Raw genomic sequence first — 104,734 nt, 5'->3', positions numbered from 1 at the left:
TTTCACCCTGTCTTTATACAGTCTATTGTTTCATCCAGGTAGCAACCTCCCGCTCTCTCTCATGAAGCCAACCAGGAAGAGACTAAAACTGTAACTCATCGACTGGCCGCTTGAGGCTGGCTGCAAAAGAGAGCCAATCCCATAACTTTACAGCAGGGGCAAAAAAGAAATGTTTGCTGCCTGGTTCAACAGATGATTTTGGTCTATATAGCTAATTTTGACATTCATGAAAACTGTGAGGGGTGTGGATTTTTTAATAACTCATCTGTTTAAACAGACTTTTATACAGTCTTGTTTCACCATGTTGAATTATCGCGGCTAGGAATGGGCATATCGATCCTTAACTAGCATGCGAGTATCGAAAGTATCGATTCTAAAAAATAACAAAATATCGACACGACATTTTTCTTTTTTTCTTTCTTTAAAAAAAAACAGTCATTTAGTTTAACAAATAAAATAATATGCATATATTGGACGAATAATTGTGTAGGATAGAACTATTTTCCTGATCATCTGATCACACGCAAGACAGAACTCAGTGTATTCAAAAAGTATCCCAAAAGTATCATAAGAAACCATTGAAGCTTTTTGGGAACACAGCCCAGAAAAATTATCAGAGGACAGAAAAACAACAACATATGTTTGAGTTATTTCACAATAAAATTGAAATGGTAGCCTATATAGTTTGTGGAATTACATTCAATTTGTATGTAAAAAGATTATATTGATTATACTGTTAGTATAAATTATAGCTGTCAATTTTTTTTTTTTTTTTTTTTTTTTTTGCATTTTATGCAGCCTTTCACTGGCAGTCCCATGTGAAAATGAACAATTTTTGGTTGTGAGGTGAGCTTATAGTAGTATTTGTAGATTTCCATGGTTACCACTAACATATTTGAACAATTACAGCGTATTGGATGTTGAAATTCGTTTCAAACATAAAGTTACGTCTGTAATTACCAATGTTACTCATAGTAATTTAACAATTTAATACATTTAATAATTTAAAACTTCAGTTTAGAAGTATTGACACTAAAGTTTCGGTATCGAAAACATCGCGACCGCGCGCATTTCGCTACACGTCATACAAAATCCTCTCGCTTATTGGCTGCTGCTTCACGCTGTAGCGCAGTGCAATGAAATTAGACGACGGAACAAACTTATCTTGCTTTATAATCAAACACATCGGGAAAAAGCAGTATCTGTACATCTGAAAAAGCGGATTTGAAGCCAGAAGATCGACAAAGACAAACACGAGCATAAACGTGTGCCAGTGACATGGAGGAACGTCTGGATGATGAAAAATCCTGAGTAATGTTAGTGACAAATTAGCTTATTTTTTTTTCTGTGTTTGACAGGTAAGATTATTACTTTTCGTGTTTACGCTCTCTAAAACTCACGAGTGTCATTTTATTTTTATTAAACTCAGAGAAAGTCATACTGCGTCTACTGGTACAGGAAGAATGCTAATGCTAGCTAAACTGCATGTCCCATTAATAATATGTGGGTCAACTTCACAACCAATAGTGCTGCCTTCTGTGGCCACAAGATGACAGCGTTTCTCAGTTAAACCGGGTGTGGATTTACGGATTCAAAAAGGCTCATGAATATTGATTATGGTAAATCACTGGGCAGGCCAGGCCGTTTGCCAAGCAACATCAGCATAATTATATTCTGGTACATCAGAGTAACATAAGTAATATTCATACACAAGATGTCAGAGTTTCTCAGCTAAGACTGGTGTGAATTAATGAATTTAAAAAGGCTGATGAATATTGATTATGGTAAATCACCGGGCAGGTCAGGGCGGTTGCCAAGCAACGTCATAATAATTATATTCTGGTAAAGCTGAGTCACCTAATTAATATTTATAAGGTAAAACTTTAGCTGCCTACTGGAGGAAAATCAGCCACGTTTGAAATCAACAACTTTAAATGTACTATGAAAGTGTTAAACAAGAACACAATACAAATAAACAGGCTGGTTTATTGATTTAAGAAGCCAAGCATAAAACGGATTTTATGAAACGTCATGCGCTTTCTCATATTCAACACCCTGAGAGCTTCATTCAAACGTGCATATCTCTCAATAAAAGAGCTTTATATAAAGAATACATGTATTTCCAACAGTGCATCAGTATTTCTTAAAACTGAATATTCTCACTAAAATATATAATATTATTATTATAGGCTAGTAGGCCTACTGCTTTAGTCTTTTACTGTACACAAACGTGTTATTTCAGCATCAACCTCCCGAGACTTACAAATTAATTTGGCATATGGACACCGTTTTGTCGTAATAAATAATTATAAATTCTTAAAAGTGAGAAGTTTGGATTAAAAATTCAATAAAAATATGAAATGTATAAAAAAAGAAATAATATTTTGAGAGCAAACTATACAAAAAAATAGGATACATAAAAAAAGTATTAAATAAAAATATATATTTTTGATATTTAAAGTTGATTTATATATATATATATATATATATATATATATATATATATATATATATATATATATATATATATATATATATATATATTAAATCTTAAACCAGAAATCTTATTTTAAATTCATTTAAAAAACTGGATTGAAGTATTAAATATTAATTAGTCTGTTATGAATTATTACAATTATTATGGATGTGTGTATTTATACAATAAGCGAGCTATTTAAAAATATTTTAGTTATATTAAATCACAATGTCAAATCCTTTCGTTGGGTCTCAGGAGGTTAATAACAGAGTGAGATCACAGTTCTTTGGTGTTTTGATGTTTGGTTCTCCTCCTCACTGACGCGCCGCTGACGCCCTCCTGTACTTTGAAGCTCTCCAGCCCTCCCGCGTCATCCAGCGCGCGCGCGCTGCAGCTCGGCGTCGCAACTTTAACGGTTTTTCCAAACTTAGAATAGTCCACCGCGTACATCCCATCCTCCTCAGACACCGTGGTCACAAACCTGTGACCCCACAGGATCTCGTCGGACAGGTAAGAGGTCCGCGCTTGGGTGGTGATGCCGGTGGTCTCCACCACGCCCTCCAGAACGACGATCACCTCGATGTCCTCGTGCTGCAGTTCCGCCGCCGACAGCTCATACAGGGGGCTGTTTTTATCAATGACGTGACTGATGATTAAGGGGGACACCAGGAAGATGCTGTTGGTGCCCACAGGGTTGTCCATCTGGATGTCTATCTGGTCCAAAGGCACGATCTCGCCTTCATTGGTGACGGTCTTGCGCACCACCTGCACGTGCACGGTGGCACTGATGATCATGCTCTTCCTCAAGTCCCCGAGGCGAAACATGAAGCACAGCTTTTTGTTTCTGACGGTGATAACCGCGTGCTTGCTGAAGATGAGCGTCTCCGCGCGCCGGTTCGCTTGCGCTGTTTTCATGAAGATGCATCCTAGCATGATGGCATTGATCACCAGACCTACGATGTTTTGGATGATCAGTATCACGATGGCCGACACGCATTCCTCCGTGATCATCCGTCCGCCAAAACCTATGGTCACTTGGACTTCGATGGAGAACAGAAAGGCGGAGGAGAACGAGTGGATGTCTGTTACGCACGGCACAAAGTCGTCCCCTTTCTGGTCCAGATCTCCGTGCGCGAACGCGATGAGCCACCAGATCATCCCGAACAAGAGCCAACTGCACAGGAACGACATGGTGAAGATCAGGAGCGTGTGAAGCCATTTTAGGTCCACTAGAGTAGTGAAGACGTCCAAGAGAAACCGTCCTTGTTCGCGAATGTTCGTGTGCGCGACGTTGCACGTTCCGTTCTTGGCGACGAATCGCGCTTTCCGCGATTTTGTCTTGAATTTAGGCTGTAACACATCCTCAGCCAAGCGAGTCAGCAGATAATCCTCGGGAATGAGTCCTTTTCTGGACAACATAGCTGGTCCATGCTATAATTTCGCGGCTGCGCTACTAAGGTGTATCGTGGCTCATCTTTTTTCCCGCACAAAGTCTGCGCGCTCGTTGTCCGTTCGGGCGCTGTGCGCTGGTCCCGTGGGAAGATGCCACTTTTAGTGCTCCGGCTGCCGCTGCCTGTCATTTGCAACCGGATATTTTCTCTCACGTCCTCAGATGTGACATTGGGCAGGACAAAATAGAATCTCTCAGCGCAGGGCATGCGTGCTGAACGCCAACTTTAGCACAGCTAGAATTAAACGGCACACTAGACTGAGCTAATATTCATTATACTTGGGTCACAGTGAGGACTGCTGTTCTAAAGAAACAAAACTATATTTGGTTATGGCCAGGGACATGATTTTCAGGGGACCCCATGGCAATAGCAACGCCCCTAACTCCACAATGCTGTACTATACTCTAGAATTATTTCCTTAAAAAAACAAAAAAAAAAAAACTTAAAAGCATACTGATATACCACATTTTAAAAATAATTGTAACTTTTTTGACCTCGGCCTGCTAAAATATCATTATAATCAATGTCTTTATCAAGACTTTTTTTTTTTAAGTATCAGAAAGAAAAATAAATAAATAAATAAATATATATATATATATATATATATATATATATATATATATATATATATATATATATATATCATACTTTTTATCCTAAACTTAAAAAAAAGAACATCGTTAATATAGTGTGTATTTATATTTATTTCCTTCATTTGTGTATATATATATACAGTACAGGCCAATTTAAATTTGTCATGACTATGAAAATTGTAGATTCACACTGAAGGCGTCAAAACTATGAATTAACACGTGGAAATATATATGGAATTATATACATACCAAAAAAACAGTGTGAAAAAAACTGAAAATATGTCATATTCTTGTTTCTTCAAAGTAGCCACCTTTTGTTTTGATTACTGCTTTGCACACTCTTGGCATTCTCTTGATGAGCTTCAAGAGGTAGTCACCTGAAATGGTCTTCCAACAGTCTTGAAGGAGTTCCCCGAGAGATGCTTAGCACTTGTTGGCCCTTTTTCCTTCTGTCTGAGGTCCAGCTCACCCCTAAACCATCTGGATTGGGTTCAGGTCCGGTGACTGTGGAGGCCAGGTCATCTGGTGCAGCACCCCATCACTCACCTTCTTGGTCAAATAGCCCTTGATGCCTTCAGTGTGAATCTACAATTTTCATAGTCATGAAAATAAAGAAAACTCTTTGAATGAGAAGCTGTGTCCAAACTTTTGGTCTGTACTGTATATATATATTATTATAATGGAGATATTTGTTCAAGGAGTCTGACAGCAGCCAGTGCCCCACACAGATCTGATCTCATCATCATCAGTCTCTCTGTAATAGCATGAAGAAACAGAACAAACTGAGACAGACTCAATCCAGAAGAACTGTGACAATGTCTCCAGAGTGCTTCAAGAAACCTACTTGCAAAACAATGCGCAGGTGCACCTAGAACAGTTGTTTTTTTTTTTTTTTTTTTTTTTATACTACAACATTTTTACACAAGGTCCTAAAACTTTGCACAGTACTGTAGCTTTGCATGCTTCTTGGAGGGTTTTGGAGACATTGTCACAGTTCTTCTGGATTGAGTCTGTCTCAGTTTGTTCTGTTTCTTCATGTTATTACAGAGAGACTGATGATGATGAGATCAGATCTGTGTGGGGCACTGGCTGCTGTCAGACTCTAATCTCACTCGATTATTACATTTAATGGCAAAAATAATGTTTGGAAATGTAAACTATTTACTACTGACACACTACAGCAAAACATAAAATAACTGATTTAAAACCATTTTTGTTGGTGAAAATACTAGACCTTTGCACAGTACTTGCATATATATATATATACATACATATATATGTGTGTGTGTTCATTTCGATATTTCTAACCTAATCTATCAAAAAAGCATTGTTATACTTGTAAAAATAATTTCTAACTTTTAAACCTAACCTATAAAAAATAATTCCATGTTTTTTGCTTATTTCCAAGTTTTTAAACCTAATGTTTTAAAAAAAGTATTATTGTAAAATTTTTATATATTTATATATCACTTCTGACTAGAGCATTTTAAATATAATCTATTATAAAGTTTTATATATTATAATGGTTTTGTTTTAAATCTGTCTTTTTAAATGTATTTTTCTAGTTTAATATTTAACAAATTAGCATAATAAATTATAGGCAACAATGCTAAATTACTGTACTAAACTATAATCTGGATATTCTTCATTTCATTCTGCATTGACAAAAATTAGGAATCCTATTCAAATGAGACAAACTATCTTATACTATAGACAACTGTATTACACTAAAGCTTACTGTACTATAATAAAATGACACATTTAGCCGGATTAAAAATAAAAGGGGAAATAATTCAAAAGAGCATAGTTTATATATTTTTATTAATAAAGGATTAACATTTTATTTACAAATGTGATGACGATCGCAGTAATAAATTATGAAATCTTCATGGAACAATTGCACTTTCAGTAGATGGTCTCTGGTTTATTTGTCGGCTCGCACAAACGATGCAAACACACTGTTCTCTTGACTGAGGAGAACCTCTGGTTTGTCAAACTCCAGAATGACTCCCCTCTTCATCACAATTACCAGGTCTGCATTCAGGATGGTGTGCACACGATGCTGTGGAAACACACATACGTTCAAATGCCTGTGAACTTGTTTGACCTGGATGAATTCCTCTCGATCATTAAAAGCATTCAATCGTCGTCATGATATCGGACTTCAGTGATAACCAGACTATAAATATTAAAGTCAGAAAGCAGCCTAATAGGAAACTTACAGCGATGGTGACCACAGTTCTGTCGGCGAAGGCAGTCATCACAACTTTTTGTAAAATGCTTTCCTATAAAAAAAGAGCATTATTTACATAACGTGTGTTATTAAATAATTTTTTTATACTTAAAAACTTTAGAACCTAACCTATTAAAAAACAATTATTAATGTAATATATATTTTTTCAAACCTTTTAAATTAACCCGCTATATAATATTTCGTTTTTATAATGTTTAAAGTTTTTAGCATAACCTAAAAAGAGCATTAAAATGTTTATAATTATAAATAAAAACTTTTAAATAATTTATATCCCTTTTACCTTGTCTATTAAAAAGAGCATTATTAATATAATTATTAAATCATATTTGTTCATAATAAACTTTTAAACATAACCTATTTCTTAAAAAGCATTTTTTGATAATGTTTTAGGATTAACTTTTTTAACCTAATGAAAACAGCATTATATTATAGTGTTCCTGTGGCTCAACTGGTAGAGCATTGTGTTAACAGCACAAGGTTGTGGGTTCGATTCCCCGGGAACACATGTTATTTAAAAAATGTTAGCCTGAATGCACTCTTAAGTCGCTTTGGATAAAAGCGTTTAATAAATGCATAAATAAAAAAATGTATATTGGTTTTTTTTTTTTTTTTTCATATAATTTCATTTTAACCAGATCTACTAAAAAGAACAGTTTTAATATAATCATTGTTATTTTTATCTAACGTCTTCAAAACAGCACTATAATATATTATAATGTACTATACTTTTTGTTAAATAATCTGTTTAAACGTTTTTTTTTGTTTTTTTTTTTAGAATAATTTTTAGAACTTATTTTTTAGGACTAAACTAAAACCGGTATTAATTAATTTCCAATATTACCAATATTAATTTCTCCAATATATGTATTTACAAAATAGTATTTATTAACTTTATTAGTAGTATTATTACAGTTTAACTATTTTAATTGAAAAGGTAAAATGTTTTTTAGTATTCATTTATATTAGTGGTTTAATGATGGCTTACATTCATTCTGGAATGGGATTTTTTTTTATTGAATTCTTTATCAATCTGTAGGTGGTGTGTAAACACCAGCACTTTTCATGCACATGCTTTACTTTTATGTTGAATTAGTCAAACTGACCCAAACTGTGTCTCTATTAAACCGAGCCATGCTTCATTTATTCAAAAAGATGAAGGCAGAGGAGAAGAGTGCTTGAAAATCAAGTGAAGTGAATCGAGGTAGGTCTTGGCCCCTGGGTGTTTTTCTTCTACCGCTCAGACTCTCTGTTGTACTTGTAAACACACACACACACACACACACACACACACCGTAGCCATGTCTATAGAAGCAGTGGCCTCGTCCATAATCAGAATACTGCTCTTCCGCACGAATGCACGCGCCAGACAGAAGAGTTGACGCTGCCCCTGGCTGAAGTTCTCCCCACCTTCTGTTATTATGGCGTCTGAAATGCAAGGTGAAAGATCATCAGTCATATATTTAGAGTGCTTTTGATTTGCAGTCGAAACGTTTTTTTGTGGGTTCAGAGTGAAATGTTGGTGCAGTTGCTTTGATGTGATTCTCAGCTGACCGCACAGTCAATCTGATGTGCTCACGGTTACTCTATTAACCTAATTTCTCTCAATTCAACATGACCAAACCTTTGCTAAAAAAGACCTAAAGAAAAAAAACCTTTTGTCTTCTGATTGATTGTTTATATTTTATCAAGTAAGAAGACTAATCGTTTCTTTGTAAAATCATGCAACTTAAGGTTATGATTCATGTGTCTTTTTGCTGTGAAATCCTGATTTTTATCAGGTAAAACATAAGAATAACACATTGTTATTAATATTTGAAGATAAACACTTACTGGACTAAAGCAACCTTTTGCTTGATTACTCAATATCCATGTGTATATATATTTATATATATATATAGGGGTGATTCGTTCAGTCGCGCATGCGCAATATTCTATAGGTTCTGTTCTGCTATGAGTAATTCACCTGTGTCAGTTAATGCAGTCTGAGCCGGAAAGATAATTGATTAGTTCATTTCATGAGTCTTGACATATCGGTCTAATATATCTATAAGATGATTGCTCAAAAAGGACATAAATAAAATAAAAAGCAAATAACATTTGTAATCCTAAACAAGTAACACTAGAGTTCTATAGTCTAATCTGAAGGGTGAACTCAAAAGACATAAATCATACAACAAGGTCATTTTTGAAGATTAGAATCCACTGTAAAAAACAAACAAACAAACAAATCAAAGTGATTTCGCCATCATATGGACAGAACTTAAAACATAACCAACTCTGGCAGAAATTGAAAGCAACAATTTGAAACCAGAAATGCATCATGTAACTGTAATAGTAAATAATAATAATAATAAAGTACTATGCACCCATTTGTAAGGAAGGTTGTAAACTAACTCTAGCCAATGCTGTCACGTCACGGGACAAAAGAACGTACAACCCAAAAGACTCTTTCCGGCTCAGATTGCATTGGTTTTAGAGTACGAGTATGTTAAGTGATTAAGGAACAAATCCAAAACCCGCCAGACCTGAATGATGAACTAAACAATTCTCTTTCCGGCTCAGACTGCATTGGTTTAGCATGTGGGGCTGCCACGTGATTAAGGAATGAGTTGAAACCAAAGACTTGTCAGACAAGAGATGAGGTGAGCTAATCACAGACTGAAGACCCAGGTAAAGAATTGATTAATCTTTTCTGTATCTTATAACATTTTAGTTTTGTATTGTTTGTAGCGTAAGTACTAGATGTGTTGGGGAAGTAACACGTTACATTTTAATTACCGTATTTTTCGGACTATAAGTCGCACCTGAGTATAAGTCGTATCAGTCCAAAAATAGGTCATGATGAGGAAAAAAACATGTATAAGTCGCACTGGACTATAAGTTGCATTTATTTACAACCAAGAACCAACAGAAAACATTACCGTCTCCAGTCGTGAGAGGGCGCTCTATGCTGCTTAGTGTAGACTACAGGAACACTGAGCAGGATAGAGCGCCCTCTCGTGGCTGGAGACGGTAATGTTTTCTCTTGGTTTATTTCTCTTAGTTAATTTCTCTTGGTTCATGTCAATTTTTTTTTTTTTATTAAATAAGTTGCACCTGACAATAAGTCGCAGGACCAGCCAAACTATTTAAAAAAGTGCAACTTATAGTCGGTAAAATGATCTGAACTTCCCAACACTAGTAGTTTGCTATAATTTAGAAATCAAACTGATTTACAAGCTGTCAGAATTTCATCATACATTCTGTTCAAATAAACATCAGCATCTGCACCAAATTGCATATTTCTGCTCAGTGTGGGCCTCTGAATACAACTGAGGGTTTTTTTCCCTCCATATTCTGATTAAATCATATAATGAGCCATTAAAGCCTGATATATAAAATATAATATGCAAAAAAAAGTGTTCTTCTATAAGTTAAATGAACACTTTTTATTTTTTTGTCATATCGTATGTCAGGCATACGGGGTTAAATGGTTTGAAGGGATATTTTTCATGTTCCACAGAAAAGAAAAAGTAGTTAACATTAAGTTGAGTAATGACCGGATTGTCATGTTTTGGGTGTATGATCTCTTTAATCTTGGATTTTTATGAGTATCAGGCATGTTTTATGTCTTACCTAGTCCTCCGGGCAGTGTTTTAACTACTGGTTTGAGTTGTGCGATTTCTAACGCCTCCCACAGCATGCAGTCTGTAGCCTTCATCTCTGGATCTAGATTAAAACTGAACAGAAGAAGATGAGGTATTGTAAAACTTCATTATAAATTCAGCTTGCCCTAGAAATCCTTCAGTTCTTCAGTCCCACACTGATGTGTGATTTGTGAGGCGCGCAAGATTTGTATCAAGCGCAAGTTTGGGGGTTCAATTCCCTGGGAACACATGATAGGTACAAATTGATAGCCTGAATGCACTGTAAGTCGCTTTGGATAAAAGCGTCTGCTAAATGCATTATTTTTTTAATTTTAAATGTAAATGAATGAATTTTTTAAGATATTGTGTCAATATCTTTGACTCATGCAGTATTCGGTTTCATGAGACGCACCGGATGGTTCCGCTGAATAAGAAGGGATCTTGCAGAATAATAGAGAAGCGCGACCTCAGCGTCTGAAGGGGCAGCTTTGCTATATCGATGTCATCGATGATTATACGCCCTGTTAAATCATACAGACTTAAGGTCCATGCCATATACTATACATACTCTGTCATTTACATTACATTAGCTTCAACTATAAAATTTAGTCACCTTCAAATGTGTCCACCATCCGGAAAAAAGCTAATGAGAAAGACGACTTGCCACTTCCTGTTCTACCACAGATTCCAACCTAAAACAGATCAAAACAACACAGGATTTTTTTTTTTTTTTTGGTCAACCTTTAACCATTAATTTTTAAAACAAATATTTTAAAATGGAGTATATCTTAAATTAATATTAATGAAAAAATAATTTATATAAATTGTTTCTTTTTTTATATTTATAATTTAAATATTTAATTTATTATCTAGATTTATTTGTAAATATTTAAAATATATATAATATACATACAACAGTTCGTTCTGGTTCTCAAATCTGATTGGTTGAGAATCTTGAGATATTTTCCTGGTATCGCTATAGGAACACCCTTTCACCATTTGTATCACTCTGCTTCCAGTGTTTCTCACAGCGAGTGTCATGGCGGAGGCCCAAAGACTTCAAATGTACGGTTTGTTAATAAAGATAATTGTCTCATTACTCTATTATTTGTTCCAGAGCAAATAGTTTCAGCTGATGGCAAAATCTTATCACATTATATTTTATGTAACATCAGAAAACACCCTTAACAGATGAAAGGAGAGTAGGACAAAGTTATTGCTTTCCTCAGCGGACATTCAAACTCATGTTTTATTGTGAATATGAGATTGAGCTGAAGAATGAATGCTGTATCAGATGCAGGTCATCACACTCTCTGTTCATCTCTTTTGCAATACTCTACATACAGTAATTGCTTTTAATTAAGTAATACAATAAGATTTAAATGCAGCTCAATTTTCCTTCGTTACTAGTTCTAAAGTGACATTTTTGGATTAATTAAAAAGCCTTGAGCTCAGCTGTTAATTTGTCAAACTGAGATTTTAATCTATGGTGGAAGGAAGTAGTTCCACACAAAAGGGTTTTTAAAGACACTCCATTGTTGTATTTCTTATATATTTACTGTTGTTGTATAAATGCAATATAATAGAAGGAGAGTGATACCAGCTCTATATCAGAGTCGGTGATTTTCCCGATAGAGCCGGTATTGCTCTCATACTTGAGTGATATGGCTCATGTGTATATTTAAACATTTTAAAATATTGTAATGTTATAAATAATGGCACCAGAAAAGCAGTGAAATTTATCAAAAAAAGTGTTTTTGACTTCCATCGCATACCTTCTGTCCTGGGCTGATGTCTGCATTGACGTGTTTGAGGACCGCCTTCAGGGAGCTGTCGTACCTCACGCTCAGATTCTGGATCTGAATCTTACCCTGCCGAGGCCATCCCTCAGGAACCTGAGACGCCGCTGAAAGAGAAACATTGAACCAAAGAGATACGAGGCCTAAGTTACGCAGAGACTGACAGAAACTGAGAAAACAGGAAATGAAGGAGACAGATGCTGAGTGCAGTGAAAACGAGACTCGAAGTGAAGGACGAAGCAGCTGTAGTCAGTAAACGTGGCTCATATATCCAGTGTGTCTCGATACTCACACAACAGACCCTCGTAGTTTTCAGGTACCGTCCTCAGCAGGGCTTTTATTTTCTTCACGGCTCCCAGCTGCACCTCCATGTCTGCCAGATTACGCACCATCCAGTTCAGATAGTTGGACACCTGAGAGATATCATTTACAGAAGTTATCCAACATTGCTCATTATCAACATGTGTAAAGTATTTATATGTATGTGTGTTCTTACCATGAGGGCATACGTGAGTCCCAGCCCCACCAGCCCTGTGGACAGATGATTGTGCAGAGAGTTTGTGATGGACGCCACAGCTGCTATCAGGACAATACAGGCCCCGATGTACTCCTGCAGGTGATACAATAGTATCACAGTTACTGCTGAGCCTACTTTAGGTAGCATATAATCAAACAACGACCACATGGAAACTGGAATAAACCGTAACAACACAATGATTTCTGTGACTTATAAACACACCATTCGAACCTCCAGCCAGCGATTGGCTGCTGTGAGGAAGAGAGAGGCCATGTTATTGGCATCTGTGAACTCTAGAAGTCTCTGTCTGAATCTAGGCTCATACCTAAGGAAGGAAAGTACCAGAAGAATGTGTTTATATATGGAAAGCATTTAACAGTGACTGAAGAAGACTAACACGGTCTCCAGACCAGTATCGTTCTGCGCACCTGAACGCTCTGATGGTTGTGAGCCCCTCTACGGTCTCAGAGAAGTGTGAGAGAAGAGGAAGCTGTGTGCTGTCTTCCAGCTGCTGGAGATCTCTGAAAATGCACATGCAGCTCAGTTCAACTAAACAGTCTCAATGCTTAAATGATGGTTCACCCAAATATGACAATTTTCATTTACTCACCCGCTTGCCGCCCCGATGTATATGACGTTCTCTCTTCAGACATGGATGAAGGTTTTTAGAAACATGACCCATCTCTGTGAGTCCATACAAGTACATACAACCATCATGGTAGTAATCCATGCAACCCCAGTGGATGAAACAAAGTAAACTTGACTATAAAGCATGGCTTGCTGCTAATGTGCGTTCAAGAGAGGGTCAAGTTCACGCTTGAGAAGTTGTTGCATTCATTGAAGCTCGCTTGAGTAGAAATGCTGCTTCCACATCATTTCCCATGTGAGCTTTACAAAAAGCTTTATACATACTTCAGCGCATGCTTAAATCATACTTTACAATGCATTTACATCAAGTGTAAATGCTTACAAAACTTTTAAACTATAAATCACTGCTGACTTCTGTACATGCGTTCTAGACCATGTCAAGCTTATGTGGCGTATTCCACTGTACTTCCATATTCTCGCATGAGTTTTACACTTCAAAACATGCTTGCATTTACATCAAATGTAAACTCGACCTTCTCTTGAATTGTAAAGTTTGCGCAAGAAGTGACGTTTCTCTATGCTTCCACACCACTATTCTGGAGAGATTCACAACAATGCTTTATACAATGCACTTACGTTTACGTCAAGTGTGAACTCAAGTTTGAGAGCTTCAGTTGTGCTTCGCATTAGCTTAACAACAACGTTACATCACACCTTACAACATGCTTACTTCATAATTCACAACATGCTAATGTTTATGTCAAGCATCAACGTATAGCTGTTGGGCGAAAGTAATTGTTTATAGTTTTGTTTTTGTTTTTTAACTATAAACCATTGCCTTTCCATCCAATTGTTATACATGCATTTGTGGACCGCTACTTTTCGTGCAAACTTCACAACACAACTTGCAACTCAATGCAACTTTTTTGAATGCATGTATGACAGTTATGATATTTTTCTTATTCACACCTGTTGGTTTTCTTCAGAAGACATTGGTTCATCCACTACGGCCATATGAGTTACCGTCATGATGGTTGTATGTGCTTTTTTGAGCGTTAACTTTTGGGCGCCCATTGCATCATATGGACTATTTCAGATGGATTATTAAAAAAAAAAATTCTTCATTTATATTCATATGAAGAAAGAAAGTCACATACAGTAGGGGTGGCATGAGGATGCGTAAATGATGAAAAAATTTCATTTTTGGATGAAATGCCTCTTAAAGTATTAAAAATGTTTGATTGAATTATAAATTTTGTTAGAATTATCAAGATTAAACTGCATCAAATTACCAATGAATACATTATTTTCACCAGTATTTTGAGATGTAAAATATCATTCCAGGATAAGTAAATATTAAATCAAAATCAAGCAAAACAAATATGGAAAAAGCATTGCAACCACAATGGAGAACTGTTAATCGTCTGATAAATGAATCTGACGGTTTACTTTGATGCGACTCTGAAGTATTTCTGGATGAAGTAGCAGGTGATGGCCAGCGGTGCAAGTACGATGAGGAAAACCGGCGTGACGTATGAGATCACACCCAGAGCTGACACACACAACAGCGTGGAGCGACTCAAACACTCCAGAGTGGCAGGAATGTGCTGCAACACAAATATTCATATGCAGTTACATAAAAGCTATCGCTAAATGCTGTTCTAATAGTCAACCAATGAAAAATACTGCCTCACACAGAAGCATCATTATATTTTGGTATTATAACGTCATACCTGATCTATTGTATTGGTATCAGAAGAGAAACGGTTTAATATGCTCGCTAAAGGAGTCGTTTCAAAGAGCCTAGAAAGGAGGAGGGAACAATTAGATTTTTTTTTTTTCTTTTGGTTATAGGACACTTTTTTTCATACAACAAAACTGGAGGGGGTGACCAGTGTTTGTCAAATACCAACAGTATTTCATGACTCTTGGACTATATTCCAATACCATTGAGCTACATTTTTAAGTCATTATTCATGCTTTCAAGAGTACAACAGTACATGCGAAATTGTATTACTACTGGATTTTAGTCCTCATCCACTTTCGTTGCTTGTAAAAGAGCAGCTATGACATTCTGATAAATATCTCATTTGGCATTCCATTGAAAAAATACACAATTTAAAAAAAAAAAAATTACTGAACTATAACCTAAAGCAGGGACCTCCAAACTTTATCGATCAACCGAACCACACAGAACATGCGGGTAAACCAATATTTTAATAAAAACACAGATTAGCATATCACCCTGACTGTCCAGATGTCCTCCCATGAGCACTTAGAGTGTTACTAAGTTACTAAATCCCCCAAACGCTTTTTGCTTTGCTAAATGAGCCATAGAGAGGGTACAAAGGCAAAGAGCAATAAAACAAGACACACATAAACTCTCTCAACCCTATGCTCATGGCCACCCACCTCATGTTCTCTCATCTAATGCATACCCACATAAACCTTGACTCAGTCATGACAAGTTACACACAATATAAATACTATAACAATTCACATTAACACTTTGTGAATATGAAGGTTTAGATGTACCTCATTGGGGCAAGGATAATATTATTGAGCAGATTGTGGTGAAGATTTTTGGCCACCCGCAGGCCTGTCCACTCCACGGCCACTGATGTGGCCAGACAGAGTACAATACCCAGACAGCACAGCAGACTGAACACCAGCAGGTATGACGAGTGACTGAAGCCAACATCCTGTGAGGAGAACAATGATGAGCATTAAAAAAAACACCAACTCACTTGGTATCCACATGAGTAGAAGGCAGGATATATGTCTGTGCACATGTAAGTGGTTGAGTGATTTTATCAAACTAAACTCAAGATAACATGTTTTGAGATGGTTATACTTTGCATAGTCCAACAGCTGCATATTTTAAGCCTTTATTTACCAATATTAGTGTTGCAGTGCTGCAAGAACAAAAACTACAAACGTAAAGATAACAATACTTGCACCCATACGGATGGACAGTAATATTCTGTGTATTATAAGCGTGCACTGCACTCACTTTAAATCCTTGAACTCTTTAAAGGTCACATAAAGTTTCAAAAATGACTACCACATTTTAATACAGGAGTGAATCCCCTACATTTTTGTTTCATCTGTGTCTAGAACATAACTATGGCACCATGATAACCATAGCAAAGGTCTGGTTTCTCATGCTTTTGGGATTTTTAACCAAAATAATATTAAAGCTACCAAAGACTCTTTATGTTCAGTGATTTTAACTCAAACTCAACAGAGCCATCTTGTTTCATTTATGTTTGGAGGGCTACTTCGTAAAGTGCTGTCTTGAAGGGTTGCCATGTCCACTTATTATAAGTAATGCTTATTAAGTGTCTTTGGGCTTGTTGTTTGGACTATAAGAAGAACATTTGTGGTCAAAAAGTACATACATTTAAGAAAATGACACATTGTTTAGCTAGATAAAACCCTTATTCCTTAGTTGGGATCATGTAGAACCCTTTGAAGCTGCATTGAAACTGCAATTTGGACCTTAAACCCGTTGGTCCCTGTAATGTAACGTCCTTGTAATCCCTAGAATGTTTTCTCAGAAAGTTTTGTTTTGTTTGTTTGACTGAAGAAAGACATGAATACACACCTTGGATGAAATGGGGGTGAGTATTTTGTCATAAAATTTTAATTATAGAGTGAACTGCTCCTTTAAAATGTTACCTGACAACCAAATTTTGCTGCAGTGTGTGTACACGGCCATTGTCGGGTGGATTCTGAATGGCTGTTGAGGTTTTTTTTTAATCACCCTTCAGCTAAAAAAAAAAAATTCTACTGAAAGTGATCCCAACAAAATAGTTTTTCTTTGTTGTTATCATTATAGTTGTGTTGTGGACTTCCCAATTCTCACAGAATTAGAATAATTAACACTTTACATTGATAGTTGTTATAGTCCTGAAGTGCATAGGCCTTAAAAGCATTTATCGGACAAGCTGCAAAAATCCATAACAACGCTAATAGGCAAATCATTTAAATTAGACATTAAGACTGAGGACTTTCTGACTGATGAACTGCAACCCTCCAAATGTTAATCATACACGATTAAGAAATAACAAACTGAAAGAGAATCAATCGGCAATCAAGACGACTTAAAGGCTGTTAATTACTGCAGAACTCCAGCAGAAAACATCAATAATGACATAAAACATAAAACATAAGAACTACAGGTGCATCTCAAATTAGAATGTTGTGGAAAAGTTCATGTATTTCAGTAATTCAAATTGTGAAACCTGTGTATTAAATAAATTAAATGCACACAGACTGAAGTAGTTTAAGTCTTTGGTTCTTTTAACTGTGATGATTTTGGCCCACATTTAACAAAAACCTACCAATTCACAATCTCAACAAATTAGAATTCAAACCAGTAAAAACTGTACATGTACTCAATACTTGGTAGGGGCTCCTTCTGCTTTAATTACTGCCTCAATTCGGCGTGGCATGGAGGTGGTCAGTTTGTGGCACTGCTGAGGTGGTCTGGAAGCCAAGGTTTCTTTGACAGTGGCCTTCATCTCATCTGCATTTTTTTGGTCTCTTGTTTTTCATTTTCCTCTTGACAATACCTCATAGATTCTCTCTGGGGTTCAGGTCTGGAGAGTTTGCTGGCCAGTAAAGCACACCAACACCATGGTCATTTAACCATCTTTTGGTCCTTTTGGCAGTGTGGGCAGGTGCCAAATCCTGCTGGAAAATGAAATCAGCATCTTCAAAAAGCTGGTCAGCAGAAGGGAGCATGAAGTGCTCCAAAAATTTTTGGTAAATGGGTGCAGTGACTTTGGTTTTAAAAAAAATACAAACAAAAAAACAATGGACCAACACCAGCAGATGACATTGCTCCCCAAATCATCACAGACTGTGGAAACTTAACTCTGGACTTCAAGCAACTTGGGCTATGAGCTTCTCCACCCTTCCTCCAGACTCTAGGACCTTGATTTCAAAATGAAATACAAAACTTGCTCTCATCTGAAAATAGGACTTTAACAGTAACAGTCCAGTTCTTCTTCTCCTTAGCCCAGGTAGGATGCCTCTGACGTTGTCTGTGGTTCAGGAGTAGCTTAACAAGAGGAAAACGACAACTGTAGCCAAATTACTTGACACGTATGTATGCCCTTGACCCCAGCCTCAGTCCATTCCTTGTGAAGTTCACTCAAATTCTTGAATTGATTTTGCTTGAAAATCCTCATAAGGCTGTGGTTATCTGGATTGTGCATCTTTTTCTTCCAAAGTTTTTCCTTCTACTCAACTTTCATTTAACATGCTTGCATACAGCACTCTGTGAACAGCCAGCTTCTTTGGCAATCAATGTTTGTGACTTACCCTCCTTGTGAAGGGTGTCATTGAACCAAACTGAGAGACCACTTTGAAGGCTCAGGAAACCTTTGCAGGTGTTTTGAGTTGATTAGCATGTCACCATATTCTAATTTGTTGAGATTGTGAATTGGTGGGTTTTTGTTAAATGTGAGCCAAAATCATCACAATTAAAAGAACCAAAGACTTAAACTACTTAAGTCTGTGTGCATTTAACTTATTTAATATACAAGTTTCACAATTTGAGTTAATTTACTGAAATAAATGAACTTTTTAATGACATTCTAATTTAATGAGATGCAGCTATAATTAGTGGAAAATCGAAATTGGGTTAAGTATACTTCGCATTCTGTGTGGCTGTTTAAAATGCTCTGAGCAATTTCCTAGGCAGTGATGGAGAATTAAGTATTGATCAGAAAGACTGGTTTGTGAGAATACAAAAAAATAATAATAATAAAAATAGGCAGATAAGATGTCCTGTACTGTTTCTGCTCAAGTGGAGCATTTGAAGTGGAAAAAATTGATTTTTCGCTTATCGCACTGAACAGCTGTGTGCCAAGAATCCCATGGGATGGTGAGGATATTTAAGCAAAACGCTTGTGCTGGGCCTGATCTGGAGGACCACAGGCTTCTTCTATGCACAATTTCAGACTGAATCAAGCTGAGATTTATTAGATAAACGTCCTCGCCTCTAACCCTGAACAACTGGAGTCTAACCTTACTGTGTTATCTGAGCTATCATAGCACATGCTAGGTCCAGGCTAAACCCACTACAACATGCTCTTCCTCAGTGATAGGGGTGGTTTATTAATAAAGTGAGAAGTCTGTTTCTGGCTCTTAACACCTTCTCTCTTGTATTTTCCTTTGTGCTATCCTCAGCATTTATGTGCCTCATATACATAAAAAACACACCTGTAGGACATTACAAATCTGGTATATTTATCATGGAGAATTTTAATAATCAACATAAGTAGCCAGTGAAATCATGCATCTAAGTTGTCCAAGGTTGAGGAAATGTGCCACTTCAGCAGATGCAAACCATGAATTATGTTAATCTTTTACACCCAGTACCTTAATCGTTCAAGGGGGCAATCTTTTCAAGACAGCTGTCCAACATTCACTTTTGGACAAATTTGACCAGAACATCATACAGACACCTATTAACCACCCAGAACACTTACGCAAGCATACAGCATTCTTCAGGAAGTGTAAACATTGAGTTCACATCACCATCTATCTTTACCTGCGCTAGGGAGCAGTTGTGTGCGGCTGCATCGATTTTGGCTGTGATGACCTTAGATGTCCAGTAAGCAAGCCAGTAGTCGATGGCTACCAAAAGGGAGTGTTTGAGGAGCTGGGAGAGCAGGAGCAAGAGAAGCAGAAGGATGCCAGCTGAGCTCAGGTATGTCCCGCAGGATCTCCATGGGATGGTGGCTCTGTGCCTCATCACCCGAGATAGGTTATCTTCTTCATCACTCTCCACAAACTGTTCTATATATATGAAAGGAAAACAGACACATAGATCAATAGATAGATATTGAATTGTGTAACATACAAAAAATGTGAAACCTTGTCTTGTCCCAGACAGACAGATGTACAGACAGACCCAGATCTTTTGAACAAATGCTGACTTGAACTGTAGAGAGCACTCTCCACTTGTTGCTCCAAATTTAAAAAGCAGCATCATGCTGATGGTGGTGGATGGAGAGAGATATAGAAAGCAATAAACATATAGCATTAAATGTAGTGTAGTGTGTAAACATAGTGTGTATATATAAAGTTTAGGCTGGTAAAAGAGCATTTACTAGCACAGCACATTAGCCATCATGAAGGGAATAAACATGCTACAACGCATTATGGTTAAACCACTTAACCAACAACGTTCAGCGAAAAGAAGAAAAAAAATCGAAATGAGACCTGGAGAGAACTATCTGCTACTCTCACTGGAAGTTAAATCTAACCAACCAAACCCTGAACCCTTGGCTTTATCCAAAGGATAGTAAAATGGTGATTTAACAGAGAACACAATGTGTGAGGTGACACTTCTGGAAGAGTCTCTGTTCACTTTTTCAAGCAAAGCATGGAGTTTATTGTTTTGCAAGTGACTGCAGTAAGAAGGCCAACCTTTCAATATAGATTCACTACTGGAGGATACTGAAATTTGGCTCTGGCTCTCAGGCTAAATCTGCCATCTAGAGCAGTGGTTCTCGATTCCTGTCCTCATGTACCACTCTAATCGAGTGCAGCGTTAGTCCAGTCAGGCCACGGAGGCAAGGCTGTGAACAGCTGATGCGGTCAGCTGTCAAATCGCTCCAATCACCACCTCTCTCCTATTAGACTCGGGACATATGTATACGTTGCACCACTGCTTGGTAAGTATGCTCAATGGTTCGCGTCCCTTCCTCCCCATTATAAGCATGAGCACATTACTGTGCACCTTCTGGCTGTTGCCTTCTTTGTTTCAGATCACTAAGGCTTCCAAAATCTTAGCTGGTATTGACCCCACTGCTGAGAGACAATCTTCTTCATAACCAGGCTACAGGACAGCTGCCCTACAGTGTCATCACACACAGATGAAACATAAAATAACTGTAAAGAAATACAATTTAAATTCATGTCTCACACACTGACATATATACACTCTCTTTGAACTGGAATCATGAAGGAATATTCTGTGATGTCCATTTCGCAGGACACTTACAGTCAAATAGAACAATCGTCTGAAGAGATAAGAGGTGCATACAAAATGAGCAGAGCAATGGTACGTACTTAAGAACCACTGATCTAGAGAATACTCAATTACTATGAATCATTATTTCCCTCTATCCTATGAAAACAGTATCTCTTCGATGCACCGAATCTAGTGGTGGTAGACTAATGCTTCACAGCAGGGGTTCCAATCCTGCTCCCCGAGGGCCACTTTCCTAAAGAGTTTAACTCCAGTGCACCTCCCTGCAAGCGTCTAGTGATAACAAAGACCTTGTTTAGCTGGTTCAAGTGTGTTTGATTAGAGTTGGTGCCAACTTCTGCTGCATAGTGTGAAAATGTGTGAAAATCTACATGGCTCTAGTTTTTTTGCCTAGGTATTGCTTAATCTATTTGGGGTACTGTTACTTTTAGGGATTAGTTTTGCTGGAGCACACAGAGGGGGGTGATATCCTATATTGTCTTTAGATGTTTTCCCAGACAGCAAGCAGTTTCGGCCCAGGTCTGGCCCACATCTGGCCCACATGGATTTCATGCGGGCCAGATGTGGGCCGGATCTGGGCCAACACTATGTTGCTGTCTGGGTTGGTTACGTGGTCTCTTCTGAGGCTTGTGTAATGTCAACACCTTTTAAGGACTGTGCACTGAATGCCTATGAAAATAATGTATTCCTGCCTTAGACTTGTGTCTGCAGTGCCACACAGAACATTGTAAAAAATGTAGAAAAAAAAAAGATAAACTAAAGGAGTCTAAAGATAAACCAGGAGTCTCCTTGTCTTTGTTTCTGGGTTTCCTACAAGTTCCAGTGCCCTGCGAGGTTTAGTTCCAACCTGCTTAAGCACACCTGGCTGAACGTTTCTAGCAGAAACTTGATTGTTTATGTGTGCTAAACTCTGCAGGACAGTTTCCCTCCAGGGTTATAATTGCTTTGGGAAGGTGAACATCAAGAAAGCAAGAGTGTCTGGTAACCATACAACTATAAATCTTAAACGACTATGGTTCTATTCTCTATACCGGGCTAGCCAACCATTTTAAATAGTTTAGCTTCATCCTTAATCAAAAATACCTAAACCAGCTAATTAAGGTGTTCAGGTTTACTGAAAGATTACAGACCGGTGTGTTGGAGCAGGGCTGTAACTGGAGTCTGCAGAGAGGTAGCCCTCCAGAAGCAGGGTTGGCTACCTCTGCTCTACACCGATTGCAATTTGCTTGTTGCAGGCAGAGACCTCTGGATGATGCCAATATGTTGACCTGTTCCACTCGGAAGGATCGTATTTCTTAATTACAGATTCATTACAATGCTCAGTCTAGGCTTTCCACCAACTGCAGGGACCCCAGCCATCTGTCAGTGCAATCTGAACTTCCTGACAGGTGGTGAGGGTGGGCATCCAAACATCTTGGCATCAGGACTTGCAGAGGGTGTAGCAATAAGATAATTGGCTTTTTTAAATGCTGCAGTCAGCAAAAAACTGCAAAAAGGAACAAGAAGTTGTACTACTGTCTTGTCACCCAGGTCTTTAATGAGGTTTTTAAGGATGCCTAGCAGGGACCAGGGGCTTGCATAGTTCATGATGCAACAACCTATTGTTCTTTAGTTGCAGGGAGCTTGTAGGAAAAATCTGTTATGATAATCAAATGAGCATGCAATACAAACTCTGCAAAAACACTTGTATTAGTGTTTTGCTGCATGTTTATTTACTCTTACCTTCTTCTTCCTCCTCAGTCTTCAAAGCCTCTCTAGAGTACATAGCTCGCCTCAAATTTTTTCTTTCCAGAACTGTCATATTCTCATCTACTGTCTCCTGGAACACAAAATAATGAACAACAGGATATTCTGATTAGCTTATCTGGCTAGTTAAGCAGCATACATCAAAATGTCACTTTCTTTATATGATTAAATTTATTATTTTATTAGTTTCCAAATATTTCCCTGAGTATTTGGGTTCCTGAAAAGGTACACTAAATAATTGTGACTTGAGATGACATGTTCTGCAGGAACATCCTTACATTCTCCTGCACATGTTGTAAAATCAGAGTCTAAAATGAAGAGGTAAACTGAGAACATCTGCAGGTAGTTTTGGTTACTACATTAATACTGTAAGATATGTACTGCTGAAGATGAACATAAAGGGGCCCAATACAGTTCCTTGAGGTACTTCAGTGCTATTCAAAGTCCTGTTGCTTAAATGTATTTTTGTACACAAAAATATAGTTTAGCGACCTGATTGGCAGCTGTTTTAGCCACTAGATGGCATATTAGAGATTTGTTTGGAAATTTGAGTTTATTACAGTCACTGTTTTGATTATTTAAAGTCCCATTTTAAATGCGTTCTCTTCCCAGTGTATCCTCTTTGTCCTGTCTTCTTGATTGCCAAGCTTTTTTTTCAGCATTAACATAGAGATTAGTTTTCCAATCTCTCAAACAATGCAAACAAATGTCAACAAAAAGGTCAAGTGAGTAGTTGGCATTGCAAAGCAAAACAAATGAACTTGCCCCATAAATTACTTCCTCTAGTATCTCATTCATTTTCTGTGGACTACCTTCTCAAATTCTTTGTCTTGTCTGTGCATCAGAGTCTTCCACTGCTCGAACAACTCAGGCTGAGAATTTTGGATGTCTTTTAATGTCCCTTCTGTCTGTATGCTGCCATCCTTCATTGCAATGATCTACAAATAAATAAAAAAATAACATTTAAATGATTACTTTATTTGCCACATCAAAGAAGGTGGACATTCTTAATGCCCCATGAGAAGTAAAGCCAATATTTAACAGCAAGTCTGTTACTTTCTATCTGTCAGCTTAAAGCAGCTGTCTAAATGACAGAGAGTTAAAAAAAATCTATTTTCTGACCACTGGTGATTTATAAAGTGCCAGAAGGAGGACTACTTTAACAAGGCAATTCATCAGCCAGAGCCAGTGTGTGAGAGACTGGGGCTTTATGTATTTCTAATAACAACAGATCTTTGTAATATGATTCATGAGTTTCATGAAAATGCTTTCTCTTGCTATATATGTAGGGTCAACGCATTTGCAACTATGCATATTTATTTTTTAATTAACTAAAGAAATTGCTGCAGCGAAACTATATCTAGGAAATAAACATATCCACAATAAACATGTCTTCTTTTCCAGTAACCATATAAACTCAGATTTACTGAGTACAATATAAAGATGTTTTCAGATGTTTACATAAGCTTAATTATCACATTGTGATCTTAAAGGAATATCCCAGAATATTAACACGACAGCCACAATCTTTTGGCATGTTGGTGAGCACAAAGTAAATATAGGTGTTTGATGCAGTGATAAGGGTTTCCTGAGAGACAAAATCAGGTTAGGTAGAAGAAGAGAATGATTTGCTGATTCTAAACCAGCAGTTGCCTTATTCAGATTGAATGGCTTTGGTCTGGTCTGCAGGTTGATTTCTCTCATTGCAAACAGTGGCCAAATGGGGATTTAATTAGATTTTTCTCTGTAGACCAGATTGTCTATTTTCCTCAATGTGATTTATGAGGAATTGTGCAGGTGAAAACGTGACAGAAACAAAATGAATTCATCCTTTGCAACAGTCTTGTATTGGGCTATAAATAAAATAATTTTCTACACAAATCATTTGTAAGGGCTCCTCAGAAATGATTTCTATAGGTTCTATGGGTAGATGACAGGTGATGAATGAAGGTGAATAATTCATGAGTATAGCTCAGCCTTTGTGAGATCTGACTTTTAAATTAGGCTACTACATCTCAGAGCTCAGCTATTCAATAATTCCTTTGCTGTTCTGCCTAAGAGCAGTTTTAAACCAGATCTACTAATCAAAACTGGTTTAATGACTTTCCATAGGGGAGAACTTTAAGTGTATTTGTATATGAAGTACCCAATCTGCATGTGGGAGATACTGCAGTTTGTGCGTCACGAGCACCACTGTCCTCTTCTCCTCCCTCAACAGTTTAAGAATGCCCTCCTGCATCAGGTGATCACTCAGGTGAATGTCCAGCGCTGAGAACGGATCATCCTACGATAAGAGAAATAAATAAATAAACTGAAGTCTGACTTCACTGATTTGTGTGTATAGCTGAACCTGGACCTACCAGGAACACCACACTGGTGGTTTGATAAAGAGCTCGAGCGACACCGATTCGCTGCCTCTGGCCTCCGGAAAGAATAATGCCCTGGAAAGAGCAAAGAATAGGAAAAGGAAAGTTACTAGCAGGGCTGTATTGAGAAAATACCTCATCAGGAAGGAGGCATGGGGTAGAAGTTGTTAGGGTAACATATGGCATGTGGATTGATAATGTTGACTAGGCTGAAACTCTTTAAATGAGGTGGAAAAACAACCTGAGAGCCATTTATGACATCAGGCTGCCTTAAATGAGACCTGAACTAAAAACCTGCATAAATGAGAGTAAACAAAAGTAACCATTCCCTGTTAACGGCTGCATGGATACTAAAATATGAGGAAATGTGTATGTTTATCAGTGAAATTCATAACTGAATCTCTATCATTTGCAGTACTAAAGCCAATCCAGATGGCTGGTAATGAAATGCGTCACAAAAGTCACATGGGCGGCACACTGACCCGCTCTCCAATCTCAGTCTGGTCCCCCTGGGGCAGGATGTCAATGTCCGGCTGAAGAGAACATGCTTCAATTACCGCTCTGTACCTGGACAACAAAAGATATGAGACTGAAGCACAGCTTGCTAGACACTTACACTATGTGGCAATCTAGCTTTATTACTTTTTGAAATATTGATGTGCTACCAAACGATTAAATAAAATAATTTTTTCCCCCAAAAAATTGTATCCCACCTATCATTCAAGTTTTTCAACTTACTTTTATACTGTGATAAGTTCACATTCTATTTTCAAATTAATGTAGAAACAACATAAATACAGTTACACGTCCAAAAGTGAGTGTAAGGTTTTTTTATCTGCAAATTGCCTTTCCTAATAATGTTCTAATTAGCAGGTTTCACAATGAATGTGGCTTAAGTAAACAGTCTCTCAGAAAGCAGCTGTAAGAGAGGGGAGGGGTCAGCAGAGCTCATTAACATTTAAAGGAAAATGCTACGAAACAGCTTGCTCTGAAAAGAGTTCTTTTTTTTCTTTACAGGGTAAAAAGGGTGTTGTTTTACACTACCATTGAGTAATTTTAACCAAACTATGTTACAGACTTTTTATTAAGACTCTTTAATTCTTTTTATTAAAGAATCATATAAATTTGTGGAAAATGGGAATCCAATGAACCCTTCAGAGCTGCCGCTGCTGAACATGAAGCAGAGCATTCACAAAGCCACTGAAAGTTAGCCAATTGGAGATAGAGGCCATAGTCTAAAAATTAAATTTTCTTAACCAAATTCAACTTAGATCATTTGTTTACAATATCAGAGTTTTAAGAAAGGTGTAAGCCAACAATAAAGTGAAAATATACTCGACACAATCACAGCCAATCAGAGCTGTTGTGATGTTTAACATACAGCAATATTAAATGGTACCACTGACCAATACGATTTATTTGTGGGTGGATCTACCCAATAGAGTGCATTAGACCCCGCCTCCCTTTTCAGCAGCATTGGTTCTGGAAGTATTTTTTTTCCCATTCATTTCTCACATTAAAAAAAGAAGATTTTTTTTTTTTTTTTTTTTGCCAAGCTAAGCAGCTATGAGGCGAATCATAACATTACAAAATTTGATTTGAAGCAAAAAATATTTGAAAATCAGACGGAAATACAAAACTACAAGACTGTCTACATCACAGCTTTAATGAGGGAAAGAACTACAATCCCATGAACCAATGACATTATAAGCGGCTCTAAGCAAATAAATAGCATCCTTTTCAAATGATGATTATTATTATTATTATTATTATTTATTTTTTTGTAAAACAGAGATCATGAGAAGCGACGACTCGCAGAGAGACACTTACTGATGGCCACATCTGTCTAATGACTGTCACTGAAATTTAAAGGGGCCATAATGACTGAATGTCTGATGGGGATAGAGGACACTTTAGTATTGACAAATGGACACAAAAAGAAGTGTAAACACTTATCTTTTGTACATCACTAGGGCAACTGGGTGCTAGACACAGGTTAATGTGTACAGAAGCCCCATTAGACACAAACGTGGGCCTAGATGCCATTTGGTGAAGTTTTATTTGATCATTTATTTATTTATTGTAATATAAATGCGTGGGCAACCAATCCATGGAGTGAGCAATCAATTAAACACATTTCTACAGAAAGTAAATGAAGGTCAATTACCTTTGCTTTATTAAGGGCATCTCAAAAGTGATGTTCTCCGCTAGCGTGGTGTTTAGCAGCCAGGGCTTCTGGGAAGCGTATGCCACAGCACCTCTTTTCCTGTCAGAGGGGTTGCCATAACATCAGTGACCTCCTTCACAACACCAATGTTGCTCTTAAATATAAAAGAAAGGCTTGTTCAAGCTTTTTTTTATCTGACCTACACTGAAAATTATTATTTACAGGAATAGTACACAAAAAAGAATAATTATGTCACCATTTGCTCACGCTTATGTCGTTCTGAACCTGAATGTTGTTGTCTATAAACTCTTGATCTTAAGATTTCAAGTTAAATCCAACCTGCGCCATTTATTTAATTTGAGAGTATCAGCGGAGGGGAAGATATTTTAAGTAAAGAACATTTTAAGTACATCTAAGTAAATAATATTTTTCTTGCATAAAGCTTAAATATATGCATGAGTCATCACTTTTATGTGGCTTAAGTATTTTTTCCCCTTATAGAATCAGATGTGGTCACTATGAACTGTTGTGGTGATTACAGTGTTATTTCAGTATTATTTATATAATATTATAGCATTATAAACATATATATACATATATAGGTTTCAAAACCATACAGCTTTGGAAAGACATGAATGCGGGTGACATGAATGACAAAATCATTTTTAGTGTACTGTTTCTTTAACGTTTACTGTGTGCTCTAACAAAGCGTATCTGATGTCAGACAGTATCAGTGTCTTATGGTAAGAATGAACCTTTCTGATTAGTATTAAGAAACTGCTTTAAAAACAGCTCTATTTGAACTAGTGAATCAGGTTTAGTGCGGCGCATGTGTGTGTGTGTGTGTGAGTGAGTGAGTGATACACACCTGATATCTCTGTCTGCAGCTGCGTCTGTGGGGCTGACGGCACAAATACATAAATATCACTTTAAAAGACTCGCCTAAAGCCTCATTAAAAGACATGTGCACACACAAGCATGAACTCTGCAGTACATTTCTCTCAGTGCATTAAACCTGAAGCTCTGCTGCTGATGACATGTAATAGGAGGCCTGAGAAGTGCAGCGTAATCATGTATGGCTGAATCGCAATGCAGTGTAGCTGAACCACTGAAGCTTTAGGGATGAGGACAGTAAGCAAGAGCCTTAATGGATTTTTCTATTGAGCATTTGGACACATATTGGCATGCTGTCCTTGATAACATGTACAAGCCAGGATAAGATCAGGTTTTAGAGTACTGATTTAAACTATGGGAGAGTTGAATAATTATATCTGAAAACATGATTGGAATAGCATGCTAGAATAATATTTCTGGAGTACACATGCTGTACTTTGTACTGTATGTGAACAAAAACTTTGCAGTGTATTACAGAATACACTGCTATGCAATCCTGTATCCCACAATGCAATGTGCACGACCTTCTTTTTCAAGTGTGTCAAATAAACCAAGACCAACTATATTTTTCTTCATCTGATTGGGATTACCAGAGTTAAGGCCCATTCACACCAAGCATGATAACTATTAAGATAAAGATAAAGATAAAGATATAGTTCTAAAAATCATTCTCAACATTAAAGAATAGCACAGTCCAAACTATAACAATATAGGCACAGAGAAACGATATCGTTGGAATCATTTTCAGAACTATTTTTTTTCCAGCTAATGAACGATACAAACATTGACATCCAATCAGAATCCATCCTGCTATAACAAGCTCGAAGATTTAAAGCGGCAGACGCACGTGCGCTCAGAATAAACAGACGATATCGTTCACTGCTGTGGATGCTAATATCGTTATCTTTATAGTTATCGTTCTTGGTGTGAACGGGGCTTTAAGTGTTTACACAAAACGTAAGTACATATTTAGTTCTAAAATATGCGTTATTTCAGCGTGTATTCACGGATGAATCAACATCATGAATCACCATTGAATTTTTAACACTGATATCATTTGTCACTTTTATATTGTCTTGTTAAAAATTTCCTTTATAAGTATTTTTTTCTTCATTTTTTGATGATTATTCACAAATAAATCAGTGTCATAAATCGAGTTTCAATCACAGTTTTTTTTTTTTTTTAATAAAATGAATGTCAATATTGCAACAAGGTTCAATCAATGTTGATTTTTATTCACATCAAATTTATGCTGATATGGCAACAGTTTCAACGTTTTTTACAACATTTTGTAAAAATGTCATTTGATTTATAGATATTTAATTGATCTTTCAACAGTTATTTAGCAGTAAAGCTCATTTCAACATTATTTTTACATTTCAACAGTTACTCACAGGTGAATCAATTTCATGAATCAAGGTTCAATCACTGTTGATTCGACGACAATATTGCAATGTTGTTGCAACTTTTTATAACCATTTAGCATTAAATATTGTTTCAACATTTTTTAATTGGAATCAACGTCAATTAAGTTTCTTTGAGTGACATGATATTACATTTGAAAAACATTCTATGACTTATAATTTCAATTCTGATTTATATGTATTTTGTTAACTTTTTTTCAGCATTGAAACAACAACAGAATTCAACCACATTTCAATCATCACATGCTAGCTAGGAACTAGAAGCTAGAATGCTTCCTATTGCACAATGCTTACAGTTTTAAACCGTAAAGATATATTGTATACTGCACAGTATTCAGTATGCATCCTGCTACTATTCCATTCCAAACATAACCATTTTCTATTTCTGCTGTGAGAAGAATGGATTGTTATTGCTTGTTGGGCTTTATTGGAAAAATTGTAATTTGGAATTGTTTATTGGAAAAGTGTAATCTCTTTAGTACAGTACCCTTCCTTTAAATGTGATTGGTCACATATAAAGGATGGTACAGTAATGAGATAAAACTTTTTTTTTTAAACCAGAAGCATTTTTTTAAGTATCCAAATAGCTTTTAGAATGAAATAACAGTCTTTTTGAAATATCTCTTGTCCTGTAATAGCACAACTTGGCTTTGTAACGTATGACATAGTGATTGCAGCCAACAGTAATAAAAGACGTCTATTCTTGGCTGCCATTCCAGCTCAAGTGCTAAGAATGGACAGACACCTGAACACACTCAAACACTGTGACAGCGCGTGCTGTTTTATTGATGACCGAGGAGGGAACGCTAGTGCAGATTAGCAACCCCACCGACTGTTGACTTGATTGTAAAACGCTTTTTAATAGTCCTCCAAAGAGCCAATACTTGAGCTGTTCCCTACAGAGTTTATGTATCAGACAAACCAAATGAGTCCACCCATTAGAGCAGATAAGAAAGCCTTTAAAATTGTTGCTGTCTCTGCTGGAGCCATGGCTTAGCGGCTAGTGTAAATGCTAACGTTTTATGTACATACAAAGCGACACAAATCCGGCTGGTGTCATTTCCCAGTATGCCCCCCCCCCCCCCCATCATTTCCTGCAATATAATAAAGTGGCCAAGATAACAATTGTCTCAAAACCCATGCAAGCATCATGACTAGCCATAATTTCCCCAAGATTAGGCATTGCAGGATGTAGCATTTATTTATTTTCAACAATCTGAGATAAAGTAAGCGTGATATGCCCAGGGAAAGTTGCTTTTAAAAGTAATGCATTACAATATTGCGTTACTCCTTAAAAAAGTAACTGTGTAACTTAGTTACTATGGGAAGTAATACGTTTGACTTCGATCATCGAAGGTCAGCATTAAAGACATTGGTTAATAAAATAGCATTAAATACATAAAGCATATTTGTGTTATTTATCATATTTAATTATTGCAGTTAAGCATGATCTTCTAAAAATACTGTTTCACAGAGAAACATTGTGTTTGCTCATAACCCCCCATTATCATGTTCCTTTAGGGGCTTAAAGGGTTAATTCACCCAAAAAAAGAAAATTAGACTGTGTTTTACTCACCCTCAAGTTATTCTACAGTAGGTGTATATGACTTTCTTCTTTCAGACAAATCCAGTCGGAGTTATATAAAATATTGTCCTGGCTATTCCAAGCTCTATGTTGAACAGTCCACAAGTCGTCTAATAAAGCGCACACATCCATAATAAAATGTGCCTCACATGGCTCCGGGGGTGAATAAAGGCCCTCTGTAATGAATCCATGTTTTTTTTGTTATAAAAATATCCATATTTCAAACGTAATAAACACTTTTCTCTCACTTCCGTTATCTGTCATACATGGTTCCGGCGGATGACGCAACACGAACGCGGAGAGAGACCAAACAAAACGACGGTCATGAATTAGAAGTACAAATCGAGGATTTGAAAAGACAAATGTTGGAGGATTTCGATATGAACCAAGAGGAGACTGGTTTTCCTTTGCTCCTTTGTTAACAAACTCGCGAGATTAACATATCTCAGAGGTGCGCATTGCACACATTCATGTTGCGTCATTCGCCAGAACGGCTCCAGTGTATAACAGATAACGGAAGTGAGAGAAAACGGTTTATTACGTTTGAAATATGGATATTATTCTTACCAAAAACACATGGATTCACTACAGAAAGCCTTTATTCACCCCCCGGGAGCCATGTGAGGCAATTGGGATGCCTCGAGGGTGAGTAAAACACAGATGAATAGTCATTTTTGGGTGAATTAACCCTTAAATACATTTGAAATGAATACAAAAAAAAACTCAATACTGAAGAATACATGAAATGCTGCTTAAGATTTTGGCCAAAAAGAGGGATCATAGATGGTTGATATATTAAAAAAGTTTAACGTGAATGGTAAAATTAATTTGTATGTTGTTGTTGTAATTATAAAGGCCTCATAACGCAGCTGAGAGAAAGTACAGAGCCCAGAAGAACAAAGCTGGGGGATTAATTCTGACAAACAGCAAAGCATCAGCGCTGCACAGCATGACAAGACACGTCCACACACGCTCAGCGAGTACACAATAAATTAACAGACGCTCTGCAGGACGTGCCAAATGTTTATGTCTGTGTTTTGCAGCTTTGTAAGACAAAAAGAACCAACCTTTCATTTCCTTCTGCATCCAGAGTGGGCAGTCTGCAAAATAATACACAGAAAATTAATAACTCAACAAGGTGGAGGAATTAACCTAAATATATTTACGTGCATAGATTCTGATCAAATGTGCTGAGAATAAACAAATAAGCATAAATCAGAGCTAAAATCAGTAATACATACACTTAATTTATTCTGCTTAATTGAAATTTCCAAGAGATTCTGGTCAAGGATGAGCGTGGTGCTGTAATATCACAAGGATTCAGAAAGGCAAGATACAATGGTGCACAAAGTAAATCTGTAGAGATGAAATTAGCTCTGAGGCTAAACAAAACAAAACTGTAGTTGAAAAGTGAACGGGAATATAAATAAGATATTTTCTGCCGGCTGGAGGCATTAGCTGCAGTCGTAGATCTTATACTCTGTCCTTTCAAACCTGGAAAAGGAACCAGAAAATACTGAGGCACATATAAAGCCAGAAGATGCATTTCTTAATAATGCCTTTCAATGATGGCTTTATAATTAAGCCACATGTCAATCTAAGACAGGCTGTTTTGGAGATGTTAAGTCTCACTGCATCATGCATAGTCTTAACCATTTTCCACGTTGGCCATTTTCACCTTCATTATCTCTTCTTAGTGTTTGTTTTAATGGGAATGCACTGTCAATCCACATGAGGGACAACCGCAGAAAGCAGATGACGCATGCATTTCCAGGAAGGTGATTTTTGGATACCATACTGAGATGTAATTATCCACCATGTGCCATTATAAAATGACTGACATTATTAAAACCATGACATGGCAGAGAGGTGCTAAGCTTAACAATATGCCATGGTTTAACCCCCAATAAGAAGAATAAAATTCAAAGACAAATCATTTATAAAATACTGGTGATATAATTATTGTAAAAACGTTAATGATACAGAACATTATGAAGTCTTGAATTATTTTATTTATGAAAAATATTTAATTATATTTAATATACTTGCATTTTAATATAGTGAAATATATGTTTTATATATATTTATTTAAATATCAGATTAATTATTAAACATATAATGATATAACCCAATATATGAAATATTGTTTCAATTATGCTCTTAATAATTATTACATTATTAAATTATATTTTAATATTACAAAGAACTGCTTAAAACCTAACATCTGTGATGCTGCAAAGTAACAATTGGAGCAAAGGTTGTGGTAGCGGTAAATGTTTACAGAAAACAACATCAAAAACAACAAACATTTGTTTACTATATTTACAACTTATTTATTTACTGCTTCTAAAATAGTGACCGCAAACTTCACTATGTTGTGTTATATATTTGTGTTTAGGACATTAAAGGGTACTGACATTTGAAGCCGTTAAAGTCTTAGATAAACAATTGGCTGATAATTGACTGAGAAAAGAAATGTTGATACTCTTGCCACCTCGTTTTTAAAAACAAGCTTAATACAGAAAATTCTAAATGCTGTTATTTACAAAACATTATTATCCGTTAAGTAAACTGTGTGTGATCCCTTTAAATAAAACAAAATATCAGACAAAACAACTGTCAGAGATCAAAGACTATTTAGCTTATCTATTACTTACTGCAGATATCTTATTTAAAATGTTTTGGACATGACATGTTGAGATCAGAAGCCGTCAGAGCCATTCATGTGTGCATTTCTCTGATAAATGATTCAGATAAAAGAGAGGTTTTCTTGATGCTCTCTGATCATCAGCCAGATACGTTGTATCCAACATGAACATACACACGTAAAAACCATTTCCTTTCCAATTAGTCAACCCCCAATTACCCCGTAAATTTTGGTACTGGTAGTATAAACATTTTCTCTTCGAGACCCACATTTAGCCTTCATGAAAACTACACAACTGCTCAAGGAGATATTTTGTGCTGCAAGACTTTGAAGTCTATTTTTAGGCGTAGCTAACAATACTTTGCATAAATAGTGTGCAAGTTATTTGAATACTGGAGATGGTTCTCATACAATGAATGGAGAGAGAACAAGTGCTTAGATAATTCACGATCTACAGTAGGTGTTCTTTGGGTTCAGACACTTTATGCATGTAGGAAAACACATAAGGTGGTGCTTGGTCAGCGCAATTGTGGTTGTAGTAACAAACTTCAGTACTCAAAGGCCACTAGAGTTACTTTCAAATGTCTGTGCCATTAAGCCAGATGCATCATTATTCAGGTTTAACTAATTTAAAGAGGATTGGTCTCAGGTCTGAGAGGGTAATTCAATTCAGACAGCTCAAATGGGTAACCTTTTCATTTCACTGACTGCTTCCAAACCATGCCTCTATCTTACAGATATGAACATCTCCTTTATATTTAAATGTAAAGCACTTTAAGTGGATCCGCATTGTCAGTCTAATCCCACTGTTATCGTAAGTAGCCCCCATTGATTTGGGCTCATTTGGTTGTTTGCTGCCAGGAGGGACTGGCATTTGAACAAACGCCCTTCTGCATTGTGCTTGACCCTGGACGTGTCTTTTAAAAGCATGTGCGAACATCAAAACACAAGCCCCAAATCAACATTGTACTCACTAATAGCCTGCATGACAGGATTGACTGATGAACAGGTGACTAATTTGTGAAGAGGACTTGAAATGATGGTGGACGGGAACATCACAGCCTCTGTTTGACCTCTGAAGGTTAGGAGTGTGACGTGTAGGGAGTGAGGGAAAGGTTTCTAGTGCACAACAACACAGGCAACAGTGTTCCTGAAATGGCTCTGTTACCCTTGATCTACTGACATTTAAACCATTATAGGACGCACTGACACATTATGGCCCTTTTCTTTTTGAATTAAGACCTTGTTTGAAGTGATCTGAGATTATTTCACCGGGATCACATGGGTGAAATGTACAGCTTGTGTGTGATTGGCCAGTTGCAATAATGTTTGATGTCATGTGACAGATGCATTTGTATAAACTTGAGACAGTTCTCCCAAAAAATTAAAATTAACCTAGTTGTACTTTACTTTCTTCTTTTAGATGAATACAATCATATCTACACGATATTTGTGCTTTTTCAAATCGTCATATCGTCGGCCCGTGAGATCGACGATACACGATATTATCGTGCATGGGTGGAGCAAGAGAGAGACTCTTTGTTTTTGTCATAGCATAACTATTCTGTGTTTAAAACTGCACAGGTGCGCGCAAGAGAGTCTGTGGAATCACTGATAAACGAAAAAATATACTGTCAAACATACTGATAAACTTATGTTAAATATAAAAATACGGTTTTTAAAACAGCTTTATTAATGGTTAATAAAGTCTTCTGTTATGAATTGATGTTTTTGTGTAAGAAAAAAAATAAAGTAAAACTATTAAACTTGGTGCATGTGTTTATTTTGTATTCTGTTTGTAAAGGGTAAGGTTTTTATACGAATATATTATTTTGGTTATTTATACATGTTAGGATTTTTATTTTATTTTTTAAGACTTTCTAGGGACATGAGATGCAAATTAGTACCTGCATTAATCCCTATGTGCAGTGCATGTTTCATGTTTATTGTATCTAAATTAATAAAATAAATAAAAATAAAAGTGATACTTGTTAACTTCAGTTTAAAGAAGATAGAAGATAGTCTAAATGTTTGAATGAATTCAGCTTTTTGCAGTTTATTTCCAGTAAATGCTCTTTTTCTGGCCTGGTGAGTAAGTTTTGAGCTCTGAAAAGGTTTTTTTCGTATTACATTGAACACTGATAAATAAATTTGGTTCCTTGTGATGAAATTGTGCTGTTTTTCCTCCCTAAAGTCAATGTGGATTGTCTGTGGGTCTGCCGATGGCTCACAAAATTGGGAATCAATACCAGTGGCAGTTCAATAACTTCTTTTCAGGGTCCTGCTGTTTTCACAAGCCTGGAACTGAACAACCACATTACTTCAGATTTTCTTTATAACATTAACAGAAGCTGGTAACATGATAAGCAACTTTAGAGACTAAGCATAATAGTGTTATATAAGCTCACAAAACAGCCTTACTTAACTGACCCTTAAAAACATTTTTCTTTATACAATAGTGACTCTGAGAATTATCAATTTAAACACCCACAACATCATTAAAGCGATTCAAAGCGCGTGATAAAAGGCATTACTCATTACAATATCTTCTCTGCACACAGCGCTTTTATTCAGAGAGCTCTCATGGGATAACTGGGAATCAATCCTATCAACACACTAATCACTTCAACCAGGCCTGAATATGAAATTATGGTGACCACTTCTACCATCGATGGGAGCTTTGCAATTAACAGCAAATTTCTATCTTTCATCCTAATAATATCACGCAACATGACATTTATTTGCATTTAAGCCCTTTTTCTTAACAAAAATTGTTTCAAAATTACTTATTTTTAAAGTGTCGGCATTGTGTTTACAGCTAAAGTTAAATGAAAACAAGATTGTTGAAACATGCAAAAAAAAAAAATAATTCCACAGAAAAATGGGAACGTGGCTGTTGTTTATGAAAGCCCATTTTAGTTATTGAATTCAAAATGCAACAAGATATTTGTGACAATTTTTTTTTTTTTTTTGCAATTCTTTACTATTTTTAGGAAATGTGAGTTCTCATATCACACAATCGAAAAAAAAAAGTTTATGCGAGTTTATAGAAAGAAAGGCAAGATTGTGAGATTTAAGCTTATAATTTGGAGGGAAAAAAAGTCAGAATAGTAAGATACATACTTGCAATTCTGACAAAAAAGAGAGAATTGTTTTCTGTTTACATCTTTCAATTCAGACTTTTTGTTCATAGTTGTTTGTAACACGCAAATGCAATTTAAGTCAGAACTGCGAGATATAAAACTCACAATTATAAGAAAATTATCTGTATTTTTTCCACTGAGTTGAAGCTTATAATCTAGAAAAAGAGAATTGCGAGAAAAAAGATCATTTTTAGCTAAATAATTATCAAGGCTTATTCACACTTAGAATGATAAGAATAATGATGACGATAACTATATCAGCATCCACACCGAAGGACGACACCTAGATAGCACCCGAACATCTGCAAGATGTCTGTTAAAGATCTCTTCATCTGGAAAGCATCCGTTGTGTACAAACATCTGATAGATGTCTTTAAGATGTCAGTTTTACACACATTATAAATCATAATCATCTTAAAGACATCTTATAAACATCTGCTTGACATCTGATAGGAAACGTCCTATAAATGTATTGCGGATGAGCAAACACTCTTAAAATACGTCTTGCATGTACACGTGCTATCAGGGTAATGTTCAGTTTATTATAAGCAGACACTGTTTTGTCGTCCGCCGCTTTAAATGCTTGAGCTCTTTGAAGTCAAGTGGATTCTGATTGGCTGTCAATGCTTTTAATGTTCATCACCTGGGAAAAAAATAATCATTCTAAAAGTGATTCCAACAATATTGTTCCTCATGTCGTTACTGTTATGGTGTGGACTTCACTACTCTCACTACACTACACTCTACACTACACAGAATTAGACCGATTATTGTCCTCATTTCCACTTATAGATACCATCTTTGGTGTGAACGGGCCTTTAGTCTCCAACACCATCAGCCGATCGAGAAAACAATGTTTCATTACGATCTAAAAAAAAATCTGCATTCTCACCTGTTCCATATAACAGCGCCGGAGATCTTCTGCATCTCTCCCAGTGCCGCCAACAACAGAGACGATTTCCCACAACCCACCTGGCCCACTATCATAGTCAACTGACCTGCAGAGAATCAATCAGGAATCAAGATAAATGAGCAACTAAAGACAATGGTATGTTCAAATAAAAGTTCACCCATATTAAAAATTCTGTGTTTTTCATCAAATAACGATTTCAATTTAAATCTTTTCCATAGGCAATATGATTATTTGGCTTTGGAATATATTGCACAAGTCATATGGGCTACTATTATGATACTACCATTAATGTTTTCAATTAGATGGAAAAGAGCAGTCTGCACATTCTTCAAAACATCTCTAATTGTGTTCCACGTTAAAGAGGAAGTCATATGGGTTTGGAACGACATGAGATTTTTCATTTATGGGTAAACTAAATGTTTTACATAAGTAAAGATGTGTTCAGGGAATTCCACCAGCCAACGGCAGTATCTGTAGATGTATTTTTGACAGGACTTACCAAAAGGAATCTTAATATTCACACTGGACAGCGTTGGGGTTCCATCAGTCCAGCTGAAATATCCATTTGTGATCTGCAATGGACATAAGGGAGGTTGATGGTTACTCTTTTTCCCAATGGGCTCTTCACTCAGCTCAGTTTCCGGTTTACTGCCCGAGTACAGAAATATCCTGCGTTAGTCTTACCTTGATGCAGATATCTTCATCCTCCACCGCCAGCGGCTCGTCCTCTTGCTCGCTCTGAAGGGCGAAACTGTTCCAGTCCTCTCTGACGGGCCGCTTACGGTTCACCACCTTCAGAGGCTTTATCAGAGGTGAGAAAAACAGCCTCTTTAACAGTGCCGACCAGTATTGTGATATTATGAACATAAATAATGCATAGTCACAGTCACAGTCTTTTTCATCATTCATAACACAACATGGAGATTACTACGGCTGCTGGGAGCATAATCTTTGAGGCCCATTCATATCAAAAACAAAAATTTGAATTTAGATCAATATAATTCATTTCTGTGGGCCTATTCATACAAATGTAAATGTACTCGCAGCTTTTTATTTTTTTACTTTTTCCTCGTGAACAGATAAACAAACTAATTTTGGACCAGAGGTCAGAACATAACATGCCAAAAAAAGTGAGACAATCCTATTACTTTAGAAGAATTAATCTACTTTCAGATATGTAATTTTTTATTTATTTTTTATTTACTTTAATAATGCATTAATTCATTCACATCAAGAATGAAACAAATTTCACATAAAGGGTCACGTTTTGATTAATTAAACGATGTAGTTATTTAATAAATGAATTATTTAATTATTACTAATAATAAATATATTATTTTTATTATTTCATTATTTGTATTATTCACATTACAAATTACATTTCAGACATTGTGCACATTTTAATTGATGTATTTATTGAATCAATAAAAATATATTTATAATTAAAGCATTTATTTATAATTTATTTAAACTATGTACTTGTTTTTTTATTGTTTGTTTGTTTTAAATGTATTTATTCACATCAAGGTAACTTCTTAATTTATGGATTTACTGAATTTATTCAAAATTATTCGTTTTCCAATTAATTATTTATAACATAATCTGCCTAATTTATCTATTTATTATACACATCAAGATTTTAAAAAGGTTGCATTTCCATTTTTTAACTGAATAAATACATTATTTTCATTAATTCAGTATATATATTTTTTTTTTTTCACAAACTTTTGGGCTCATGGTTTTACATTTCATCAGTTTTTGCTTCTTCTTCTTGATTCTTGATGTGAATAAGCGTTTATGGTAAACTGATTTGACTTACCAGGGCTTGATACTTGTGATTGGTTGAATTGGGTATGACAGTCGCTCTGGGCTCCTGTTCACCTCCAATCTCATCACAGGAGAAAAACTCGCTGAGCTTCTGAACACTGGCCAGAAGAAAACAACACAGTATGTCATGTCATGTTTAACCATTACAACTGGATTCACTACTTGCATGCCAATTATTTGCTCAAATATAGTTTTGTTACATTCTGATATCCTTCCTAGAAAACAAAAATAGTACTCAAATGTAACCGATAGTATCACACACTTAGATGTGGTATCATGCGAGTATAGCTTTACTGACTGAAATTAGGAAATCATCTGCACTGTCTATTGCTCACCATTCAATTCCAGTCTGAAATACTACCACAGCCCAACATGCAGGAAATAAATCCAGAGAGAAACAAGACTTAGAGACGTGAGACAGATGCATTTCATTCTCTAGTCTACAGTGTATTATTGCAAATTGATGCTGTTGTAAAGCCACTGAAAACAGCTGGTGCTATCAGGAAAAAATGTTGATCACTAGCGGCCAGTCAATTCCCTTCATGACATATATTGAGAGCGGTGGCAGATGTGGTGTGTTTTCCAGGCAGCACTGATCTACGACCTGCTCGTACATTAGAAATACAGCCTGCGCTCTCTAAATCTGTTCCACATGGCTGGCTTGATGAGACTGAACCCGAGACAGACACACATTTCTTTCTTCACGGGAGAGTCTATCAGCGATGAGAAGTGAAGAAGCGCACGGCTGATCTGACGTGATTTATCACACACTGACATGAGAAACACACAGGGCTGATTCTTTATATCCCTGGGTGGTTAATTAAAACCTATTTATCCGGAACCCGCATTTTTGGTTGTAAATAACCATCATTTGCAGATGGACTGCTATCGCACAACACAATGAAGCTGTAAATTGAACTATGTAATTGGTGCAGCAGAAGAAAAAAGCAATGCAAAGCATAAACAAGTAAACATAAACGTTCAATTTAAAAAAATAAAATAAAATAAATTAGATTATTACAGCAAATGTCAAACTAAAAACAGTGTGCAGCTTTTAGTTTCACTTGCGTTTCATTCTTAATATTATTTGACTGAATGCATGGTATTCTGTTTGAGTGGTTTGTAACCGACCTGACCAGGGCTTTGACGGTGGAGCGGACGACACTGGAGAGCAGGAAGAGAGGAGTGACCAGGATGTGGAAGAGCGAGAGGGAGGCGAAGGCCACCGCGGGGGACAGATCTGCATCGTCCGACAGATGAACATGAGCCACGAACGTCTGAAACAAACACATGTGAGCTGATCGTCTGCTACTATGCATTAATATTTTCAATAACGAACAGATATCAGACTGAAGGCATTATACTTACAACGAGTACCGCTGCGATGGGAATAGCAGTGTTCATAAATACTGTGAAGACAAAAAATTATACCAATCAAAACAATTTATCTAAAAAAATAGAAGATCTGGAAAGTTGCAAAGACTAAAGTCTCAAATCCAAAGAGATATTCTTTATCAAAGTTAAGGCTCATCCACACCCCCTTAAAACGGCTCATTTAAACACGCCCCCACATGTCTATGTCATGATGTGGGAAGATTTGCATTACGCCACCCAAATGTTCACGCAAAGAAAGAAGGCATAACTTTTATTCTCGCTGTTGCCTCTGCTGCCATGTTATGGAGATGCGGTTTCATTGTGAAAGTGAGACTACTTTGTTTGGCCTTCCAAAAGAGGATGGTATTCGCTTCTTCATGCATAGAGCTGATCCGCGAGCCTGCGATGCTGTGTGACGCATTTTATGGAGGACTGTTTGCTGAACCTGCAGAGTTGCCTACAATGGGTCCGTGCTTAAAGGCTGTTTCTATAAAGTTGGGCAGTTCCGACTTTGCAAGGACAGTCTGACACTTTTGACTCACAGACTGTAAGTAATTTTTTATTTATTTAAAGAATTTGTCACTGATGGTTGAAACGTGAGTTTTGAGCAGTGTAGAGTAGTGTCTTGTAGTGTTTGTTGTTTCTCCGATCACAAATGCAGACATGGTTTTATGTTTACACGGCATGATACGCAACGCAACGCGTAAAAAGACAGTATAAGTCATTATAATCAGTAATTATGTCCCAACTGGTTGCAACAAAAGCTTGTTTGTAATGGGTTTTATTGGTTTTGTCTCATTGCTCCGGGAGACAGCATCACAGTTTGGTGGATGGCGTAACATTTCTGTCACATGCTTGAGGTATTCGGCCAATCACAACATACTGGATAGCTGGCCAATCAGCATATACCTCGCTTTTTAGACCAATGAGCTAAAAATCTACGCGTTTCAGAAAGGCGGGGCATAGAGGAACAATCACCATGTACATTATATGGAAAATAATGAGTTTTTTTTTTTTTTAACTTTAAATTGCATAAGCACATTGAATTATACCAAATACACAACATGATGTTCATTTCCACCTTGTCACAAATTGTATTTTAGTAAATTATCTCTTTAAATAAATAAAAGAAAAATGAAGAAACATAAACTGGCAAGATGATTGTTAAATGAATAATTAAATGCAATTTACATTTAAAAGAGTAAATAAAAATAAGTACATTGAAGAGTACATCAATGCACAAAATTAATCAACTAAGTAAATAAAAATAAGCATAAATAAATTATATAAGTATATAAAGAAAAATAAACTAAATAAAACATAACTTTTAATGATAAAATGGATTTAATTGTAGCAAATACAAAATATATTGCAGAACAAATAAAAGTGCATTCATGTAACATTTAAGACATTTCTAAAAATAACATTACTTTGTGTATTTGTTCTAATGAAATGTGTTTCTGCGTTTAAGTTTTAAAAAAAAAAAAGCAAGGTGTGCTCTGATTGGCCAGCCATCCAGTGCGTTGTGATTGGCCGAATACCTCAAGCATGTGATAGAAATGTTCTGACCCTGAAAATACCGTGATGCCATGTGTCCCAGCTCTACAAGACAAAACCAATAAAACCAAAAAACAATAATTATACAGATTATAATGACTTGTCATTTTATGCATTATGTATGGCGCTGCGTAAACATAAAACCATGTCTACATTTGTGATCAGAGAAATGACAAACACTATAAAACATTACTCAACACTGCTCAAAACTCACATTCAAGAAGCTGCTGACTGCTAAGTAATTGTTGATAAATAATTGCTAATGGAAGCTAAATCCTTTCATTACACTGAGGAATGGATCTGGCTGTTTCTCACTATCAATCTCACATATTTACACCTTCACAGTCCATTAAATGAGAGCAAATGAGAATTGACTGATGAATGTCTGTTCAGATTTTAATTAGTACCCTGTGGACCAGCTAAAGGCCCAACAATCCTTTAAAACTGATAACTACAAATCTCAGAGGTATTTCACACCGATAATGCACGCTGACAGGCAAACGCATTCCTGCACCAGCCTTTTTTTTGATTCAGCGCTGCCTACAATAATTGATTTTTTTTTTTTTATGCGTTGCATTGGTCATTGATTGGAACATTTACTTATAAAAAACGGCCTGATGCAAGTGTTGATAAAAATAAAATCATATGCAATGTGTGCAAGAGAAATACTGTTCACATTGAGGGGAGTGTTCGTGTATTTATTTTGTCCCCTAGATTATAGGCCTGAGATGCCTTTTTTTGTACAGTGAAAAAAAATATTTTCCTGAAGCACTTTTGAATTTATTTCCTTAGCATATTGGGTCATATTTGCATATTGTGGGGTGGTGTTGGCACAGTGGATAAGACACATGCCTTTGGTGTGAAAGACCCTGGTTCGAATCCACTGTTAAACACCAATGTGTCCCTGAGCAAGACACTTAATCCCTAGTTGCTCCAGAGGCGTGCGACCTCTGACATATATATATAGCAATTGTAAGTCGCTTTGGATATAAGCGTCAGGTAAATGAATAAATGTAATATTGTTGATTGTTATGACCATTACTTCAACAATGAAAATAATAATAATAGAGTTTTTGCGCAATAGATCAAGAAGCAGGTGGTCACTGCTGCCTCTTAATAACCTTGGAAGCTCACTGTGTTTCTGCTTTAAAAAGTTTAAAATTACTTGTTGAAAATTGATATTTCTAAGAAAACAAATGGGATTTTTCTTCTATACTGAGTGAAGCGTACCTGACATTTAACCAGAAAATGTAGTAACTAACCACCATCTCTTGTTTCGGAGCAGATTTGCTGCTGAACAATGTTTGCCATTGCCTCCAAACCAAACGACACTGAGCGGTGCACAGAGAAGAGCTGAGATGCAGTGGTACCTGCTGACACGCTGCATTGCTCTGCTGTGAGCTGTAAGTGCTGGAAGGACTGATGAAACACCATTAAACCTCAATTTCATTTGTGCTATCGCAGTAATACACACTGCTGCTGGACTACAGTTTAATCACATTGATGGGACTTCCTGCTCAAACTGATTTTGCTTTCTGACAGGTTTTTTACCCATTTTTTTTTTAAATCCAATTTCATTGATCCTCAGAAAGCAGTGATTCAGACTGAATTGTACATGAACCTGAAGTCTCTTTGCAGCTCTGCATGCAGAACAGTCTCCTGCTGAGCAACACAGTCCTTCTCCAATATTCCTAACAAGGCCTTTGTGGTGTAACCTTGACTTAAATCAGAGCGCTTTGGATGTTTGTGAAAGGCTGTATTTCTTACCTGTATTTATTGAAATATTTTGCATTCTTTAAAAACAATTATTAGATGTTTTGATGAAAAGAAAAGAAAAAAATAATAATTGAGCCTTGCTCAGCCTTGAAGCATTTCCATCTTTTCAAATAAAAACAACAATCAGTTTATAATGATGTGTTTTCTATTTTCCTAAATGTGAAAAATGATTTAATGTTTATAATTCTTAAAATGATATATGTGTGTGTGTGTTAGCAATTTATATATATGCATGCATTCACACACCCTTTTATATCTGCAGAATTGTTCTATATTTTCTTAAATTTTCTTTACATTTTTGTTTATAATTAGCATTTTATTATTTGTTAATGAAAACTATTAAACATTAATTTTAATTGTTATTTCTGAGGTCTCATTTTTACACTAAACATGGTAATTATCTCAAATAAAATGGCTACATTTGCTCCAACACTGTTTGCAGTGATGCCTTTTGGCAGTGATAACTCATAATACTGTGTGAATTTGGCCAGCTGGGAGATTTGCATTTCATATTCTTGCCAAAATTGCTGTTGATACAATTGCACACAGTTTTAACCAATATTTACTGAAAAAGGAGTGTTATTTGTGCTTAAACACTAATACAGTAATATAATCTCACCTAACCCTACATGACATCACTAACACTAGCCTAACATGCATGGTTGCTCTTCGTCTGTCTTATTATCATGTGAGGTAGCAGTGAAAGCCGAGTCTTACTGGATATGGAGGTGTAAAGGGCAAAGGTCTGCAGGCTGGTGAGCTCTTTCCCCCGGGTCTCCTCCACGCTCGAGCAGAAGATGTGCTCCCAGGCGTACAGCTTCAAGAGTTTGATACCCCGCAGCAGTTCATTGGTCTTCTTCAGCCGCTCGCTGGAATATTCCTGAGTGTCAAAACATAAGTGCTACATTAGTAACGATGCAAAAAATCTCCCGGGTTTCATCCGAGCTCAATATTTGACAGGTTGATCACTTGGACTGCTCTGGCTTTCCTGCACAAATGTCATCTGTATTTGAACAGAAGCGGTATTTGCACAGTCACTTGACTGCAGGTTAAGACATCAAGCGCAGTAAAGGAGCTCACCAGTGTGCTTTTCTGTGCATCTGATAACTTGGTCGCCACAAAGTACTGCACCGGAGCCAGGAGGGTGATGACCGTGGCCCCTATCAAGGCACTTATTCCCAGGAGGTAGTAAAGGAGGATGACCCCCACTATGATCTGAAACCAAGAGGAAATGATATCCTTTCACAATCAGTAGCACTTTTGTCGCAGTAAGTGATACAAAAAGAAAGTGTATGGCAAACTGCCTGATATTTTTATGATTAGGGAAGCTTAGTGCATGATTTTCATACTATTGGATGCAAAGGATCCCCAAATACGATGATATCCCTTCATAAAATGTAAAAGACGCTGTATGTTTTTGCATTGCATTGCACAAAAGCACTAAAGCCCATTTCTTCCCTCACAAAAAACTAAATATCATGACAGTTCTACAAAAGGACAAAACAAAATAATATGCAGATTTAGTTTATCTAAAATTTATTGTAAAAAAAAAAAAAGATAGCAATTATTAAATGATTAAAATTGTAATATTAAATACTGCTAATATGCAAATTTGGAGAGTTACACACACATTGTATATATATATATATATATATATATATATATATATATATATATATATATATATATATATATATATATATAATGTGTGTGTGTTTAACTGTAATATATCTATATATCATGGGTAAAAAAAAAATACTTATATAATTAATACTTAAATATACTTAGCACAACTAAGTATTATTTCATGTCATTTTATAAATGTTTTTAATTTTTACAGTGTCTGTTCAAATCCTTGTCCAGGAAGGTGTCATTACATTACAATAGCTTAAAACAATTAAAAGTAATGGTAACACTTTAGAATAAGGTTCCATTAGTTAATGTTAGTTAATGTATTAATTAACATGAACAAACAATGAATAATACATTTATTACTGTATTTATTCATCTTCGTTAATGTTAGTCAATGAAAATACAGTTATTCATTGTTAGTTCATGGTAATTCACAGTGCATTAACTAATGTTAACAAGCACAACTTTTGATTTAAATAATGCATTAGTAAATGTTAAAATTGAACTAAGACTTATAAATGCTGTAGAAGGATTGTTCTTGCTTAGTTCATGTTAACGAAAGTAGTTAACTAACATTAACTAATGGAACCTTATTCTAAAGTGTTACCAAAGTAATTTTAAATTAAATGTTATATTTAATATGTGTAAGTAGTTCAGTAATCAATTAATGAGCTTCAAAAGTTACAAGTGAAAATGATGATGATGATGATTTAACGTGTGTCCTGGGTTTTTGTCAACACCGTCAGACCTTTTTTCTTTTTATAAAAAAAAAAATCAGGAATTATTGAGGGCAGCCAAAACTCTGAGGTCCCCGTTATCACCTTGTTCTTTCAAATGCCATTATACCACTATATCTCTGGTAAGTTTTTAATATTCTTTTAATTTTATACTAGTGTGTCAACACCATAAACAATGTAATGTAAGTTTTGTATGATATTTTCGGTTATAAATACTTAAAGTATAAAGGTTACAATAACCGAATAAAAAACAAGATGGCTCTTGTGAGAAGCACATGTGTTATGAGAGGAAACATGGTATTTTGTCAACTCCGTCAGAAAAAAATCCTGATGGTGTTGACATCTGACGGTGTTGACTTTTTCCAAGACAGTGTTGACAAATGCCATTATGTGCATTATTCCTCATTTTAGTGTAGTTTACTTCAATTATATCACTTACCAAACATTTCAAATGACCGTTCCTCTGTTTTATGTGTTCAATTTCAACCAATTGCCATATAGCTTCATGTTTTGAATTGAATCTCATTTTCATAGCCTCTTGAGTACTTGATATTTAATAAGGTGTTGCTTATGATTACCCATAATTTGAAGCGCATGCTTATCCATCAGAAAGGTATACTGACCACATAATGGTGTGCATTTCGGGCTAGAATGGCTAGGGAGAAGCCATCAGTGGAGGAACGCAAGAGAAGGAATAGGGAGTATCAAAAAAGAAGGCGAGAAAAAATGAATAACCAGCCTGAGCTGAATGAAGAGCTCCTGAGAAATGAGAGGGAAAGATAAAAAAACATCACTGATTTTGTTCACGAGTTTGGCCTGACTTACAAAACACTGACAGAAAAAATACCAAAACAAAGGAAGCCTAAGTTCCTCCAGACCATATCCCTAAGTGTGCACAGTTTTTTGGAAAACAATGCAAGGATGACAACAGACAGCAAGACACCATTACCAGTTCAATTGTTCAGTTAAACATTTAATTAATTAATATTATTGAATTCATTTTTTTAATTAAATGATGAATAAAAAGCAGCTACTAAAAACTATATAAATAATAATAAAAGGACAAATAACAATAATTAAATATTTTTAAATATAGTAAAATAAACACATATATATTATATAAAAATATTTATATAATACATTAATATTATAATGAATAGTTAAAACTTTATATTATCATATATTGTCATTCTGTAAATGTTTAGTTAAAGTGACATGAAAATGAACAAAATGCATGAATATGAATATTTGACAATAGTGTTATAAGGTAGTATTATAATGAAGAATTTATAATGTAGCATGTGATTTATTATTCAATATGCAGTGAGTGAATATGTTGTTCACTGCAAATAAAGAAGGAGCCTTAGGGAACTAATCAAGTTTTGCACAAAGGCAGCCGTGAGTAACCCCGAGAGCGAAGTACGTTCCACACCGAACGCACAGGGACTTCAACTTCCTAGTCTGACTTCCTGTTTGTGAGAATCAAATGTGCATGTATATATGCAGATGCAATCTGTTTCACAACAAAAGTGCTCTAGGACTCTCATTATTTCAAGAGTAATTTAATTGCTTAATTATTGGGCTTGTTGAATTCCTCACCCTGCCATTAATAAATGCAGTTTTTATTTAAATGAGAACACTAATGTCCTCATCATTCAAGAGCCCCACTGACAAAGAAACACATTTCTTCAAGTGACACTATTTAGCATCAGACGAGGCTTACAAGGACAAAAATATAGTCTGTTATACACAGACTAAAAATAGATCTTGCGGAGGTATCTGACATTTCACATTGTCTAACCTCAGGAGAAACACGTTCAATAGCAGGAGTGTGAAGAATACGGAGTGGCTTTGAAACTTTCCTACATTTTGTTTTGTTCTGCTCAAGATCCATTTACTGTGGCAAAATCATCTCATGCCTTTCAAAGGTAAGAGTCAGTGGGTTTAGAAATTTAATTTGTAATTTATTTTGCACATGTAAGATTACATCCAGTAATCCAAAGTGTTGGGGAAGTCCTTTTTTTAATTATTATTGCATCATTTGCATTGATATTTGATAGCATTCATTCCTGCAATTGATATCCATTGACACGTTTGCATTCCCTGTTAATTTGAATAAAGTTTGGGTTTAGTAAATTCTTGAATACATTTACTAAATGTTAGTAATGAGTGTCGTCTGTAATGTGGCTTTTGTTTCATGTTTTGGGTTTTGTCATGTTCATGTTTTCATGTCTTTTTATTCTGTTTTTGTTTGATGCTGTTTGTGTCATGCTTCCCCTGCCTCCTTGTCTTCATGCTATTGGTTCCTCTTGTTCAATGCGTAATGTTCTGATTGGTTTATTGTCTTGTCATGTGATTATCATTTCTGTTTGCTCATTGGTTTGTTCATGTCACGTGACCTTCTCTGTTCACTGTAAGTAGCCATGTCATTGCCTTGTTTCCTGTTGTGTATTAATGTTGTAACCTGCTGTCGGTGAGTCTAGCCCGTTCATGTCAAGTCAAGTCTTTTCATGTCAAGTCAAGTCTAGTCAAGTCTTCGTTTCTTGTTAGGATTATGTTTGGATGTTTAAATCACTTGCAAATAAACTGCATTTGGGTTCTCTCTATGCTCTCCCTCAGTGGACTCATTACAGATCTAAACACATTTCAAACTCGATAATTACACAAAAGGCTTATTTATTTATTTATTAATTTTTTTCATTTTCTTCTTCAGAACTCAACTGTTTTTCTAAGGAAAAATTACAAGATTAAATCACATTAAAACATTTTATACACTGACAGCCCTTATATAAATTTTTAAACGGACAAATTACATGGCCCTTATAAAATAAAGCAAAGCAATACAACAAAGCAAACAATACAAAGCAAAGACAAAATCAAGACAAGACACAAAAGGCAAAGCAAAACAAATAAAAAAAAATTATAAAAAAGGAAAATACCCCAAAATGAAAATGCTGTCATTCATTACTCGGCCTCGTGTTGCTCCAAACCTGTAAGACCTTCATTCATCTTCAGAACACAAATTAATTAATTTTATGATGAAATTGGAGAGATATTTGACCCTGCATAGATAGCAGCTCATCTGAAATGTTCCCAGGTCCAGAAACGTAGTAAATACATTGTTAAAACTGTCCATGTGACATCAGTGACTCAACTTTAGTTTTCCGATGCTACGAGAAAACTTTTGTTTTTTTGAGCAAAGAAAACAAAAATACTAATTTACTCTCAACAATTCTTCTCCTCCGAATTATGTCTTCTGCCATTTTGGAGAGTACCCAAGAACGTACTGGGCGTGCATGAACATAATCTTTGAATAAGTGTTTTTTACGCTCAGGGGAAAGCATGCGTATGCATTGTAATACTCTCTAAAATGGTGGAAGACTTAACTCGGGAGAGAAGAGTGGTCAAGTAAATTGTGTTATTTTTGTTTTCTTTGCGGAAAAAAAAAGTATTCTTGTAGCATTACAAAACTGAAGTTGAGTCACTGATGTCATATGGACCGTTTAATGATGGATTTACTACGTTTCTGGACCTGGCAACAGTTCAGTTACGTTTTTCTCGATGCATGGTCAGATATCGCTCCGGTTTAACCAAAAATATCTTAAACTGTGGTCCTAAGATGAACGAAGGTCTTACAGGTTTTGAACGACATGAGGGTGAGTAATTAATCACAGCATTTTCCTTTTGGGGTGAACTAAACCTTTAAAACAACACAAAGCAAAAAAAAAAAAAAAAAAAGGGAAATGAGACAACACAAGACAAAACATGAAAAGAAATGCAAAAACAAAGCAAAACAAAAGACAACAAAGCAATAAAAACAAAACAAAAAGTAAAACAAAAATTAAACAAAACAAAAAGCAAACAAAACAAAGCAAAATAAAATAAACCGAAAGCAAAGCAAAACAAACACAACAACCTAAAGTGTATGTATATATATATATATATATGTATATATATATATATATATATATATATATATATATATATATATATATATATATAATATATGTAATCTAATGTGGCCTGTAATATAGACTACATTATATACATTAACCAATTTGGCTACAGTGTTGGGATGTAACTGGATTGCCAGTGCAAATTCTGGGATCTGTAGAATCTGTGATAGAAATAAATTAAAGACACTGACTATACAGCATCTTAGATTAAGGAAAGCAGAAATCCAAATCTCTAAAATAGTCAAGTTAAGATCAGCTCTTAATTCATTACTTTGACTCTTGCTGGCACTGGACATGCCGGACTTGAAAGCAACATCTCTTCCTATGTGGGTCAAGTACAGATAACATCCCAGATGAGAACCCATGTGAGGGAATATCTATTTAAAAACTGCTTCTCTGAGGCAAATACGGCAATGCGTTTGAAACATTTGACCCCAGGCCCATTCACAGACTTACATATGGTCAACTGAATGGAGAAAGGAAAGGCATTACCTGGACTGGCATTGCGAACAGGTTGGGACACAGGAAGAAGAACCACATCAGCTGGTTGGTGTCTATAGCCACGAGGTTGCAGATCTGGCCCGCTGTCATTCCCCCCATGGACATGTTTGAGGTGCAGAGACGCATTATTTTATTGAAGATCTTTGTCTGGAAGTGAAACCGAATATATCATATTATTTGAAGGGACTTTGGCAATCAGACGTTGTGCAGTCATTGACGCCTCCACAGCGCTGACCTGAATGGCTCCTCTCAGGTTGATTCCAGTCTCGATGGCAACGTAGTAGGAGGCCTGGAGGAAAGTCCTCTGGAGGAGCAGAACGAAGAACAGCAGCACGGCGAGGACGTAAGCATTAGCAAGAAACTCCTGGGAGGAGATGAAGTAGATTCCAAGATGCTTCACCTGAAACACACCAAACCATTTAGCATTAGCCATGACTGTCCTCTATAAAGCTCATCTTTCCTTACTCCGGCTCTATCCTGTCACCAATCGGCAATGTTCCTCTAAAGAGGAAGCACAGCTATATTATACAGTTATATCATGTAGTTAAAGATTAGTGAAGCAGCAACAAATGAATCAATTAAACCAAAGAAAAAGATCCACCTCTGACAGAACAGTAAGTCTCCTCGCTGCATTTTCATCTTATTCTTAAATAAAGGAAAATTCATCTCTACTGTATAAAGGCGCAAAATGAAGCTATAACAAACTCTTCAAGTTTATGTTTGCCTTTGGCAAGTGAATACATTTTCTGAAATATAAATCTTGCGGGGGTCACACCACATCACAGCATGCTTTCTCTATTAGAAAATGAATTATGACTTTTGGTTGTTGCTTCAAGCAGATGTGTTTCCCCTCAAAGGTTTATTTAAAATATTATTCAATGTTTTAGAAATCACCCACTTATATGGATAAATTTGGTTCGTCCAATCAAGTCACACTTTCTGCCGATCATTATCTATCTATGTTTTTAAAGAGAAAATACTATGCACTACAGTTAAAATAAATGAATGAATATTAAATAAATACTGTTACAAAAATAAACAATATTTAATAAATTGAGTAAAACTGTACACATTATTTATAATTAATTATACATTAATAGCACTAATTAATTATAATTAATAAAAAATCATGGGCTAACTTCCCCCTAGAGCAAGAGCTACAGCTGATGGCCCTCTCAAAAATAAAAACAAACAAACAAATAAATGCTAGCAAAATAAATCATATTTATTCACATATCATCACATTTATACTAATTATAAATTAATAACGTAAAAATATGGGATTACTTTCCCTTCTAGAGCAAGGGTTACAGCTGATGCCCCTCTCAAAAATAAATAAATAAATATATATATTTTTTTTTGTAAAGCAAGAAAGAAAATGTGTGTGTGTGTGTGTGTGTGTGTGTGTATATATATATATGTTATATTATATTATTACAACAACATTAGTTGTATTTATTTATTTTATAATAAAATGAAATAAATCCAACTAACAAATTGTATAAAACTGTATATATATTTAAAAAAAGTTATGAATTAATAATAAACATCAGATAACTTTCCCCTAGAGCAAGGTCTACAGCTGATGCCCCTCTAAAAATAAATAAATAAATATTTTTTTTCTCAAAAAACAAACAAACATAAATAAATAAATAGTTTAAATAAATGTTACCAAAATAAGTGTTATATTATTTAATAAATTGCATAAAACTGTACACATATTTTTATCTATATAACATAAAAACATGGGATAACTTCCCTTCTAGAGCAAAGCCTACATAAATGAATACAACCATTTATTGCTATGTAGATTGTTTTTTTTTTTATCTTATATCAGAGTTGTGCCATCACTAACTCCGTGTAGTGAAGTGAATTACATCATACAAAAACATCCAAACAGGCCACCATCTGACATCCGAGAGTCAGACAGTATGCTGTTAAACATTTTAATAATTGATGACAGCAGCGTTACGACAGACCGCTTTGTAACCCAAGATGAAAATGTTACATGAAAAGACACAGCCATGGCCACCGGTTTCTAATTTTACCTTCACAGAACCTAAGAGAACACAAGTGCTCATTCCTGACCACAACACAAGAATTGCATTTCAGTCTCAGTCTTTTACTTTTGGACCAACCAGCACTCTGGCCTCATTCTGGGCTGTTGTACATGTGGCTCAGACGGGTGCAGAAGACAGAAATGTTCTTACTGGAGGCTGAATGGTGTGGTTCTCTTTACTGAGATGGTGCACGATGCCTGAGATGCAGAGCGGCCCGGCGAAGCCAAGCAGGTCTGCCATGAAACGGTAGGTGATGCTGAGAAACAGAGGTCTTCCAAAGGCCTGTCGCAGGGCCGTCCAGATCCACTTGGGCCCCTGCAGCTGAGTGTCTTGAGGCCTCTGAATATAGTAACAGCAGATATGAATATAACCAGATTTGTTTTGAAAGCATTAGTCGCCGTACTACAAAGGAGGAATGACTTGACTAAAGGCTGAGCTTGTAAGGAATCTGATTAGTGATACAAATGGCACATTTTTGGTCTTATGATTTATGAAGATCAATGACTTAGAAATAATTCAAACAAACAAACATTTCTATTTGGATTAAAAAAAAGTCAGTTTTTGTTGACATACTGAGAAATTAGGAGAAAATATTTCCTCCTTGCATTTTCTTATGCTAATATGTATTCAACGGCAGCGTACATGCATAATTACAGTACTGTTATGGATTGCTCTGTCCATTTCAAACTGCTTTTTGCTGTATCTGGGAATTGTCAGCAATGCATTTTTATCTGAAATGTAATTAAACACAAATCTCTGAATCTCTTTAACTCTGCCCCAGTCGTTTTTCTAAACCAAAAACTGTAGATATAAAATATAAAATAAGCCCATAATGCAAATTACACTTAAGATGTATTTTGAATTATAACGTATTTTAAAACGATAAATGAACTATTTTGTGTTGATATCTTTGTGTTTAATTACTCCATGCCCAGCTAACAAAAATATGTACTTAAAATGTTTTTACTAACATTCCCATTAAGTGTAATTTAATTAATGTATTTTATGTCCCCTGAAAGTTCAAAGCGTCCAGTTCTTTAAACAAGTCGTAACATTCTAAAATGTTTAACAAAAGTCCAAATAAACATTTAAAAATAATAAAATAAACATTACATGAACAATGTATAAACAACATGGTTTGTTTTTGCTATTGTTTTAAGAACATTAAAGACCAGATAAATCTGAACAAATGTTTGTTGATCACTCTGAGAGAACCTTGCCAGAACGTCCTGAGAATGTTCCCTGTTATCTGGGTCTGATATTTCCTTACAGCCAAGGCGAATCCATTTCTTCAACCTGTTTTACCCCTACATTAGTGCATTTCTGACATTAAGTGAAGACCAAATCTATGGAAGGGATTTATTTTTATCATTTGGGAATTGATTAGATGGTAAAAAATGGGCACTGCACACCAGAATAGATCTGGATGTTGTGCAAATCATGAACTATTGCACTAGAGGATGGAACTAATCATATGCAGCATTTTTCATCACACAAGACGTAACCGATGTCACACTGCACTCGCGTCGCATGTCATGAACTCTCACTATATCGCTGTGTTTATAATGCCGCTTTCGCAAACCACTCCAACTCAAAGTTTGGTTATAGTCTGCATTTAGCTTTTTACTTCTGCTGTCTGAATTTAGGCTTCAAAGTTTTCTTTTACTCATTGTTTGGCGTCACATCCTAGCATTCAGAGAGAGAGAGAATAAGGGAATTTGCCTAAATATAGTATTAGTAAAGGTAAAATTGAATAAATTAAAAAACTTAACAAATATGACGGATTGGGAAAACATACCTTCTGGGCTTCGAAGGCCTCGCGGAGCTTCAGGTAGTTAGTTAGAGCTCTCATAGCGATTGGGAGCTTGCCAATGACCTTCAGATCGATGGGGCGTCTGTGTGCTGCGGTGATGAAGGTGTTCATCCACCAGTATGTGCTTTTAGACAGCAGGTTCACAAAGGGCTGCAGGAATCGAACCCCCAGGTCCTGTAAATCCTCTGGGGGCTTCACTTCAGTGGGGTTTGCAAAACACATATATCGCTGCAGAAAAAAGAAAAAGAGAAGAAAACCGCAGAGAAAACACTGTCAAAATTCTTCCAATTGTACATGAAAGAAAACGCAAGGTTTCCGATTTCATCTTTGAAGAACAGAATTTAAAAACAGTTATTTTCCTCTCAGAAATTTCACAATGTGAAATAGATTGCTGATTGAGAAAAAAAAATGCCATTTGCAAACTATTTCTGGATTGTGAAACGTAATGACTTCAGGCACTCAATAATTATAAAAAAAAAAGAGAAAGAAAATAGGTTGCTTCATATCAGACTAGTTACAGAATATTGCAAATAAACAATGTTTCAAAGCAAAATGCGCTACTTGAAAATATTAACATTACAATAATTTTTCTATATTATTAATAACATTATATTATTATTATTATTCATACTATACTGAAAACTGAAAATATATACATATTTTTTTAACCGCATACATTTGCCTTCATTGCATGGAAAAGAGCAGCTAGGACACTCTACTAAATATCTCCTATTTTTGTTTCACAGAGGGAAAAAAGTCAAAAGGATTTGGAACGAAGAGGGAGAGACAATACTCTGTATTCCCGACAGATAAAACCTGAATTCCCTTCAGTCTGTCAGCAAACGTGATCAGACTTTTGTATAATCTGAGACGGCAGTATATACTGTAGCAATAATATTACAGCCAGAGGTCAAAGAATAAGAGAAGTCAAAATGGAGAAACCAGTGGTCAGGAATACAAATCCCAGACACACGATCATTTACCCTCGTCAGGATGACATTGATCTCCACGGCCAACAGCAGACCGTACAGCAGCGTCAGTAAGCCTGTGATCCCGAAGCGCAGCTGTCTCAGCCCGATGCCGTGCTCCGTGTACTTGACAAACTTGATTGTTTTAGAGACAAATGCCAGAACCCAGTAAATGAGCAAAGCTGTGAAAGAAACATAAACACAATGATATATAACACCACATCCTCTACACACACTCGAACTGAAGGCATCAGTCTCTGCTGGTTGTGCACAGAAGGTGAACCTTTGAAATGGCCGAAGAGAAATATGGTTAGAGTATCTTTCAAAAAGCCTGCCATCCTCGGAAAATATTGCAGCCGAGGAATGCGATTACAGGACGACAAGCGACTTCAATCTCTAGTCTAGACAATGTTCAGATGATTTGAATTCAGTGCAACAAACAATTTTATTCTGGAAACGAGACTATAGTTGGAAAATAGCACTGCACCATTAAGGGACATTAAAATCTGTAGCACTGCGATACAATCGTTTTTTTAGAAATACGGGATCTGTGTGAATGTAGCTGGAGCAATTCAATTATTCTTTCACAAGAGGCAAACCTATTATTAAAATTTCTGGAATTGTCCTATTACAGGTGATGCTGCTTTCCATCGCTCTTTAAAAAGGGATTTGCATTATGAATTGCATATGCATAGCACATCCAAATAACAGAAAACTCGGTCCTTAATAAGCGAAAAACACTATAAGGCTGACACGCACTTATGAGTAGTTTGGGGAAGTTGGAGGTCTCTATGTTGTGGTAGTAGACGATTGATGTGATGGCAGCCATGAAGGCCAAACATGATGGCATATAGAGGTGCAGGTGGACCGACTGATTAAATCTGAGAAAGAGAAAGAGAGAGAAACAATATTAGACACGGATCGACATTTCCAGTTCCAAATAAGAACAAACAGATTCACACAGACAGAATGACAGACGGATAAATCGAAGCATAAATCTCACCCGTCGGACACGATGCCCTCGGCTATTTCACAGACGATGATGAAGAGCAGGATGAAGGTGAGGATCCAGCGGAGGTTGTGTCCGGGGAAGTGAAGCCAAGTGCTGTGATGGATGTGCACCTTGGAGCTCTGACTCCCCCAACCTGCAGGACAGTGATCGAAAACCATTGAGTACAGAGCTTACACCAACATACAGTATTTCTCTCTGACAGCAAGTGAGGTACACTATTGAGGAACAAATAGTTTGTCCATATATCATTATCCCTAATAAAATACATCACATATACACATTTGGCGGGAGCTTTCAGTTGTATTACTTACTGTATTGACAAAAGTAACATGTTTCAATGGGAAAAGTGTCTCAAAATCAATGTCCTTTACAGGTTGTTGCAATAACCCTGGGACACATTTTGACCTTGATATCCCAAAAAAGAAAAAAAAAAATGGATATAAGTAGTGATAACTGTAGGCTGGAGCAATAGGCGTTCCGAGAGATTTGGGCATTATGAAAGGTAGGCGTGTGGATAAATGTCTCGATATTGGGGATATGAGGATACTAATTCAAAACAAACAACATGCATTGCATATTAAAACCAATTTAGGCATTTTTTGTGTGGAATATAATGGATAAAATGTCCATTTGACATGGAAATTGGGAATAAGATGGATTTTGTTTAATATTTTTTTGTAAAAACTGTGATATATTTTTTGTCAAGATATTTGTAAACCTGGACCACAAAACCAGTCTTTAGTGTCAATTTTTCTAAATTGAGATGTATACATCATCTGAAAGTTGAATAAATAAGCTTTCTATTGATATATGGTTTATTAGGATTGGACAATATTTGGCCGAGATACAATTATTTGAAAACCTGAAATCTGAGGGTGCACAAAAATCTAAATATTGAGAAAATTTGAAAACTTTTTTTGAAAAAAGTTCTTAGCAATGCATATTACTAATAAAAAAAAATAAGCTTTGATATCTTTACAGAAGAAAAATTTACTAAATATCTTAATTGAACATGATCTTTACTCAATATCTTAATGATTTGTAGCATACTCATATAATGTTTTATTTTTGGCTATTGCTACAAATATACGTTTGTGCTCGATTTGTGCCCGTTTGTGCCATTAAAACAAACACTGTATCTATTTTCCTTCCGTAGACACATCCAAAATATTTTCGGAGGCTGTAACGTCACTCTCCACCCCAGTTCGTCTAAATCGCACAAAACAGGTGTCATTCGTTTGTGCACGATTTTTGCTGGTTTGTGACGTTCAAATTTACATTGTAAATTTGAAAACCTGTCCACACTGGATTTTCAAAAGAATGTGAAATATTTAAAGTTCGCAGCACAGAATCTTTAAAATATCTCAGAGAGCGACATTTTCACGCTTCAGAACATAACGATGAACGAAACAAACTGTGATTGGTTGTTTGATATTTCGGTCAAACAGCCTCATGGGCGGGCCTTAGCCAAAGAATACTGCCTTGGATTCCAGTCTGAAGGTCTGGCTACGCGAAACTAATCTATCAGTGTCTTTCCACCCTCTGTCTATCTATCTTATTTAAACTTACAGTCTACAGTAAAGCCAAAGATTCTTCAGTTACTCCAGCACCTAGTATTGTGACACAAGCGTGCACTAGTTCTCACCTGTCTCTGACACTCACCGATGAAGAGGATAGGAAATGTGATGAAGAGCAGGAACACGTGCGGCACCACCGTGAGGGCGTCCAGGAAGCAGCCGTTGTTGAGAACACCGGCGTCCACGTTGTACGCGGCCGAGTTGTTGTCATTGCCACAGAATGCCAAGGACATGGTGGTATCGGGTCTCTGAGGTGATCCGGCAGAAGAAAGACCAAAACAGGAAGAAACAGAGGACAAGAAAGGGGTAAAAATCTAAAGGAGATCCTCTCAGAGCATAATCTGTCCGCAGAGGAGCCGTTACATCCTTGCTGCAGGTGCAGGATATCAGCTGAAGTGAATCACTGCACAGGTAGAGCACAATAGCAGATCTGCTTCTGCATGGGATGAGCACATCCGAACATCATCGTTCCGACAGGGGGACGCCTGCACTGGATTCCACCGGAAAAGCTACAGCTCATGGGCATGCTTTTAAAAACCATCGCAGCTTAATGCTGAGAGTTGACCTTGTGGGAGGATAGCTGTATGGCCGAGTGTGTGCATGAGAGTGTGATGAGGGGAGAGAGAAGGAGGGAGAGAGAGACAGTGTGATGGAAGACAGAGAGTGAGAAGAGGGAGGGAGCGGGGGGATAGCAGGAGAGGAGAGAATTGCGTTGCGGGTGGTATTGAAAAAGCAGCACGGTGTGGTACACGCCTGGCATGAGACATCAGACATAATCATGAGCGGTAAACTGACTCACAGTAAACAAAGACTGATCTGGTTGGACTGTCAGGAAATTCAGAAGCCAACGCAAACTTACAGTTTGAGAAGGCTGAAGGACGAAAGGTTTTGTGACGAGGTCACACGGAAATAGTAGTTTACTATGGGTTGCTCACTGGCTGATGCTGATTTCTAGAAAACATCGCTGATAAAGTGTCAATATATAACACAATGTAATGAGATCCATATAACACAATATTTACTCAGAATTAAAATTTGGAGCATAAATGTTATTATCTGTTATCTGTCAGTTGATCTAGACTTGTTCAGCTGATGCTGATAATCATGAAACAAAACAAAACAAAAACAGCAATAAATAAAAACAAACCAACATGAAAAAAACAACAACATAACACTAGGGGTGCATGATATATCGGCCGATGATTAATGCGCATCTGGTCAGTAAAACCGGTTAAGCCGAGTTCAGACTGCAGGATTTTCACAGTAGTCAGGTCACTGTTCTTTTCACACTGCATGACTATCTTGGCCAGATTTCAGTCGCTGCAGTGTTCACACCATGTTTTTACACAGTCTATGGTTCACACTGCGCGATGGATCTGCGACAGAAGGTTTCACGCTGCATTACTTTAGACAACTCTGTCTGGCACGCAAACTATGTTTCACAACCAAACACACACGAGATGTGACAAAAAAACAACGCGATATCATGTGTGCAAGACTGGAGTTCTCTAGTGAGACTGGGATTATTATAAAAAATGGTAGCCCACAAGACGCTTTCAATACGAATTTCCTGTGCACTGATTTGCAGCGAAGACAAGAAAAAGAAAAGACACCATGCTTGCTGATGTTGTGGTCTATAACTCCTCCCGAACTCTCCGCTGCTCTGTATCTTGCTCTCTCATTGGCTATCGGTCAACCTCAATGTAGTTTTCAGTCAGAACACTTTCAGACAGTAGGATTTTGAATCTCTCAGATCGCGTATTTGCTCATTCACACTGCACGATATAAAGCAAATGAAAAGAAAACAAAAAAGAAAACAAACAAAAGTAATAATAATAATAAAAAAATCTAAACAAAACAAACAAAACAAAACAAATTAAAGAAAGAAAGACTGGTGAAAAAAAACAGGAATGCAAAAAAAAAAAACAACGACAAAACAAGAACATATTTTTTTGTGTGTTTTGAGTTCAATTTATATTGGATCAGACTATCAAAACCATCACTAGTGCAATACACGCACATGGGCTGTTTTAAGTGGAGACTAATTAAAAAAGGCTATGTCAGAATGTCTGTGTCAACACAAGTGTGCAGTTTGAAAAAATACTCTGATAACCATTTTTACTTAAAGGTGTTAAGGAAGCTACTGACAGGTGTGGTGTGCTATTAATTTGCTATTTCAGAAAGACTAAGTGTGAATTCACTCTCCTCCCTCCCGAAAGAAACATGCTCACACAAACACATCAAAGTCTATTAAGAGAATGAATAAGAAAAGCATCTGCAACTAGATTGAATGCTCTAGGAGCAGCAGATGCAGCAGAGCAACACTGGCATTTTATCATACTGTAATTCAATTCCCCTCAAAAAGCATTTCTCGATGATTAAATCAGTAGCATGACCCTTTAATCTGCACTACACGGCATGTCAAATCAAAAGAGGACCTAGAGGTATATTATTTCAGTCAATATGTAATGAATTCTACATCTACATGTATTGTAGTTCCTACATGTAAAGTGTCCTTTAATAATCACCTAGATTGAAGATATTTTAAGGTTATAGAGATACTCCCTTTAACTGTTTAACACTGTACATTATGTTACTAGATATTAAAAACGACAGTTAATATAGAGAGAAATAAATAAATAAAATTATGCAATTATTTCTATAAATTAAAAACGTCATTCAATTAAAATAATAATAATAATAATCTAGAGTCGAAATAATACTGTAACCTGAATATAAAAGATTGAGGCCAATCACATTAACAGACATTGGTACAGATGAGACATCCTTGGGCATTTGCAAAAAAAATAAAATAATAATAATAATATCTTTGTAGCCCACACACACACACACACACACACACACACACACACACACAGACAGACACACACAATAGGCTAGCACAACAAAACAGAAATTGTTTTGTGAGAAGCTGGCAGTAGTACATCGATTTCTTTTATCTTTCTGGCTTCGCCCCATTGAAACGGAGGATTCGCTCCACAACAACCGCGCATGCGCAGCAGCTCTGTTCCCTGGCAGCTGCTGAATTGTATCGTATCTCGTCACAACCCTTCTTTTGATGTAGCTGCTAGTGTTATATGTGGGGAAAAGGTGCATATTATTTTCACACTTGCACACTTGAAAATAGTGTCGAAAAGCAAAAATGCATAAATATACAGAATGAAATAGATACATCACTTCATGTTTTGAAGGCTATCACGTAAAACTCTCATAAAAATGTCTAATGAAAGCAACTTTACTATTAATCAAAAATAAGTTAGCATACCGGTCTGTAGCGCGTGATAATCATCCTGAAATTCCAGTTGTTCCCAAAACTGTTATTTCATAAAATGTTTTCAATCCAGTCCAGAGACCTCGCCGTTCAAAATAAGCGGCTAACACACACGGGAATATGTTACTGATAAAACATAACTGACTTCTGTGCTTTTGCCATCGGGTCCGAGTTTATCCTCAAAGGAGCTAACCAAGGTGCTGAAAAGAGGCGCTACAGAATCCGACAGTTTCAAATTCCCAAACATCAATCTGAAAGTTGGTCAAGGAATCCAGTTCATCCAGTTGTCACGTACACGCGCGCGACATGAGCGAGCGATCAATCACTGATGCAACAGGACAACGCGACTACGGCCAATCAATCACACAATAGAAGAATACCACAACCGATATGACCGCAATTCATTTTAGCGTCCAACTGCGTTTAATGATAAACCGAGAGCGTGAGATTATAATGCAGTTTCCAATAAACGTAATCACTTTGGTTGAAATACATATGTCGAGGTTGGGATTAAAAGGACCTAAAATACTGCCTTCCTACACGAAAACGACCCACTAATCATTCGCTAAGCGTATATGTGGGACAAATTCAAGACAGGTGCTGAAGATATTGCCAGTAGAAACTAGCCAATCAGACCGTCGGCAGAGGATATCGTCATCACAGCACAACATACCGCCTCCTTAGGGCTCAAAACAAAGAGCTCAGTGGATATATCAGGAATCAAACAAACATAAAGCAAAACAGCATATTGTTAATGCATGTGCGTTGCTTTGCAAACAACAAAATTGTGGCCTAAAAAAAAAATCAGGTATTTGCTTTATAAGTGATGCACACCAGTTAACCTGCAATTGCTACTAAAAAATGTCTCTTCTATGGAAAAAGGAGGAAGACAAAGAGATTGCACATTTAATAAGGGAAAGGAAATTAACACCAAAGTCTTAAATTAGCAGGTTGTAATATATGAAACCTATAAATAAACATGAAAGACAATTATGTCACTGCATTGGTTCACAGAATGTGCAAAAAGACATGGTAAAAAATGCTTAAAAGGCACAATTAGCTACTCTCTGCTGCACTGGATAAAAGCGTCTGCTAAATGACTAAATGTAAATGCTGCTCCCAGGAGGCCATTACTGGTAGTGCAAGAACATGTACGCACAAATATTGCTTCCGTAAGCATCTTCATACACCCGTCCAAACGTTTTCAATGTTTTTGTCTCATAGATTCAATGTTGCTCCTAGAGAACCAATATCCATATATTTTTATAATTCCACACACAATACATACAGACATTTATAGCAACATGCAGTAGCAAAAGGACAGATGAAAGCAGCAGCAACTCACAAGTCATGATGTGTACAATTCCTATGGAGCAAAAGTGCATTTACCAAAGGCATTATGGTCACTCTATCTACAATCTCAATAAGGAGCTCAGCAACTTTTAATGTTATAGAGTTGTAATGACTTTAAACAAGCTGAACAAGGATAAGAGAAATAGTTTTAATAGGAGAATTAAATTCCTTAAAGCTTCAGTAGGTAACTTTTGTAAATATTTATTTTTACATATTTGTTAAACCTGTCATTATGTCCTGACAGTAGAATATGAGACAGATAATCTGTGAAAAAAATCAAGCTCCCCTGGCTCCTCCCAGTGGTCCTATTGCCATTTGCAGAAACTCCATCGCTCCCGGTAAGAAATCAACCAATCAGAGCTGCTGTCCATAACTTTGTTTGTGTTCAAAATGTAGAAAAATGTATATAATAAGCGAGTACACCATGAATCCATTTTCCAAACCCTGTTTTTAGCTTGTCCTGAATCACTAGGGTGCACCTATAATAAGTGTTTATATTCGGACTATTTTAGATTGCTTCGGGCATACCGCGGCGGAGTAACCCAGTACCTTTGTGATTCTTCATAGACATAAACAGAGAGAAGTAGTTCCGGCTACGATGTTCTTCCACAAGACACAAGCAGTTCTGTTCATTAACCGCTAGAGCGTCAAAAGTTCCCTACCGCAGCTTTAAGTAAGGGGTAATGTAAATCTGTCCAGTTGCTATTGCACAATAACCCCTGACAGAGTGATCAGGACCCCGACATGAAGTGGATACAATACTGTCACACCGCTTATTATACATTTTATAAACCATTATAGTGTACAAAACAGTCGTCGCAAAATGCGTTTGTATGAACACAACATAAAGGAATGTAGAGACTAACCAATCAGAATCTAGTATTCCACAGATCCGTGTAATAAGCTTAGTGAAAATAATATTTAGAGCGGTAAACTGAATACTGTCGCAAAATCGCTTTGTTGTAAACTATATATAGCTAACTCCAGAATACCTATTTAATGGCAAACACATTGAACATATGTTGATTGCATGTCAGTTCAGTAAGCAATGTTCAGGCATGAAAACGGGTCAGGGGTTAAAAAGGTGAGAAGGACATTACCCCTCTAGTGGTGTCCGGGGGCATGCTCCCCTGTAAGAAAAATTTAAATATTCCATATTTTAAAGCATCAATCTGATGCATCTTGAGATGCTTCTTTTGCCAACCTGGGGAGAGCTGGAGAAACTTAACTTTAGCCATGAGTCAGAAATTATTACTAATTATTATTACGATTACAGTAGTTTACTGTTCATCAGTCAAACGGCAGGAGTGGAAGGGGGATTGAGCGGGAATCTTTATTGGTGTTGATTTTCAGTCTCTTTTTAATGATAGGCTTTACGCATCTGTCAATCGTCCCCACTTGCTATTTGGAGGAAGAACCTAGCACTATGATTGATCGAACTCTTCTTTTGCTGTTGCATGATTTGAGGACTGCACGTGCACAGAGGCGTCACCAGGTTTTTGCATAGTTTAGAGTGAATCGTACCAGTGTACTTTGAAGTCAAAATGCATGTCCGCATTTATTCTCGAACTGCCGCCCAGCCTCAATGGTTTAGTAGACCTCGACCATCCGCGTGGACAACCGGATAGCTCTCCGGTCCTGGCATCAGAGTGGCGTGGCCTCTCACAAGCACTTCTCCGGCGTGGTCGATGGAGAGGCGGGTGACGCAACTTCTCAGCGTCTTGTCATGCCTGAGGAGGAGCCCATGCAGATCAGGAGAGCCCGGCGGAAATTTATCTAAATTTTTGGGTCCTGTGTTTTCCCCTGTTATGTCTTGTTCTGTGTTACAGGAGGAGCCGGTGAGCCTGGCAGATGTACCAGAGGCTTATCATGACTTGAGAGTGGTTTTCAGTAAGTCCCGAGCTTCATCTCTTCCTCCGCACCACCCATACGACTGTGTGATTGATCTGTTGCCTGGCACTTCTCCACCTAGGGGGCACCTTTACTCTCTTTCTGGGCCTGCAAGGGAGGCCATGGAGAAGTACATAAATGATTCTTAGGCAGCTGCCATCATCAGGCCCTCATCCTCTCCGGCTGGGGCAGGGTTCTTCTTCGTGGGGAAGAAGGATGGATTGCTCCGTCCCTGTATAGATTATCGGGGTTTGAATGACATCATGGTCAAGAGTCGTTATCCTTTGCCGTTGATGTCATCGGCCTTCAAGCTCTGGCAGGGGGCGACCATCTTTACGAAGTTGGACCTTCGCAATGCTTATCACCTATTTCGGATTAGGGAGGGGGATGAATGGAAGACCGCCTTTAACACCCCCACGGGGCATTTTAAATATTTTGGACTATATTTCTAACTCCCCGGCAGTCTTCCAGGCACTCGTCAATGACGTGCTTAGAGACATGGTCGACCAGTTGGTATTTGTTTATCTTGATGACATCCTGATCTTCTACCAGAACGAGCGCGACCATGTCCAACATGTCAGACAAGTGCTCCAGCGGCTGCTTAAGAATCATGTATTTGCCAAGGTGGAGAAGTGCACGAGTTTCACGCACGGCCGGTTCCGTTCCTGGGATATATTCTTTCACCCAAAGGAATTCAAATTGATCCTGCCAAGGTAAAAGCAGTTGCTGATTTGCCCAACCCAGATAGTCGTAGAGTGGTCCATCGATTTCTGGGGTTTGCCAATTTTTACAGGCAGTTCATTCAGAATTTTGGCCAGGTTGCCTCCCCTCTGACGGATCTCACCTCCACTTGAAGATGTTTCTATTAGGGCTTTTAAATTAATCAGAATTTTCAGTGGATTAATCATGATTAATCACTATTTGCAACTACACCTGAATCCTAACCATTTTTTTTTCTGAAATGCATACCAAAAGATAAATAACAGGACACAGATACATAATTTTCATGTATTGTTTCATCATGTGGTTCTTTTTTTCTGAATTTCAAAAGTTTAACATTTACTTAGATCAAATTTACCTGAGCACTATATCAATCAAACCATGCCATTTAACTACAGATAGTGTAAGAGTTTTAGGTGAACCAGTGGTTAAATATAGCCACATATCTATGAAATTATGCATAGAGAAATTTGAAAGAATGAACTCAGAAACACAAACACGTGCCACAATCACATAAGCAGCACTCTGGGCACTCTTGTTTTTGGGAAGTGTTCATTTGCTCTGCCACAATACTTTAGGATCGATATTTTCACGTTCTGAAGGCTTCAAGTGCCAGTAAAACCAAGTAAAAATGCATATGCTTTTCCAAACAGCTGTAATTTTCGCTGCATTGCATGTAGGCGTTCTGCGCATGCGCAGTGTGAAACACAGGACGCTATAACACAGTGATCCTCAAATCTGGCTCGCGAGATCCACTTTCCTCCGAAGTTTAGCTCTAACCCTAATCAAACACGCATGAGTTTGCTAATCAGTGTCTTTAGGATCATTAGTAAATCACAGGCAGGTGTGTTTAATTGGAGTCTGAGCTAAACTCTGCAAGAAACTGGATCTCGCGAGCCAGATTTGAGGATCACTGCTATAACAGGAAGAAGCTCCAGCGTATCAACTACCAAAGTCTTCTCTGTTTATCGAGCTTGGCATGAATGTATTTGAGAGTAACTGGGGTAAAACCTTAAAGGAACACTCCACTGTTTTTTTAAATAGGGCTTATTCACATTATTTCCTACATTTAGATAGGTGGGCAAATGCATTTTTGTGTCAGTGCATGCATTGTTTTAGTTTGACTGGGTCGGCGTTAGCTTAGCTTAGCACAATGAATGGAATCCTTTGTTGCCAGCTAGCATGGCCTGAGTAAAAGTGATCAAAAAAATAAAAAAACCCACCTAATTACTTCTTGTGGCCTGCGTATTCACAACGAGTACAAATAGCGATCCAGATTAACACTAGGCGATTTCCTAGGCAGATATTGACTTGGGACTATATTATGGGGAAGCACAGGCGAAGCACTGCTACTTCGGCGCAGAGAATCACGCAACACATGAAAACATCAACTCTATGTGAATGCATTTGCCCACCTATCTAAATGTAGGAAATAATGTGAATAAGCCCTATTTCAAAAAACGGTGGAGTGTTCCTTTAAGCTTCTTCTGTGTTTTTGTCGCGGCGCTGTTTTTTACTATCTTGAGAATTCAGAGATCCACGAGACTTTCCTGACCTGCATAATTTGTCACACTGCGCATGCGTGAAATGCGTAAAAAAAAATGACGTAATTAACGACAAACAACTAATTAACGTCGTTAATTTTTGACAGCCCTAGTTTCTATTAGTCGCCGCAGGCTCAGGCTGCATTCTCTAATTTAAAGAGTTGCTTTGTTTCGGCTAACATTCTTGTTACTCCAGATCCGTCTCTTCAGTCCGTTGTGGAGGTGGATGCGTCATAGTTGGGACCAAGGGCAATTTTGCCACAAAATCAGGTCACTTTCGGATGACAGAGTACATCACTGTGCATTTTTTCTCATCGTTTAACCCCCTCGAAAGGGAATTACAACATCGGGAATAGAGAGTTAACTGGCTGTTAAGTTGGCGCTGGAGGAGTGGCGTCACTGGTTAGAGGGCGTGGAGGTCACTGGGCACTATTCTTCGGTCGGTTCAATTTTAACATCTTCTACCACCTGGGGTCCAAGAATGGTAAGCCTGATGCACTTGTGCGAATCTTTGAGGCTGAACCAAGATCCATCCTTCCGGTAACCATTCTGCCCCCCGATCGGGTGGTAGCGATGGTCACCTGGGGGGTGGAATCCACAGTCCGCTCAGCTCTGCGAAAAGTCACAGTGCCCGCGGGTTGCCCTTTCACTGACCAATTCCATCGGCGTCAGGATGAGTCCTCCGGGGACGCCAGGAGGCGTCCCTGAGGGGGAGGGGAGGGGCTGCTGTCACGGTTCATTGGCTTATCTCGATTGTCTGTGTCCTGTCATTTTCTGCAGCTTGTGATCTGGGCAATCAGCGCTGTCTGTGCAGATCACAAGCTGATTGCCCTCACCTGCCATTCTCTCTCACTGTTCCCATTCTCCCTTATATTCCCTGCTGTGTCTGTCCCTGGTTGTCAGTAGATTTCGTGTTGTCATTGTGATTGTGCTTACTTGTGCTGTGTGTCCGTTTCCTCACCTTTTGACTGCGGTGCTCAGGATGCATAGACGGGGAGTTTTTGCGGATGGCCATTTGCCCGAGATCCTCAGTCTCGTTTCCACTTCCCGTTGGGCATTGCACCAGAGGTGGTCTCTAAAGCCTGTGTCCGCAGGTGTCTGTACGGACGAATCTGGAGTGTTTTTTTTTACATTGGATTATTTCTGGATTTTTTATTATTGTACCCAATAAACTGTTGCACGTATCCTCTGCATTTGAGTTCTCCTTCTTCAGGGCCCTGACAGGAGGCTCCTACATGTATATTTGGCCTGTATAGTGTCAACATGCAGCTTGTTGATCGGACCATATAGAGTAGTGTGAAAGCATAAATCCTGAGCTTTGGCTTGACATCGCATGAGATTTACTCATACAGTGATGGGAGTCAAGGCTCATTCTACGAGAAGTATGGGGGCCTCTAAGACTTTCCTGGCAGGTGTGTCTATGCAGGGCATCTGCAACTCTATAGGATGGTCCATGCCACTAGCGTTTTTACGTTTTTATGGCTTTGATATGCAAGCCACTCCGGGCTCTTTCTGAAGGGAACGAGACACTGCATCTCTGACAGCACTTGCTTCATTCCTAGAAGCTGATGCCGGCTCCACCACATGTGCATTTAAGCTTCCTGGTCAATGATATCACCCACCCGTGATGTCTCGCCCTTCCTTTGGACTGATTACACATGTGATTCAGAGCGTGGTATCACTGGGGGTGTTCCCATAGCATTTTTGGATGCAGCATCGTGTTCCCTGCATTGAACCATGGTTACAAGCATAACCTGGGACGTTCTGCACTGAAGGCTGCTGATGAACAGAATTAAATCACTTTGGCCATTAAGCATGAATCACTGAAAACACTGACAAAGTGGAACAGATGGTAGAAAGGTAAAAATGTTGGAAAATGTCTCAAGATGTTGCTAATACTTTACACTTTATCAAAGATTTTATAGGCTTTCCATTTTGGAACATTTTAAATATGGCCACTGGATATATGTCAACATAATAAACTGAACATCTGAACATGTGCATTATCAAGAACATTAGCTATGTTTAAGCTGATGACTAATCTGAAATCTGTCATAATCAGATATGAGAAACACAACCACAATGTGGCTTCATGCACCAGTGATGCGATTAATGAAAAGGCTGAAACAGAAGAAAAGAGGAGTAGGCAGTGATTGATCTCAACCAGGAATTGTGGAAAAACAACCAGGAAATTGGAAAAATTGAAGGAATGATTGCACAGAAAAACAATCAGCTGAAGAGTCATATCAGAAAGTCTTCTAAAAAAACAATGGTCTGTGGATCATGGCTATCCTGATACCATTTGTTGGACCATTAAATCAAATCCATTCATGATGCCAAAACTGGCCCAGCTGTGGATGCGAAACCCAGGCTATATCCAGTGAGTTGTCTCGTCTCTCCAATGAGAAGTCAAACCTGAGAAACAAGGAGTGGAACATCCAAGTCAGGTTGACTGATAAGCAGCTAAAGTTAGCATGAAGTGGGCATGAAAATAGAAAAGGGTGAGATGCTTCCACTTGAAAGATCTCCAGTTGTGCATGATGAATTCCCAGGATCACACACCTATCATAATTAATGTCTGCTTTATATTGTTTCTAAAGGTTCAATACATGAACCTGTCCATATGAATGATGTCCAAACCTGCCTTACACGAATCCAATAAATTCTGATTCAGCTTAAGAATCAGTTAGTGTAATGACTCTCAAATATGAGACTTTTGCTGATGAACACTCCATTGAGGAGTGTGAACTGAAGAGGCTGGGGAAAATGTCTGTCATGATGGGGGAAGAAAGGAATGGAAATGGAAAGAGGAAAAATAGAAAAAAAGAGTAAAGGAAAGGAAAAGAGAAGAAAGGGATCTTTGAAGACTTTGTCCTCCGATAGTTTTTTGAAAGTGTATGTTTATAATACTTCTTCACAGAATTTTTTTTTTTCTATTTTACTGTGCGTTTACACACTACTTAAATTATTTATCATGTGACAATTATAATATAAATTATTGTTGTATTAATGAATGTTACTGATTCTAGATATTTTATTTACAGTTCTGAGTTTATGCAATTTTAGTTTTTTTTTAAATATATTTCTGCTCCCTTTATTTTTTTAAACTATAGTAAAAAACTAATCAATCTGTATATTTTTGAAAGCTTTTTTACATAACATGTTTCGAAAGGATATATTTCTGATTCCAGATATTTTTTGTATTTATTAATGTTTGTTCTTTTAGTTTTTCAAAGTATAACTTTGCTCCCCCTATTTTCTAAAAACTATAGAAAAACCTATTCAATCTATTTATTTTCTAAATTATGCTTGAATTATACAATAACAATGAAAAACAAACAAAATAATAATAATAATAATAAGGGAAAAATAATAATTGAATGATTACAAAACTTTTATTTTCAATACTATTAATTCAGTCCTGGGTACCAGCCAGTGTGGAGAAGGTAGTAGGCCTGAGCAGGACCCGGCAAGGCTGGATGGAGGAGACAGCAAACAGTGTGGAGGAGGTGGCAGTCAGAGTGGAGAAGGCGGAAAGCTGGATGGAGGAAGCAGAAGCCAGGGTGGAGGAGGTGGTAGCCAGGGTGGAGAAGACGGAGAAAGCAGAGGAGGTGGTAGCCAGGGTGGAGAAGACGGCAGGCTGGATGGTGGAGGCAGCAGCCAGGGTGGAGAAGGTGGCAGGCTGGATTGATGGAGGAGGTGGCAGGCGGATGGAGGAGGCAGCAGCCAGGGTGGAGAAGGTGGCAGGCTGGATTGATGGAGGAGGTGGCAGGCTGGATGGAGGAGGCAGCAGCCAGGGTGGAGAAGGTGGCAGGCTGGATTGATGGAGGAGGTGGCAGGCGGATGGAGGAGGCAGCAGCCAGGGTGGAGAAGGTGGCAGGCTGGATTGATGGAGGAGGTGGCAGGCTGGATGGAGGAGGCAGCAGCCAGAGTGGAGAAGGCAGCAGCCAGGGTGGAGAAGGTGGTAGCCAGGGTGGAGAAGACGGAGAAAGCAGAGGAGGTGGTAGCCAGGGTGGAGAAGACGGCAGGCTGGATGGTGGAGGCAGCAGCCAGGGTGGAGAAGGTGGCAGGCTGGATTGATGGAGGAGGTGGCAGGCTGGATGGAGGAGGCAGCAGCCAGGGTGGAGAAGGTGGCAGGTTGGATGGATGGAGGAGGTGGCAACCAGGGTGGAGGAAGGCAGCAGCCAGGGTGTAGGAAGTTGCAACCAGGGTGGAGAAGGCAGCAGGCTGGATGGAGGATGCAGCAGCCAGGGTGGAGGAAGTTGCAGCCAGGGTGGAGAAGGTGGCAGGCTGGGAGAAGGATCCAGCAGGCTGGATGGAGGAGCCAGCAGCCAGAGTGGAGAAGGCAGCAGGCTGTATGGAGGTGGCAGCCAGGGTGGAGAATATGGCAGGTTGAGAGTCAGAGGCGGTAGCCGTCACGGTAGAGGAAACAGGCAGGGAGGGGTTGGTAGCAAGTTGGGAGAAGGAGACAGAGTGGAAGGAGACAGAGAAGCTTGGGTCATCAGAGAGACTTGACACAGTAATGTTATGGTCTTCCCCAAAGCCTTCATCTTGAACCTCGCCTTCATTCACACACTCCAGCATGTCCTCTTTCTTTTTTTTTAGTCAGGGTTCACCGTCAGAGGCTCTCCAGTCTGACTCAGGAAGTAGTTTATACTGAACAGCTCCACAATGAAAAAAAATTTGTACACACATATAAACTACTAATCATTCATAGATGAAACTTTAATCAGACTTTTATATTTGCAAATGTTATATTTGTAATGGGAATAAAAGTGATGATGTGATGCCATTCACAATACTATTTTACAATACAATATTTTGAATTTTTTTTAACAAAACCAGAATGGTCTGACTTCAGCTTTGGGAAATTGTAAAACATACAGGTATATTCAGCAGGTGGCCTGAAAGTTGGCACAAAAGCCCTGCCAAACAATTTCAGGCTGTTGGTGTTGACACAGTGGGCCATATCTCCAGCGTAGGTAAGAACTGATGCTGGCTTGCTGGTTACTGCCACAGTCCCCGATCCTGATTCCACTCTTTCAGACCTTCCAGGAGGTAGAGTTGGAAATTCTGTGTATTGGCATAGTTTCCTAAAAGAAGAAGAAAAATACAGTGTATACAAATAAAAAAGGACATGCTTTTAAATCTGAATAATGCCGCAGTAGCCTGAAGTCCCCTGAATCCCACTTAAAGATGCAGGCGGAGAGACAACCCATGAAGGTGGGGTAGAGGGGATGGGCATCAGTGGTGCAGCTCACAGCGAGCCTCCTCATGAAGTGCCAGATATACAGCAGCACTGGAGCTGGAAAGGCTGCCTGGTGGTACTGCTCCATGACACCAGTCACCATCCTGTCCTTTCCAGGCCCCCCGTGCACTGATAGGACACTAGTCAGTGTTTGGCCGAACTCATTGCCAATGGAGGTCATCCAGTGTGCTGTACTCCAACCATGGACAGCCAGCATCTTTGTGATCTAGAATTTACAAATGTAACGCTGCATTCATGATGGAATGTTATTATTGACGTCAACGTCAATGTCTATCTGACAGTATTTAAGAACGTATAAGCCTAGTACAGAGTCAGATTACCTGTTTAGTGGAATCCATCTTTAAGATGGTATCAAATACAGATGTGATGTTGGCCTTGATATGGTCCATCTGGCAGAGGATGTCCCTGCCATAGACGGACAGCAGCCAAGGACTGGTGGGGAAGCAGATGGGCTCTGGGGGCTCCTGGCAGACCACCAGATTGATGCTAGGGCGATTCACAAAGTCAGCACACTCCCCAAGAAAATGTGCCAACCGATTCAGCCATTCCTCCCTATTATTTTCTTTCAGCTGCCTCACCAGTCATGCTGGTGTCCAGTCCTGAAGCAGCCTAATGTCACAGGCAAGTCTGAAATGCAGATTGTTGCTGTGATTACTTAATCTTCAATGGATGGTAAATTTAGTACACAATGCCCATGACTACTGTTTTAATATGACTAAAAAACATCATGCCACTGTCTTCACAAAGTAATGTAGAGACTCATGAAATTATTATAAAATTATTTTTGAAAGGCTCTGTAATGTAACCATGAAGTATTTGTTGAAATGTGTTGTTTTACAAAGAAACAAGTAATGGTTGTTCTACAAGTTACAAATGTTAATGTTGCTAATGCACTGAAATTAGATAAATCACTGAGTATCGATTAAATATAATCTAAGAGTGCAGCCAGTATTCCTGTCTTGCAGCATCTCTTTTTTTTAATTGTGTATATGTGTTGTACATTTAACTTACCTCACTCAGGCTTCCCAGACTTGAGGCGGGTAACAACTTGGGGGCTCGTCCGGGACCAAGTGCCACCTGGTGGGTGGGTGCTGATCAGTGGTTAAACCTATTTCATCCCATACAAGCATGCTGAATGGCAGACACCAGCAGTCCAGTTATGGCTACTATCCGTGATGAGAGATCGAGATTTGTCAATTCTTATAACTGCACTTTACTATAAAGTAGCCCTGTGTTGCACTGAAGAGGAAGGAGAGGTGGTCCCAGGGGTGGAGGCAATGGAAGTGGAACTAAAACTTCATTGTTGATTTCATGCGTGGAGAATAACTGCAGAGTCTACAGGACCAAGGAATGGCCCACTTGCTGACCTTTCATGACCTCGTTTGAGAGTTGACTGCTACAGAACAAGGGTTTGCTTCCAACGTCAAAGAGACCAAAGAGACTGTGGGACTGGCATCGCAATCTGCATCAACAATATTTACAAGTGGTAACATATATATATAGTAGGTTAAAAAGTAGCAGGCCCAAAATGGAGCCCAGAGGTACTCCATTGATAATAGGCACTAAGGATGAGAAAAACTTACTACGAGGAAAAACGTAATACTGCAGAAAAGGACCTGTCTTTAAAGGGGTGGTTGATCAGCTTTTTTCGAAGGCTTGATTGTGTTTATGGGGTGTAGTATAACGTAACTTTCTTCTACACCATTTCTTTTCAAAACCGTGTGTTGACATCCTGGTTCTATGAAGTCCCTCCCTCAGAAATACGCAATTGGGTTCAGATTGGTTAGCTGGCCCAGTGTGTTGTGATTCGCTTACTGCCTAGTGTACGTCAACTGGAAACATCACACCCCCTTATCATTATAGGAATATGCATGTTCCAGGGGCAGGAATTATGTAAACATCAGGGTTAGTGATGTCACAAACCCAGGAAAGTCATTTGTAGTCATTAAACAGCAATTTCTTTAAAAGAAAATATCTTCCTTTGCATTAACATTTGACTTTCATAACTTTGTAACCGCAGATATCGATCAAATGTTCTAAATGACAAAGCCAAATATTATGATCAACAGTATCAATGGCAGCAGTAAGATTGTAACACCAATACAGTATTTTTACCAGAATCAATCACAAGTAAAATATCACTGGACACTTTCAGCAATGAAGGCTCAGTGCTGTGATTAGCAGTGAAACTTGATTGGACTGCTTCAAATGGTATAGCATGAATGCACATTTTGTGTGATTATTGAGACATGGCTAAATAGCATCTCAAGTGTTTGTGTTGCCAGAAATCACTCACTGAAAATGAATGAGTGCAGGTTGTTTGTAACTACACTGCTGTCAGTGTGAATGACCAGAAGTAAGAAGCTATAGATTGGTTCAGTTTGGCCCTGCACTTGAATGCATATTTTTGTAATAAGTGGTTGAGACTGAACTGAAAGCATCTTATTACTGCCCTTGACTGATAGCAATCCAACAAGACGGTTACTAAGTGCCCACTAATCATTTGACAGATGTTGGAGATACTGCAAGTGAAAATGAGTCCATCAGGAGAGCAGCTAAGGATATCTAATTTTATGGCTTGCAATAAAGAACTCAATTGATAAACCATATTAGAAGGCTTAAAAACAAAGCAAAAACACTTTTTGTTAATGCATGTTTATTGTTTTGCAAATGACAACAACATAGCCTAAAGAGAGTATTATGTATTTCCGATTTTTAAATGATGTGAATAACTGCATTTAATTTACAACACAAATAGAATTTGTTTTTTGCTAAAATTACTACTAAGGAATGGCTGTTGATTCCCCCTGTGGTCCGTTGCACTGATGCAATGTTGGGTTTTAAAAGAATGTCCTGTAAAAAGAGGGACAAATATAAAAATCAGATTAGTCTTACAGATATTTAAGAGAGGGCTGGTTTCACACATCTACAGGAGGGGTGAAGAAAACAAGATTGCACGCATAGTAAGGAAACATACTTATATTAGTAGGTTGCTATGCATGAAACCTTTATATAATAGTGGCAGAAGGATCTCACTCCATTGGTTCACAGAATGTAAAAAATGCTTGAAAGCATAGTTCGCCCAAAAAAGAAAATTCTGTCACCCTTACTCACCCCAATGTCATTCCAAACCAATAAGACTTCCATTCATTTTTAAAACACACATCAATACATTTTTAATTGAGCTGTCTCTTCAGAAGACTTAGATTAAACAGCTTGATTCATATGGAATGCTTTTAATGTACTTATGCACTTTCGAAGCCGTGTAGTTTTGGCAGTGTGGGGACAGAAATCTCTTAGATGTTAAATCTGTGTTTCAAAGAAGAACTAACGTTTTTTGGGTCTGGTGCAACATTGAGAGTGAGTAAATGACAGAACAGAACAGAACCATTACTGGTGGCGAAGCAATATGTGCTTTCAAACAAAACTATTGTTTTCATGAGCATCTGTATTCATCCGTCAATACGTTTGCAATTGTTTGAGTTTCAAATTCGGTTCTGGGGAACCAATGGCAGTACCTATACAGTAGTGCTATAGACATTTCTAAAAACATGCAGTAGCAAAACCGATCAAAGCAGCAAAAAACAATGAGTCATGACATGTAACAGTCCCTTTGAACAACATCAATCAGAACGACTGCGTAATCTTGTGAACAAGAGTATTGTATATTGCATTATTGAATCATTAGCACAAGAAATCCCTGATTGGAACATTTGGGTGGGTTTCCAGATTGACAAAGAGATTGTCACATGTACATGATGAACGCTGCAGAATGGTTTGAATGGGTTTTTTGGGGGGGCTTTTACCACTAGGATAGTGGCGATCAGGTTGGGGGATGGGGGGTCCTCATCTGAAGGACGTAGCCCTGTCTGTATACAGGGGCACTGCCTTGGAAAGCCTTTTTCTTTGCAGTGGGTCTGACTGATGCTGTGTTAGGGCTGAAGACAAACAGCAGATAACCACTGAGAACCAGGTACACTAATGATTGATTTTTTTCATTGGGAATAATGGAGACAGACCACATAAATCATTGAAGCAAACTGAATTTGGAAGACACTGGAGCTGCCATTGTGTGTGTTCACATTTCATATTTTATGAAGAGAAATGCAAATATACGTACACTTCATCTTCATATTCTTTTGGTGGAGAGACGGCAATGACCAGGTCAATCCAATCCTGTGGACACATGCATGGAAAAATGTCAACCACTTGCATATGAACGTTTTTACATTTGACAGGCACAACAGCACAATGTTCTTGCTGCATTCTGCATTATTTCTGCTTTAAGCCCTTATCTATATTTGATGATGCTTGCAGAGGAAATCATTATAGCAGCAGACCGTGTGTGCTTTCTGGTGATTCACATCACAAGAAAATATATGAATACAAATAGCAGAAATTCATTCCTCTTATGCAATACATAAAACTGTTTAAACTTTCTAATATCGAAAATAAAAGCATAACTACAGCCACACTATTTATGTTACAAATGTTTAGGGAAATTGACATACACATGATGTGAATATTAAAATAATATGTTTAATATGGAAGACGAAAGCAAGAATCTTATTATGTAGTAGTGGGCTTGCTGAAAGGCCATACAAGATGTAGATTAGTTTATTTCTTCATGGGAATAGATTTGTAGAAATTCAGCATTACATCACTTGGTCAGCAATGGATCCTCTGCAGTCAATGGGTGGATTCAGAATGAGAGTCCAAACATCACAATAATTTACACGACTTCAGTCCATCAATTAATGCCTTGTAAAGCTTGTTCGTAAGAAAAATATATAATTAAGGCATTTTAACTTTAAATGATCAGAAATACAAAGGCAGTTTTGGATAGTTTTCACTTGAGCTTGACCTGTGCATAGTTCTCTCCTGATTCAGACAAGATTAATTTTTCATACACATGGATAAAGGACTAGTGTTTTAGTTGGAAGCAATGGTTTAAAGATAAAAAAAAATGCCTTAATATTGGATTTTTTTTGTTACAAACACATATTATTGCTTCATAAGATGTTAATTGATAGACTAGAGTGATGTGGATTACTTGTGGATTATTTTGATGTTTCCTGACGGCACCCATTAACTCCAGAGGATGCAAACCATCTGGCTCCAACGAGCTGTATGGCTTCCTTCACCACAGGTCTGTTGAGACAAATCATCTGATTTAAAGATACAGGTTGTTTATTGTATTGCCGGTCATACCCCTCCACTGTTCCAGGCCTGAGCCAATGAGGTTTGTCCTTCATTTAAAGTGACATCTGTCAGGATCTTTCCATTCACAGCCATGATCTCATCACCCGACACAACACCACCTGAGATAACGTGGACAAAAAACAACAGTGACAAACTGAACAAGTAATTTTAACACAATGAATAATATTCAGTAATCACTAATGAATACACTGAGCTGCTCAAGATTTTTGCATGATTCTAAGTATTTTTTATAGTTTTCATGTGCAGCTACTGTGGTGTTTGGGGTGTTTGCTAGAACCTTAAAATCAAAAGAAGTCCCAAAACTCTATGATATGCTATTTTGTATGACTCACCATGTTTATCTGCCGCACCTCCCTCATAGATAGACGACACCACAATCTTTCCCAAAGGGGAATCGATTCCTCCCTCTATGGCCAGATCAAGCATTCCTTCCTAAAGAATGTGTATAGAAAAAACATAAATCTCTAATTCTTATTGTCCAGTGACAGATGCTGCTCGTGTCTGTTTAATTACCTTCTTAATTCTCAGAAGGCGCACATCTCTGTCAGCTATTTGTTCAGCCGTGAACTGTTAAAACACACAGTTTGAGCAAATGTGTTGAAAAAAAAATATTCTACATAGGATATGAAAATGAATATATATATATATATATATATATATATATATATATATATATATATATATATATATATATATATATATATATACATATAATGCAACTGGTACAGAGAATAAATGTAAATGGTTACAGTACCATGGAATATGGATCAAAATCATCCACATATTTCTGAAATCCCTGTAAAACACATAAGAAAAATAGACAATGGAGTGGACTCCATCTGCAAACAGTCTGGAAAACTCTGAGATGGCAATCTGAGGACTCTGAGGTTTCTGTTTAAGCAGAAACAAACTAGTGCTCATTAATTTCCAAGAAAATCCAAATGAACTCTACCTCGCTTATTGTTTTATTCTGAAGTAGTTATTAAACAACCAGGTCAGATTTGACCAACTTTCATTTTAAATATAAAATTAAACCATATAATACGTCAATAAACAGAAAACAAATATAAGATAATATAAGAACAAGTACAACACATTGCATTATTTACTACAGTACTGTGTTTGCGTTGTTGGATCCTTTGGTAGCTTTCCGGTTTGTTCTGGATCAGCACTGGTGTTTATGTACAATGTAAAGGCTATTTGCCATCCACAACACACTCAAAACCACTTTCCATCAAAACCACTTTCCATCAAGACAAAAAATCAATCAAGGTTTCAGAACCAACAAACTGGAAAAGCACCGACTTCTGGTCATGCTCCCCTACATAAAAAGTGAGAATGCACACTGAGATGCAATTTGGTGTATATGCACTCTACTATTATATAACCTTCAGTTTGAGTCTCCCATTTGTGCAGCGCATATGGGATCCACTCAAAGGCTGCCTTTATAGTTAACAAGATGTATGATTGCAAGGGAATCTGCGTTGAGATATATTTGAGTTAATCCACACTATGAGACCAGTTCTTGCAATTGCAGTTCTTGCAATCATACATCTGAGGTCCTTGAGTATTTAAAGATACATTTATAACATAAATGTAATAAATAAAAACACATAAATTACATTTACATTAGATCAGAAATTCTACACTACTGACTTTTCAATACGGGTTACTTGCATTGCAGCAGTTGCTGATGCTTTGGGGAAAGCAATCCAATAGCACCAAGCTATAAAGGCAGATTAAAGGAGACATCTTGGATAAACTGCCAAGAGCCTATACTTGGGCAGGATTGCTTGAAAATGAGAATTAGATGCTCGATAAGTCAGGTTTTAGACTGACAAGGTCAAAGTCATGCTGTATAGACCTCAGAGGGGTGCAAAGACATATCTGCACCTGCCTCACAGACATGAAAAATATATCTATAAAGAGCGAAATCTACTTTTAAATGAGCCAATTCAAATGGCAAACAAATATTTTCAGATTATGTAATCCGTATGAAACGTGTACGTCCACAGAGATGATGAGTCAGTGTCGTCGACTTCATCACTGCAGTCGAAAACAGAAAACACTGGTTAATCAATGAATTAGTATGATGTTAAGGCAGTCTGTTTTTCCTGACGCATTCATAATCATTACTTTTGTAGTGCTCTGTGGCAAGTTTTATGTGTGTGCTCGAGTGCTGATAGCCTATAGGCAATTAAAGGCTCATTATTATAAATTATTTGGTTTATTAATACAAATCACGACTTGTCGACTAATCGCTTTAAATAAATGTCTTGTCACAGTGTCTGGGTTGTGTTCCCTGGGTTTCCACTAGGTGTCCTCCTTTCCCACGGTGTCTGTCACCTTATCACTTCCTGTTCCCTTATTTGGTCACCTTCCTCCTTGTTTGAGTAATTGATTGTTCCCCACCTGTCTCCTGTTCCCTCATTATCCTTCTGTGTATTTATACCCGGTCTGTTTGAGTCTGTGTTACGGAGTCCTTGTTGAATGTTAATTCATGTCCGTCAGTTCTTGCCTTGTGTTCGTGTCTTGTTTATGTTGTTTGGATATTCTGGTTTTGACCCTGCCTGGACTGTTTACCCGTTTGGATTACCCTTTAATAAAATCTCACACCTGCATTTGGACCTCTCTGTGTTTCTATTAGTGTCTATTAGTCATTCAGAAAAAATCCTTAGTCAAGGGCAGCCCTTACATGATGAATGCTTCACCTGTTTTGGAGGGCTGAAAAAAAAAGCCATTTGTACATGCAGATGCATAGATTCATTGAACTGGCTTAATTATTTTAGAGAAATGATGTTTCCCCAAAGCATCAACAAATGATGCAATGCAAGTGAACTAAATCGAAAAGGAACTGGTTTTAAATAACCTCAAGGATACATTTTACCAGTATCCTCCAAGGAAATGTTGTTAGAAATGTAGTAGACACTTCACATGCAGATGTATACACTCAGACAGCTGAGATTTCACTCAAGGAACAGAGTGTTGAGAGAGAGGAGGGGTTTAACACAAAGTAATGATGACAGTTACTTGTTTCTTGCTGGATTTAAAGGACGTGTTGTACGTGACCATCCGTTTGAGCATCTCTGGGGGCTAAAAAACACACAATTATGGCTCAAAAACACACATTAAATGCTTGCACCATCTGATTACATGCCATATAAGGTTTGTCTCAGCATGGCAAATGGGTCTATTAACTATTATCTATGAATTCAGGTATCTGTGAGCTGTACAAATACAGTGACTGCTTGTCTAACTGCTTAAAGATTGTGAGGTCCTTTCTTGCCCTTCTTGTTACCCTTCTAAAAACAACCACAGAATTGGCAAGCGCCCATTCATTGAATTAAGTAGGCACAAGGACAGGGCAGAGCGATTAGCTTCCTTTGTGATCTGATGGAGCAGGACTGAATGTCTGGAGGGTGAAGAGGAGAGCAGGTCTACGTCTGTAAGGCTGATCAGTCAAAGTCATTTTAAAGCTAAAAGTCTCATTGTGTATGCAGATGGAAAAATCATCTCTCTTTTCACCTCTGTCCCATTCTGTCCTCCTCTTTCCGCCTTTTTAATCAGTGCAATCAGTAACAACAGCATCTATTTGGTCCTCCTTGAGTTTGAAAAGCTTATTATAATGAGTGTGTCAGACAGCTATTAGCACAACAATTAAACCAATGAGTCAAAGTCATAAGATCCAGTAGCTTATAGATTACTAATCATCGCACGTATACACACACATAAATGCCATCTTACCATGGTCTCAGAGTGAAGTGTGGGTCTACGTGAGGTCTGACTCGGTAGCATGACAGGTTTGGACATGACAGGGTTGATCTGTCTCCGCTGGTTTGGAGGGCTGGGGGCCATTTGCTATGTAGTGGTTAGAAGTAAGAGACATAAACTTAAGGTCAGGGAATGATATACCTTCAGGAGTTACGCAATCTAAACCACACAGCATAAAAGACTTTAGGAACCTTTCTTATAGCACAAATATTGCATTGCAGCTTTTATGTTCATCAAGTGGCAGTCACTGCCTTTCTAGCAATGATGACTTTTTGTGAAATGGCTTTTTAAGTTTCATTACTTCCCAAATAAATCCATGGATAAAGGAGGTACGCATATCTATAAAACAGAAAAATTGCCCCCTTATATCTTGGACAACAGGTAAAAACATTTGTGTTCCTTATTTACCTCTAAATGGTATATTAGTACCTTATTAAATGCTACTGCCCCAGTGACAGTTTGGTACCCTTTTTTATTTTATTATTGTTGAAAGTGTATAAGATTTCTGCCAACTATATCCATTTAGAAAATGCACTTCCTGTGGGTTTTCAGAGTGAGAAGCCAGTTTGCATTAAGTTAACATTACATATGCTACACAAGTGTGGTAAGTCTGATTTGTGCTAAAACGGAGTGGAAGACCCAGAGAAGCATGTATCTTTTATAAACTGAGGACTCACCAGTGGATTATTAAAAGTGGATGTCCTGCTAGCATGTGATGAGTTTCTCATCACTAGTGTTGTTTTCGTTAATGAAAATTATGACTAAATATCATCGTCAATGAACCTTTATCACGTGACGAAAACTAAACGAGACGTAATGTAAATGCTAGTCATGTGATGATGACTATAACTAAATGTATAATGCAATATTGTTGATGAATAAAAACAAGACTAAATGTGGTTTACAAAATAAAAACTATGCTAAAATGTCTCTTCATTTTCATTGATCAAAATGAGATGAAACAATGTTATAACGTAATTTTGTCTCGTTTAGTTGCGTTATTATTAGTGGTGGGCCGTTATCGGCGTTAACATGCTGCGTTAACGGGAGTCTCCTAATGGGCGACAAAAAAAATATCACTGTTAATCTATTCTCAATTGGCTCAATTGTTGGGTTGAGAGCTGTGTCTATACAAGGTGAGCTATGATGACTTTCACCTTGATATTTTAGCGTGGATGTATGCCTAAACGAATTGCACTGTGAAATTGTGAAATTACCACATCAAACGTGATGTGCTAACATGGATGTAGCTGAAGCCGCCGGGTTTGCTTAAGGGAATTTTTTTTTTTTTTTTTTAAGAAGCTTCCCAATGGAAACCTTGACAAGACGCACGCTTGTTTCACACATACTCCGTCTGCAGTGCGTATGCAGTCCGTGTGTGTTACGTATTCTGACTAAAATAAGACTAAAAATGCTCAGCAATATTCCTGTGTCATGAAATCAATTTTGGAATTTAATTGGATTGAATTATAATGTCCCTAAATATTTCCTACACTATACGACATACATAATCAACTTTTACACTCCCAAATGTATTAACTATGCTAACCATCAAGTTGTGGTCAGCCTTCGGGCTGGGTGGGCGTGAGAGATGACTCGGAATGGTCGAGTGGAAGCCCCCTCTCTGTCGGTAACCACTGTCCCCAAACCTGCTTCCCTGTTCGGATAAGCTTGGGGAGCGAGGATAGTTGGACGACCTCACATGGTACTTGTCCTCCATGTGCAGGGGTGGAGGAGGTGGTGGAGGAGGAGGCGGTGGTGGTGGAGGGGGAGGAGGTACTGGCGGGGGAGGTGGCTGAGATGAGGACACACCCCTGGAGGAGAATAGTGGGCCAGCAGGGGGTTGCCAGCTACGACCTATTGAGGAAGGGGGTACCCTTCTGGCTAGTGGAGAAGGTTGGTGTTGAGGGGCTGGTCTAGGACTGGGTTGCATTGGGTGCTGCATTCTTGGAGATGGAGGGTGATGGTTGGATGTGTGGTAAAGTCGGGGTGAGGGTGGAGGGAGTGGTAAGGGAGGGGGAGCTTGACTGGATGTAGGTGGAGTCGGGGCTAGTCTTTTCAAAGGCTGCCTTAGACTCTGGTCCACGTCATCTAAGTTGATGTCATCAAGGTCAGTAGTGGCCAATGTCAAGCCTCCAGGGAACCTCCGTTTGGGGGGACCAGTTGACAATGGAGAACGAGTTGGAGACATCTGGAGGTACATTTTGAATACTTAGAACTCTGAATTAACAAACTATGGACTAGGAGACCAACACACATTAGGATACTTCATTGGATTTTACCTCTGGAGAATCATTTTCGACGGAGGAGATTTGCTCTAGTCTGGTTTGACAGAGCCTCTCCACCCAGTGCTGCACCTTCTCTGACTCTTCCAGATCTTCTCTTTCAGTTTCTGACACCTAGTGGAATAAGTAAAACTTTTATATACGAATAAGAACTTGTTGAATTTGCATTAGAAAGGGTACAACTGTTCTCATGGGTATATTTGACCAATACATGTCAAGTGTCGAGGAGAGTAAATCAATTAAACACAATTAAACAAGAAGTACAATCGGAGACAGAAAACCCAACTGTAACCTGACTGGAAGAAGTCTGATACCTCTTGCAGAAGTCTGCTGATTTTCATCTGTTTCTCGCGCTCATGTATCTCTTCCTTCTCCTTAGCAAGTTTCAGCTCAAACTCCATCTCTTTCTTGTTCTTTTTCTCAGCTGGGAGAGTGTCAGTCTTTGACATCTTCTTCTTCTTTTTGGTCTCTTTTCCTTTCTAAATACCCAAAGTGATGTGAGAACACCAGGTGGACTTTTCACCAAGGTCAACCCAACTATCATGCAAATCATAATAACTTCAGGAATATATTCAAGATGAACAACATATACCACAGTTATAGCACACCAAACCAGCACAACATACTTATAGCATACAATGTACCTTTTTGAGTGTAGGCAACTTTCCTTCGTAACGGTAGAACCAACCGAAAGCTAAGACAGCAAGAATGATACATTAAGTCCCATCTAATAACTTTATTCTGCAGGTTTATCCATCTAAAAGCTACCAAAAGATCCAACCAAACAAAAGATGTGTACATGCAGTTGAAGTGTCTCAAAAAAAGACTGAGAATGTTTTGTCTGTAAATATTCTTCACTTACTTCTCTGATCTCTTCTTCATAGGACTCACCAGCTGATGGAACCAGGAATTGATAGACACAGCACAACAAAAAGGCAATAGATAGATAAAAACACAAAGATCACACAAAGAGATCATGCATTCCCAACATAAATGCACATCTGCTCATGCAAAGGAGAAAGGAGTAACATCAATGCAACATGTTTTATGGGTGCCTTCTGGGAAAGGGTAAAATTAGTTGTTTGATCTTCAGAGAATAGTGCAGTTCTACAGAGGGCATTAAAAGTTCATGTACTGGAAAGGTTTTGTTGGTATTGTCAACTTACTGGAGGTTTTGGGTTTAGGTGAAGGTGCATTACGTGCAGGTGGTGGGGGTGAGGGAGGCGAGGAGGGGGAAGGGGATTTGGATCTTTCTTTGGAACCCCAATCTTCTTCCCAGTCTTTGTGGTGTTTCCTTTCCGAGGCTTCAATTCTGAGACACACGACACATACATTAAATGAACATATATCCTGACAAGCCTATATATATTTATTTTATATGTTGAAGTACAAACAGGAGGTAATTATATATAATGAATATATCAATGTAAATTGATATATATATAAATACATATTTCTAAATCATAATATATAAAGGTAAATCAGAATATACAGATTTAATTCTTAATATATAGAAGTGAATCTGAATATTTATTTAAAAATCTGTATATAAACATTTACGATCCCTGAAGTTGCAAAGACAGAAATCTCAAACCAAAGAGATATTTTTTATAAAAGTTAAGACTCATCCACGACGTCCTAAAACGCCTTGTTTAAACACGCCCCCACATGTCTACATCACTGTGCGGGAAGATTTGAATAACACTGCCCAGATGTCAAAGCAAAAAAAGGAAGGCGTAACTTTATTGTTGCTGCGACCCACATGTTGTGAAGACGCTGTGTGTTTTGTTGCAAAAGCGAAACTACTTTCTTTGGTCTTCCAAAAAAGGACACAACTAGAAATCAGTGGTTAAGTTGTATTTACAGCACTGTTACAGAACAGTTCAAACCAAATATATGGATGTGTGCAGCGCATTTCACAGAGGACTGTTTACGGATCCTGGAAGAGTATACTACAATGCCGGCTGTTCTGACACATAGTCTGTAGGTACGTTTACTTATGTAAAGGATTTGCCACTGATGATTCAAACGCGAGTTTTGAGCAGAGTAGAGTAGAGCTTGTTGTTTGTCGTTTCTCTGATCACATCATGGTTTTATGCTTAACACAGAACGATGCAATGCAATGCATAAAAAGACATTATAAGTCATTATAATCTGTAATTATGTCCCCACTGGATGCAACAAATGCCTCGTTTATTGTGCGTTTTAATGTTTTTGTCTCGTAGCAACGGGCATGACAGCATGGTAAGGAGTGTAACATTCAGTAACACACTTGAGGTATTCAGCCAATCACAACGCATTGGATAGCTGGCCAATGAGAGCACACCTCGCTTTTCAGACCGATCTATGAGCTTTGTAAACATCGACACTTTTCAGAAAGGCGGGCCATAGAGGAGCAACAATCATGTACAGTCTGTGGAAAATAATGCCTTTTTTAATGTTGAGGGAAAATAATCCTGTCTTACACATAGCACACACACACATATATATATATATATATATATATATATATATATATATATATATATATATATATATATATATATAAAATGTATAATGTACTTTTGTTTTTTTCATGGCTTTCAATATCCCTTGACTCATATTGGCATTCATTTATTTTGTAACTAGCTTTTCTACTCTATTCACTTTTCTATTATATTCTTTAGGATTTTATTTATTTATTATCTTACTTTTATTGTTTCTCTAGTGCTTAAATTCTTAAATTCGTCATTATTGTTGACTTCTTTTAGCCTTGTAAAGCACTTATTCAAATGATCATCAACACAGTCAACTCAAATGTCATGAAGTTGTCCCCATCAATGTCATTATTAATATAAAACAAATTAAAACATTTCCACTGGACCAAAATATGGGCTGTGAAGACTAGAAGTGACCTACCGTATGTTACATTTAGAACAATCTGAACTTCCATTCGTCACAGCATTGCTTTCATCAACATCAATTTGCTCTAGTCTGCCTTCTGAGGTCTATTTACTTTGAAGATGTTTTTTGCTTAGCAACATGACAATTGTTACCTCTCCATCTCTTTGCGATGACGTTCCTCTTCATCTGCAGTCTTCTGCGATATCTCCATCTTCCTCCTGCAAAATATTGCACATATGAAACATCAAAATGTACACCTTTTTAGATTTCATTCAGGAATTTTAATTATTTGACACCTTTTCACCAGCAGTTATGCATCTTCAATTTACTAATCATGAAGAAGCAAAGACTCAAATGTGTCAAATGTGTACAATTCAAGAAAACATGCATCAATGTATTGCAAAGTAGGGTTTGACTGCTTTTAGTTAAGAATTTTGCTGTATCACTAACATGTTTCTTTTGTCTTGTGTTTGATGTTTTTGTGCATCGTTATGTCTATTGTCCAACATGATTGTTGTATATGATAATGTAGCTTTTTGACACTTACACTGCTAGAATCTGTCTATTTGGCATTTAATTAGGCTTATATATGTACAATTTTGTCACAAAGTTATGTTTTAACTTGGAAGAACCATTCTCTGAAGAGAGCAGTCTGAATAGGGCTTATTTTGTGTACTGTTCAGTTTTTTCACTGACTGGCGCTCTTTTTCCTGCTGTTCTTTGACGATTTTGTTGGTCTCTAATGCCATTCTCTTCTGATGCATTAGCTCTTGTCTATCGAGCTCATGTCGTGCTTCATCCGCCAGCCGTTCCTCATCCGTCATAAACAGCTCACTACCCTAAAACAGATAAATACACACAAATACACCCTTTATATATATATAGATTCACCATATATATATATATATAGATTGAGCGTATGTTATAAAACATAATTACCATCTCTAAAGTGCAAAAGTATGAGTTAAAGACAAGCGATACGGTACGATACGGTACTTTGGGATGCATTAGTGGGCTCTCAGTGAACTTACAGCTCCAGTGAGGACAGTGATGGTTAGACTCCTGCTGCTCTTTAACACTCGCACTGCCTGAAAACACAAATGTCAGCCGACACAGTTACCAGTTTAACTACCGTATTTTCCGGACTATATGTCGCGCTTTTTTTCATAGTTTGGCTGGTCCTGCGACTTATAGTCAGGTGCGACTTATTTATCAAAATTAATTTGACATGAACCGAGAGACATGAACCAAGAGAAAACATTACTGTCTCCAGCCGCGAGAGGGCGCTCTATGCTGCTCAGTGCTCCTGTAGTCTACACTGAAGACACAGAGCGCCCTCTCGTGGCTGGAGACGGTAATGTTTTCTCTTGGTTCTTGGTTCTCTAAATAAATGCGACTTAATAGTCCAGTGCGACTTATACATGTTTTTTTCCTCGTCATGACGTATTTTTGGACTGATGCGACAGGTGCGACTTATAGTCCGAAAAATACGGTATACAGAGAGCTTCTTAAATAATTGTTTCAGCAAGATCCTGCTCACTTCTTGATGACTCAGGTTGGTGAAATCCACCCCATTGACCTCCACAATCTGGTCGCCAACCTACAAGTCACACAAACACACACACATATGAGTTTGTGCTACGCTAAAATCAAGCAATAATGGTCTATTAACGCAGTTTAAATAAATGACCTGTAATCCCACTTCAGATGAGACTGAACCCGACTTCACATTGCTCACATAGATCCCCGGTTTCTGTGTTGGTCCACTCGATATGCTATCATGGACAGTCAAAAGGAAATCTTTGTTTGTCATGGGATTAAATGTAGAAAAGTAGGTTTCGCTTGGTGAAGGCACAAATACAAACATATTTTATTATGCAGTGTACTTTTTTTGTTATATATGTGGGCATAATCTCAATATATATAGGGTTTTATTCATCATTTTCAATGAGGCTCATCAGTGTGCTGTAGTGTGTATAGTAGTCAAATCTCTCGTTGACCTGATTCCCATGCCTTTGGTGCCCACCAAACTAAGGAAAACCTTCTTTTCCTTGATTTCTTTTCCTCCAATCGAAGTCAGACCAGCCACACTAGTCTTCCTCTCCTGAGACGTAACGATAAAAAATAAGGCTAAGTTTAAGTGGTTTAAAACAGGATGATGCCAGAAGACAACACTTACCCCGGATTCAGAAACAAACTGATCCACAAACTGCCACTTCAGAGGCTCTTCAGAGGAGCTAGTTATGACAAATGCATAATTTAGTATTATCATTATGGAAATAAATAAACAAGGGAACATTAATAAAAGTTATTCCACATATCGGAGAATTTATGTGTCATTCAAGTGACTGTTAACACCAAATTACCTCTTGAGAGGAATCATTCCCACATCTGTGAAGAAAGTGCCACGAGGAAAACAAAACAAACAAAAACATCAATAATTAATGAATAAGTAAGATATTTAGCTAACGGCATGGTTTCCAACTGTGATTAAATCACTGCAACTGAGAGCTAAATCAATTAATTAACCCCAGTGGAACAAGAGGCGATTAATATTGGCTCTAATTAACAAAGTCGGCTCTGCAGATTGCAATATAAACCTCGAAAACCTTACGGCGGACTTTCAGAGACACCGTCTTCTTGGTCTTGATGAGGCTGATGACCTCCTCGTGAATACAGGAGGAGATGGAGTAGCCATTAATGCGCACAATCTCATCGCCAACCTGAAGAAAACACAGCGAACCTCATTCACATAAAATAAGTTAGATATAATGTGCAACAAAAATGATACCAGAATATATTCATAGTTCAAAGTTTCGGTCAGAGTTTGCACTAGAAACACAAGTGCTGCATTTGAATCCTTTGACTTTATCTGCAGGACAAACGGAAGAGGATCGGAGAACAGGAAGAATTTAAGAAGGTGTGTTGCGTCACCTAGTGGAGAGAAGATGCGCTGTAAATGCTCATCTCTATTTGAACGTGGAACACTTTCTGTTTGTCAGATACTGTATTTAATATAAGGCAAGAGAGTGTGTGCTTTAGGTACACACAAACTTGACCCAGAATCTGCAACACCGGGCATTATTTCCTGAAGTGGTGAAAGCAATGCGTTATAACAACCTCTTCTTGATTTTCTCACCTGCAGGCCGACGTTTCCTGCCTGTCCATCTTTGACTATCTGTGATATGAAGAGGCCACAGCCGAACTCCAGCCCACCTCGAACACTCAAACCCAGACCCTCAGGATGTGTGCGGTCCAGACGGACTTCCTTCAACTTCCTGCTCATACCAAGAGAGGACAAAATAGCGCTGCGAATCAGACACGGTTGAATAAAGCTCTTCTCTCTTTCTTTGCCACGCCGGGTGTCCTCTCTCACCTGGATCTCTTGGGCGTGAGCTGGTCGTACTGCACCTGGTGCTTCAGAGGAATCAGAGGTCTGATGGAATCAAACAGTGGAAGGCGTTTAGGATCATTTATCACCAGCTTCAGGTCGCCAACCAGGACGGGAATATCCATGGATCTATAAAGAGTAGAGCAGAGTGACTTAAACAGGACCTGATTGAGCACATGCAAACAGGAGGGCTATATTAGAACAGAACAAACGGTTTGTGGAACTGATTCAACATACTGTCTGCACACAAAATCTCTGCTTATAAATCATTATTTAATATTTTCTGTTAAATGAAGGGTCATGGGCATAATGCATAAGGCGGATTTTCTTAGAATAAGGTTAGGTTTAATGGTGAAGTGTCTAAATTCTGCACCATTAAGAGAAGTGCGAGAACAATGACTGTTACCAGACAGGTTTCTTAGATTAAAAATAAGTAAATGAAAATGCAATTATTTTACATGTTATAAAAATGCATCAAACATTTTATAGTTTGAGATTTTTGAAAACCACTGGTTCTCAATAGTGTAATGCAAAATACAGCCACATTCGCATTACTGTATCATGAAAGTTAATACATCATGATATAAATCAAAAATATTAAAAAATCTTTGAAAATAGAGTGTTTTTACAGTATTCTATGGTATTACAAAATTTGTCTTTTTGGCTGATATTTATAGCCGAAAGTTATTATTATTATTATTATTATTATTATTTATTTTCAAGGATTTTACATGCTTCAAGAAAAAGAAGGCTTTTCCTTTTATAAAAAAATTCATATAATGTTGGAAATTTTATTTTAATTGAAAAAAAAAAAAAAAAAAACGCTGATATTATATCCTTCCAAATTTGTCCAATTTTTTTTTCCAAATGTCAATTCAAAGATGTAATAAACATATATAAAATATTTATATATATATATATATATATATATATATATATATATATATATATATATATATATATATATATATATATATATAAAGAGCAAAACTATTATGGTCATTTCTAGCCTATATGAAATTATTTGCTGTGATTTTGTGATTATAATAATTATTTGATTTGTTGCTTGTTGTGGAAAATGACACTTCATACCCACACAAAGTCAGCTTATGAATTTGGAGGCAGCTGCTCTATGAATCATTGATATTTCACTCCTGACTCGTATATCACTATCAGAGACAAAGGGACACGAGAGAATGGCTGCCCTTGAATGAAGGGAGGACAGTGGAAATGATCTGCTCCAAGTGACTTTTCCGTTGGATTAAGCCTCTCATTCCAGTCCAGCGGAGCAAAGACGTGTAGATTTACACACAAGATCACCAATAAAGAGCTGAGCGAATGCATTTCCTACTCTTACACTCAGATAAACACACTGAATACTTTACTTCTTCTGAATGTGCCATGCAGTTGACTTTTGACCAGCAGATTAAAACAACTACTGATGGACAATTACATTATTTATCATCAGCCTCTGAAACGTTCCACTGCGTACTACTGCTGCGGAGATATTTGTATTCCATTATATTCTTATCACATCTGAAAATATTCACTAATGAAGTACGTCATATCTGACAGCTTAAAACAACTAGATTTTATATTCTCTCTTTTAAATGATATGGTTGTTAGGTTGTTCTGGTGGTTGCTAAGTAGTTTGTTCAAACTGCTAACCCTAAATCTGACTAAAAGTTATACAAATTGCAAATTCGGCATATGCAGTTTAAAACAACAACAACATTATTATTATTATTATTATTATTATTATTATTATTATTATTATTATTATTCAACATATACAATATAATAATAATTATTATTATTATCATTATTAACAATAACAATAATAATTATATTATAGTGTATATTTTATTAACAACAACAACAACAACAATAATTATTATTTTGTTTATTATTATATTATATATTTTGAATAAAAGCAAACACTACCAATAATAATAATGATTTAATAAAAAAATCTAATTTAATTTAGATATAAAGTTTTATTCATAATAATGACCTATTACATTAATATTAATAATTATAAATGAATACATCAGTGAACTATGTGAATATTGTGAAACAAAAACAAAAACAAGCATATTCAAATTGCTCCAAGTCAACACCAACGTCAGGCCACGTCTAAAAAAACTGTGACTGTGTTTTCTAATGTTATTATTATTATTATTATTATTATTAAATATTTTAGAGTGTACTTACTGGTGGTACATGCGGAGAACATCATAGAGATAGTCCTTCTCTGCTTCATTATCAACTAGCAGCTCCACCTGCACAGCACAAACACACAAACCTCTGGTCAGATCATCACTGATCATCAGAGAAGCAATCATTTGCCCATCTTTTACCTGGAGGTGGCTAATCTGCTGTAGAAATGTTTTGAGGAAGCGTTTTGGCCAGTCAATAATGTAACACATCCCTCTCTCTCTCTCACTGAGCGAGAGACTACGACAGAAGGTCAGGAGAAGGTGGAGAGTGAGGAGGGCAGAGAAAGGAGGTGGAGGAACAGATTGGCTTGGTCTGCTATTGTTTTTAGCTGAATGGGTCAGGTGGATCTTTTGCTGTATTGTGAGTATCATTAGTTCAGATCTGCTCCACTGAACCCGTTACTGTACCTGAGCTCATATTAAGACATTTATCAATCTAGCAGTGTCATCTTACATTAGAGTGTTGTGCATGATTATCAAAATATTGCTAGTGAAGTTAATGTGATGTGAGGTTAACAGGCTCGACAGAATAGCCAGACTTCTTAATAAAAAAATAAAAAAATACAATGAATGAACGAACAAAGGGACAAAACAATCCAATAAATGTCTGGACAAACAAACTGAATGGACTGAATGAACAAACAAACAAATGAACCGATAAAACAAACAAACAAAAAAATAAAAGGTCTGGACAAACACTTAAACAAACAAACAAACAAATAAATAAATAAATAAAATGGACTGAATGAACAAACAAACAAATGAACCGATAAAAAAAAAAAAAAAAAAAGGTCTGGACAAACACTTAAACAAACAAATAAATAGATAAATGTAATGGACTGAATGAAAAAAACATAAACAAAAGAAAAAACAAAACAAACAAACAAACAAAATGGTTTGAAAACAGACAAACAAACTAATTAATTAATAAAATGGACTGAATAAACAAACAAAAACGAATGGATGGACAAAACAAACAAATAAAATGGTTTAAAAAAACAAACACAAATAAAATGGGCATTAAGAAAGAAAGAAAGAAAGAAAAGAAAGAAAGATGATGGGAAAGTGGTTGGATGAATGGATCGATATATTTTACAATTAAATAAAAAGAACAACATTTCATTATTCAGAGGTTTTATTTAAAAAATAATAATTACACTAGAAGTTAAATGTAAATGCAAATAAAATACTTTAATGTTTTATTTTAATTTTGTGTTAAAAAAAATCACCTATTACCTGAACATTTCAATTATATAAAAAATATGAAATATTCATATTAATAAGTCTTTAAACTATATGAACATTGTGGCGAAAAAAAGAAAAAAAAAAACATATCCAAATAGTTCCATATCAACACCATTGTGCACTCAAAGGCTATTTAAGGGTTCATAAACATTGATGCTGAAAGCAGATCTCTATTTTACAGTTTAAGCAAAGTGATTTGAAAGAGACAAATGAAAAGAAAGGTCAACAGCACAATACATTTCATGTCACAGAGGAGAAACCAAAATTAAATGCAAGCTTTCTAATTTGTAGTGTGGCACAGTTTTCCCACCCCCATCTACAGGCTATAAGACTGGATGAACAATAAACGCCTGGTCACACACCTCTTCCACTTCAGCTAATGCTGTGAAAAAAACTGTCCATTGTGCTACAGCTCCATGCACCACACAACAGATGGTACAATTCTACAATTACACACAGGGGTCACCTGCTGTCTTAAAATAAGAATGAGCATATAAATAGGAATCAGAATTAAATAATTCAGTGTAAATAAATAATAATAATTATTATAATAATCAAACATGCAATTACAACGAAGCGTAAACTTCACGTTTATGAGATAAAAAGTAATTAAAACCTGTTGTACAACTAGTTCCAGCACATATAGTACACCTGTCACCTCCTCAGCCAATCAGAACGCGTGCATTATGTGACGTCACACATAGCCTACATTACTAACGGTAAAATTCGCCTTTATGTGAACCTTTGACTTAAGCAAAGCAATAATAGCCTATGTCATTACGTCGAAAACATTAAACTGTACTAGTAACATGTTAACTCTAATGATAAACACGTCTAAAACTGACAAATGATGCTATGCGTGGTCACCTTTTCAGTGCAAAACAAAGTTAACGGATCAAATGACGACGGTTTCTGTGGACACAGAAGTACCTTTCGTGTCGAAACCTGGGCGAATATCAATTTGACTTTTTTAAGTACTATTTAATAGCGTAAAAATGAAGAAACGTGCTCCTTCGCCATTCCTGAGCAGCGAGAGGAAACGAACTTTAGACCGATAATAACTAATAATGATAACTAAACAATCCTCGCATATTTTTAATCAGACAGTAGCCGTTACAAAGCCCACCTTATGCCGAAATTCCCTCGCCACTTTCCGCTCCATGCTGACCGAATGGCGGGTGTTTTCCGGGTGTGTGTCGTCGTCGGTCTGTCAGTCAGCTGTGTGAGCGGATGCTGGAGTATCATCGCCGGTCATAGGTCGAATCCTGAATCATGTCAATCAAATGACTAGATGAGGTGGAGGTTGAACAACAATTTAACGTTTTGAGAATTTCAACACTGGGCATAAACATTATGGGTAGACAAAACAGGACAGCTACTGCTTACAGTTCCTATCAACTCCTACCAGTAGTGTTTGTAATCACACAGTATGATTTTGTATTGTAATTCACAATATATTAGCCTGTGTGTGTTCTACATCCCTGTTTCTTTGTAATTATCACTATTTATTACCATGACAAAACATTAGACCTAAGACCACACACATTCACAGGATCATGTGTGTGTGTGCTCATATGGGTTCTGAGGTTAGGGCTGGTATATTCTTGTGTGTGTGTGACTGCGTGTGTGTGTGTGTGTGTGTGTGTGTGTGTGAAGTGCTCGTTTCAGGAGAAGCAGTCAGGTTGGTCCCTGCTGGTTCAGCTGTTGGCAGTGTGGTGCTCTCGGGGGGTTCGAGGCCCTTCACTGACCCAAAGGCTTACAGAGAGGGATTACAGCCTGTAATACTATCTCATCAACACACCATCAAAACACACGGACGCACAAAACTTTAGTGGACCAGATCAGAATAACTCTTCTGGCTGAATGAAGCATAAATGCATTTTAAAACAGTTGTAATTGTCATATTTAATATTTAACATCATTGTATCCTACATTTAAATGGAACATTATAGATGCATAGAATATAATTTTTTTTTTTTTTTACACTTCACTGTAATAATGCCTTTGTGTTATATATTCACATACACACACACACACATGCACAATATTAAACTCTAAACTCTTCTCCAAGTCACTTTTGATAAAAGTTTCTGCCAAATGAATAATATTTTATAGTAAAATAGTAAGATTACGTTTTTAAAACAGTTACCACAGGCTTGTTCGAGCCCCAACAAACGTCATCTTTATGTGAAAAAAACCCAAAAACTCATACATAATGTCTAGATTATTTCTACGATCTGTCACATGGCGATTGTCCTCTAGGTGGCAGTGTAAGAAAGCAAGTCCTGATGTCCCACTGGCGATGGTCATACATCAATCAGTCCAATCCTGCTGTGAGTTATGACACTCATTTATCATAATGCATTCAGGCTCTGCTGAGGTGATGGGCTTAGCGATGACTAGACGGATTTCTATATGCCTACTCATATTTTATATCAAACTTTACTTAATCAAAAATATATTTCACACTGAAATTAAATGTTGTCAGTATTAACTCACCCTAATTTAATTCCAAATACAATAAATGACTTGTTCAATAATGATGACAATGAACTAGTAGGAGTTGTAGTTGACTGTCACAGGCTTTTTTCAGTCGCACTCCTCCGCCCAGCACAGAAAGAGACACATTGTGAAGCTGTTGAAAGGGAACAGGCCAATGTGTCAGTCTAGAACTTACACTAAATACTCTTGCACCTACAAATACTGTGTGTGGATCAAAGTGTGTGACTCCAGCAACTCAACGTATGGCCTGCCCCGTGATTGACCATAACATACGAATGAGGCATCCACAGTTTCTTGTGTAAAAACTACAGTTTGACTATTTCTGTAGAAAGTGTCAGTGGCATTGCCACAATGTGTGGTGAGAGTGGGTTTTCACTATGCTGTTGCTATGACATTGCTAAGGTGTTGTACAGTACATCGAAAGGATTTGTTCCCCATTTATTCATCTACCAGGTCAAAATCAAAGTCTGAGGTTTATTCCCATGCTGAAGTAGCTCTGCAGGCCGTTTCACGTGTTTAGTGTTTAGTTTATCTATTATTTGTTTATTTATTTATCGATCTATTTATTTATTTAGTCTAAACTTTATCATTTAAACACTCTGAGAAGACATATTTATTTTATGTTTCTTTCTTTCTTTCTATTTATTTATTGTTATTATTGGATATTTTTTTTATTCAACAGTTTCTTTGTTTATTATCATTTTCTGTCGGTTTCTTCTCTTTTAGTTTAGTGTCACCTGTTTATGTCACATGATATTGGGATTTTGGGTTCAGCAGACATTTCATGACCTGACACGATACATAGTACGACAAAGTATTTACAGCTTGCTTAATAAATGCATTAAAGGAATATTATATTTCACCTCCTGCATCATTCCATTGATCTCCATGATCATTGGCCATGGTTGGGTCTGAGAGAACAATGGCTGTGTTGATGGGACACAGGCTCCGCAGATCTCCAGCCACCCCTCCAGCGGCCCGGCCAGCAGCCGGGGGGTTGCACTAATAGGCAGGCGGGTGGCAGGGCTGCTGGTTAAGGCTTGAGCCCTGCAGCTGTCAGCTGGCACACTCCCTACTGGCAGAGGAAGCCAAACGCCTGCTGGGGACGAAAAGGCCTTTAATCACACACAAACTAAAATACAGGAGGAGAGTTTACCAACTCCAGCGTGCAACGGTATGTTTTATAAGCACTGTCTGGAGATTTAATCTGAATGGTGTGAGCACAATGTTAATATTATACTAACCTGACTGACCTGTGGAGATTTGTTGGCTTTGATGTCCCATAATTGATGGTCACATCATGCCTAAGATTTAACTGTCATTTTGCATTATTGACACACTGTTTTCCTAATGAACATTGTTCAGTTGCTTTGACGCAATGTATTTTGTTTAAAGCGCTATATAAATAAAGGTGACTTGACTGGGGGCACCATTATACATTATATAAATGTATAAATTATATATAAAAAAAAAAAAACTAGTGTTGTCAAATCGATTAATCGAGATTAATCGCATCCAAAATAAAAGTTTGTGTTTACATAATATTTGTGTGTGTGTGTGTATACTGTGTGTGTGTATATATATATATATATATATATATATATATATACACACACACACACACACAGACACATACATATATATATATATATATATATATATATATATATATATATATATATATATACACACAGTATACACACACACACACAAATATTATGTAAACACAAACTTTTATTTTGGATGCGATTAATCGCAATTAATCGATTTGATAGCATTTTAAGAAAATCATTTGATTTTTTTTTTTTCTACAGACCCCTGGCACACCATGTGTGGTTCTCCTGCTGTACTGTATGTGCATCTTTAGTGGTCTTTATGGTCTTTATTTTTTTTCCCCCTGAGTTTTTTTGGGGGGTTGCAGGGTGTTGTGAGTGATTCTAGTTGCTATAGTGTTCTGGGTGGATTTAGAATATTACATTTACATTTATGCATTTAGCAGATGCTTTTATCCAAAACAACTTATAGTGCATTCAGGCTACACATTTTATTTTTTTTTTTACCAGTATGTGTGTTCCCTAGGAATCGCGAACACAAGCTCTAGCACTGAGCCACAGGGATATTACTATGCAATTGCTAAGATACTTTTAACATGTTGTTTTGCAGTTGCTAGCATGTTCATATGCGGCTGATAAGTTACTCTTGATTATGTTGCGAAATGGTTGACAGAGTGTTCTGTTGCGGCTAGAGTCTTCTGGCAGGATTTAGCATGTTGCTATGCAATTGCTAAGGCCCACTGGTTTTAGCGTGCTGTTATGGAGTCGTGAGGGGCTTTTGATTGGTTTTAGCATGCTGTTATAGAGTTGTGAGGGTGTTCTGAGTTGTTTTAGCGTGCTGTTATGAGTTGTTAGGGTGTTCTGATTGGTTTTAGCGTGCCGTTATGGAGTCGTGAGGGTGTTCTGATTGGTTTTAGCGTGCTGTTATGAAGTCGTGAGGGTGTTCTGAGTTGCATTAGAGTGCTGTTATGAATTGTTAGGGTGTTCTGAGTGGCTTTAGCATGCTGTTATAGAGTTGTGAGTGTGTTCTGAGTTGCATTAGTGTGCTGTTATGAGTTGTTAGGGTGTTCTGAGTGGCTTAGGGTGCCGTTATGGAGTCGTGAGTGAGTTCTGATTGGTTTTAGCGTGCCGTTATGGAATCGTGAGGGTGTTCTGAGTGGTTTTAGCGTGCCGTTATGAAGTCGTGAGGGTGTTCTGAGTTGCATTAGCGTGCTGTTATGAATTGTTAGGGTGTTCTGAGTGGCTTTAGCATGCTGTTATAGAGTTGTGAGTGTGTTCTGAGTTGCATTAGTGTGCTGTTATGAGTTGTTAGGGTGTTCTGAGTGGCTTTAGTGTGCTGTTATGAGTCGTGAGGGTGTTCTGAGTGGCTTAGGGTGCCGTTATGGAGTCGTGAGTGAGTTCTGATTGGTTTTAGCGTGCCGTTATGAAGTCGTGAGGGTGTTCTGAGTTGCATTAGCGTGCTGTTATGAGTTGTTAGGGTGTTCTGAGTGGCTTTAGCGTGCTGTTATGGAGTTGTGAAGGTGTTTTGTGTGGCTTTAGCGTGCTGTTATGGAGTCGTGAGTTCTGAGTGGTTTTAGCATGTTGTTTTGCAATTGCTAGAGTGTTCTGGGAGGATTTAGCAAAAGGTACAATTGCTCTGGTTCAGTCATGTCGTTATTTGTTTGCTAAAGTGTCCTAAGTGGTTTTAACATGTCAGTATGCGATTCCTAAGGTACTGTGAATGGTTTTAGCATGTACTGTAATTATACAGTTACTAAGGTGTTCTGAGTTGTTTTAGCTTGTTGCTAGGCAGTTTTGTGTGGTTTCTTAGTGATTACAAACACCCAGAAAATCTAGCTCCCACAGCAGACCTAAATCAGAACTTGAACTATACAGACTCTAAATGGTCATCCAACTAAAAATTTCTCAATTAGTCCAAATGGAAAAATCACACCTGTATCTAATATTATCCCCCATTCCAGGGCCGTCTATGCCTCTCAACCCTCTTAACCTGAGCTCATGTTACGGTAGGGGTTTGGGGTGTATCTGTGCTTCTTCCAAGAGCTGGATGCTGAGACAGGCCAATTACTGAAGCTAAAAATATGGCAGCATTTGTTGTAGTTAATGGCAAAGTTACACCCAAGGCCAACTCCTGTGGCACAGATCAGATAGAGTTTCGCTGCTGACTGCGCTGAATGCCTGTCATACTGGAGTAAGGAGATGAGGGTCAGTCCAGAGACACTGCACCCTCAGAAGAGTTCAGTTACCTGCGCTATGAGATAAACATGACAAACTCAATACACTGTAAAAAAAAAAAAAAAAAAAAAAAAAAAAAAAAAAAATTAAGACCTCTCCAACTGATTTTTTTCATTTGGCCAAATTTAATTAGTGTTATTTAGCGTTAGTGTTTTTATTATTTAATATAATGTACAATAATATTTTAATTATGATCTTTGGTATTAATTGATCCATTATTAATCTATTTATTTTAATAATAAATGTTATATGCATCCAACTATTAACATTTATATTAATATTAATTAATCTAAGACAAAATAATACTGCATTAATATTCATTTGTATTAGATATTGTATTACTATGTATTAATTTATTGATACAGGATATAATATGATATGAAATTCACAAATAAGTGGATACTTTTTTTTCTTTTAACACTAAAATAAAAATAAAAATATTTATTGATGTTTATTTGTTCATTCATGCATGCAAATTCTCATTACTGTAATCCAAAAATACATTTTTATTATACGTGTCTTAATATAATCACACACACACACACACGTTAGCTTATTTGAGGAGTGTGCTTCCTATACAGCTCCATTACGCCAAACAAATTTGCTCCGTGCCTTATTTACTGATCCCTCCATGCATTACATCAGCACACGCCACTATTCTGTTTCTCAAAAGTTGAAATATTCATCACAACATCTGTTTAATTAAAGCCCTGGACATAATCTTTCGTGACGAAGTTTGTAGATTTAGAGCTCCGCCACAAGTTATGCATTTACGTCCCCCTCCTCTCTCTCTCTCTCTCTCTCTCTCGAATGTAAGTTCTTATCTAACAGTTGTTTTATTATTTATCCTCCTGGCATTAGGCTAACAGTTGCTGGTGGGCCCTCTGCTCCCCCCGGCCCGTGTCGACACCTGCAGCTGTCATTTCTGCCGTCCCCACGGCTACCCCGACCCACTCGCTGCCACGCTCCACCCCTCCTCCAGCGATGGGCCTCTTTGTAGGGCCCCTATCTGAAGAGCCCGAACCGGCCGCAGCAGAAGGTCAAACATTCACAGATACTTACTTGAGCTGCCCGGAGGAATGAATGAATGAATAGTCACTCCTGACAAGCCAGTTGTCTAAGGCATAAAAATTTAAATAGAAATATTTTTTTACATATATTTTAAATATTAAAGGGGGGGTGAAATGCTCGTTTTCACTCAATATCCTGTTAAAATTGAGTACCTATAGAGTAGTACTGCATCCTTCATAACTCCAAAAAGTATTTAGTTTTATTATATTCATAAGAGAAAGATAGTCTGTACCGATTTTTCCCGGAAAAACACGAGCGCCTGGAGGCGTGACGTGTGGGCGGAGCTAAAGAATCCAAGCGCCAGTTGCATTGAGAAGCTGTGACAGCTGTGAAGGCTGAAACTGAACGAGAGCAGCAGCAGCAACGACTCGCTCCGAGCGGGGCTCGAACCCGGGTCTCCGGCATGGGAGGCGGACGCACTAACAAGGAGGCAGAGATATTTTAAGCAGTTTTACTCACCGCCTGCGGTTCCAACACACAATCATGACCCTTTTTCGTTGGGATTGCATCATCCTTAAGAAATAAACGATACGCAAATCCGTCGTCAAACTGGGCCTTGTTTGTAAAACAAGCATTTTAGAAATGCAGGGAACAAACACAAACACTTGCACAACTCCGTTGATGCTCTGTAAAAATAAACTCCATCCACTGGTCCCTTAATGCTGTTTTTTCTTTGGTAATCTGTGCAGGTTTGTCTTGCCCTGGCAACCAAAAACACACTTCTTTTGTGACATTTCGCTACGCTCTCGCTCTGATCAGTGAATGTCTCTGCCCCGCTCTGCTATACGGGAGCGCGCGCTCTTCCGGCAGAAGTGCCTCAGGACCCATATAAGGAAATTCCGCTCCATCTAACGTCACACAGAGCCATACTCGAAAAAACTTTCCGAAACTTGTGACAAACCGGAAGGAGTATTTTTGGAACAGAAATACTCCTTCAAACGTACAACTTAATTTTTGAAACTTTGTCCGTTTCTTAGCATGGGAATCCAACTCTTTAACAGTGTAAAAAACTCAGTATACATGAAATAGCATTTCACCCCCCCTTTAATAAAAAAATATATGTATATATATATATATTTTTTTTTTTAAGAAATTGATACTTTTACTCAACATGGATGCATTAAATTGATCAAGACATTTATAATGTTACAAAAGACTCCTATTTCAAATTAATGCTGTTCTTTAGAGCTTTCTACGCATTAAGGATTCTGAAAAAAAAAGTTTTTTTAGCATGATAATAATCAGACATGTTTAGCAAATCAGCATATTAGAATGATTTCTGAAGGATCATGCAAAACTGAAGACTAAAATAATGAGGCTTTGCATGACAGACATAAACTATAAGGCAGCTACTTAAAATTGGAATAATATTTTACAATATTGATATAAAAAAGGTTACCCTAATCTGTTTTGCATTTCATATAACTACTGCTGCGCATGAAATGGATATTTTAGATCTTTCCTTTTTTAAGTTTGTTTTTTTTTTTTATTAATTATAGAATTTAGTCATTATATTTTCATCCATGTTATACACTGTAAAAAAAATATGATTATTATTATTATTATTATTATTATTATTATTATTTAAAAAGAAAGATTATTAAAAATTATTAAAAATACTATTTTAAATGTTTAATTCAATGTGATGTGTGCAGTTTCTCGGTAACTACTTATGAAATTTACTAGCAATGTACTTTTAGATTCATGTTTAATCATTTATTATTGTAAAAATATACCTGATATGTAATTATTTGGTTAATTATATTGTATATAATACTGCTATTAAGCTGTATTTATATTTACATGCAATATGTGTAACCGGGACACTATAATGTAAAATATTACCCAGACTTCCTTTGCATGACAAAGTTGCAGCTATGTCTGTTCACAGACATTTTGGCTTGCACAAGCGGCATGAATGACTGCAGCACTTTCTGAAGGACATTTGTGGATTAAAGGCTCACTCTCTCTTGGACTGGAGTCCAGTACATCCGCAGGTACAGGGCTCTTGTTTCTGCAGCTGCCGCTGGGTCTGAATTCCCTGGTGGAAATCATTGCTAGGAAATGTTTGCTTTCACTGCACTGCTGTGTCTCCATCTGATCTCTGCAGACCTGTCAGCAACGTCTTTGACCAGAGCAGATCACACAGCTTGTGAGAAATCTCTGAAAAATATAATGAAGAAAAGACGAGAGCTCATTAGTTGAACACAAATAATCATAATCAACATCATAACGGAAACGAATCAAGTAATTTAAAACTTTAAAAGGATACAAATCCTTTTAGATTAATAAGGTATTGAATTCATGAGATTAATATTTTGGTTTTATTGTATTTAATCAATTAGATTCATTAAATAACGTCTGTTCCATCACAATTCCATTACATAATTTGACGTTACAATGGTTTATTCTGTTCTGTGACAGATTTCTGGTGCCATTTTTTTTTTTTTTTTTTTTTTGATGGGTTACATCATTTTACCCAAGTTTAAAACAGAACCCCCACCCCCCCCCCCCCCCCCAAAAAAAAAAAAAAAAAAAAATATATATATATATATATATATATATATATATATATATGAATGCTTTGTAATAGTTGTAGTTTTGTTTGTATATTACTGCATATATATCCAAAAATGTGTGTAAAGGCTACTTATGATTACTTACAAAAACTGATGAGTTCAGGCTATTAATAAAAATAATTGGAGTTATTACCTTAAAAGCTATTTCTGTATGACCTGAACCTTGAAAAAATGATGTGATGCAATTATGCAAATATTCCCAAACTGTTTTTGTCAGTCAAAATCCTTTGACATACAATATTTACTTGAAGTCCCCCTAATGTCTATATTTTCACCATACATGTAAATTAAATATTAGCTTTTCAGCAATTTAGGTCTAAAGTGATTTAAAGTAATCTAAAATTACCTAAACTGAGTAATCTAGATTACATTGCCGCCTACAATTTGTAATCAGTAACAGACTACAATTTGTAAGTAATGTACATTGAGATTATATGGTATATTGGTACGTTGTAAACCTGATTTGGTTCATTTCTTCTAATGCTGATTAAATGCCAAGCTTTATAATAAACATCAAATGACATATGAATATAAACAGTGTATATAATAGTTCTGGAGCCTGCATTGTGCACATGAAACCAGATTAGCACATGTAGCTATGGCAAACATGATTACAGGCCGAGAAGGAAAACAAAGTGAGGTGAGCATCTCCAAACCTAAAAGCATCCTAAAACCACAATGTTGGATTGCAAATAAGCATTACTGAGCAGACTGCATGT

At 37.3% G+C, this 104,734-nt stretch overlaps 3 protein-coding genes across 8 annotated transcripts; all 3 read right to left on the bottom strand.

Annotated features, from left to right (window-relative positions):
- Positions 1-2,566: 2,566 nt before the first annotated feature.
- On the bottom strand, positions 2,567-4,324 carry LOC113067091 (ATP-sensitive inward rectifier potassium channel 11). Its single transcript, XM_026239332.1, has one exon. It carries the CDS (start codon positions 3,893-3,895, stop codon positions 2,753-2,755), a length of 1,143 nt encoding a protein of 380 aa, XP_026095117.1. The 5' UTR covers positions 3,896-4,324; the 3' UTR covers positions 2,567-2,752.
- A 2,000-nt stretch (positions 4,325-6,324) lies between these two features.
- On the bottom strand, positions 6,325-63,083 carry LOC113067090 (ATP-binding cassette sub-family C member 8-like). 2 transcript variants are annotated; one of them, XM_026239331.1, is made up of 40 exons: positions 62,277-62,300; positions 59,076-59,238; positions 57,405-57,546; positions 57,161-57,282; positions 56,417-56,583; positions 55,419-55,661; positions 53,771-53,959; positions 51,796-51,960; positions 51,552-51,707; positions 45,815-45,949; positions 45,452-45,614; positions 41,396-41,436; positions 41,159-41,304; positions 40,020-40,125; positions 38,885-39,001; positions 38,700-38,772; positions 38,180-38,285; positions 32,565-32,597; positions 28,463-28,495; positions 27,595-27,693; positions 25,910-25,994; positions 25,422-25,502; positions 25,208-25,345; positions 23,874-23,999; positions 23,038-23,134; positions 19,870-20,117; positions 15,840-16,006; positions 15,038-15,107; positions 14,754-14,911; positions 13,145-13,237; positions 12,939-13,041; positions 12,696-12,809; positions 12,492-12,612; positions 12,176-12,306; positions 11,014-11,092; positions 10,813-10,921; positions 10,390-10,493; positions 8,066-8,199; positions 6,743-6,805; positions 6,325-6,582 (listed from the first exon to the last, which is right to left on the bottom strand). In XM_026239331.1, exons 1-40 carry the CDS (start codon positions 62,298-62,300, stop codon positions 6,445-6,447), a joined length of 4,782 nt encoding a protein of 1,593 aa, XP_026095116.1. In that variant the 3' UTR covers positions 6,325-6,444. The 2 variants fall into 2 exon arrangements, 1 of the variants encoding a protein (XP_026095116.1); XR_003279270.1 differs by lacking the exons at positions 6,325-6,582; positions 6,743-6,805; positions 8,066-8,199; ... (1 more) ...; positions 10,813-10,921; positions 11,014-11,092 and having other exon boundaries at positions 12,180-12,306; positions 12,939-12,967; positions 62,277-63,083.
- Positions 63,084-75,725: 12,642 nt separating this feature from the next.
- On the bottom strand, positions 75,726-95,866 carry LOC113067089 (harmonin-like). Of its 5 annotated transcripts, XM_026239329.1 has the most exons (22): positions 95,202-95,866; positions 92,826-92,893; positions 90,597-90,740; positions 90,360-90,498; positions 89,835-89,943; positions 89,587-89,611; positions 89,400-89,457; positions 89,221-89,324; positions 88,911-88,995; positions 88,761-88,820; positions 88,252-88,308; positions 87,917-88,059; positions 87,373-87,438; positions 85,504-85,649; positions 85,200-85,231; positions 79,036-79,077; positions 78,795-78,848; positions 78,614-78,713; positions 78,270-78,379; positions 77,179-77,234; positions 76,865-76,996; positions 75,726-75,911 (listed from the first exon to the last, which is right to left on the bottom strand). In XM_026239329.1, the coding sequence occupies exons 1-21, from the start codon at positions 95,235-95,237 to the stop codon at positions 76,882-76,884; spliced, it is 1,749 nt and encodes a 582-aa protein (XP_026095114.1). In that variant the 5' UTR covers positions 95,238-95,866; the 3' UTR covers positions 75,726-75,911; positions 76,865-76,881. The 5 variants fall into 5 exon arrangements, 4 of the variants coding, with proteins under 4 accessions (XP_026095114.1, XP_026095111.1, XP_026095113.1 ...); XR_003279269.1 differs by lacking the exons at positions 75,726-75,911; positions 76,865-76,996; positions 77,179-77,234; ... (2 more) ...; positions 78,795-78,848; positions 79,036-79,077 and adding exons at positions 84,335-84,451; positions 84,652-84,816; positions 84,982-85,031 and having other exon boundaries at positions 95,202-95,864; XM_026239326.1 differs by lacking the exons at positions 87,373-87,438; positions 87,917-88,059; positions 88,252-88,308; ... (8 more) ...; positions 92,826-92,893; positions 95,202-95,866 and adding exons at positions 81,312-81,374; positions 82,026-82,139; positions 83,602-84,243; ... (1 more) ...; positions 84,652-84,816; positions 84,982-85,031 and having other exon boundaries at positions 85,504-85,559.
- Between the last annotated feature and the right edge of the window lie 8,868 nt (positions 95,867-104,734).

The sequence above is a fragment of the Carassius auratus genome, chromosome 50, assembly GCF_003368295.1.
Source record: "Carassius auratus strain Wakin chromosome 50, ASM336829v1, whole genome shotgun sequence".
Taxonomy (NCBI): domain Eukaryota; kingdom Metazoa; phylum Chordata; class Actinopteri; order Cypriniformes; family Cyprinidae; genus Carassius; species Carassius auratus.
This window is presented reverse-complemented; position numbering and strand designations above follow the sequence as displayed.

What these genes read in the sequence shown, in the direction of transcription:
- LOC113067091 (XM_026239332.1), bottom strand. Translation starts at nt 3,895, where the DNA reads ATGTTGTCCAGAAAAGGACTCATTCCCGAGGATTATCTGCTGACTCGC.
- LOC113067090 (XM_026239331.1), bottom strand. Translation starts at nt 62,300, where the DNA reads ATGATTATCACGCGCTACAGACCG. An exon ending in ATGCCCTTAATAAAGCAAAG is followed by an intron (nt 25,995 to 27,594) that starts GTAATTGACCTT and finishes TTTGTTGTCCAG; the next exon opens with GTACAGAGCGGTAATTGAAG. An exon ending in TACTTCAGAGTCGCATCAAA is followed by an intron (nt 13,238 to 14,753) that starts GTAAACCGTCAG and finishes GTGCATTTTCAG; the next exon opens with AGATCTCCAGCAGCTGGAAG.
- LOC113067089 (XM_026239329.1), bottom strand. Translation starts at nt 95,237, where the DNA reads ATGGAGCGGAAAGTGGCGAGGGAATTTCGGCATAAG. An exon ending in CAGCAGGAAAAAGAGCGCCA is followed by an intron (nt 87,439 to 87,916) that starts GTCAGTGAAAAA and finishes AATATTTTGCAG; the next exon opens with GAGGAAGATGGAGATATCGC. An exon ending in AGGCCTGGAACAGTGGAGGG is followed by an intron (nt 77,235 to 78,269) that starts GTATGACCGGCA and finishes ATGTGTCCACAG; the next exon opens with GATTGGATTGACCTGGTCAT.